Source organism: Solanum lycopersicum, chromosome 3 (genome assembly GCF_036512215.1).
Source record: "Solanum lycopersicum chromosome 3, SLM_r2.1".
Classification (NCBI taxonomy): Eukaryota; Viridiplantae; Streptophyta; class Magnoliopsida; order Solanales; family Solanaceae; genus Solanum; species Solanum lycopersicum.
The window spans coordinates 30,168,605-30,294,137 of NC_090802.1; the positions used below are offsets into that span (position 1 = coordinate 30,168,605).

The 125,533-nt window shown below is 33.4% G+C and overlaps 2 protein-coding genes and 2 long non-coding RNA genes across 6 annotated transcripts; 3 read left to right on the top strand and 1 right to left on the bottom strand.

The window, feature by feature from the left end:
- The first annotated feature begins 36,966 nt into the window (after positions 1–36,966).
- Positions 36,967–47,682, top strand: LOC138347209 (uncharacterized). The gene is made up of 2 exons (XM_069294920.1): positions 36,967–37,177; positions 45,937–47,682. Exon 2 carries the CDS (start codon positions 45,982–45,984, stop codon positions 47,158–47,160), a length of 1,179 nt encoding a protein of 392 aa, XP_069151021.1. The 5' UTR covers positions 36,967–37,177; positions 45,937–45,981; the 3' UTR covers positions 47,161–47,682.
- A 1,227-nt stretch (positions 47,683–48,909) lies between these two features.
- LOC104646294 (uncharacterized) lies at positions 48,910–53,706 on the top strand. 3 transcript variants are annotated; one of them, XR_002027319.3, is made up of 4 exons: positions 48,989–49,133; positions 49,307–49,503; positions 50,144–50,247; positions 53,539–53,706. It is a non-coding gene; the product is annotated as an uncharacterized lncRNA (long non-coding RNA). The 3 variants fall into 3 exon arrangements; XR_011219968.1 differs by lacking the exon at positions 53,539–53,706 and having other exon boundaries at positions 48,910–49,050; positions 50,144–50,380; XR_011219967.1 differs by lacking the exon at positions 53,539–53,706 and having other exon boundaries at positions 48,976–49,133; positions 50,144–50,380.
- Positions 53,707–55,456: 1,750 nt separating this feature from the next.
- Positions 55,457–64,820, top strand: LOC138347210 (uncharacterized). Its single transcript, XR_011219969.1, has 3 exons — positions 55,457–55,595; positions 57,857–57,907; positions 64,686–64,820. It is a non-coding gene; the product is annotated as an uncharacterized lncRNA (long non-coding RNA).
- Positions 64,821–80,292: 15,472 nt separating this feature from the next.
- Positions 80,293–81,289, bottom strand: LOC138347523 (uncharacterized). The gene is made up of 2 exons (XM_069295817.1): positions 81,061–81,289; positions 80,293–80,705 (listed from the first exon to the last, which is right to left on the bottom strand). The coding sequence occupies exons 1-2, from the start codon at positions 81,287–81,289 to the stop codon at positions 80,293–80,295; spliced, it is 642 nt and encodes a 213-aa protein (XP_069151918.1).
- Between the last annotated feature and the right edge of the window lie 44,244 nt (positions 81,290–125,533).

The window sequence follows — 125,533 nt, forward strand, 5'->3', positions numbered from 1 at the left end:
TCAAACCTCCCGTAGAGATAAGTTGTAACATATTTACAACCATACATGAATATGTTCTTATTCATATTTTGACACATTCACTTTCAGAATGGTCGAACATTCATCATGTGTATCAGAAGTTACATTCTCTTTAAGGAATGAACTAATCATGTGCTTCATAATTTGATTATAAGCTCAATGTCATGTCCTTAAAATTTATCATTTTTGCATGATATACCTTAACGTCACTTTTTAAAAGTCAAGTATACCACCAATTTATCTTCCTTTCTTTTGATGGTAGCTTTATAAACTTGTCAATTATTAGGTCGATGACAACCACAGGTTCAATGATCTATCATACCATTTTGATGATAAAAATTCCTTCACATTTTAAAGTACTATTTGGAGAAGCCATACTATTCTTCCTTTTATAATTATCACAATGGTGACTATTATAATTTTGTTCATCCACGCCCTTATTCATACATTCAATCACTTGTCCTCTTTCAGACTTATTATTTACTGATACCCGATCCATATGATAGAATAAAGCAATTGGACGGATTTTGAACTTATCATATACTCTACCACATTTGCTTTAGGGAATGAAGAAAATTAAATGAGACAAATTTGAAGAATTTTTTTTTTATAAAAAATATATTATTTTGTCTTAGTCATCATTTTATCATAACAATTGTGCATTGCTTCAAACTCAATGTCTTACCCATATAAGGCGTGTTACACCATAATTTTATGGGACTTGAACCCAATCATGGTGCATCAAAACTAAAATTAATGTCTTACCCTCTTGGTGTGATAGATCGTGAATCTACCGTCTTACCCTACATTTTTCATCAAGGTGCATCCGAACTTTAACATGATGTCTTACACTTTTGGTGCGATGAGACCTAAATTCACCGTCGTACCCTTAACCAACGGTATAACAGACAGAATTACAAGATGACTCACACTATGAGTCTTTCAAAGAATCAAAATAATATTCAAACTCATGCTATTAAATCTTTATACATTTTCCCATTTAAGAAATTTATAGAGCATGTCATACTCAATAAATAGTAGTATATGCCTTTAGTTCCTTATAATTGTTAGTGAGCAAACACTATTATATTCTAGATCATAAAAATATTTTAGAAAATAAATATCTGATTTTATGCATATACTACCTTGATTCCCATAACGAGATCAACCAAAACAGGAGTTAAAGAAAAACTAAAACTTAATGTCAATTGGCTAGAGTCTCAATAGTGATATTGTGTTATAAAATATAATCTCATAATGATATAATCATAAAGATAAGAATACAAGAGAGGTAGATAGAAGAGAGAACTTTTCTTCTTATTCAAGTGTGTATTACAATGGTGAATGATATCTCTATTTATAGTTAGAGAAATCAATCCAAAGAGGATATTGCATGTCATGCCACCTATATAGACATGAATGCCTAAAGTTTACATGGAAAATTATTGAGTTGCGAGCTATTCATGAATATTGACCGGTGCCATTTGATGTTTCAAGCTTGGCATGAATATTGCACCGTGATGAATCTTCCACTTATTCCCAAGAATATGTTGATTATTCCCAGGAAGGTCACCATGTTTAATGTGAAATTAGTAGATACATTCTTACAAGGGTTCATATCACCATGGGGATAAATATCCATGATAAGGATAGTTACCTTGGAAATACACATCCATGATAATGATAAGTTCATGAATTATTTTAATGGGCAATCCATTAGTTCTATGGATTTATAACACTAATGAAATAACTGCTAATTTATTTAAATGTATCCACTACCCCATGAATTTAGTGCCGGAAAAATTAAGTAATTTACCTTTAAAATACAATAATTGATTTGAATTAAATAACCAAAAAAAGAGAAAAAAGATAAATAGTGTTTCTTTATTATAAGTGAGACAAACAAATAAAAAAAAAGAAAAGAGTATGAAGAGTTTTTTTTGTAAATGTTCCTTGATTTAGTAATTTATTTGCAATAAATTTAGTAATTTATTTTACAATATAATAATTAATTCCAAAAATGAAATGGAAACCGTAAAGAGGTGTCACATCATCTTGTCTATGTATTTCCTATATATATATATATATATATATATATATATATAATTAAAGCTCTGAAGCGTGGAAAGATAACTATCTTTCAAGAGTTATTGGTTGTATATTCTTTAAGGGATGACAAATATTTTTTTTATATGGATACAACAAAGCATTAAAACATATATGCAGTAGAATACTACTTTTGGAAATATTTCGTATTTATAAATTAAATTTTATAAAGAGACTTATCAATTAGAGTCACTCATTTTCTGAACAAATGTAACCTTTAGTTGTTCCCATTCTGAAAAGGTAAATTTTTTTGTTTAATTTAAAATTAAAATATTGGATTCAAATTTTAAATAAATGATTTGTTCCAAATAAATAGCGAAATTAAGAAAAATGAATCTATTTAATTAATGATCTGATCCGGTTCTTTCCAAAGTCTAAGTCTAAGTCTAAGTCCTTGTGATATATATTATTAAATATATATAAATAGACTTACTCAATTAAATAGTTTAAATGATCTATACTTTAAAAGAACCTAAAATATGACTTCCCGAGCTTACACCTTGGACGTGGCTAGCACACGGAGATCATTGCTGGCCCCAAGCGAATTCTTGGTCTGACTTACTTACTCAGAGGAAGACTTAAAACATAAATACAAGGATAAAGATACTAAGTAACTCAATTGTCTGGAATTGAAATCAAAATTTGTTTTAAAAATAAACATTAGCCAAAATGGCAACTGAACTATGAAAATAAGTTAATAACAAAAATTATGATGAAAGAACTAAAATCTAACACACTATCTATAAAGCCTCTAATAACTGAGATGGATGTTAGGACATACCCTACAATATGTTAATGAACTAAACTAGGAAGCAATGAAAATGGATCCTCCGGAAAGTAAGGAGGCTCACCAACTGACTTTTAACTGCTCATTTGATCAAGATGCGCTGGAATGTTGATCCTAGTTACATGCGTCTACATCATAATACAATGAAGGACAAATGGCATCTATACATTGAATGTACGAGTATGCGAGTTGGAGTGCTAAAACAACATAATCTTGAAGGAGATTCTAAAAGAAACACTTACCTTGGCTCTTCTCAGCTCATGAATATTAACTAAACTCATTTCAATTTAGATCAATTTAAAATCAAGTGCATAATAAAAAAAAATTGTTTAAAAACATGTTGAAAACTCTGTGTATATGCAAAGATACAAAATAATCTGATATCAATTCATAATCATAATAAAAGACATTTCATACTTCCTCTCAAAGTCTACTTGTGCACTGCATGAATGAAATTCCATACCCCTTATTATTACTAAGAAGAACCTCTTGAGGACCCATGCAACTACTGTTGTGGGAGTTTCTCTAACCGACAACCATCACTTAATAGTCATAGTTATGATACAACATTACTCAGCCCACGCCGCCCGACCATCCTAACATTGCCAGAATATACGACCTAAACTGCCTAATTGATCCACTAGTCTATTGTGAAAAAGGATTCATCTCAAAAGTATGACCATTTTCTACCCATGATGGATACATGATTTTCCTGGAGATTTGAGTTAATATGAAAATCGCATCCCCACATCGGTGCTCAATACTACTCCCAAAAATATACTTATCTTATATGTTTTAAAAATGAATTTTTCTGTGATTTGAGATTAGTGCTAAAAAACATATCTCAAAGGCTACATATCTTGGAAATCTCAGTTTTCTCGCTTGCTTTATTTTATAAAGCTATAACTCTCTTATGAAAACTAGCCCAAAAGGCTCTTTGAAATTTACATTTTTTTTTCAAATGTGAAAACATTTCTTTTAAACTTCTTTGGGAATAATAATCCCCATATATTTCTTTGAAGGAAGAACTTCAACTCTTTACTCTTTAGTTAGCTTGAAACTTGAGTCTTAAAAAAACTCTTAAGAAATATATAGCTCTGTTATAACTTTTTGAGAAATGAACTCAACTATTTACTTGTTACTTAACTTAAAACATGAATTTTAAAACAACTCTTAGGGAATACATAGTTCCCTTATAATTTTTTGAGAATGAACTCAACTCTTGACTTGTTACTTAACTTAAAAATTGAGTCTTAAAAAAATTGAAACGTTGTTAAAGACCTTTGAAAACTTTTTAAAAAACTTGCTTTGACTTTCTTCTTAACTTTTGCACTTGACTATTAACTTTTGTAACTTAAATCTTAACTTTCCTTGAATTGGATTATGTATTAAAAGTTCATGATCTCATGTTTTTGGATAATTTCATGATGTTTAGATTTACCTTAAAGTGTTAGAATCAACTAGGAAATATAGGTACATCACTTAGAAATTAGCTCAAAAAGATGAGGGAAGAATCGGGTGAACTGGTGTCCTTGATGCTCTCAGAGGCGTGGGGATACATGCCTTAAACTTCAGAGGCCATGTTGGGGAACTCTGGCTGGCGGGCCGCCCCGAGGCCTTACGAACAGAGATTGTGCTGTGGGGCAATGGTAGGTGTGGCGCCCCATGGCATTATGAACATAATTCTTGACCTTTCTCCTACGTTTTTATCTCTAAGCCCTCTAAACTTCCATGGTTCTTTCCCCAAACATTTAGGGTCATTATTATCCTCAATAACCAATATATTTAACTCAAAAAACAACTCAAAAAAATGAATCAAATCAACACTAGGCATCCAACAAATCAACCAACAATATTTCAACAATGTTCTTCAAGAACTTCACTTTTTATCACTAAACTTACTCGAAAATCAATCAATTGAAACATGTTTAGTGTGTAGGTGAACTGACCCAACACTAAAATATCACATACCTTTTCATGGATCATTATCAAAGAATTCCACAGGCCAAACTTCGATGAACGTTCTTGCTTCCTCTTCTCCTTTCTCCTATTTTCTCATTTTCTCTCAAAACCCCAACTTGTTTTTTTAAAACGTGAATGGAATAAGGTCAGTTTAGACCCCAATTTATTACCTAAAAACGACATAAATAATTGGGTAAGGAAAATACAAATTTGTCCTTCCCAAATTCGGAATGGACTATCCTTAATCCAACAACCCTACTTCCGAAAGGCATAACCCACTCATACATATCGAAATCGCACAAACATGGCGTCATTGGAAAGATCTCTCCAAGGAATTTCCAACCATATCAAGAAGTACCTCTAACTCATCTTGAGCTAGGAGTTATAACCATTTCAAGTTACCCAAAAACTCACTTTTTCCTACCATATCAAGAAAATTTCCAGATTTTAATTCTTTTAAAAAACTGACTATTTCAACTTCTAAACTTCTTCCTAGTTATTTCAATTTGTGACGTGTTACAATATATCCCTTGGGAACATTCATTCTCGAATGAGATTACTTCTTATTAGGCTTATGATGTAACATCTTACATTCAACTCAAACACCCAACATCAAAATATAAACACAACATGCCAACCTAATATCAATGCGAAGAAAAGGATTAGTACCTCAATTTGGAACTTCTCTAGATTTGAAGAGATGTGTGTATCTGTTCTTCCATCCTCTTTAGCTTCTCAAGTAGCTTATCTACAGACTGATTTCGCTTCTTACAAAATCTCATAACACCTTTAATGTGTGAACATTTAAAGTAATTCAATCATCTACCATTAGTACACACAACCTACCTTGATATATCAATACACCATCTCCCATTTGTTCAAAAGACATCACTTTCTTGCTTATGAACATTTTCCTTTAATTCAAGCCAGATAGGGTCTTGGTCTTGCTCGCCTTTTACTTTTGATACTAATAATGATTCAAATCCATTCATCATCATTGCTCCTCCTTCTGTGGAATTAATTAATCAAATTCTCAATCGTGCAAGTCTATGCACCTCCTTTGCTAACTCTTTCTTATCTTTCTAAAAATGGGTGGTACTACCCGTAGACAACCTTATTTGTCTAATATTAAGTTATTTCTAACTAAACACATGCTGAAATCTCTTGCATCAGTGAACACTTCCACATGAACACCATAAAGATAAATGAAGCCATCTTTCGAAGCAAATACTAAAACAACCAACTCTAAATCATGGGTTGGGTAATGCTGCTCATGAACTTTCAACTCTGCTGGTGCCATTCTGTATGAAGGAAAATATAGGACAAATATCTGGAATGATGTGTATGTTGAAATATATTTCTCTCTTAGGATGGACTCTAGGTAGGTCATCAGGATTGACTTCGAGAAACTCTTTCACTACTGAAACTGAAACTGACTTAATAGGATGTATCACAACACTAGAGTCATTAACTCAGCCCAAATGATAGACACACCCCTTAAAACTAACTTTTTTGCCTTAAGGTACGAAATGAAATAACCCTTAGACACTGCTAAACTGCTTTTCCACTCTAAGACGGACTCGTTTGGAAAATTGAAACTTAACTACTCGAAATCTACAATCAACTGAGGCATAATATGCATGAAACTAATCCATACCAAGAATGACATAAAACTTTACCATGTCTAACTCAATTAATTCAGCCATGGTACTTTTATGATTGATGATAATGGGACAATTACGATAGACTCTCTCTGCTAGAATGGACTCACCATTAAGTGTAGAAACACTGAATGGTTCGCTAGGTTGCTCAAGAATAACATCGAAATTCGCAGCAACAGATGGAGTTACAAAAGATAAACTCACTCCTGGGACTAGCAAAACATAAACACCAAAGTCAAAGACTTGAATCATACTAGTGACAACATCTGGCAAATTCTCTTGCTCTTGGCGACCGTTGATAGCATATAGGCGGTTTGTTTCTCTGCTGGTACCATTTTCTTGCATATTCCTTGGAAGCTCTTTCATGAAGTGATCCTCTTGTCCACACTTGAAGCAACTTGTCTGGCCATGACATAACTTTTTTGGGGAGGGTTCTACAACACCTAGCACATGTAAGAGCCTAGTTACCTCTTTGTGCCGCACTACCCTGAGACTGTGCAGGTCTAGCTCTAAAGTTCTCTGAATTCTGGCCAATATACTCACCTTTATTTCTCGGTGCAAGTGCACTAGCAGATGATGGAACATGTCTCTTTTGTTCCTTTTGGAAAGATGGCCGGAGACATAACTCATCTGCTGCGCGGATTCATTCCCTGTCTTGTCCCTCTTATTCTTGAACTCCTCTCTATCCCTAAGCTTCTCTTTGTGAACTTGCTGAACATGGATCGTAAGCCTTTCTTGGTCCATATCCCCTATCTGCATAGCTGCCTTGCCTTCTTTGCTTGACTTAAGAGACATCTCAGCAACAAATAAACTCATTCTTCTCCTCATGTCAGCAACCATCTCTGGAGGAAAAGTTGTGCAAACTTCAGACTGTACTCATGAACACTCACAGTCTTCAGATTAAGGGTGAGAAACTTTCTTATCTTTTCCTCTTTCAACTCACGAGGAATGAAATGTCCCATGAAACCACTATCAAAGACATCCCAAACTCACTATTGGCGCATCATCAAACCTGTTCTTTTTCCGCTAGTTTAATTGATTTTTATTGATCCCCTTCATTTGGTATGCAACTAGTTCCACCCTCTCCAATTCAGCAACATGCATTACATCAAATACCCTTTTAAACTCCTCAATAAAGTTCTATGTATCCTTAGTGACACTTGAACCTGAAAATCTTGGGGGATTCATCCTCAAAAGCTCACAGATCCTTGAAGTACCAACCACTCCCTATCGATCATCTCTCTTTCCAATTTTATATGTCGCAACTTGACTTAACATCTTGATAGTCTCACAGAATTCAACATGGGTAACTTCTCATTGAGGTTGCACTTTAGGTGCATTTGGAAATTCTTGTTACTCAAAATTCCTCCAAGCTGGACGACCTATGACTTCTCTTCATGGAGGCATGATTCTCTGAAAATACGCACATGCACGAATTAGAAGAAAAAATTTTAGAGATCAAACTCTAATGCACGAAAGGAATATGAAAGAAGTGAAGATATTCCTTGATGTTGCAGCCTCCAAATTATAGATGTAGCGCGCTTGATACCGATAATTAGGACTTTCCAGAATGGCTTCATAGACTCCCAAGGACTCTTGAACTCTGTGCTCTGATACTACATTTTTAATGCCCTAAGCCTACAACCTGGATGTGGCCGGCACTCAAAGACCATTGCTGGTCCTAAGCAATCCTTGTCCTGGCTTACTTACTCAGCGGAAGACATAAAACACTAAGACAAGGATTAAGATGCTAACTAACTCAACTGTCTTGAACTGAAATCAAAATTTGCTTTTAAAATAATCATTAACCTTAGCCAAAATGGAAACTTAAATATGAAAATAAGTTAATAACAAAAATTATGACGAAAGAACTAACAACTGACTGACTATCTATGAACTAAGAAGGATGTTGGGACATACCCACAACATTTTAATGAACAAAAAAACTATAAAGAAATAAAAATGGATCCTCCAAAAAGCAAGGAGGCTCACCAACGAACTCTCAACTGCTCACTAGATCAACATTGCGCTGGAATGTCGATCCTAGTTACATGCGTCTTCATCATAATACGGTGCAGGTCAACTGGCATCAGTACATTGAATGTATGAGTATGCGAGTTGGAGGGGTAATACAACATAGGCTTGAAGGAGATTCTAAAAGAAACACTCCTCTTGGCTCTTCTCAACTCATGAACACTTAACTAAACTCATTTCAATATTAAGCAATTTAAAAGAAAGTCCATAATAACGAAAAGTTGTTTAAAAAGATGCTAAAAACTCTGTGTATGCAAAGATACAAAATAACCTGATGTCAATTCATAATCATATTAAAAGACATATCATACTTCCTCTCAAAATCTACTTGTGTAATTCATGAATGATGTCCCATACCCTCATTCATACTAAGCAAAACCTCTTGAGGAACAATGCAACTATTTATGTGAAAGTTTCTATAACCGACAACAATCACTTAATAGTCATAGTGATGATACAACGTTACTCTGCCCAAGCTACCCGACCATCCTAACCTTGCCCCTGAACTGCCTAATGGATCTACTAGTCTATTGTGAAAAGGATTCCTCTAAAAAGTATGACCCTTTTCTACCCACGATGGATACATGGTTTTCATAGAGACTTTAGTTAATATGCAACTCGCATTCCCACATCGATGCTCAATACTACTCCTAAAAATACTCTTATCTTATATGTTTTAAAAATAACTTTTCCTTTGATTTGAAATTAGTGCTCAAAAACTTAGCTTAAAGGCTATCTTGGAAATTTCAATTTCCCTGCTTGTTTTATTTTATAAAGCTATAGCTCTTTTGTAAAAACTAGACCAAAGGATCTTTGAAAAACTTAGTTTCCATTCTTGTTAAAATGTGAAAACATTCCTTTTAAACTTCTTTGGGAATACATAGTCCCCATATATTTATTTGAAGGAAGAACTTCAACTCTTTACTCTTTACTTAGCTTGAAACTTGAGTCTTAAAACAACTTTTAGGGAATACATAACTCTCTTATAACTTTTTGAGAAATGAATTCAACTTTGTACTTGTTACATAACTTCAAACTTGAGTCTTAAAACAACTTATAGGGACCTTATATTTTTGAGAAATAAAATCAACTCTTTACTTTTTACTTAAATTTAAACCCGTGTCCTAAAACAACGTTAAAACATTGTTAAAGACCGTTCAAAACTTTTAAAAAAATTGTTTTAACTTGCTTCTTAATTTTTGGACTTGACTCTTAACTTTTTTTTTGACTTATCTTTACTTTTCATGAATTGGACTATGCATCTAAGGTTTATAATCTCATGTTTATGGACAATTTCATGATGTTTAGATGTATTTTAGATTGTTAGAATAAACTAGGAAACATATGTATATCACTAAGAAACTATCTCGAAAAGATGGGGGAAGAATCGGATGAACTATTGTTCTTGGCGTTCTGAGAGGCATGGGACGCCAGGACCCAAACTTCAGAGGCCATGTTGGGTCACTCTAGCTGACGCGCCACTCCAAGTCCCTAAGGACAAAGATTTTCCTATGGGGCTATAGGAGGTGTGGCGCCCCAAGGCCTTACGGACAGACATTCTCAACTTTTCTCATCCGTTTTTCATCTCTAAACCCTATTAACTTCGATGGTTGTTTTCCCAAATACTTAGGATCACTAGTAACCTCAATACCCAATAGATTTAACTCGAAAAACAACCTTGAACACAAATCAAATCAACACTAGGCATCCAATAACTACAGCAACAAGAATTCAACAATGTTCTTCAAGAACTTCACTTTTTATCATTAAACCAACCCAAAAATCAATGATTTGAAACAATTTGGGTGTGTGGGTAAACTGGCCCAACACTAAAGTATCTCACATACCTTTTTAGGGATCACCCCGATGAATTCCACAAGCCAAACTTTGATGATCTTGAACGTTCTTGCTTCCTCTTCTCTTTTCTATTCTTTTCTCCTCTTCTTTTCTCTTCTCTCAAAACCCTAACTTGTTTTCTGAAAGCGTGAACTAAATAAGGTCAGTTTAGACCCCAATTTATTATCCAAAAAAGACATAAAATAATTGGGTAAGTAAAAGACAAATTTTCCCTTCCTAAATCCGGATTGGACTATTCTTAATCAAACAACTAAACTTCCGAAGGCATAATTCACTTATACGATATCGAAATTGCGCAAACTTTGCATTTTCAGAAAGATATCTCCGAGGGATTTCCAACCATATCAAGAACTACTTGTAACTCATCTTGAGATAGGAGTTATTATCGTTTCAAGTTGACCGAAAACTCACTTTTTCCTAACTTAAGAAAATTTCCATATTTTAATTCTTTCCGAAACAGACTATTCAACTGCTAAGCTTATTTCTAGCTATTTCAATTTGCATGATTTTACATAAAATATGACTTTTCCCATCACTATGAAACTTTCTCTTTATATGAAAACTATCCTAAGACTATTAAAACTTAAACGGTGAGGGAAAAACCTCCCCATTAAGTTGGCATAATATCAAAAAAAACACATGGCAAGATAAAAAAGAACTAGACAAATTTTTATTTGAATTTTCCTCTAAATCACTAAAATCATTTTTTAGAGTGCATGTTTTTGGTTAAATTGCTTGAAGAACATAGTTTTCTTTCTTAATGATATGTGACTCGGATTAGGTGATTGTGTTGTATATGTGGATTTGTATTACTATATTGTGGTAAATTGTTTATATTTATTTTGTGGATTTTGTATTGATATTGCACTTATTCTTTCGTTGTTGAGTATATGTCTTCTCTCAATAGCTGATTTATGACTTCAATTAGGAACTTCTAACTTCGAATTCAAGCGTGATCTATTCTTCCAGGATGTACAATTCCTCTATTGTTCTTGTCCATATTTTTAGACTAAGACATTCTTAGACGACGGGTTATTTTTGTAAAGTTACGGTGTTGTATCTCATTTATGTCAGACATTAAAGTTACAATATTGCAACTTTCAGTTCTTAATGATTTATTTTCTCAACTAAGAAATTTGACCGCACTTCGCCCGCGATTATTTCATTAAATAAATTTAAATAAATTTATGCTAAATTATTTTAGTTAAAATTAATTTGAGAGATAAAAGATGCATGTCACACCCTGAGCCTACACCCTGGGCGGGCTTGGTACTCGAGAACCATGGTTGGCCACAAGCGAACCCTTAGCTTGTCTTACTATTCAACGGAAGACTTAATGTAACAATGATAAGCTCGTATAAAAACTAGAATGTTATAAAGAAAATATTCAACTAGCCAATTAGGCAAACTCAAGAATTAAAACTAACAACTGAATGAAAATGACTAAAGAACTCATATCTACTGTCTATGAAGCCTCTAGATACTAAGAGAGATATTGGGATAAGACCCCTGATCATCCTAACAACTAAAGTAGCCAAAAGTATAAAACAAAACATAACCAAAGGGATCCTCTAGAAATTAAGGAGCTCACAATAGACTCTGAGATGCTCAATTGGATCAACGAGGCGCTGGATGCTGATCCTGATTACCTATATCTACATCATACAACGATGCAAGCCAAATAACATTAGTACATTGAAAGTACAAGCGTGTGAGGGAAAAAACTAAACATGACATAAGCTTTAAATAAATTCTCAACTCAATGCATAAATAAATAACTGTAAAAAACTTTATATAAAACTTTTAAAAACAGTAAGTACCAACTCAATATACATATATAGTAAAGAAATATTATTGTATAGAGTTTCTCTAACCGGCAAACATCAGAAGTGATGATACAACGTCTCGATCACGCTGCCAGAACTGTCCTATAACTTACTGAGATACAAAATGTCTCAACTAAGTGTATCCACTAATCTATGCTAAAAAGCAAAAGGAATTATCTAAAAAGTATGACCATTTCTACCCACGATGACTGCATAATTTATATAGACATTGAGTTATTATGAAGTCGTCCCCACATCGGTGATCAATACTATTCCCAAAATACTCAACTCATATATTTTAAAAACAAAAACTCTTTCTGTGGTTTAAGATAATTACTTAAAGACTAGCTTAAAATCTCTCTTAGAAATCAATGTTTCCTCTCTTGTTTAAATGTGAAAAATTTACTCTTTAGAAATACTTAGTTCCTATATACTCTTTTTGAAGAAATGAACTTCATTTCTTACTTTTACCTAACTCAAAACTCAAGTCTTAAAACAAGTTTAAAACATTTGTAAAATACTTCTTGAAAAGACTCTATGAACTTTCTAGACTTGGATCTTAACTTTCCTTGAATTTGAATTTATGGATTCAAGGTTATGCTTCATATTTATAGATGATTTCTAAATGTTAAGAAGTTATTTAGAGTAGTTAGAATCAATAGGAAGTGTCTGTATGTAACACCCCAAAAGCGTATTTAATTGAGACTCAAATCTTCCTTCATTGTGAGTAGGATTTTACCAAAGAAACTAAATTTTTCTTAATGTTAAGGTCACTAGATGTAGCACCTTGAGTTCCAAGAAGAACTAAATTGGAAATAGCAAAATCTAAACTTTTGCATGTTAAGCTAAGTATGAGTTTTGAGTCAACTTCAAATGATCATAACTTCTATATCAGGATGAGCTATGTGTGCTACTAGATATCGTAGGAGATATATTTGAATTTTCTTTCTAACGCTACCAAGTTTGCTAAATTTCGAGTTTGTATGAGGGATATATGTCATTTCGAAGTTGGGCTTTCTAGATAAGGAAAATCAAAATTGGATTTTAATGGGGTATTTTGGTCTTTTTCTTATACGATTCGATTTTATTCATTTTTAGTAATGTTTTAAGGGTCTAATCCTATTAGGTTCAGTTTTATAATCCTAAATATGCCTATGGTTTTGTTGAGATTTCAGAAGAGAAAAGAAAAGAGAAGAGGAGAAAGGAGGAAAGGATCAAAACGTTCGTTCAGGTAATCGAAGATTTTGCCAAGAACCTATTTCTTAGGTATTTAAGCTTCCATAGTGTTGGGTTGTTCACTCACGCGCCAAACATGTTATTTTCAACGTAATTTTGTTCTTGAAATTTAAGGATTTAAGTTCTTGATGAGTTTTTTTGAATTTTCCTTATTGGTTATGCTTTTATGTAAGATTCTACTTGGGTTAACTTCAAACGACTTACGACTATAATGACCCGGACCCAAAATGTCATTTAATAATTTGGGTTGTCATTTAAATAATAGTTGATTAATTTATGAATATTTTATTATTTATTAATAATAATGACCAAGTATGAAATGTTAAAAGGTAATAGAAATTATTACTTTTAATACATAATTAATTTAGAAAAGAAAATAAAGGGAAGAAAGGAAATTAACCTGTGCGAGTGCGGTGTGAACACCTAAGGACGGACTGCTCCTCTAGCAATTTCAAGTAAAATTTACAGATTTACATAGAGTTGCATTAATTGTTCCTTCACATGCCTGTATATATATATATATGTTATTGAAAGATTTTCTGAAAAGTCAAAGTTAGTCTTTTGCACTTTTCTGTAGTTGAAATTAGTGGGTCTGTATTTGGAATTTGATTTTGGATTTTTATTTTTATAGTTATTGAATTATGATTCAAGTTTTAACATATTGGTATGGATAATTAAATATAAAGTGTATTATATTATATGAAATTTGTAAAGAGTTGTAGTGTTTGAAGATATTATGACTTAATCCTAGGTTTGAAACATTAAAAATATGATAGTTGGAATGTTAGTTGACATCAAGATTTAGGAACTTGATTATAACTTGAGTGAATTTTTGGGTCTAGTACCCATAGTGATATGGTGGTTGTTAGTTTCGAAATTTTTTTGTGATTATTAATGTGAATTGATTGCTTTGAGTTGGAAGCACAACGAAAAAGAAAGGCTCAAGTCTCAGTGTGATTGTTCAAATATTTGAGGCAAACAGATTTCTAAATCCTTGTTAAGTGTATTAAATTAGTATATTTCCTTGTGGTATGTATTTAGGAGTAATGAGACTTGCTGAAAGGTTGACTTGTCCACTTTGATTAATTCTAATGATGAAAAAGGTAATAAAAGGCAATGTGATAAATTTTCTATGCGTAATGGGTTGAGAATGGTACGAGTATTGGAGTTATAAAGACAAAGCTTATTACTACATAATGTGGATTGTAATACGAGAATACCAAAGCGTATGGGCGTTATCTGATATATTATTTACTTGATTTATTATGTGTGATTATGTTCTTTACTGAACCACATAATTGAGGTGGTTATATGTCATAGCGACATTTAATTTATTGAGATGTTGCATCATCCCCTTTATTTGATATCATATTGTGCACATGCATTGACATGAGATTGGGTATGACTAAAAGTCTCATACGTAAAGATCGTTCAAGTTGAGATCGAGTATGATTATAATTGGGCGTTTGTAGATCGTCTGTGCAAGGAATTGATTATGATTATAAGTTAGGCACGTGGAGATCGTCTGTGTTGGGAATTGTTTGATTTATGATAGTATATTGAGATCGTTTGTGTCAATGTATGGACCTCACGAGTCCCCCATGGGTTATGAACTCTCGATGTATTTCTGAGGAGTATCATGTATATACGGTTGAGAGAGTACTTGATATTTTGAGGCATATCACTTCATGGTGTCATATTGCATTGCATCCATTCTTCATCCTGATGATTATGTATTTTATTGGTATTTGAAAAGTACTTGATATTTGGTTACCTCTATTTGATGAACTTGATCTTATATGTTGTTGATATTGTGAGTGTCTTTTTGTGAAAGTTGTAATTAATGAATATTGAGCTTGTTGTTGAGAACATGTGATTGTTAGAATGTTGTTGTTGAGATATGTGCTTGTAAATGGTGAACTGTTAAGTTGAGCTAATTTTATGCAGATTGTAGCTGTGTAGGTTCTGCTGGGGTGTAAGGAGTACCCGTATTTTATCCCTTTAGCTTGTGTTTAGAGGTTTATTTACCGAGGATCATGTGGTTTGGTACTCACCCCTTGCTTTTACAATTTTTTGTAGGTTATTAGCTTGAACCTTTGTGATATTTTCTCTATTTGTTGTGTGAGGCTTTTACAGAGATTTGTGAGGTAGTTGTTTGTCATTTTAATGGACCTTCTTACTACTGTTTATGATCTTGTTCTACTCTAGAAACAATGTCATATGAAACTTGTATTTTTATTTTGAATTAGTTGTAATACTTTAGAGGTTTTTACACGTGACAATCAGGTTTTTGGAGTTTAATTCAGTTGACCTTTTTTCCCATAATATTTTATAGTATTAGACATTTGTTCACATTTTACTTCCTCATTCATTATATTAGTTGGGTTTTAGGCTAACTTGTCTTGATGGGATAAAATGAGTGTCATCATGTCCATTTTTGGGTTGTAAGAACACGATATTAGATCCCCCTGGTTTAGAAGTCCCACGTGTGTACAAGCCGAGTCTAAGTAGAGTCTCAAGGATTAGTACGTAGACATCTGTACTTATCTTCGAGAGGCTATACTGACTTTTAAGAAAAGTATTCACTTCTTGAATCTCTGTCATGTATCATTTGTCCGTCTTGATTTGTATCCTTCCATTCCATTCTCTCTCACTTATAGTGATCACTCATATATGGTCCCTCATGTGAGTAGTTAATGTCGTGTATGGTCTGAACGTTAGATCTAGTATTGAGATGAAAGTAATATACTTATGGAATGTATGGTTAAATTTGGAATGTTTAGAAATTTGAAGGGGTAATGTAAGGTTAGTTACCCTAATACAGTGAATAGTACTTATGTGGTATATATGGTATTTAGAGTTATTTAACAAATGGAGGTGGAATGATTAAAGAGTTGGTTAGATAACTGACATGTAACTATGTAAACTACAATTAGTAAAGTTATCATAACATGAATGGGGTGCTTAGAAAATTATGAGAATAATGATGCACCAATTGAGGTTAGAATTTCTATTCTGACTTTATAGATTGTGTGTATATCAAAGAAGGTCATGATACAACTACTGCAATAATATCGATGCTTACATGTTTAGAGTTACTAAGTGTGTTACTTTTAAGATTAACCTGACCTACGAAAGAAAACATATAGCTTGGGCTAGATACAAAACTGATTTGGTAATATTTTATAGTTATTCCATGTTTAGATTTGGAAATGATCTTCTCGGTAGGTATGATATGTTATAGTGGTGGATCTAATAAATTTTTATAGTGTGACACTAGTAGTATATGAAAACGGGTACATCGATTGTCAACTGTAAATACTAACTACTTAAAAAGTTATCAGTTGTATCGTATGCTCGTATAATGAGGTTCAATGTTGCATTTACATTTGATAAACCAACTAAGTTTTTATTGTAGATGTTTGGGATTGAGCATTGCGTATAAGAAATATTTTAGTGAGGGGATTGTTGATACTGTATTAATGTGTTACATTAAGCAGTGTATCCTGAGGGTTCTAAATGAGAATCAGTGAATTAATCTTAAGGTCCTAGGGAATGGATACATACCAGAATGAAAATCTTATGGATAAAGGAAGTCTCAAAGAGTATAGTTGTATGATGGTAATTGATGATTTTAGTAAGAAAATGCATATAAGATTGAGATAGTCCTTTGATTTTTGGTTGGCATAGCTGTATTTAAGGTGTCATATTAATAAAAAGGTTTACTTTGTGGTGATGATAAGAGTTAGTTTATCATGATGGCAATAAGAGTTCGAAATGAATTGTGATTGAGATGCAACTATATAATAAGGATTATTGATTAAACGAATTTTGTATTGTAATGATGACTTGCAAGTATTTAAGGTTGTGGATTGATACTATTTAGTGAGTAGCCTGATTACTTAGAAAGTTATAGGAGTTGTTGAGACACCACTTGAACAAAATTGGAAAGAGCTAGAGTCATAAATGGTAAGAATTAGTGTAATGTAGTTTGGTATTTAGAAAAAGGTGATTGAGAACAAAAAAGACAAACTGGGGCAGTAGTGAATATTTTCTTCAACTCCTAAAATCTTTTCTCACAAGTTTCAGACCATTTAACTTTCACTATTTTCTAAGTCAACTTCGTCAAAAGGAGAGGAAATAGATGAGAAACCTTTTACAAATCTTCTATAGTAACCAGCCAAATCCAAGAAACTTCTAATATCAGTTGGAGATGTGGGTCTAGGTCAATTCTGCAGTGCCTCAATTTTCAAGGTATCAACTCTAATACCCTCAGCGGAAACTATGTGACCCAAAAATGCCACAAACTCAAGCCAAAACTCACACTTTGAGAACTTGGCATACAACTCTCTATCCTTTAAAGTCTGAAGAACTATTCAAAGATGACTAGCATGATCTTTTTCATTCCTTGAATAGATTAGTTAGTCATCAATGAAGACGATAAGTAACATGTCTACATAAGGTTTGAAGACTCTATTAATAAGATCCATGAATGTTGCAGACGCATTGGTCAACCTAAAGGACATGACTCAAAACTCATAGTGCCTAAATCTGGTTTTGAAAGTTGTCTTTGGAATATCACATTCCCTTAATCTTTAATGGTGGTAGCCTGATCTTAGGTCAACCTTGAAAAAAACAAGATGCACCCTGAAGTTGATAAAAAGATCGTCAATTTTGTGAGAAAGAAGAATGGTTCCCTTAGGATAAGTTTAGATTATCGTCAATTGAACAAGGTTACTATCAATAATTGACGATCCTGAGGGAATGGTAACCTTGTTAAACTGAATGTAATCTATACACATCCTAAGGGAACATTCTTCTTTCTCACAAATAAGACCGGAGGGCCCCAAGGTGAGTCACTTGGTCGAATAAAACCTTTTTCTAAAGGGTCTTTCAATTGCTTTTTTAAATCTTTCAACTATGCTGGTGCCATTCTATATGACGGAATAGAGATAGGACAAGTATCTAGAAGAATATCTATATCGAGGTCCATCTCTCTCAAGGAGGTACTCCGGGTAGATCATATGGAAAGACTTCAAAAAACTCTTTGACTACTAGGACTGGCTGAATGGGAGGTACTTCAACACTTGAGTCATTAACTCAGACTAAGTGATGAATACAACCCTTCAAACTAACTTTCTTGCCTTAAGGTACGAAATTAAGCAACTCTTAGGCATTGCTGAACTGCTTTTCCACTCTAAGACTAACTTATTTGGAAACTGAAACTTGACAACTCGAGTTCCACAATCAACTGAAGCATAGAAGGCATAAATCCAGTCTATACTAGGAATAACATCAAAGTCTACCATGTCTAATTCAATCAAATCAACCATGGTACTTATGTTATTGACAAAAATGAGACAATCACGATAAACTCTCTCTCTGCTAGAATGGACTCACCAATAGGTGTAGAAATACTGAATGGTTCACTAAGTTTCTCATGAATTATATTAAAGTTCATAGAAACATATGGAGTTACAAAATATAAACTCTCTCCTAGGTCTAGCTAAGCATAAACAGTAAAGTCAAAGACATGAATTATACCAGTGACAAAATTTGGTGAATGCTCTTGCTCTTGGCTATTGTTAAGATCATACAAGTAGTTTGTTCCTCCACCAATACAAAAAGTAGCTCCTCGAGGTGAAACCCTGTCTGGTGGAGAAACTGATGAAGAATGGATTGCCCCCATTACCATTTCCATGCATGTTCTTTGGACACTCTCGCATGAAATGTCCGGTCTGACCACACATGAAACAACCATTGGAGACCTCATGAAAAGTACTTGAGTGGTTCCTACAACACTTGGCATAGGCAGAAGGCTTACTACCTTCTTGTGCCACACTACCCTATTAATATGGAAGTTTAACTCTGGAATTCTGACCAAAGTACTCACCCTTATTCCTAGGTGAAGGTGCACTTCTGTCTCTGTTGGAAGGATGACGGTTGGCATTACTTTTCTTTTGCCTAGACTAATTGCATGCCTTATTTCTCTTGTTCTTGGACTCCTCTCTGTCCTTCAACTTTTCCTCCTCTACTTGCTGCACATAGATCATCAACCTCAAAATGTCCATGTCCCCATTAAGCATTGCTACCTGGCCTTCTTTGCTTGAAAAACGACCCTAACCAACAACAAACAAGCTCATTTTACTCCTCATATCCTTAACCATCTACGAAGCATAACAAAATAGTTGGGTGAACTTCAACCCATACTCGTGCTCACTTAAATAATCCTGCTTAAGTGTGAGGAGCTCACCTACCCTGACCTCTTTTACTTCTTAGGGAAAGAAAAGCCCCAAGAAGGCCTCCTCGAAACAAACCCAACTCCTAGGTGGGCCATCCTCATCTCTACTCTGCTTCCACTAATCAAACCACGTTCTAGTAACACCCTTTATGTGATATGCATCTAAATAAACTCTCGCAGTATCAACAACATATATCACATTGAACACGTTTTTCAAATCATCAATGAAGTTCTCTGGATATTCAGTAGTGCTCGAACCACTGAACATGGAGGATTCATCCTCAAGAACTCATGAATCCATGAAGTGTCAACCTTTTTTTGGTGAGCTCATCTCTACTGCCCAGCTTGATTAGTCACCATTTGATTGATCATCCTTATAGCCTCACGGAACTCACATTGGTAACTTTCCCTTGAGGTTGCACTTCAAGTGCATTAGGTACCCTTTTCTCTTGTGGTTCAATATTTCTCCTTGCTGGACGACCTCTGACTTCTCTTCATGGAGGCAGGGTTATCTGAAAATACGCGAAAGCACGAACTTAAGAGAAATTTTTTAGATATCAAACTCTAACACACAAAAGAAATATGAAAGAAGTAAAGAAATTCCTAAATGTTGCTGCCTCTTAACTATACATGTGGCATGCTTCACACCGATAACTAGGACTCTACAAATATGGATTCATAGACTCCCTAAAAGTGTTGAACTCTGTGCTATGATACCAAGTTTGTCACGCCCCGAGCCTATACCCCCAACATGGATGGCACTTAGAGAACATTGTTGGCCCCAAGAGAACCCTTGAAATAGCTTATTCACTTAGCGGAAGACTTAAACATAAGATATATAACTGAAAGATGTATGAGTACTTAGCCCAAATGGCAATTCAATTCTTTAAACAATATTTTTAATAATAATGTAAAGACAACTGAACTTCTAACTATCCATGAAGCCTCTAAAATCAATTGAGATGGATGTTGGGACAGACCCCACAATATCCTAACAAAGAAAGAAATACTGAAAACAATAAAAGTAGTTATTCGAAATGCAATGAGACTTACCAACTGACTCTGAACTTCTCACTGGATCAACGGTGCACTGGAATGTTGATCCTAGTTACCCGTGTCTGTATCATAAGACGATGTCAATTAACTGACATCAATACATTTAGTGTACGAGTACGCGAGTTAGAACGCTAAACAACATAGGCTTGAAAGGAATTTGAAAGAAACTAAAGAACTTACCTGGCTCAACTCAACACAAGTGAACTCATTTCAATATAAAGAAATTTAAAACAAGTGAAATACAAAGAAAAGTTGTTTAAAAACATGTTGTAAACTTTGTCTGTATACATAGATACAATTAACTCTGATATGTACGTAAAAATAAAAATACACTGATGCATATGAATATACAATTACTTCCGTGGGAGTTTATCTAACCGGCAAGAATCACATAAAAGCTATAATAATGATACAACGATCTACCGCTGCCAGCGCATCTTATACTCTACCAAACGTCAGAATTGCCTAATGGATCCACATAGTTTTATGGAGATGTGAGTAATCTGAACTCATGCTCGTCCCCAATTCGGTGCTCAATACTACTCCTAAAATACTAGATCATATGTTTTTAGAACATACTTCTTCTGTAATTTGAGATTAGTAATCAAAACTTAGCTCAAAGGCTAACTTGGAAGTCTTAGTTTCCCTTCTTTCTTCATTTTAGAAAGTTATACCCTTTTCTGAAAACTAGCCCGAAGGCTCTTTGGAAATATCAGTTTCCATTTTTGTTTAAATGTGAAAACATTTCTTTTAAGCCTCTTTGGGAATACATACCCGTATACTTCATTGATGAAAAATTCAACTTTACTCTTTACTGAACTCAACTCTTAAGTCATAGAACAAAATTAAAATGTTTGTAACGCTTATGAAAACTTGAAATGAACTTCTCTTACCTAACTCTTGACTTTGATCTTAGCACTTACTTGAATTTACTCTTAACTGATCCTTGAATTAAATTATGGACTCATGGATTATGATTTGTGGTTAAGAAGACTCCATTATGTTTAGGAATGATTTCGAATAGCTAAACTTTAGAAAAGTGACTAAATCACCATCTTGGAACAAGTCCACGACGTGGAGATGCACCTAAATAATTGTTTACGAAATCAAATTTTGTGATAGGGGAGTTCGCGTCCTCTCTGCGACGTGGAGCAACATTTGTTCACTCAGGGAACAGGTCCGCCACGTGAACCAAGTACTTGTTCCCTTGTATGACTTTTTCCTCTTCATTTTCCTCTTCATTTTTTCCTAAACTTGACTGTTGTTTTCAAATTCATTTTAGATCCCAATATACAACATATATAATCAAGAACCTAACTCCAAAAAACTCTAAATTTCAATGGAAAGATCTTATTAACTCAAAAATTCAGCCCAATTCAAGAACAACATTCAAATTCAAGAACAAAAGTCAAGAACATCAACTTTCAATCTTTACAGGATGAATTTCATTGAATTAAAAATGTTTGGCGCATGGGTGAAAAAACCCAACCACTATGAGAGACTGACATACCTTTTTAGGGATCACCTATTGTGTTCTTTCTCCATAAGACCTAATGTTAAATTCTCAAACTTTGAAAAGTGAACCAAGTCTAGTTTTTACCCCAATTAGTCCCTTAAAACTAATTAATTTAATTGGGTAAGGAAAAGACCAATTTAACCTTTTAATTCCCGTATTGGACATTTCCTTAATCTAACAATCCAACTTCTAAAAGGCAAAACTCACTCATCTGAATTTGAAATTTTACAAACTCGGTGGGATTGGAAAGATCGTTCTAAGACCTCTCCAACCATATCTTGAACTACAACTTATACTTCATGAGCTAGGAGTTATAGTTGTTTGAATTTGACTAAAAACTCACTTTACTTGCTTACCAAATTTCTTGGCTTTCAATTTACTTCCAAAAACAACTATTTCTGATTTCTAAACTTCCTTCTAGTTCTTTTTAGTTGCGTGATATTACAGTCCATGTCCCCAATAAGAATTGCTGCCCAACCCTCTTTGCTTGATATATGGCCCAACCTAGCCACAAATAAACTCATCTTACTCCTCATATCCTTAACTATCTTCGGAGCATAACAGGATAGTTGGGTGAACTTCAACCATATTCATGAACACTTAGATAATCCTGCTTAAGTGTTAGGAACTCACGTACCTTGTCCTCTTTCAGTTTTTGGGGAATGAAACGCCCTAAGAAAGTTTTCTCAAAATACGCCCAACTTGCTTGAATACCTTTTCTAATTTTGTCAGTGAAGTTCTCTGGATCCTTAGTAGTATTAGAACTAGTGAAGCTTGGAGGAGTCATCCTCGAGAACTCCCAAATCCTTGAAGTGGCAACCCTTCTTATCGAGCTCCTCTTTGCTAACCAACCTGGTTAGTCACAGCTTGACTTAGCATCCTAATTGACTCTCTGAACTTAGCATTGGTAACTTCCCCTTGAGGTTGCACTTCAGGTGCATTAGGTAACTCTTGTTCCTAAACATTCCTTCTAGTTGGATGACCTCTAACTACTCTTCGTGGAGGCATGATTATCTGAAAACACGTGCATGTACGAGTTAGTAGGAAACTTTTAGAGATAAAACTCTAATGCACGAAAAGAATGTGAAAGAAGTAAGATTGTTCCTAAATGTTGCAGCCTCCTAATTATAGATGTGGTGCGCTTCAAACCGATAACTAGGACTCTACAAACACGACTTCATAGACTCCCTATGACTATTGAACTTTGATATCAAGTTTGTTAAGCCCTGAGCCTACATCTTGGGCAGGACTGACACTTGATGACCATTATTGTCCCCAAGCGAATCCTTGGCCAGAATTACTTACTCAGCGAAAGACAATATTCATTTTGTAACAACCCAAAAAATGAATAGGATAAATACTTAAGGTGCCAAGAATGCTTGCGATTAGACCAAGGTTCACACGGATTGATACGCATAGAACCAAACCTCAGAACCCTTACTACGATCAAGTCAACTAACTAGGAGTTAGTTGAGCTTGGAAAGGTTGGAACCAACCATGTGAGGCTCTTGAAAATAAAGATCTAATCGAAAGAGTCTTTACCAGACTTAAAAGAAGAAATTTTAAGTTTTGAGGGTCCAGGGGTAAAATGGTCTTTTCCAGGCAAAGGGTAATATTGTAATTACCCTAAGGAATTAATAAATAAATTAATTAATTTAATTAAAAGATCAATTTGGGTTGGGGCGATCCGAAGTAACCCATTTTCGCAAATAGGGTGCTACTCAGGTTCGAGCCCCACTAGAAGTCATCAATTAAAATCTGATTCATTAAGGATAAAATGGTCCTTTCACGTATTAGTTGAAATAATCCAATTTATATTAATTTAATTAAATCCTATTTTCACTAAGTCTTGAATTAAGACTCCTAAACCTATGCTAACACTCTCCTAATCACGTTTATCACCTCTCCACGTTCAAAAAAGATAAAAAAAACCTCTTGTTCTCTCTGCCAATTAACGTGAAGAAACAGAAACTTTGAAAAAAAATTCTTCACACTTGAAGAACTCACTAAAAAGTCTAAGAAACCAAGTTAATCAAAAACGTTAAGACAAGGGAGATTTCTGTCGAGTTGGTGGTGGAACTTTAGGTGAATTGGGCGTGGTTTTGGAGACAAGTTTGGGCAGCAACTTCAAGCTTGAACAATGTCAAAAGGTATGGGTTTCTTCTCTCTTGGTCCCCTTCCCAAGAGGCCCCTTACGATTCAAACTATTCACTTCGAAACTAAGGTTGTTCCCCTTTGTATGTCCTTGTTCCTAGCTCCTAAACGAATTTGTAGGATGGGTATGTTGTGCTGGTAGATTTAGGCATGAATGATGTGTTTATATTAAATGTGAATATGTTTATATGAGGGAAATTACGAAGATGATAATCAAAGTGAAAAAAAAGGTGTGTGTGTGTACGTTGGCAGTGTGCTTGGCCACTGTTTTGGGTTCGTTTAAGACATCTATTTCTTGAGTATTTTATGTGTAAAATGTGTAGGCAATGTGATGCTCATTGTAATGAAATATGGTTGGTTGAACAACAATCTTTTAGCCAAATAAACTTATGAAAGATGTGACTAAAGATAAGTTGAAGAATGACAAAATTTTTCCAGATTTGTGCACTCTCTAATGAAGCTAAAATCTGGGTTTAAAAGGGAAAATAAAATAAGTGAGGTCAATGGGAATTGAACCCAAGAGCTCACATGTTAAGAAGGCTGAAAAAGAAAGAAATAAAACGTGAAGGGGCTAAGGGGAATCGAACCCCTTAGCTACTGGTTTCGCGAGACAAGGGAAAGGAAAATGGGGCTGGGGGAATTCGAACCTGGCTAACTGGAATTCGCCACAAATAAAAAGAAATGGGGTTGGGGGGGATCGAACTCGCGAACTGGGGGAAGGAGGAGGAGAAAAATAAATCAAACAAATAAGTGGAAGGCACGGGATTTGAACCCACGACCTCCAGGCAACGAGTGGAGGAGAGAAAATTAAAGAAAAGGGAATGGGAGGCGTGGGAATTGAACCCATGACCTCAAGGCTGAAAAGAAAAGGCGAAATTAACTAAGAAATAAAGTGAGGCTGTGGGGGTTCGATCCCACAACCTCACTGCCGCTCGCTCAATTTAATTAAAATAAAGTTAGAGAGGCTGTGGGGGTTCGAACCAACCACTTCACAGCCTCAACGAAATTAAAATTTAAATAAGGAGGTTGTGGGCGTTCGAACCCACAACTTCCCTATGCAAGCGAAATTAATACAAAAATACAAGAGGTTGTGAGGGTTTGATCCCACAACCTCTTGGTTTAGGCGAGAATGGGCAACATGAGGCTAATGAAAATTAAAAGGGGTTGTGGGGGTTCGAACCCATAACCCTTCGGCCAACCTAAGAGCAAAATTAAGTAGACAATTAATCCTTCGATGTTAATGTAGGGATTTAATTTAGAGTTCTAATGTTATTAATATTAGAAATAAAATCAATGAAAAATATAAATGATATCCAAGTGACTAAAACTTGGATTTCCTTGCCCAATCTTCCGTATTGATACATAAGTCATACGTCAATAAAATATCCAAGAATAATGCCACCTACTCAGATAAAAATCAAGATCTTGGCATATATACAAGATACATAAATCTTGTACTACATAATCTTAGGAAAGTAAGAATCACTTAAAGAACTATGAATGAAGCCCCATGGCTTGTATGTATAGACACATAAGTCTAACATACGTTCAAAAGTAAGTGAATGTAAGATGTATGTAATGAGATGATGAACCCTAACAGGGTTAAATATGAGTGTAAAATACACTAAGTGGCCAAGTGCATTGGCATATGATGAGATGAACTATGAAATGGTGAAATGACATTCACGTAATAATATGTGAGTAACTATGAAATATAAAGGTGCTAATGATAAAGAATGTGGTGACAACATGACATGAGGCTAATGTATATGATGAGAGCAGTCTGAAATGAGCCTAAATAAATGTCACCAATACGTACGCACCAATGAGAGTGTAAAATAACAAAGAGACCAGTCTCTATGAACACTCTAAAGAAAAAATTGAGCTTACCACACTTAATACTAATGATGAGATGAGATATCATCTCATGAGCTATGATGTCCTCATACTAGAAGCCAACTTGCATGACGTATGTGATGAATGTAATGGAATTTTATACTGAGTACCGATAGGATAGCTATGAGCGGTGATGCCTTCTTTCAGGAAGGGCGGAGATTCACATAACTCTCATGAGATGAGATTGTTCAGCGTGCCGGGTATGGATCTCCTTATATCTCCTAGTCTTCGAACCTATAATGCCAATATAGGGATCTAGCGGGGTTCAATTTCCATGTACGCTAGCATGTTTTGGATCACTTTAGCCGGTGATTCCACCTCTTTTTGGTATGTGGGAGACGCTGGATTTCATGATGCTCATATGATCTATGCCGGTTAAAGTTAAAGTTTTGAATGAATGAATGAGGCCAACCTCAAATGAAGCACATAATGAAATGAATGATACCAAAGGTGTTAGGATAGGATAATCAAGAGGTGGGATAGACTCAGGTAATGACATTAGGTTATTCCTGATCATTGCACAACAAACCCGATGAAGTACACCCTAGGTATAGTTGGTGTTTACACTGGCCTATGAATGAAATGAAATGAATTACGTATGAATGAATGAAACAGACTCTGTGTTTGCTAATGAAGACTCCCTAGTTGAGGTCCCATATGTTGAGCCCTCATTTTGGAAAGTTTTAATGTCAAGTCCATGATTCCAAGGTCTCATGGCATATGAATGAATGATGTGAAAGAAGTTATTGTGTTATATGTTATGTGTTATGGTATGTACTATATGAAGATGTTACGTGATGTGTGCAATATGACTTGACCTCCAAAAATCATGTCGTTAGGAAAGAGCTATTATTTCTCATGCATGTCCTTGGTTTGTGCTTGAATATACTCATACTTAGTACAAGTGTGTACTAACCCTATACATTTATACTATTTTAGGTGCAGGCACAAGTGGGCGATAGAGCTACAAGATCATTGTTGCAGCTATCCGGACGCTAGCATTCATCCAGAGTTCGGTAGGTCCTCATGCTACCGAGGATGCTACTGTTTTATATTCTAGCTTAGTTTTAGAGTTGAGCTAGTGGAGCATGTTCCACTAGTGTTTCTTTCCTGTTTTTTATTTAGACTATGTATTGGTGCCATTTTGGCAATTATACACCTAATAAGAATTGAACTATTTCTTTCAGTTGCTTATCTCTTAATATTAGATGGTTGATGGTGAACAATTACGTATTAACGAGAATGTTTTATAAGTATGTTAAGAAACAAAAATTTTCAAATTTACTGCTAAAATTAACCTATGTAAAGTACGAATGACGTAAATAGGCTTGTCTGCGACCTCTGAGAGGTCAACGACGCTGGTCTCGTCTGGGGTCTAGATTCCAGTCGTGACACATTTCTATAAGGATCAGTGAACTCAATCGAGTTGATTAAGTATAATAACTGATAATGCTTTGAAGATTAACATTCAACTTAGCCAAAAGTAGCAATGCAAGTCTTAACAGTAAGAAATAATAATGAAAATACTCAAAGGGCTAACTTATGACTGTCTATACAACCTCTAGAACAACTGAGATTGATGTTGAGATAAACCCCACATCATCATAATGAACTAACTAGAAAGCAATGAACATAGGTCCTCCAGAATGCAAGGAGACTCACCAACTGACTCTAAACTGCTTACTGGATCAACGGTGCGCTGAAATGCTAATCCTAGTTACTCTTGTCTGCATCATAAGACGATGTAGGCCAACTGGCTTCAGTACATTGAATGTACGAGTACGTGAGTTGGAATTCTAAACAACATAGGCTTGAAAGGAATTTGAAAGAAAATGAAGAACTTATGTCGCTTAACTCAACTTAACACAATTAAACTAATTTCAATATGAAGCAATTTAAAACAAGTGCATTACAAAGAAAAGTTGTTTAAACATGGTCTCAACTCTGTGTGTATACAAAGATCCAAATAAATCTAAGAAGTATGTTAAAATACAAATAAACTGATGTATGTAAAAACACAATAACTTTTGTAGAATTTTCTCTAACCGACCACCATCACATAAGAGTTATAGTGATGATACAACGATCTACCTCACACTGCCAGCGCATCCTATGATTGGCCAAAATTATAGGACCAGAACTGCCTAATGGATACACTAGTCTACTGTGAAGATGATTCATGTATAAAGTATGACCCTTTTCTATACATGGTGTCTACGTGATTTTATGGAGATGTGAGTTATCTGAACTAATGTTCGTCCCCAATTCGGTGTTCAATACTACTCCAAAAAATATACCGGCTCTTATGTTTTAAAAACACACTTCTTTTGTGATTTGAGATCAGTGCTCAAAACTTAGCTCAAAGGCTATCTTAAAAATCCCAGTTTCTCGTCTTGCTTCATTTAGAAAGTTATTTCTCTTTTCTGAAAACTAGCCCAACGCTCTTTGGAGATCTCCCATTCTTATTTAAATGTGAACATTTTAAATCTCTTTGGGAATATATCGTACCCATATACTTCTTTGAAAGAATATACTCAACTATTTACTCTTTGTTTAGCTTGAAACTTAAGTCTTTAAACAAGATTAAAACATTTGTTAAAGACTCTTGAAAACTCTATAAACTTTGTTTTGACTTGCTCTTAACTTTCCTTGAATTAGATTATGGATTCAAGGTTCATGATCTAATGTTTATGGATGATTTTATGATGTTTAGATGTACCTTAGAGTGTTGAAATTAACTAGAAAAGATGGGTATATCACTAAGGAACTAATATGAAAAGATGGGGAGCAAATAAGGAGAACTAGCATCTCGGTGCTCTGAAAGAAGAGGGGCGCCAACCCTCAAACTTTAGAGAGCTATTTGTGGAGCTTTGGCTGGCGCGACGCGCCAGAGGCCAATGTTCATAGGAACTTTTGTGGTGCTTTTGTAGGCGCGGCACCCCAAGCCTTTCCCAGAAAACTTCGGACTTTCTCTTTCGTTTTTCATCTCTAAACCCTCTAAACTTCCATGGTTCTTACCCCCAAACACTTATGATCATTATTACCCTCAACATATTATAGATTTAACTCCATAACTAGGGTTGTGGGAACCATACGCAAATAATGAGGTAAAACCTAACTAAAATAACAATTCTAGAATAGTGTCTTGCATGTATTGATAATTCTTTCGCATAGAAGTCTTTTTAACGGATGGACAACGTTAGAACTCGCCTTAATGATACTTGCCGGACCAAGGAGGTAGATAATAGGAAAAGAAATATCAACATAGATTTAGTGTATACTATCTAATAGGCTAGTATTGATTGGTACGAGGTAATAACTTAGTCAAATATCGAATACGATGCTTAATATGAGGTAAAGATAAGGGTTAGGATAGCAACACATGTAGCCGGGCCAAGGTGCGGAGTGAAATTTTCTAGACGCCGGACCAAGGAATTAGAAATACATAACTTATCACTTTGCATGCAAGATACTAGGAAAGAATTCTTATAGTTAGACTTATCAAGTTATGAACTTGTGGGAAACACGTAAACCCTAGTTACTTTGATTAATTGATTAAACTCCAACATTTGAAGTTGTTAGTTGTCTCCTTTTATTTCGCTAGTTATTTTCATTTATTTAGGAATAGAAACCCCCTTTTTATCATTTTTGCTTTCCAAGGAAATAATTGACTGAACAATAGTAATTATAGATTGAAGTTAAGTCTAAACTATTTTTCTCGTGGGAACGATCCCAACCTCGCTAGTTGGGTTATTTACTTGACACGGCCACTTTACTTCTTATTTGAGAAGTAAGTTTGAGCGTATCAATAACTCACTCAGACGAACTTGAAATCGCACAAACTTGGCAGAGTTGGAAAGATCATTCCAAGGTCTTTACTTTTCTATTTGGAAGTACCTCTAACTCATTCTGAGCTAGAAGTTATGACCGTTTGAAAATGACCTAAAACTAACTTTAATTGACTTAGAAATTTCAAGATTTCCTTATACTTTTCAAAAGTATCTATTTCTAGATTTTAAACTTCCTTCTAGTTCTTTCTAGTTGCAAGATATTACACAAAGATACTCAACTTATGGAGTTCATGCGGAATTATATGCATGAACGAATAGACTCAACGGATTATATGCAGAATAATAATTTGGAACTCGTGTAATTGACTCTTCTCATTCTCATACTTACATCCTCAAAACGTATCTCAAATCAATAGCTAATCTAAAAGGATTCGCAAGTGAACTTAAAGACTTTTTAAACTTTATTCTTAACTCTCTCTAAAATGTGAATTATGAATTCAAGAGTTATGGTTCATGATTTAAAGGGTCTCGTGATGACAAAGTAGCCTTATGAATGCATTCTCCCCACTCTCATACTCACTTGCTCGAGTCTTGAAACAAGTTATTAGAATTTGTAGAAGACTCCTAAAAGGGACTTAATCAAAATGTTCGAAAGAACTATCTAGACTTGACTCTCAACTCTACCTTGAATTTGATTTATGAATTCAAGAACGTGATTGGTTATAGGTAGATTGTGCTCTTTAAAAGTGTTTTTTTGATATTTCAACATGAGAAACGATCAAGAAATCACTGTTTGGAAGCAAGTCCATGACATAGAGATGAAATTTAATATTTGGTCGCGAAATAAATTTTTAGGCAGAAGGGTCCGTGACCACTCTGCAATGCGGAGTAAGTTTTTCCAATCCTAAGGTCGCAGACCTGGTACCCTGATTTGGTCGACTTGTTCCTTCTTCATTTCGTAACCCTAATTGTCTAAGTTCAATTCTTTTTCTCAAATCCTCTTGAGATTTGGATACCCAACACATGTACACTAGAATTTAACTCAAAACAGCTCATAAATCGGCATAATAATCCCAAGAACTCCTCAATCTCATCCTAATTTAAGAATAAAAGCATATTTCAAGAACACATATCAAGAATACCAAACTTTCAACTTTCTAGAACGAATTTAACTATGAAATTAATATGATTGACTTGTGGGTGAATAAACTACAAACTATGGAAGCTTATATACCACTTAGATATTAAACCCATGGCGAAAATCAGCTAGAAAACTCAAGAACTTCGACGAACATCGTGATCCTTTACTCTTTTCTTCTCTTTTCTCTTTTTGAACTCTCAACTAAAAACCTAGGCATATATTAAGATTATATAGTTGAACCTAATCAGATTAGACCCCTAAAACCTTACTAAAAATGAATTAAATCTTGTTTGGTATGGAAATAAACAAAATATCCCTCACTATTTTCGGGTAACTTTCTTCAACTAGATAACCTGACTTCAAAAGACAATATCTCACTCATCTGACATCAAAACTAACTCAGTGGCGTGGAAAGATGATTCAAAGGACTTTCATTAGCTACTTGTAGTTTGAAGTTGACCAAAACTTACAAGAGCTTAGGAATGATTCTCTCTAGCTCTTTTTGGAACAAAAGGTGCTATGCGTGTGTGCGTGCGTGCGTGCGTGTGTGCGTGCGTGCGTGCGTGCGTGTGTGTGTGTGTGTGACAACAAAATAATTTATGAAATTCTAAAATAAAGCCAAAAGAAAGGAGAATAAAAGATTATTGGTAATGGAGGCCATAGAGAGGTCTCACATCTCATTCTCTATATTTCTCCTTTATATATATACTAGTATACGTACTCGCGCCTTGCACGGATATTTTAAATATAATAATTTTTAATTTTAAAAATAATTAATATGAATTATTATTTAGTAACAAAAGTGCATGCATAATCATATATAATGTTTAATTTTATATATTCATCTAATGCTAACAAAAAATTTATCCTATTTTACGTGCAATGAGTGTATGTTCTTCAAAGATACCAAACATTATTCTAATAACTTCTCCTTCTTCTAGTATAATGAAGAGTACTAATAGCATATGTAGCATGTTTTCTGTTGATGTTTGTGCTAATTAATTAAATTATAAATTCATAGATCAATATAAATTGTAATATTAAAGATATTGTCTCTACTTTTAGCTAAAATCTAAATATAATTTACAAAGAATGTCTCAACCTCTTTAGCACGCTCATCTCTTGTTAATTCCTGCAAAATAAGACGACTTTCAATTAATCTAATACAATTTCAGAAAATAGGAATGTATAAAATATTGAATTAGTGTGACCAATTAAATAAAAGATACTATAATAAAAATTAGTATGTACCACATAAAAATAAATGATCAAACTAATGTTATACCACATAAGAATAAATTATTTTCGATGCAAATAAAAAATTCGAAAGATTCAAACAATAGATCATCTTCCACTCCGATTTACTATAAGTTTCTTCTTTTATTTTATGGATTTTTAGGTATGTTTAGTCTTTGTAAAATTTTATTCTTTAGTAAATACATATAACTTAACAATGACAAATAATTTTAGAATTCAGTATTAAAAACTTTTAAATTAATTTTATATAAATAATTAATATATTATTTTTAATATTAATTATATTAAGTTAATACGTTATAAGCACCACCAACATGATATTATGAGTATAACATAAAATATATATATGAAAAATTATTTTAAATCAATTCTAATTTAAAATTTTGAAAACAATAATATCATTTATTATTGTAGATTTAAATACATGTGGAAAGAATTTATACATGAAAATTTAGAAACAATAAGAATAAAGATGATTAAAAAAAGAAATTACTCAACACTCCTCATCCTCATTCTCAAGTACTCGAGTCTTAAAAAATAAGTTTTAAAAGTTTGTAAAGACTTCTCGAAATAACTCAAACGACTCTCTCAAACTCGGCTCTTAATCTTTTCTTGAACTTAACTTATGAATTCAAGAGTTACTATTCATGATATGAAGGACCTCGTAATGATTAAATATAACTTAGATCGCTAGGATTAAGAAAGGAATGAAAGCTCAACTTAAAGGAACAAGTATTGATCGAAGGACAAAAAAGAAAATTGTGCTGAAGCTCAATGCATCCCTGGCGCACCATGCTAGCCTCCACTTACTGGGGTTGGTTTGTGGCGCAATGCAAGCGTGCTGCCCCAATCCTCTTGGCCAATGTGGTGCACGCCCAGCTCCTCCCTAGAGTATTCAGACGATTTAGTAAAAACATTTAAAGATGATGAGGAAAGGAAAAGACCAAAGTATCCTTATTAGTTTGGGTAAATATCCTTAATTGGACAGACTGACTTCAAACCGGCATATGTTCGACATTCGAACTTGAAAATTAGCAAATTCGATAATTTTAAAAAAAGATAATTCAATTACCTTTCATTTGATATCTTATGAACTAAGCTACCAAAATGAGACTACTAAGCTATCTGTTCTTTGAAAACAAGTTTTGATAAAAAAAAATGCATATATAGTTGAATATGAGAATGCAGAATGATGAACCATCAAAATAATTTACTAACTAGTACTTAGTTAATCACTAGAAGTTACATAAATAACTTTTAGGGGCAATTATTATTGCTAATTACTCAATATTCTACAGGCAATTAAGCAATAGTGGGTAAACACCACCTTTTTGGTGGCAAAAATTCTAGGGTTTGGATCTCTCTCTTCCTATTTCTTTTAGGGGTCTAAAGTAATCCCAAGACGTAACTCACATTGCTCCGGTCTATTTGATGGTCCGTTACTTCGATTGTTTGTTTCAGTCAGTTTTGATTCTTATGCTCTGTTTTGTCCCATTGTTTGGATGGATGTTTATAATTCTTCTCCCCACTGTTACGTTTTGGTGGTTACAATTCTCCTAGCTATTTTTCATTGATTTATGCTATTTTCGAGTGCTATGTTTTTTTTTTGTGTGTAGAAAATGGTACATTCTGTGTTATAAGTCTACTTGTTTGCTGATTGATGGTGTTTTGCTTATGTTTCAGATTCTTTCATCCGATGTTCTAATTTCATTCGTCTTGGTGTAATTTTCCCTTCTAACACACATATTTCTCTCTTAGATATTGACTATTGTTGTGCTTTTGATAAGTTGGTTTCATTGAATGGTCTATGTATAATTGATAACTTCATTGCATCACTGCCTTGTATGTATGTCTTATGCACGCTATCCAGATTCATATAGGTGTTTTGTTCATTTTTACAGTTCTAACTTACATTTTGGTTTAAATATTTTTGACATGTTGTTCTAACTTCCCTGTTATTTATACTGTATCTATACAAAACAAGTCAATCCATTTGTTTGAGATAAATCCTATTGCCATTGTCAAAATTTGACATTATTTTTCCCAAAATTTGTTGTTAGTCGCCTACTTCTTACCAAGTTGAAATGCATAGTCCTAGCTTCAAATATGTTTGGTTGTGACTTGTGATCAATAGATTTTAACTGATATTGGTTCATTATGTGATTTATTGTTTGCCTATTTCCATGAATCAATCGATTCACAATGTTTGATTTCATTTAGAAATTCTAGTGGCCAAATTCATGCCTACACTTCTCCTGTTTCTAGTTATAATACTCTGTGTTAACACAACATGGCTTAAGTTTCAATGTTTCAAATATTGCAACAACTTTGCTAGCTTCATAGTGGAAGGACTAGTTTTAATTAGGCTTGGCGAAATGGTAGAGTTTCTGTTCAAGCTTTGATAACACATGTACAGTGTGGTGATAACATAACGTCTTTTGGAACTGTTGATTTTGCAAAAGGACAGCTTGAGGGTGGTGGTAGATCAATCACTTCTAGACAACGTAGATGGATTTATGGACTTATGTGCTATAATTTGCACTTGTAGACTTTTGAGCTATAGTTTGCATTTGAGAGTGTTTAAGGCCTTTCCTGAGTTGTATTGGCACATCTAAGATGTGGTTAATTGATTTTGGTAATATTTGTTTATTAGTTCATACAGACTAATAATTAAGCAGGACCTACTTTAAAGGGATCCTTTCTTCTCTGATCGCCAAAAATCAATCATAAATAGATGAATATTTGTACTTTGAATAAGAATATGATCCATAACTCTCTCCTGCAAAAGAACCTAACATCTAAGTTAGAAAACCATGCTATGTGAATAACCAGAGATAAGGAGAAGCGTGCAGGTTAATGACAAGCATCTTTGATGACGTGACAGTCTCAACAAAGAATATGAAAAAAATACTTTTTCTGCTGAGTGTTTCTGATCAAATTAACAAGGACTTCAACTTTGGTATCCACAATTTCAGATGATTATACTGATGATTACATTGCCCCCCCCCCCCCCGTCAAAAGGTACGTTTCACTCAATATGAAACATGAAAATATTGTTAGATATTCAATAAGTTGTTTGGTAATTTGATCTCTTAAGCAACCACTTAACAGGACGTTGATGGAATGAAGAGAAGTTTCTATTACTGCTTGACTTGAGAAAGTGATCATGACCGATCTTTCATCAATAATACTTCTTACTTCTTGCACTGCAAATTTGTTAAACATATCAGGTTCCAAGAGCTTAAGCACAAGTGAGTTCATTTACAGTATCTCTATATTATGATGTTTAATTTTTGCTGATTTATTGGAATCGTACTTTCTAAATTTGCTCTTTAGAAGCCATTTGCTCTCATCGAACTCAAAATCAGATCATCTGTTACCATATGTAGTCATATGTGCAGTCGCGTATTCGAATACTCTCCTTACTTTAATTTCATCTGCATGTGCTTTTCTTATCAAATCATCGTTAGAAACCGGATCACCCCATCATATTTCTTATGATCTTGCTTCTTTACTTTAATTTCATCTTCATATGCTTTTCTTATCAGACCATCGTTAGAAACTGGATCACCTCATCATATTCTGATGATCTTGCTTCACTAATTAGTACTTTTGTGCGAAAATGAGAAACCAGAATGTTCAACTTTGTTAAATCAAGTTGAACATGATAATGCAGAATGGTGTCAATCTTACCATTCTTTTTTCCTTAGCATATCACTGGAAATTACATCTTGTGCTTCCATAACAGGAACATCTATAATGTGAGAAGAGAAACAATTCATACTGCCAAAGACCATCAATAATAGTCATATCACAACTTATTATATATTTTTAAAAACTTCGGTTCCTTTTGTTTTGTGCATAATATAATTAAATCAAATATTAGACAAGTGCTGACACACTATTCCCTCCTATGTAGATTCTGTTGCAATTGTCTGAATATAAAATTTGTAGGTCATGATATAATTAATGTAGCAGTATAATTAAAACATAACTATAATTAATGTCTTTATGGAATATATTGTTGCCTGTTTTACCTTACAACATTGATTTAGCTTACATACACTTTTTGAAGCACCTTTCTCTTATACTTATATTTAACAAACTTGAAATTCTAGCTTGGTCCATCAAATTGGCTTGAAACATCGTTACCTTGCTTTCGTCATGACTTTATTTTGACGTTGTATATATAGTATATAAGTTGCTCAATATTTGTAATCACAATTTCTTCTTATATCAATTGGTATCAGTTTTATAAATTCCTACTATCCATTCTCTAAGACGCAAAAACACTTGCTTCCACATATTTATATTACTTCTTTAATTTGTTGTCTTATTCATAAGTGAACAAGGAAGGACTATCACAGCATCTATTAATTGTACTAAAGGTAACGTAAATTGTAGTATAAATTTGGTATTCCTTTATTTTCTTTCTCAACAACGTGTGTATCACTATCCTCCCATTTTCCTTTGGACACGTATTACATCTTTTCCTTTTGTAGAAAATATCTGATTTTCATCCCCAAACACAAAATTCATCTTTTCTTGGATTTCTCTGTCTTTTCTTTCAGCACTCCATCGCCTCCAAATCGCTCCTTCTTTAACGTTAGTTTGAGAGCTATTGATCACAAAATACAGGTTAGATTTTTTCTTTGTAATCAATTTATTTTCTGTGAATTTTATGGGTCTTGAGAAGATTGAACCGGGTGGATAAAGTCTTGTGCCCTAATCATATATTGCTAACTTAGTACTTCTCTCATTGATTTATATCATGGTTTGCACATCATTTTTCATGAATGTTTGAAGTTTCTTGAATTTTATATTTATCAGGATTATGAAATAGCTATTCAATGTTACTGCATGTGAGTATATCAGCAATCCTTGCTCATGTTTTTTTTGAAAATTTCTGAAAGTTAGACATATTGTAATTTTCTATAAATCGCATTGAATGCTAGACCTAGCATTGGAGGGGAAATTGTAGTCCCTTCTAAACTCAGAATTCCTGTTTTGTTATGTATTAAGGTTGACATCTCATGTTGGAGCAGAGACTGCACTCTTGAGTTTTCTTGCTTGACGTTACTTTGATTTATTTTCCTACTCATGGATATGGCGAGAATTCGAACTACTAATAACAATTACCATTCAACAAATGTTAAATGGAACTTTGATTGAACTACTGCTACTGTGCATTACAACTAATGAAAATGAATAGGATATTTATATGCAGTTAGCTACTTTTGTGAAGAGGCAAATCACAAATAGTCTAATGAGTAAGCATATGTTTACTGTTGTACTTACAAACGAGATTGACCTGGTATATTTTAGAGTGCACACATATTATTCCTCATCTTAAAACGGAAAAATGAAACACAAGTTAGATAGTTAGATATTTTTAATCAGCTATATTTTCTATATGCGTCTATACTTTTCTTGATTGCTTAGAAATTAGCTGTAGTTTCCATTTTTGAAATTAGAATATATTTACTTTCATTTGGATGCTTGATAAGTCATAATCTTGTGAGCTTGATGATCTCTTGATTGTCAGCTGAAGTATTTATTTTGGGAGGGGAGTGATTGCTTCTTTAACAATAGAGATACAGGTAAGGTAGCATATGTCCTTATAATGGACATAGGCTACATGAATTTGTACAATAATTATATTAGCCAGCCTGTCTTGAATATTGAAGATAAGACAGTAAAAGAAATTTTGGAATTTTCTGGAAGATGTCAAGGAGTTTACTCCTCTTATAGAAACTTCCTAAAATAAAATTCAATGTACTGATTATTTTAAGTTTTTTATGTAATGGTTTTAGATGTTCTGCTAATTTTGGTATATATTCTCTTACCTGATTTACTAATCCTAGAAAGGATTGTAATTTCTTTTTTGTATCTATATTTTCATCAATAGTAATTATTTTTTGTACTATATGTGTTTGCATTTTTATTCCATTTTTATCTATTTGTATCCCTAGAAATTCTATTTGTGATTTCATAATTTCTGCTTTTCTTTTACTCAGACTTATACCTGCATTTTTTACTATATGTATAAATTTTTCCAATAATCTTATATGTTCATCTTGTGTTCTAGAATATAACAATATGTCATCTATATATACAATACAGTTTTCTAGCTGGTTAAAACAATTATCCATAAAATGTTGGAATCTACCTGGTGCATTTTTATATCCAAAAGGTAAAACATTTCATTCATAGAAACCTTGTGGTACTGTGAATGCTGTTAATTGTTTAGATTCTTCTTCTAGTTTTAGCTGGTAAAATCCTGATTTGCAGTCAAATTTACTGAAATAATTATATCCTTGTATTTGTCTTATTTTTAGTATTTTGTTTGGTATTGGATAATTGTATGTTTTGGTTTTAGCATTTAGATTACGATAATCTATGACCATTCTACTTTTACCTCTTTTTTGTTCACTATGTTTTATTACTATAAATGCTGGACTTGTATGTTTACTATTGCTTTTTTGTATGTAATTATTTTCTAACAATTCATTTATATGTATTTTAAATTCTTCTAGATCATCAAAGTTATATTTTAATGGTTTCTGTGTTATTATACTATTTTCATCTATTAATTCAATTTTTACTTTTGTCTTATGTTTTTCCCATCCTTGTAATGGATCTTCACTATATAATTGTTCTATTTGTTCATTAATTAATTTGACTTTGTCTATGGCAAATATAATAATTTCTAATTGCGTTATTTGTTTATTATTTATATTTTCCATTTCTTGGTTTATCTTTTCACTTCCTTTTATCCATTCCATAGTTTTTCGTTGTTTATTATTTACTCTTTTTGCTCCTATCTTATTTCCGCATGGTGTAGTAAGCCACCAATGTGTTTTTGTTATTATGTGTGGATAATATTTATCTAGAAATGGCATTCCTAATAACATATCTTTTGTAGTAAATTCAAAATTATACATTTCTTCTATTGTTAGTATTTTATCCCATATTTGTATTTTTATATTTTTTGCTTTGTATTTAATCATACTTCCTTCATTGTTAAATCCCGTTACTACCATAGGTGTTTTTAATTTTTCCCATTTATCTTCTGGTAAGCAATTATATTTACATATATTCGCTTCTGCTCCTGTATCTATCATAGGTGTATAATATCTGTTGTAATATCCTTCTACTATAATTTTTGCAAGTATAAATATTTTCATTAATCATTTTGTCCTTTTTATAATTATTTTCTTATTTTGACAAGTTATTGTTAATTGTTCATTTTCTATGTTGTATGGTTTAACTTTTTCTAACCATTTTATTCCTAATGTAATATTATGATCTCCTTGGTATATTTTGAATTGTATTATTAAGAGTATTCCTCCTATAATTATTTCTTTTTCTGTTGTTTCTTCATTCGTGTTTACTATCTCACTAGGTAGTCCAGGGCATGTATGTCCTGTTCTTATAATTTCTTCTTCTAATACTAACTCTCTTGTTATATAATTTTCTTCTTGTCCTGTATTTATTAGTATTTTATATTTTCTTTGGTCTATTATTCCTGTGATGAAATAATGATATGGTGTTATTTCTTCTTTATCTAATAGGCTTTGTGGAATTTCATATTTTCTTTTAGATGTACTCATCCTTGATGAGGTAGCTCTTGTCAATGTATTTGGTACACTTGAAGTGCTTAATCTTTCTTTTACTATCTCTAAATCTTCTTCTATATCAATTTCTTTATAACTATAGTCATTATTGTCTATTACAGTAATTATTTTTTCAAAAGGATTTTCTATTTTTATTTTATTAATTTTATTTCTTGCTGTTATTTTATGCTTTGTTGTTAATATATATAAATTTTTACATCTTGCTGTAAATAATTTGCTTCCTGGTGCTAGTTCTATTTCAGACATTTTCCAATATAGAACTAATGATCTATCTATATTTTTATCTGTTAATGATACTGTAAAATTAGCACTTATTGTAAATTTAAATTTTTGATATATCAAGTTTCCTTTTACTGCACTAATTACGCTTTTTTCTATAGGGTGTACAATTCTATCATCTGCTAAATATATTTCTATAGGTGTATCTATTCCTTCTCTAAAGCAGGCTTTTATTAATATTTCTGTTCCTCCTAAATGTACATATTTTATTGGTGTTTTAGCTTTTATATCTTGTATTTCTTTGTTTATCATTCTTTTATTTATTATAGGTATATATGTTTTTCCTCTTGTGTATTTGCAATCTATGATATGTTCTTTTTGGCTAACTACATAGTATTCTTCTTTTTGTCTTTTAAACAAATTTCTTAAAATAGGTATTTCTAATACTTTTTCAACACTTAAATCTAATTCTTTTCCTTTTATTTGTTCAAATATCGTATTATCAAATATAATTTTCTGTTCTGATGATTCTTCATCTTGATATTCTTCCTTAGATATTATTTTTATTTCATTTTCAGACATTATATTTCTTCATCTGTTTCATTATTATCTATGTTAATATTTTCTTCTTCATTCTCAGTTTCTATATCTGATACTTCATATATACTATCATTTTCACTTAATTCATAATCTATGTACTCTATTTGCATATATTTTTCATTATCTATAATTAATTCTGCTATTTGTTTTCTTTTTGGATTTTTGGGTAATTTACAATCTTTAGCTATGTGTCCTATCTTTCCACAATTATAACAAGTACATTGGGATATCTTTCTTTTTGGTCTGTATGGTCTTTTTATTTTATAGTTTTTTACATAATACCTTCGTCTTGGTTGCTTATATTTATATATAGATTTCTTTTTTCTATAATTTTTATATCTTTTAGATTTTTGTTTTTTAGTTGTGCATCCAAATTGTGGTGCCATTTTATTTTTGCAACATGATAAATTTTTATTTAGTACTTTTTCCATTTTTAATTTTTCTTTTTGGTTTTCACATAGTTGTATGAACCATTGATTTAAAAATTTTATTCTAGATCCTAAAGTATCTACCATTCCTTCATTATTCCAATCCTTTATTACGTTTGTACTAAATGGTTCTGGTAATTTTGTATAATATTGTTTTCTTATTTCTTTTGCTTCGTCTAAATTGTATTTAGCTTTGTAATAATATTCTTTAAATGCGCAAGTATATTCTTCTAAGTAACACATTTTACATATAGCTAATTTTGTCATAAGTTGTCTATTTATTATTTTTTCTCTATTTTGTTCTCTTATATCTGTAGTCATGCCTCCAAATTCATTTCTTATTGCTGATTCATATTTATCTAGTATATCTATATTTGTTGCTGATGCAGATCCATCCATTTTCTTATCATTCCTAAGTACTTCTAAACTTTCCGAGGGTAGATTTTCTATCCATAATTTTGTTGTTCCTACAAATGTTCTTTCTATGTATCTTGGTGTTTTTGCTGTTTCTATTTTATTGTCTATTAACTGTTTAGACATATTTCCTATCCATATTAATATTGCTTTATTTATATCTGCGACACAATCTAAATCTAAAAAATTGTATTGTTCATTTGCTGGTTTAGGTGTCCAATTTTTATTTAATCTACTGTTCCATATTGCATTATTTCTATCTGATTGCTGATAGCTTTCTGTATAATAAATTGGTGGTGTTCTCCTAGGACTAACTCTAGGACTATTTCTGGGACTATTATCTGGGGTTTTAACTCTTGACATACTAGGTCTATTCATATCTCCTGTGTTTATCTCTAATTTTTTCGGTTTATTTATCTGTTCTAGAATTTCTGTATATGTTTCACTTATATCACTTATTTCTGATTGTTGGTCATTTTCATTTCCATCTATTTCGTTTACTTCAATATCTTCATTTAGATCTTCATTTAGTTTTTGTTCCATTTGTTTTATTTCATTTGTTAATTCTAGCTCTTTATCTTTTTCTTGTTGTTTATTTTCATATAATAATTTTAACCTAGCTAATTCTTTTTCTAATTCACTTATTCTTGTATTTTTTATTTCTTCTAAATTTTGTACTTCTTGTTTTGCTTGTGTTTTTATTTTTTCAATTTCTCTTGATTTATCTATTTCTTCATTTTCTTTTGTTATTCTTACCATAGCTGTTAAACTATCTTCTAATTTTGCTGTTTCTTTTTCTAGCATTAAATATAAGTTATTTCCTATTTTCTTGTATCTTCTTCCTAAATTTGAAAATACTATTTTTATTATCATTCCGTCTTGGTTTTCATATGTTTTTTCGTCTACTGCAAATTCCTCTTTGTTCATTATGATCTATGTATTATATTATGTTGTAATTCATATTCAAGACAATCTAATTCTAATTCTAACATTAATATATCTTTTCTTTGTGCTAGTATTGATTTATTACATACTCCTGCTAATATGTTTTCTTCTAATCTTCTTTTTCTATGTTGTAATTCTTGTTCTTTTTCAACCATTATTTCCATTATTTCTTCTATTAATTGTTGTTTATAGATTTCTTTGTTCATACTGTTTTTTCAAATAGCAGACATATTTATATTCTATTTTTGAAATTATGTTTATCAATTGATTTTTTCTATCATTATCTGTTTTGACGAGTTGTGATAGTTCATATTCTATATATAAAGATCTTAGTTTTTTCCATATTTTTCTTATCTTTTTATCTATCTTAGTTCTTTTTATTTTAGTATTTTTATTTTTATTCATCATAACTTTTTATATAATATTTTAAAAAGCCTACTTAATTTATCTGGACATCTAATCTTTTTTAACCTGTAATTCCTACCATATCGCCTTAGCCAATATTCAGTCATATTTAATCTCCAATATCTAAATCATCACATAAATCATACATATCATAATAAAGCTCATCTTGTATACTTTGTATGGTTAACTCAGTCCAAACTTGGGTTGTTATTTCTATTATCTCATATGTTAATAATTTATTATAAATTTCTCTTTTTATTTCAGTATTCAAATTTTTTAGTATATAGAATAGTAATATCTTATAATCAACATCATCGTTTAATAGGTAGGTTTCCATTTTTATTATTTTCATTTTTCACTAAAATTTTATTCCTTTCAACCTCTTAATAAATTATACTTGCTTATTATGCAGAAATAATGATTTAATAATCATCTAGTCTGGTCACTACTACAGCTTTCTTCTTTGATTAGTTACCCAAACAGCGCCTCAACTTTGTTTACTCCCCTAAACGGCCTTCTCTGCCTACCGGTTTCAACCTTAGGATGGCATAGTCTGGGCATACTTGTTCGAAGAATATTTCTGTAGCAAACTTTCTAAAGATGGTTATTATAACATTATTCAAACATGATAAACAATTATAATTAACAAGAGATTTTTAGGAATAAATTAATTTAGCTACTCATAAATATAAAATGGTATACCTGTTCTTGTAGATCATCTGTCATAGTTGATTTGTTTTCCATAGTTATTTAATTAACTAGCTCTGATACCAATGGAGGGGGTGGAAGCGGATTTATGAATTGAGAGTAAAGAGTAGAGAGAAGATTGTTAGATGAAGGATTGATAATTTTATTTATGAGGGGAAACCCTCTATTTATACACAAAATTTACAGACTTTTGGCCAAAACCTGGCCGACACATACTTTACACTTGGCCTCTTTATATTCGGCCGACACAAGAAAACAAAATACTTACTATTACTACTTTACATAATAGCCTCTTCTTTATTTATGGCCGACATACACACTATTTTCTTTATGACTTTTACAATTGGCTTTTTACAGCCGACACAACACGACAAAAATAAAAATTATTATACAAATACTTTTTTTTTATTCGATTTGAACATCTGGTATGACATTATCTTCTCCTTGACATTTTGAACATATATGGTCGGGGTATTTTTGTCCAATAATTTTGCAATATCTGGTCAATAATTCTTCTGAAATAAACCCTTTCCTTAATGCTCTTGTTGTTGGTTTTTGCTCTGGCTTGAGTAGACTAAGTATCCATTGGCGTATCTCTTCCATATCTTGTTCTCTGATTTCTTTAGAATTTGAATATATCATAACTTGCTCTCGTACATAATAGCTCCATACTGAATTTCCGTTTAAATAATTGTTAGTTAGTTCATTTAGGATAGTTGCTATTCCTATAACTCTTTTGTTGGCGTAGAATTCTGGTATCTCAATCTTTTGTATTTCTTGTTGTATTCCGATATCTTCTGGAATTATCATATCTCTGGTCAAACCAATTTTTATAACTTGTATAATTGGTTTTATCTCATCAAATAATATCTCTGCTGGTGCTGAATAAAACTTTATATAAAACAATGTTCCTTTAGTAATTCTTTTATAGTTCATAAAGGCTTTGTATAGCTCTGGTATGGTAGATATTTCATCTCCTGTTTGGGTATAAACTGTATTAAGTAATCCATAACTATAACATGTTTTTACTAGATTTGCATTGGTGCCTGGTTGTGCTATTAACTTATTATATCCTTATAGCTTTTGTGTTATAAAATCAGTATTCGGGTCTTTGGTAGTTGGAGATCTAGGTGTTGAGTTTAAATAATTTTGGATTTTATAAAGGTTTTCAATATATGAGCGGGTTATGTGGTTGTAGGCTTTTTTATCTTGGTTTAAACTTTCTGAGAAAGTATGTATTTGTGGTGGTATAAATAATGAGTCTTTTTGGTTCTTTGGAATAAATGGTTTATCGAAGATTTTGTTCATATTTAAGTAAAAAATGCAGGTATAAGTCTGAGTAAAAGAAAAGCAGAAATTATGAAATCACAAATAGAATTTCTAGGAATACAAATAGATAAAAATGGAATAAAAATGCAAACACATATAGTACAAAAAATAATTACTATTGATGAAAATATAGATACAAAAAAGAAATTACAATCCTTTCTAGGATTAGTAAATTAGGTAAGAGAATATATACCAAAATTAGCAGAACATCTAAAACCATTACATAAAAAACTTAAAAAAAATGTAGAATATCATTTTGATGATAAAGATAAAAAACATATAAGAAATATTAAGAATTTATGTAAAAAACTACCAAAACTATATTTTCCTGATGAAAATAAAATATTTACTTATATTGTCGAAACAGATTCAAGTGATCATAGCTATGGAGGAGTTTTAAAATACAAATATGAAAAAGAAAAAATAGAACACCATTGTAGATATTATTCAGGATCTTATACAGAAGCACAAATAAAATGGGAAATAAATAGAAAAGAATTATTCGCATTATATAAATGTTTATTAGCATTTGAACCATATATTGTTTACAATAAATTTATTGTAAGAACATATAACACACAAGTAAAATGGTGGATAACGAAAAAATTAGATGATTCAGTTACAACAAAAGAAATAAGGAGACTAGTATTAAACATACTAAATTTTACATTTACAATTGAGGTAATAAAAACTGACAAAAATATAATTGCAGACTATTTATCAAGACAGAGTTACACAGCCAGGACAAGATAATGTTATGGAAAACATACTCAAAACCCTAACTACACTTTGTACAAAAGTGGACAGTATGGGATTGAGAATTCAAAAGCTAGAAGAAAAAGAAGAATCTACAAGTCAGCAGCATGACTCTAAAAATGCGGAGCTACGTCGTTCGGCAGACGGTAAAAAGCCAGAACTAGAAGGAGACGTTGGGAAACTCCATAAAACCCATGACAATGTTTGTTTAAATGCAGCTACAGCAAGCACATCTACAACAAAAGGAGCCAGTGGAATAAGATATACAAATTTAAATATGAACAAAATCTTCGATAAACCATTTATTCCAAAGAACCAAAAAGACTCATTATTTATACCACCACAAATACATACTTACTCAGAAAGTTTAAACCAAGATAAAAAAGCCTACAACCACATAACCCGCTCATATATTGAAAACCTTTATAAAATCCAAAATTATTTAAACTCAACACCTAGATCTCCAACTACCAAAGACCCGAATACTGATTTTATAACACAAAAGCTACAAGGATATAATAAGTTAATAGCACAACCAGGCACCAATGCAAATCTAGTAAAAACATGTTATAGTTATGGATTACTTAATACAGTTTATACCCAAACAGGAGATGAAATATCTACCATACCAGAGCTATACAAAGCCTTTATGAACTATAAAAGAATTACTAAAGGAACATTGTTTTATATAAAGTTTTATTCAGCACCAGCAGAGATATTATTTGATGAGATAAAACCAATTATACAAGTTATAAAAATTGGTTTGACCAGAGATATGATAATTCCAGAAGATATCGGAATACAACAAGAAATACAAAAGATTGAGATACCAGAATTCTACGCCAACAAAAGAGTTATAGGAATAGCAACTATCCTAAATGAACTAACTAACAATTATTTAAACGGAAATTCAGTATGGAGCTATTATGTACGAGAGCAAGTTATGATATATTCAAATTCTAAAGAAATCAGAGAACAAGATATGGAAGAGATACGCCAATGGATACTTAGTCTACTCAAGCCAGAGCAAAAACCAACAACAAGAGCATTAAGGAAAGGGTTTATTTCGGAAGAATTATTGACCAGATATTGCAAAATTATTGGACAAAAATACCCCGACCATATATGTTCAAAATGTCAAGGAGAAGATAATGTCATACCAGATGTTCAAATCGAATAAAAAAAAAGTATTTGTATAATAATTTTTATTTTTGTCGTGTTGTGTCGGCTGTAAAAAGCCAATTGTAAAAGTCATAAAGAAAATAGTGTGTATGTCGGCCATAAATAAAGAAGAGGCTATTATGTAAAGTAGTAATAGTAAGTATTTTGTTTTCTTGTGTCGGCCGAATATAAAGAGGCCAAGTGTAAAGTATGTGTCGGCCAGGTTTTGGCCAAAAGTCTGTAAATTTTGTGTATAAATAGAGGGTTTCCCCTCATAAATAAAATTATCAATCCTTCATCTAACAATCTTCTCTCTACTCTTTACTCTCAATTCATAAATCCGCTTCCACCCCCTCCATTGGTATCAGAGCTAGTTAATTAAATAACTATGGAAAACAAATCAACTATGACAGATGATCTACAAGAACAGGTATACCATTTTATATTTATGAGTAGCTAAATTAATTTATTCCTAAAAATCTCTTGTTAATTATAATTGTTTATCATGTTTGAATAATGTTATAATAACCATCTTTAGAAAGTTTGCTACAGAAATATTCTTCGAACAAGTATGCCCAGACTATGCCATCCTAAGGTTGAAACCGGTAGGCAGAGAAGGCCGTTTAGGGGAGTAAACAAAGTTGAGGCGCTGTTTGGGTAACTAATCAAAGAAGAAAGCTGTAGTAGTGACCAGACTAGATGATTATTAAATCATTATTTCTGCATAATAAGCATGTATAATTTATTAAGAGGTTGAAAGGAATAAAATTTTAGTGAAAAATGAAAATAATAAAAATGGAAACCTACCTATTAAACGATGATGTTGATTATAAGATATTACTATTCTATATACTAAAAAATTTGAATACTGAAATAAAAAGAGAAATTTATAATAAATTATTAACATATGAGATAATAGAAATAACAACCCAAGTTTGGACTGAGTTAACCATACAAAGTATACAAGATGAGCTTTATTATGATATGTATGATTTATATGATGATTTAGATATTGGAGATTAAATATGACTGAATATTGGCTAAGGCGATATGGTAGGAATTACAGGTTAAAAAAGATTAGATGTCCAGATAAATTAAGTAGGCTTTTTAAAATATTATATAAAAAGTTATGATGAATAAAAATAAAAATACTAAAATAAAAAGAACTAAGATAGATAAAAAGATAAGAAAAATATGGAAAAAACTAAGATCTTTATATATAGAATATGAACTATCACAACTAGTCAAAACAGATAATGATAGAAAAAATCAATTGATAAACATAATTTCAAAAATAGAATATAAATATGTCTGCTATTTGAAAAAACAGTATGAACAAAGAAATCTATAAACAACAATTAATAGAAGAAATAATGGAAATAATGGTTGAAAAAGAACAAGAATTACAACATAGAAAAAGAAGATTAGAAGAAAACATATTAGCAGGAGTATGTAATAAATCAATACTAGCACAAAGAAAAGATATATTAATGTTAGAATTAGAATTAGATTGTGTTGAATATGAATTACAACATAATATAATACATAGGCTGAAAATAATCAAGTTTTGTTAATATGTAAGATTAGGAGGAGTAAACAAGTCTGTGAAAGATGCTATATTTTTCTTCATTTTTGTTGTTATTTTCCAGAATTTGGGATTATAGGAAGTAAAAATTTACAGTTGATTTCATTTCCTAATCAACTGAAATAAGTATTTGAATAACATCCCCTTTATATGCAATTTAGTCTAAACAAATGGGATATTGAGGTGTGTTATAGTGTGCTATTTTGATTTTTAGTTTATAGGTTGGGGATTAAGGGAGATGATGTGCGAAGAGTAGGGTCTTGGAACATAGGGATATTGATGAGGAAGTCCATAGACCTCTTGAAGATTCTCAAAAAGTCGAGGGTAACTTGTTTGTGATTTAATACTTTCAAATCTCACCTCCAACCCCTCACAGTCTTGTGAGCTTTTATAATATTACTGACTAGGTGTGTCGCTTTTTCTTATTGTTGTATGTTCCCCTTTATCCATGCCTAATTTGTATACAATTGACGACTACTTTGTTTTCTTCGAGTTTTCTGGAGTAGAATTAATTACTTTATTTGAATCAATTCTTATTTGAGTTCTTTTTTCTTATGAACTTATTTGGTCTATGGCCCAGCCCAACTTGGCTTTGCCTCCGGCCCACTGTGTTTCCAGTAGTTTTTTTCATACTTCAAGGATCTGGTGGGCAGAGAAGTGACTGTGGAATTGAAGAATGATTTGGCTATTTGGGGAACACTACATTCAATTGATCAATATCTCAACATTAAACTTGAAAACACGAAGATTGTTGATCAGGACAAGTACCCGCACATGGTAATTCCTCTTTATTCTTTCTCTTGTATCTTTGTCCTCCTTATTTTCTGTTGTTGATTTAATCTGAGAAAATATCATTTATTGCCATAATTTAGTTTGGAGATGCATTACATCTTGCTTCTCTTTCACCTTCTCTATTTGTGCTTGTAGATCTGTTGAAAGTCTCTTTTCGGCCATCTCCTTCTCAATTCAACAACTCTTGAATTAGTTCTTTATGCTTTTGATATGCAATAAAACAAGTGGATGTTTTCTCTTCTATAGTCAGGAGTTTTGAAACTGATAGTTTTGTTAGAAACTACTAATTTTGATTGGATATGTGAATCAAGGAGGTCAATTTGATGTGTACGATTCTGGTAACTACTGTTCACTGTCATATGGGATCCGTAGTCTATAAGGGGATGATGTTTTTCTATCAAAGCGGCTATGATTAGCTGCCTGCTTTCTCCTAGAAATGTTTAAGCTTAGTGTCCGCTCATAGTTTCAAATTGTCATGCTTCATCTCCAATTACCTTTCTTTGCTTACCATATGTTTAGTTGATGGCTTTATGAAGAACTACTTTTATCTAAGAAGAATGAGTTTATGTTGGCTACTCTATAGCACTATGGAAATCGTTACTATTTGAATTTTTTTATGCTAAAGGAAGTGGACTTTGTTGTTCGTAATAGTGCCTACTCATTTGGAGAATCGTTACATATAGTGCAAGTCAGCTACACTCTTTAGATGGCGAAAAATATACTGTTGCGGTATGTTATCATTTCATATTTGACTATTATTTTACTATTCCACAAACTTTGAGCTATTTCATATATTATAGACGTCCTTCTGGTGTAATCTGTATATTTCATGCATCTAATGAGACGAGCACATCTTCACGTATTACACTTTAGAACTGTAGTAGGCAATGCCTTCTAGATATGATAGTAGTATTTCGTATCAATGTTCAATTAGACAGATATAGAGAATAGACATCCTTAGACCCATTTCGAGGAAGTGAAATCCATAAAACAGAACGCTTTAAAATCAAAACTATAACATGTACAAGACATGACAAATATAATTTACACCTAAATATAAGAAATAAAATGTCTTCTACCAATATCATGCTTGGATGGTGAGGTTGCTATAATACACCTATAGTAGCCATGGAACTACTAACTAGAAACAACAACAGGAAATTACAGAGCCACTAGAGTTGGAAAGAGAGAATAATTTGAACAATTATTTTTGGTGTTGTTTTATTTTGGATATGCAAAATGCAATACGCAACAGTTCTGTCATATTTTTTTGGTGTTTCGTTGTTTTTATATATGAAATATCTATATCTTAATAAAAGCATTCTATAGTGAAAATTGAAGTACTTCTTAAGACATACGTCAGTAATAATGCATCTGTAACTTGAGATTGTAAGTTCGGTCGTCTACATGCTCCTAAGTTTGTAAGCAGATGCAAACATTTTCTGCATCTTGAAAATATATTGGGCCCGTGCTTGCGCATCTAGTTAATATGTATATATATATATATATGAAAACAGGTTAGCACAATTCTTGAAATATAATAATCAGAACATCGACATTATATTATGTATATATATATGGGCCGGCAAAATTGAACTATATACAATCCCTTTTCAAACTAATGAATGTTCCAACCAATCATCAGGAATATCGACAACGATATCCTCAAACATTCTATACATATCTTCCGCACTTCTAATATCATCAACTCTATCAGGAAAATCAACGTCAAGGATGTCCTCCAACATTCTAAACATATCTTCCTCACTTATAATATTATCAACTCTGTCGCCTTCTTCTACTTCCAACGTTGTCTCTCTATTCTCCATTATACTACTATTTTGAACATCGTATTCCGAAGTTGTAGCCTCACAAACCGTAACTTGATCTTATTCGGTGTGGAGTAGCCGTTATTATGATTAGGTTCAAGCAACAACATAGGATCAATAATCCCCACGGCATCTCCATCTTCTGCATCCATAACATGATGATATACGTTCTTCTTCTTGATTCGACACACTACAAAATCTTCTTTAACAATATGATTGTTTTTCTTAAAGAAATTATCCGCAACACGATATTCTATCATCAATCAGGTTTTATTTTGGCCACACACACTCGTTTCAAACCTGAAGTTTCTCTTAAATCCTACCACAGGACCCATTCCGTTCCTCCTTATAAGATCTTCTGCGGTTTGCCCTTTCCACGTCCCTTTAGCACAGGTTCGACAAAACCTTTTATCTTTCATCTTCCGCTTCCTCAAAGGAGTAATAAAGTAACGGAATTTCTCTTTACATGAATTAGCTTCAAATATCTCCCATGGTGGTTGATCTCCATATATATCCGCAAATTGAATAGGACTTTGTTTATTCAAACATAATTCGCCTTTGAAAAACCTCTTAAGATAGTTGATTAGCTCTGTATCAGTAGGATGAAAACGTATTCCCATTTGCTTCGACATTAGTTCTTGATTATGTGAATAATGAAGTCTAAACAAAGATAGTTATCTATTTATACACATCTTAATTATTATCCTAACGGTAGTTAATTTATTTCCTAAATTAACAAACTAATGTTGCTTAATTACTACTTTTCATGTTACTTTATTTCCTTAAATAATTCGGTATTAAATTTCTGCCCCAGTCTAATATTAAAATTTCCTAAAAGAAGAATATAATTTACTTACAAAGAACGGATGGAGTGAAAATTGAGTCTTCTTTTGGGGGTATTTTTGGTTGAACCAACATATAGTGGCAATTTGACCTTTTTCTATTTTGATGAGGATAGTATATTTGTTGATAAATTATAATTTTATACTGTTTTTAGGGAAAAAGCTTACTTAAATATTTATATATATTTTTCTTATTATGTTAAATTTACTGTTGTCACTTGTCATGCGTTAATGCCTTTATCGTTATTGTTTTTTTTTTTTTTTATACAAATGTTTTCATGTTACAGTTGCTTCCTCTTACAATTTTCTTATATGTATTGTTCATTCACTCGAACATTACTAGTTTTCTCGAACATTACTAGTTTTGTTATTTTATTTTGTCATTCTATTTATTATTATATGTTCGAAGAGACATTTTTCATATAAAATTTATTATATTTGTTATCCATTTTTCATAAGTTATTCATGGCTTGTAGTTTGTAGCTTGTTAATATTGTTTGGCTGATTTCTATTCCTTTTCTCTCCATGTTGATTTGTGAACTGTTTGCCGCATTGTTAGGTTTTTTTGGGTCATTTTTGGTTTTAATTAGTTTTATCAATTTGATATTAAGCTAGATATAAATATGGCCAATGAGAGAATTTCTTCGTCGGTTTGGAGGCCTCTATATTGTAAAATACGGAAATTTAGCTTAAGTTTATATATTCGTATATGTTAAAATTGATCAATGAAAATGTTGTGCGGAATTTGAGATAATACGAGAAAATATAAACGCGAAAAACAAGGCAACAGATTTACGTGGTTCACCAATAAATTGGCTACGTCCACGGGAAGAGAGGGAGCAGTTTTATTATGGAGAGGCAAAAACAGAATTACAGAATAGGGTTTGCCATAGCGTCTATATATAGTGCTAAACTACGCCCTAACAGGCTTGGGCCCAACATACAGAATTGACAGAAAATTAAGGGCCCAATACAACAACATTGTATACCGTCGGGCCGGAGGCGTCTCCGCCCCCCCGGACCCCCAGGCCAGGGGGCGCGTCGCCCCCCTGGACCCCCCGACTCGCTGACCGGGCAGCGAGACCCCCGTCCTTTCTGTTTGTAGCGGGTCCGATTCAAGGCATTCAACAGAAAAAAATCTCTCCGTCGATTTAGGAGGCCTCCACATTGTAAAAGACGAAAATTTAGTTTAAGTTTATACATTTATGTTAAAATTGACCAATGAAGAAATTACCGTCGATTTGCAAGGTCTTCCATGTTAATAAGGCTGTTTTTATTTTTAATTATTTATTTTATTTCGTTTTGTTCATATTTATTTATTACTAATACTTTATTTAGTGTGTTTACAGATTATCTTGGACTCTTTTCCCATTGAAGTTATTTCAATTGAATTCGAATTATAATGTTTTATTTATTATTGTGTATAAATAATAAAGAAATCAGTAATAGATTTTTTATATTAGATAGACATCTTTTATTTTATACCATAATTAAGAAATCATTAATAGGTTTATTAATTTTACCTTTTTTCCTTTGTTCATATTAGTTAGTCTACTAGAAAAGAATTGGATCTTCAAAGTGTGTTTAAACTTCAAGAGATCATATTAATTGTAGGGGTAAAATAGAAAAAGTTAATTAATTAATCTTAATATAGTAAGTGATTAAGTAATATACGATAAATATATTTAGTAAAATGTTCATCTAACATGAGACGGAGCAAGTATTGCATATATAGTATAGAAACTATAAGTCTAAAAAGTACAAACAAGTGATTATTGGTTGGTATTGTAATTGTTCAAATCTATCAACTACTAGTGAAATTATCGCGCGGCTATATGAATTATTTATTTGTAATGTTTATATTTAGGTCAGTATTAAATATATAAAAAAGATATCAATATATTTCTTCATTTGCATTATCATTTTCATTTTTTAAACATATAAAATAGGTATATTTCTTTTGCATTTTTTTTAGTGCAAACTATTCATATGTATATAGTTGAACAAAGTATTCATCGTGGTGGACTAAATAGAATAAAAGGTAATATGTTGAAATTAACAATATATGTATTACATTGAAAATATTTTATATATTTTAATTTCTTCTTTCTTTTGTTGGAGTATTAATTTTATATACAAACTCTTAGGGAAAAAATAAAATCTTTTATTATGTCTTTATTATTATAACAATTTTTTAAACATTAATTAATATTTATAAGAATTATGAAAAATGAAATTTACAAAAGTTATGAAATAATATTTAATATTAATAAATTTGTCCACATTTTGCGCGATGTAAGTTGCATTTTTTTAAATTTGTTACAATTTTGTTACAAAGAAAGCTCAAAATATTATATAAGAAGAAGAAGACAAGATGTATAAGATAGAGGAGAGTACTTTTCTTATTCAATTATATGTAAGTCTCATATGTGTACATTACAATAGTGAATGAACAACCCTATTTATAAAGTGAGAAATCACTCCAAAAGTCACCATATTAAGTATCATAATAAATAGATACATACTTATCCAAAAAGGTTCATGAAACCTAGTGAATATGAATAATTGTTTATGTACTAACTTTATGGACTATCCACCTATTCGGTCATGTCAAAGCACAAAAGTCTTTAATTCAGTAAACTTCTGATTTACGATAGAGTGTGCTTCAATCGTACTTATTTTTGCATAATACAGGTCAGAAGATAAAGTTGATATTTTCTCCAACACATATTTCTGGTCTGAGACAATCTTGATAATACCAAGGTAATTCAACATTCATTTCATTTATCGTCTCATCATGATATCAATTTCGGTGAATATCTTTAAAACTTAACAGGTTTCTTGGGGATTTAGAAGAGAACAAAGCATCTTCTATGAGAAGTTTTGTCCCCTTAGGCAGAAATATAGTAGCTCTTCTGGAGCCTTCTATTAAGTTTGAATTATCAGAAAAATTGTAGTAACATTTGCTTTTGTTCTAAGCAAGTAGGAGAAGTATTTCTCATCTTTGAATATGGTGTGCGTTGTTCCACTGGTAATTATACAAATATCTTCATGATTGATCATTGAGGTATCCATATACTCTTCAACATAAAAGATATAAAAGAAATAAACATTATAATATTATTACTAAACAAAAACATTACACAACCTTTTAGTTATTTACAAGTCTAGAAAAACATATCATACTAGTTCATATAAACTACGAAAATGAAATATATTTAAATTATCACAGATCCCATCACCTATTAGGTGATCTATCTTACCTTCGGGATTCTCAAAGAAATTCGCTACATCTAGATGCATGGGTTTAACAGTATCTTCCGTGATAAAGTTGGATTCTGCGTTATTTTTCACCTCATTCAGGGAAGCTTGATATAGCTCAACCAGGTGCCTTGGCGTACGACAGGTACATGACCAATGTCCTTTTCCTCCACATCGGTAACATTTGTTGTCTGATTTTTTCTTCTGCACTATGTCATATTTTTCATTCTTCTTTTTACACTGCTGATTTTGAAGGTTATTATTTAGTGCAAGACGATCATGTCACGACCCAAATCCGGGCCGCGACTGGCACCCACACTTACCCTCCTATGTGAGCGAACCAACCAATCTAAACCTTAACATTTCAATGTAATAGCAACAGAAAGTAATGCGGAAGACTTAAACTCATTAATAAAAACCAATTCAATAACTATCAATATTCAACATCTATTATTCCCAAAACCTGGAAGTCATCATCACAAGAACATCTACTTTAAACTACTAATTCTAAGAGTTTCTAAAGCTAAAAATACATAAGAAGCTAGTCCATGCCGGAGGTTCAAGGCATCAAGACATGAAGGAGAAAATCCAGTCCAAGCTAGAAGCGTTAGCTCACCCTGAAGATCCGGTGTGACGAAGACTGGCTTGAGTTATTGTTGAGTCGAAGATGACGGCATGTTTGCTGCACTCCACAAATAACAAGAAGAAAACAATAAAAGTAGGAGTCAGTACAAAGCACGGGTACTGAGTAGATATCATCGGCCAACTCAAAATAGGAAACAGTATATATCAAGTAATATCATAAAAACAACTATGATACTCAATCATGTAGCAACAACAAGCACTATATCACTAGCAATTACCGTCAAGTTCACACATGAGGACTCAAGCCCCAATACCATACTCATTTGGGAATCATGTTCGTTAGATTGAGTATATTAACATCTTTCAAGATTCATTATCTTTATTTCTCTTGTGTCGGTACGTGACACTCCGCTCCCTCATATTCATTATTCCTCTTGTGTCGGTACGTGACACTCCGATCCTCTAAATCTACGTGTCGGTTCGTGACACCCGATCCCCTAAATCTACGTGTCGATTCGTGACACCCGATCCCCTAATTCTACGTGTCGGTTCGTGACACCCGATCCCCTAATTCTACGTGTCGGTTCGTGACACCCGATCCCCTAATTCTACGTGTCGGTTCGTGACACCCGATCCACTAATATCATTCTGTAAATCATCAAGCCTTCTCTATACCAAGGCATCCTCAATCCCATTACTTTAATTCATCAAGCCTTCTTCTATACCAAGGCATCATCATTAATAATGTATATTAAGGTTTCTTTTCAAGATTTGGGATTCAATATTTTCATCATGCTTATCTTATCACAATCACATAATCATATTCATGCAATCATACAATTAAGCATATAGCAGGGTTTACAATATTATCAATACATATAATTCTCTATTAAGAGTTTACTACGAATATCGTAAGGGAAACCATAACCTACCTCCACCGAAGAATTGGAATCAACAAGCAATCTCCCAAGCTTTGATATTCTTCTTCCTCGTTCGACTCTCTCTCTCAATCGATCAATCTATCTCCCTCTTTTCTTTTCTCTTTTCTTATTCAAAACCCTCTTTCTTTTACCCTAATTAATATATAACTAAGTGTAAAAGATGACAATAATACCCCACTAATTAACCCAAAATTACCTCTTTTATCCCTCAAGAATTTTGAGTTATTAATGTAAACCCACGAAATCTATAATTAAGGAAAGAATAGTCCAAAACGTCCCTTAAAACGTGTAAAGAAATCCGATTCTAACTGGGATTGCGTAACCTGTGACGGGCCGTCGTGACTGCGACGGTCCGTCACTCAGGTCGTCGTGAGGTCCAGGACTTTATTTTCACCAAGGACACTGTGACGGTCCGTCACACCTGTGACGGTCGGTCACACCTGTGACGGTCCGTCCTGCAAGTCCGTTACGAAGTTCAGAGAGTCGATTTTCAGTACCCAATTTCAGAATTCCTAAGTATATTGAAACGAGACATCTGTTACGGACCGTCGTGCCTGTGACGGTCCGTCGTGGGTTCCGTTGTTTCAGCCAATTTTCCAGAAATAAAATCTGCTGCTCAAAACGACTAAACAGGTCGTTACAGATCATCATGATTGAAATTTCTTCCTCGACCACAACCACGGCCACGACTGGGGCCACAACCTTTTTCACGCCTAGATTGGTAAAAACTTACTGTATTTACTTCAGGAAATGACATAGAACCAGTAGGTCGACTTTCATGGTTTTTCATCAGTAAGTATTTATGTTGTTCAACAACAAGGAGATGTGAAATTAATTCGGAATGCTTTTTAAATTCTATTTCTTGGTATTGCTGCTGCAGAAGCATACTCGAGGCAGGGAAAGTGGAAAACGTTTTTTCCAACATATCATGGTTAGTGATATTTTCTCCACATAATTTTAATTGTGAGATAATTTTAAACATGGAAGAGTTATACTCACTGATAGCTTTAAAATCTAGAAGCCTTAAGTGGATCTAGTCATAACGTGTCTATGGAAGGACGACCAACTTCAGGTGGTCATATCTATCTTTTAAATTGTTCCACAACACCAGAGGATCCTTAACAGTGAGATATTGCATTTTCAAACCCTCATCAAGGTGATGACGGAGAAATATCATCGCTTTAGCACGGTTTTGATTCGATACTTGATTATTTTCTTGGATGGTGTCTTGTAGACCCATCGCATCAAGATGAATTTCTGCATCGAGTACCCATGATAGATAGTTTTTTCCCGATATGTCTAGAGCAAGAAATTCAAGTTTAGAAAGATTAGACATTATTTAAGAAAAAGATATTTATACCTCCGAGGCTTTTAAAGTCTTGACTTGAACTAGCAGAGACTCGTGCTGATAACATGTTATAAAGAAAACTCAGAATATTATATAAGAAGAAGAAGACAAGAAGTATAAGATAGAGGAGAGTACTTTTCTTATTCAAGTATATGTAAGTCTCGTATGTATATATTACAATAGTGAATAAACAACCCTATTTGTAGTGTGAGAAATCACTCCAAAAGTCACCATATTAAATATCATAATAAATAGATACATTCTTATCCAAAAAAGTTCATGAAACCTAGTGAATATGAATGGTTGTTCATGTACTAACTTTACGGACTATCTACTTATTCAATGGATTTATAACAAATTTACAATTATAGTTTATTTAAAAAAAACACTTAAAATGTTATGTTATGAACTATATTGAAAAATGCTCCTACTTGATTTGATTTGAACTCAACTAAAATTATGTTCAATAAACTTTTAATATGTTGGCTTTCATATTAAATGTGGCTTGCAATGATATTTAAATTTAATTTAGTAGAATGGACAAAAAAATTATAGGTATTTTAGATACGTAGAAAATCTTAAAAATATATTTTTAAACTTTTATTATTTTATTCAAACCCCAAAATTATGTTTCAGAAATCAGTTTCTCCAATTATTACGACAAGACCAATAGGTTCTCTCTGAAACAAAAAAAAATGAAGATGAAGAAATCAACTAATTTATACACAAAGAATTCTTATATTAAAGAAAACTCTCTTGTTAAAGAGAAGAAGAAAGCTTTATCGGAACTTCAAAAATTATAGAAAGTGTGAGAAACTTTGAGAATATTCTTTAAGATTTTATTTTTTATTCATATATAATTTGTTTTGAGATGTTATATATATATATATATATATATATATATATATATATATATATATATATATATATATATATATATATTTTGCATATGTTACTTGTTTTGGGAGCATTCAGAAATCGTACAAGGAGAAATTTTGTTTGTGAATAATAATAATAATAATAATAATAATAATATGATATAACTTGACATAATTATTGATTAAATTGAAACAGGACATTTGCCATAGGACTATTAAAATTTGTTACATTTGAAGTAACACTATAACTATATATAAGCTTGTGATAGAAAAACATATCTCGATAAAAGTTTGATATATCGCTAATAATTGATATTCTTCAAGTTTGATCTTAACGAATTCATTTCGCAAATAAGATCATATATATGTCGCTCTCTCCCATTTTCTAACAAATAAAAATCAGGCATGAAAACATTGCATACAAAGTTACTAATTATGGAGACAATACCACTAATGATAAAACTTAAAAATATATATAAAGAAAACAAAAAATGAAAAAAAAATAAACTTCTTCAAAATAAAAAAGCTTCTACAGGAAAAAGCAAAATAAAAAAAAAAAAAGAATTGAAAAGAAAGTTATGAATGAAAAAGGCAGAATGCGTGCATTATAGTTGGCAAAATCATTTGTAATGAAAAGATTAATAATGTATAATGGAGTAATTATAATTGAATGACTGTTAAATATTTTCCTTAATTGAGTTTTATTATAAAAAGAGTTAATTAGCTTTAAGAGAATGTCGCTACTTGTGTTTATTACGTTTTAATAATAATAATAATAATAATAATAATAATAATAATGCTTCATTTTTATCCCATATATCATCTTAATTTGCAAGTAGATTCGCCACCATATTTTGCTCCATATGTTATACTCTTCCTCATATACAATCAATTGAATTAAAAATAATAAAATATCATCTACTTATTAAAAAATAATTATATTAAAAGAAACAAAAAAATTTAAATTATATGTAACATATTTTGAATATTATTTTTCAATAGTACTAACAATACTACATAATAATCATTTCGTGAAATCTAACAAATATTATCATCAAACTATATTATATTTGAAAAATTAGCCATTAGAAAGAATAATTACATACTTATAACACATCTTAAGAATTATAAAGATATTTTTTAAAATTATACTTGTTTGATCAATGATAATACAAACATAAAAAAATATTTAAACAACTTGTCCAATAATATAGAAATTAAAAGAAAGACTTGAGAATGAAATATATCTTACCGTTGTGTACTTTCTTTTATTGCTACATGTTATTTAAATCACAAACAGATATGATGAAGAAGAGAAATAATAATTTAGTATTTGAATCTTCATGAAAGTAAATATGAATTTATTTATAAAAAATTGAGGAACTGGAAAAATAAGGGCTTGGGAATGAAATATTTATTAACTTCATTTATTTTATTTTTTGGTTACATGTTAGTTTCACTCACAAACCAAATATATAGATAAAATAGAGGAAATGAAAAAATAAAGACTTGAGGAGAAATATTTCTTACCTTCATGTACTTTCTTTATCGGTACAAACCAAACCAATATGAAAGGATAATTTTAAATGTGAATCTTCATGAAACTAATATGAATTTATAGGCAAAATAGAGTAATACCGTAAGACATCATAAATTTACATATTTAAGTTTGGAGGTTATAGACATAAAATTATGAAAATTATTTAAAAGTAAAAATTAAAGAGGGGTGAGTTATTGGTAATAACTCCTTGTTAATAAATTTTAAAAAATAAAGAGAAAAATACTTAAAATACTTAAAATAATAATTATCATTTCATGATTAGAAGTGAGACAAACAAATAAAAAAATGTGGAGAGTTTTTGTTGTAAATTTTCTTTCATTAATATAATATTTATTTGTAATACAGTAAAATGAGCCCATATTTTGGTAATCCGCTCATATTTTATGGGTTGGGTGAGTGACCTTTTATATTGGTAAAATATAGGTTGATACCAATATTCAACCCATAAACATATGGGTAAATATGGATTAGCCGAATGAGTTAAGTTTTTAACTTTTATTCACTCAAAATTCATGATATTACCAAATATATTGTAACTTCTCTTCATTTATATGTTGTTCTATAAAAACTAATTATTTTTGTTTATAATTGAAAATGTGAAGTCTATGGTCCTAAAAAATATCGATTTTAAGTGTACATTTCTTTTGTTAATCATAATTATATTTTTTATTTGTTTAATTTTATATTTGGATAGTAAATAACAGTATGTACTAGTATTGACATTGTTTAAAATACATTACACATGTTTTAGGAGTGTGCTTGGTATGAAGGAAACATTTTCATCCCCCCCCCCCCCAAAAAAAAATAAATAAATAAATAAATAAATAAAATATAAATTTAAGTTTATTTTAAAATAAGTTGTATAGATGTATATATATGATAGTAAATCATATCATTAAGTCTAAAATCAATACTTTCAAATATTATTAACATTGTAAATTTTTAAAATTATTCATTAAAATAATTGCAACAAGTTGTACTCCCCCAGTCTAAATTTATATGAGTTAATTTGACTTGACACGAAATTTAAGAAAGAAAGAAAGACTTTGAAACTTGATATGAATTAAGTCATAGATAATTATGTGGCTAGAATCATTTCAGTAAGGATAAATGAGTATTTTAAAGTTAAATTATTATTAATTATAAAAATATGGCATACTTTTTGAAACTAACTTTAAAATAAGTAAGTCATATAATTTAGGATAGATGAAATATATATTTGTGTGATACTAAATCAACTTTGTTTTTGATGATCTGGTGTGGAGCTAAAAACTCTAAAGAAACTCTTCATTTACTGAAAATTATTAAAAAATAACTCCTAATGAAATAAATGCTAATTTATTTAAATGACTCCACTATCCGATATAACGGCCATGATATAATTGTCTTTCAAAAAAAAAAAACATGGACATGACATAAGCATAAGAGTAGACACAAAGAATTGAAGTAAGGAAATAGATTAATTGGCCATTTTATCCAATAAAATTGTTGTAATTTTCTTATATAATAACAAAAACATAAGAAGAGTTTGGGATCGTCCGTGGAACCCACACAAGCTGCTTAAAGTGAAATGCTTAGGTAGTGTGGACATTTCTCCACGGTCCGTAATACCTTAAAACTGCGACAGCATAACATGACTTCATTTAAACATGCATAACATTTTATTGTGGACTTAAATTGATGCAAATTTGGTGGCATTGAAAAAATGATTCATAGACATTTAATTGATAGGTTATGAACCACCTAACTCTTCATATTCTAGGATATTTTATCATTCGAAGTTGACCCAAGTAAAATGTTATATCGAAATTCAATTAGTAAGAAAGCTTTCAACTCAACTTAGTGCTAGCGGATCCTTGTGACCTTAATTCATCTACTAATCTATTCCCACACAAAAGAATTGACTTTAACACCTATGGATGATTAAGAATCACCCCGTACAACCCTATACATATATGAAGAATGATTCAGGTCTTAGCTTAGAAATTTTAAAGATATTACAATATCTCTCCCTTAGTATTAAAGAGAAATGATCTACTTTTACTATCTTTGTGACTTTTGAACTTCCCCATTAACATAGATATCTAGTTTATGTAACACCTCATACTTTGAGAAAAGGATAAAAAGGACAAAAGGACAAGTCGACGGAACCCAAAATGGACATTGACCCTTCACGGCACCCTACATGGGCCGTTTAGGGTTCCACAACCTATTAAGGAAATCATGAACCACAATCCAGGGCTTCCTGGGCAGTATTCCCGAAGACAACGCCACTTGTAATAAAAAGAGTTAATTAGTTGTTGTTGTTGCTGCTATTGTTGTTGTTGTTGCTGCTGCTGCTGATGATGATGTTGTTGTTGTTGTTGTCGTCGTCATATTAATACTCCCCCTATGCGTTTGGTACTTAAGCTTTCTTGTTTTACTTTGTCTAAGCCTAATTAATTAGGCAAAAACTACCTAACACATTCATTCTCCTAAAATCATCAGACTTAGAAATAAAAGAAGAGAATCAGACGATAGTTTTCTCTCTAAAACAAGCAATGTTTTCCTTCAAGTTCAACCTCGAGATTCAAAGGATTTCTTTGTAGTTTTCTCCACTAGATATGTGAGTATTCATTAAGAGTTTTTTTCTCCCCAATGCCCAAAACGTAAGACTCCTTTTTTGATTATTATGATTTTATGAAACTAGGGTTCTTGCTCAACAATGTAGATTCTCTACAAAATTGATTCTTGTGATTACTACTCGATTTAATACTTATTTAAATGAGTTTGCATGAATTCTCATGGAGATTTGAAAGGAAAAGAACTTAGCTAGTAATTGTAGTATTTTCACATGAATTAGCTCTTCTCTATGAATTTTGCTCAAGTTATTCGCATTAAGTTTTAGATAAAATTTAGTCAGTTTTTTCTCTACCGCTTTTCTAAACAATTATTTTTAGAGAGTTTATTTCTGTCTCATGAATTCAGGACCACAATTTAAATTGAACTACTAGTATTTAGTTTAAATTGAGCTACTAGTATTTAGTTTGGGAGTATGAACAACGCAACTCAAAGATCTCAATGAAAATATAAAAACTCAATAATTAGGAATATAATTTTTAAAAGAACCATGAACTCAATAACTCAAATCAACTTATCTCAAGAATGTTCAAATACAGGGGTAGAATTCAAGATTTCTCTTTTACTGATTTGAAAGAAGATGTAAGGCGTGAGATAGAACTATTGCAACACTATGATAACCTTACATACCTGGAAGGAAGAATACTGAAAAATTTGATTAAAAGCCTTGAAACCCTAGCGTGAAGATAAATGACCACGAAAACCTTTCTTGAGATTCTTGAATTAGTTTCTTGAGATCTCTATGGTCAAGAGAATTATAATTTTCATCAGTAATTCATAATTGGATGGAGGAATTTGAGTAGAAAAGAATGGAATTCTTGGAGAAAGACTTATTTTGAAGAAGAATATTGAAAAAAATTGAAAGAATCTTGAATGGAGTCTTCTACTTTGACTTTTCATTAAGGATTTGCCCTAGGGTTTTAGAGAGAAGAAAATGATGAATTAAAAGATAAAAATCTGATTGTATTGAGTCTTTTATTAGTCAGGAAATTCATTTAGGATTTTCTTTGAGGTAAAAAGACAATCGATGCTTTTTATGTTATTTCGTCGTCTAATTCGTAACAACACTGTATCAGGTTACTAAAACAGTCATAACTTTTTACTCAAAAGTTGGATTAATGTGAAATTGGTGACATCGGAAAAAGATGCAAATACCTTTAATATGATATGTTATGGGCTACAAAACTTGATCTCGGGCATATTTATGCGCTTAATAACCATTTTTTCTCATATATATAGCTATGTATGAGACCAATTTTGTTATCGAAATTATGATTTGAGAGTCTTTTGTTGTATGTTTCAGGGTGAAAATCAAAGAAGAACGAGCCAAAATAGGGCACCTAGATAGAGGTAAAAAAATAGAAGACAAAGTTGCGGAGGAAAAGGGCCAAGAATTTAGAGAATACACTAAGAGGGTGCATCTCCGCGTTGCGGATCTGAAACTCGTATGCAAAAAAGAAACTCCACTTAACAATGGAGTGCTCGTTGGGATCTTGTCGCGGAGAGATTTTAGATTTGGACACCAAAAATTGGCCACATGTTTTATTTTAGACTATAAATAGTTTAAGTATGTTCTTTTTATGATTATCAAGTTCCAAAAAGACGGGATTACATTATTTTGGGCGATTTGGCTAACACCTTCTTGGGTTTTTTCTTTGGTAAACCCTTGTATGATTCTTAAGATTTATTTGGTGAACTGTGCTTCCATTCTTGTTTAAGTATTTTAATGAATGATCAACATTAAAATAAACTCATTGCCCGCTCTTGAACTCGAAAGATGAATAGTGGGATAGACCAAAGAATATGAGTAGCGTGTTCATTTTAGGATAAAGTCTAGAATGTTTTTTTTATATAGGATAGTATTATACTTATATACCACGCTTGGTTAATATGCAAGATGAAGGCTTAATGATCCACCATTGGTTCATGTCTATCTCCGCTTAACGATAAAGTTAGGTTGTCGATGGAGGTAGGCGATTAGAGGTCGGGAGATTATGATCGTAAAATGAACCTTGCCAATCAGCATTGAGGTGAACCCAAAATGCTAGGATAAATTAATATTTTAACAGAAATTGATCTAAGCTACAACTCTGGAATACTTCCCAAATTATGAAATTCTCTTGTTTGAAACCATTTGATTATAGTAATTTTGTGAGTTTGTCTAGTTAGTAGCTATAAAAAAACTTCTAAAATTGTTGTCACCTGAGTAAATTTAGTTAGACATAAGAACATCGTTATTTGTTGATTTCAAGTCCTTTGGGTTCGATAATCTGACTCGAAAGAGTCGATGCACTAGTTAAGTGACCACGTGCACTTGCATGTGCTTTTTGTCGCAAGTAACTCTTTATATTCTAAGAGATATGGTTGTTTGAAGTTGGCCCAAGTAGAATCTTACATCAAAACTTAATCGATAAGGAGACTTCAAGAACACTTATCAAGAACTCATAGAGAAATTAAATTGCTTGATTTATATGGATAGATTTGCTATAAAAAAAATCATGACTGGCGTGTGGGTGAGAAAACCCAACACTATGGAAGCTTAGGTACCACAAAGAACTAGGTTCTTGGCAAAATCTTGAATTTCATGAACGAACACTTGAAACTTTGAAATTTCGATCCTCTCGAATATTCTCTCTAAAACCCTAAACACTTTGGGGATGAATGAAAATGATTCTAATCTGTTTAGACTCCTAAAACCTTATTAAAAACGTTTAAATTTGATTTGGTAAGAAAAAGACTAAAATACTTTTCATTATTTTGGGCAACTTACCTTATTTGGACAAACAAATTTCAAATAGTCGTATATCGCTCATACGAGCTCGAAAATTAGCAAACTCGATGGTGTTTGAAAGAGGATAACAAGACCTTTCATTTGATATCTGATGGGTATACTAACTCATCTTGTGCTAAATTTGTGGTCATTTGTAGTTGACCTCAAACTTAAAACAACTAAGGAATGACTTGAATGAATTCTCTTTAGTTCTTTTTGGAACTCAAGGTTCTATATCTAGTAACCTTAACACTTAAGAAATTTTTATTTCTTGGTAAAAACTTACTCAAAATGAAGGATGGTTCAACTCTTACCTCAAAATATTTTTCCAGGTTGTTACACATGGCTATCATACTTGGTACATATTTTATACAAACACATACTCTTGTCTACATCTCCTCAAATATAGGGTCTGATTGGCATGGTTCTCAGTTTCGTGGCTAGAGGTTGATTTGAGAGATTTTGAGCCTTGGTAAGTCCTCATTCTTCGAGGATGGATTTTCATTATTACTTTCTGTTTTGGAAATGATGTATGTGCTAGGTCAAATTTCATTTTATTGTACTAGATGACTAATGAGACAAGTGTTTTAGACTTCCGCTTTACTTATATAAAACTTTTGGACTTGAAATGTACTTCATTTTTTTAATTCTATTTCTTATGTTATGAATGCTAAGTGGCTTGTATGGAACCTCTCGGGGTCCTATACGCCATGTCACGACTACGGTGTACCTTGGGTCGTGCCAAAACATTCTCATGGGAAGCCAACACAAATAATCCCCCACATGGATAAAACACCATAAATAATCCCTAACACAAAACAAACTTATAAACTCTCTTTTTCCAATATTTCAATCTGATGCTACTATTTCACCCCATAGTCTACTTTATAAGTATGTTAACTACCCACTTAGTCTGAAAGAAATATAAGTCAAAACTACTTTGAAGGCCAAATTTTAGTTGAATTTTCTTACTGGTGTTAATCCCACATCTACGGCCTCAAAACAACTCCCAACTATCATGAATGATAGTTGCACATCAAAAGGGTTCCAACATTACCCCTATTATTAAGGTTTAAATTCGGGACCAAAATCACCTAAAATCTCATTGAAATCGAAAAAGGAATAAACATGAATTTAATTAAAAATCATAACGCTTAAGTAAAAAGGAGTTTGTGGGTGATAAACCATTAAAATTGAGTAATAATCGAGTCTCAAATCAAATGAATACTGAAGTGTATTTAAAATGTTACAAAACACTTTCTAAAAAAATATTGTCGCAATGTATTTCACTTGTTTAGGACAAAAATATACATTTAATGCATTGGGTAATGCCCAAGTCAACAACTCATTTGAGATTTTAAAAGTTTACTTTACACTTATATGTGCATTGAAATACAACGGTATCTGAGTCAACCTAGACAATAAGTTGAAATGGAAGATAAATCCTTGACAATGAACAATAATAACTTGATAACCCGATTAAACTCTAAATTTAGGTAAGGTAAGTTAGCCTATACTAATTTAAACTACGACAACTTTGATCAGATTAACAATAATACCATCTTTGATCACCACATGACCCTAATGGACATGGACTCAAGCCAAAAATCACACATGGAGAACTTATCATGCAAATTCTCCCTCGATCTCTGAAGCACGATTCTCAAATTGTGACTAGAAGGGTATTTTTAGAATTATTTGTAAAATTACTATTTACCCCTCTGATAGTTGCCCTGAGTCAATTCTGATCACTTTGTGAAGTTTATTTTGAAATTTTATTTAAAAATTTAATTTTTGGAAGTTTTGAGTTTTGAACGGTCTAACGTGTTTAAAAGTGGTTTTTGGTATCAATAAGATTTTTGAGTCTTGTCAATTGATGTTTATGCCTAACTTGATCTAAGTGTGAGTTCATCTTTTGTGACTACTTATGTAGCCATGAGGTTTGACGCCCCCAAATAATTTCTTGAGCCCTTTAGTGTTTGCACACATGTTGGTGAGTCTGTTCTAGCAAAAAGTGTCTATCATAATTGTACCATCTTTCTCTATCAAAAAGACACCATCGCTAACTTACGTGACGGATTTTGATGTTATTCTAAGTATGAACTGCTTGATGCTTGTTATGCCTCATTCAATTGTAAAACTCGAGTAGTCAAGTTTCAATTTTCTAATGAGCTAGTTTTAGAGTGGATAAGTAGTTCAATAGTGCCTTCGGGTCATCTATTTCATACCTTAAGGCCAGAAAGTTAGTTTTTACGGGGGTGCATTTATCACATAGTCTGAGTTAATAACTCTAGGAGAAACTGTCTATTCAGTTTGTTCCAGTTCGGATTGAGTTGCCAGAGGTCTTTCTAGAAGATCTTTCTGAAGTCCCGCTGAGAGAAATAGACTTCAAAATAGATATTCTTCCTAATACTCAACATATTTCTATTCCACCATATTAAATGTCTCCAACTGAGATAAAAGAAGTATAAAAAGCAATTGAAATATCTCTTTGATATGGGTTTCACCGACCAAGTGTCTCACCTTGGAAGGATCCTGTCTTATTTGTGAAAAAGAAGGAATATTCCTTAGGATGTGTATCTACTACCGTAGTTGAACAAGGTCACCATAAAGTAAAACCACCATCTTTCGAGAATTGATGAACTTCTCGACCGACGTCAGGGCTCCACTTGCTTCTTAAAGAAAGACTTCAGATCTGGCTATCATGAGTTAAAAGTGAGAGAGAAAGTGACTTGCTAAAGACAACATTCAAGTGCCGCTATGGTCATTATGAGTTTTTTGTATGTACTTTGGTTTTACTAATGTTGTTGTAGCATTCATGGAGCTCACAAATAGATTATTTAAGACGTATATTGATATGTATGTAACTGTATTTATCAAAGACATCCTGATGTACTCAAGGAATGAGGAAGATCATGTCAATAATCTAAAAATAGTCTTCTAAACTCTCAAAGATTGAGATTTATATGCCAAGTTTTGAAGTGTGAGTTATGATTGAATCTGTGGCGTTCTTAAGCTACATCGTGTCTGGTGAAGGAATTCTGGACGACACTCAGAAGATTGAGGTAGGATAGAATTGTCCCTGACCTACATCATCAACTGATATTAGAAGTTTCTTGGGGTTGGCTGGTTACTATAAAAGGTTCATCGAGGGGTTTTCCTCTGTTTCCTGCCCATTGACTTATTTGACTCAGACAAAAACTAAATATCAGTGGTCTGAAGCTTCTGAGTAAAGTTTTAGTAATTTACAACTCGATTAACTATATCTATAGTGTTGACCCTACCAGAGGGTACATAGACTTTTTCATCTATTGTGATGCATCCATGGTGGGTCTTAGTTTTGTGTTGATGTACAATACTTAATTTATAGCCTATGCCAAGGTAACTTATGATTCACGAGAGGAACTACCTAACTAATGATCACGATTTGATAGTGGTAGTTTTTTCTCTCAAGATATGGCATCACTATCTTTACGCCATTCATGTGGATGTGTTCACCGACCACAAAAATCTCTAGGTTTTTTGTTAGAAACAACTTAATCTTAGACAAAGCAGGTGGATAGAGTTGCTCAAGGATTATCACATGGTTATCCGCTATAACCCAGGTATGGAAAGATGGTGAAATTAAGTTTTTCATATCAAATCGGACGACAAACACATTTTTGACCCAAAAAGCTCCACATAGTTGTCACATGTGGTACTATGAGGCCCATGACTTTCTTGATCACCTCATTCAACTTAATTTATGGATAAAGTTTCTCCGAGCGTAGCTTATATTATGATAGAGGTCTCTCGAGCCACCTATTATACCAATGTTCTAGTGGGTACGTTTTTATACTCGTGTTATATTTTCTAAAAAGCTATTTTGCATCTTTTAAAATGACATAATGATTCCAAACCAGACTCCATGATTGAACTTCCTGTCAAAAAAACAACTTGGCTTGTTTCTTTCCTATGAAAGACTAGAACTACGGTCACAAATCAATGAATAAGCCTAAACCTAGACATTGGAATCCTAGCTAATGAGCTTACTTTTAAAAAGGTACTATTCGTTCCTTTTCCTTTGTCGATTTCCTATTTAGCACTTTGAATTTCTTTGTTGCTTCCCCCTAGCACTGAGGCCATAGGGCTTTTTAGTAAATAAGTTTTCTCATGTTTTCTTTATGATTTGAACAAAATATCCATGAGAGTACTGCTCATGTTGAGTAAGAGAAAAAGAATTGGCTAAGGAAGTTCATAAACTTGCACATTTTAGAGTTTGTTTGTTAGATTCCAGTGATGGTAGAGTTATTGTGATAAAAGAGGCTGAATCTTCATTAGTGTCAAAAGTGAAGGAGAAGCAAGACAAAGATCCCATATTACTTGAATTAAAGGCAAATGTTCATAAGGAGATGGTGATGAATTTTCAATAAGGGGGAGATGGTGTATTGAGATGTCAAGATAAATCATGTGTACCAAAGCCAATGAGCTCCAAGAGAGGATCATGGAAAAAGATCGTAGATATTGGTTCCTTACGGGTTCTACAAAGATGTACCATGACTTGAGAGAAATATATTGGTGGAATAGTATGAAGAGGAATATTGCATACTTTGTTGCTAAGTGACCAAATTGCCATTAAGTCAAGGTTGAACACCAAAGACCATGTGGGTGGCTCAGAATACAGCCCTTCCATATTGGAAGTGAGAGATAATTAATATAGATTTCAATACTATCTTACTACGATCTCGAAGGTAACATAATTCGGTTTGGGTGATTGTAGACCAAATGACTAAATCAACCCATTTCTTACCGATGAATACTACTAATTCACAGAGAAGATTATGTGAGTTTATACATCTGTGAGATAGTCCGACTTCATGGAGTCCCATTTTCCATCATTTTAGATAAGGGTACATAATTCATCACTTAGCTTTGGAAGTTATTTTTAAAAGGTTTGGGTTCAAAGGTAAACCTTTGTACTACTTTTCATCCTCAGACACATGGTCAAGTGGAGCACACTATTTAGACCTTTGAAGATATATTTAGAGCATGTGTGTTAATTTCAGAGGGAATTGAGATTACCATTTTTATCTTATAGAGTTTACATAAAATAACAATTGTTAATCCTGTATTCAAATGGATTCTTATGAGTCTCTTTACGGGCAGAGATGTAGATCTCATAGTGGTCGTTTTGAAGTTGGTGAAGCTAAATTAATAGAATGTGAAAACAATCAAAGAGAGTTTGAAAATGGCGCAAAGCCATCAACAATCCTACGAAGATGTTAGGAGAAGCGATTTAGAGTTTGAGGTTGATGATCGGATCTATTTGAAGGTTACACCCATGAAGGATGTTATGAAGTTTAGTGAGAAATGGAAATACAGACCGTGATATGTTGGTCCTTATAGGATATCAAATAAGATTGGTAATATAGCTTATCAGTTGGAGTAACTACCAGAGTTAGCACTAGTCCATCCAGTATTTCACATTTCTAAGCTAAATAAGTGTTTGAGTGATCCTTCACTTATTGTGCCTATCGAGAATATTGATATCAAGGATAAACTATCTTACAAGGAGATTCCCATCCAGATTCTTGATTGTAATGTTCGCAAGTTGAGAACCAAAGAGGTTTCATAAATCAATCTCTTATGGAGAAATCAGTTTGTTGAGGAGGAACCTTGGGAAGCTAAGGAGGATTTGAAGACTAGATACCCTTATCTCTTTTCCTCTTATTTAGTTCCAGTCTAAGGTTCTCACTCCCTAAAGTATTAATTTAGTTCAATCCATCCTTCAGTGTTTTTATTTCATGAGTTTTAAGTTTGTTTTGTATTAAATTGGACAGTTAAGCATTTCCATACCTTTCCTATGCTTAGTTCATCCATCATTCGAGGATGAATGATTTTAAGAGGGAGATATTGTAGTACCTCGAAAATTTTTAAGCTAAGGCCCAAAATTTTTTTTATTTACATGTAAGGTCATAGAAGGTTATCATTAAATTGATTAAATTTGTAAAGATCAATTTTTTAGTGTGGGAATGGACTTGGATATGAATTATGGGCAAAAGAACTCCCTAGCACAAAGTAGAGTTGAAAGTTTTATTATTGATCAAGTTTTGACATAAGATTCTACTTAGGTCAACTTCAAATGATCGTACAACTTCGAAAAAATTGAATCATGTAACTTGTCACCCATCAAATTTAAGGCCAATGAATCAATCTTTCCAATGCGACCAAGTTTTCCTCCTTTTGAATTTGGAGAAACAAATTTATGGTTGTTTTACTAGAGGTTGTCAAATTAGAGTTTCTTGAAGTCAATTACTATGATTTGCTTCTACGGGTCGTAAAAGTTTGATGGCCCGTACTATCAACTCGTAGAAAATTAAGAGAAATCAACTTTTGGGGTCCAATTCCTACATGTCCATTCTATAATTCTTAGAAAATTCTATGGGCCATAGTTTGGACCCATAAAATGTTTTTTTGAGCATGAAAATTGTATAAATTCTAACAAATTAGATCTACGGTTAGTATAAAATTCCATGTGTTTAGATTGGGCCCGTAGAATGAAGTCCTGAGCCTTAAAGTTCAATATAAATCCCACCTATAGGATATATGATCCGTAGATCAAATCACATACCATAGACGGACCCGGAGAAGGTTTTCATAGTTAGTCTTTTACCACCCTTCTAAGCCCAAAATATGATGTTTTATACCTATTTAAAGGTTTAAACAATATTAATCAATCATGATATGTTCATTAATGATTTCAATTATAAGATCAAGGATCTACGAGGAAAAATCTAGGGTTTCGAGTGTTCTTTGAGTTTTCACTTATTTCGCCAAGAACTTTGTTGTAACAACTCGGACATACAAAAGGGGGTAAAAGGGGATACTGAGTAAGTCTACAAATCAAAAGTTGACATCGGACCCTTTATGAAATCCAAGATGGTACATGTATGGGACCACAATCCGTTATTAATGTCACGAGTGACTATCTAGGACTGCCCTGAGTGGGGTCACCTAGATGACACCCTAGACAGTCCGTGGTGACTTGGTCGCTCCGTGAAGGAGTACGTACAAGTCACCACTTAAGGAGGTTGCACCCAAGTTAGGTCTTCAGTGTTGGTGGCAACTTCAAAAGATCACATCTTTCAGCACAAAAAGAATTATGTGGCCCATGACCTATCAAATTAAAGATCTTTGAATCCTCTTTCCAGCTCACCAAGTTTGACTAATTTCAAGATCAGAGTATAAGGTTACGCTCAAATTAGTGAAACCCTAATGAGTAGAGAATTTTCATGACCCACTTGACGGGTCGTGTTGCTCAAGACGGTTTATGAAGCGTGTCTTAAAGTCACTTCATCAACTTTAAGTCAGGGTCACATTGCTCTTCTCCTCTATGCGTTAGGTACTTAAACTACATCATCTAATTCTTAAACTACGTCATTTTACTCAGGCTAATCCTAATAATATAGTCAAACACTACCCGGAACCCTCATTATCTCAAAATCATCTACTTTACAATGAAAAAAACAGAAATGAGGTGATAGTTTTCCCAAGAATAACCAGAGGTATTATTCAAGTTCAGCCCCGAAATCCAATGGATTTCTCTGTATTTTTCGTTTGGTATGGGATTTCCCTAGTGGGTTCCTTTCACCCACTAGGTCCTAAGAATCCATTCAGTTCTTCACTCTCTCATAAATTTTTCAAAACTAGAGTTTCGAAGATCTTTGAGATTCATTATGACTTTAGTTGTTATATTTCTACAGTTGTTAATAACAGATTTCTTGGAAAATTTGCATAGTTCCATGTACGGAATTCAAAACTCTAGCTTGTATAAATTGTCAGCACCCATGAATTATACTTTCTAGGAAAATTATCCAAACAATCATACTTTCAGTTGCATTTTAGCTATATACAAATTTGGTTGCCAATAGACTTAGCACCGAGTTGGACTAGGGTTTAGCGTACCCTCACAGTCTCAAAATTACGTGCCAACGTAAGTTTAGAAGTCCCCTCTGTTCGACATAGATTTTACTGATCATGCCACAATCATGCCTCTAAACCTTTGACAAGGTATATTGGATCGTATAAATGGGGCTTGTCCATGTTAAGCTCAAGTGGTTTATGTTGGTTAATACTAGCTCCATAGTCATACTCTTATTGCATTGACAATGTTATCAACATTTACTTCAGTATTCAGTTTAGTATATTTACATGGTCATTGCATCTCGCTCAGTTTTCAATTATACTTCAGTATAACATATTTCTATGTTTAGTCTACATAGCTCAATTTATTTTGTTCAACTTAGTATTTATATTTGGCATGCTCAATACATTCAAACTACTGACACCTATTTTATGCTACATCGTTGTATGATATAGGTTCAGGTGCTCAACATACAGATCACGTGTAGGTCGACTTCTGAACCATACTCAACAATATTAGTTGTGATTCCTTATAGTTCGAAGACATTTCCTTATGATTTTTGTTTACTTCGGTCATTATTATGTTTTAGTATTTTTAGAGTTAGTTGGGAACATGTCCTTGTAGTTGATCAGTAGTAGAGGCTTTTAGACATAGAGTCAATATCAAATTGTTTTGGGTTGTTTTCCCTTTGTTCATTCAGTTATATTCTCACTTGAGTTTCTGTTTGTTGTGACTCACTCTATAGTTATGCTTCTAGCGTCTTATTTATATTTAGTATGCTTCTGATATGCCATACTTGGGGTCACTTGTGATCCTGAGTCCTATGTTACGTCTAGATGTAGCTGTGGAGTGTGACAAATTTGGTATCATAACATTAGATTCAAGAGTCGTAGGGTGTTTGAAAGTCTTACTAAGTAGAGTCTATTTTATTAGTGTGAAGAGCGCCACACTTATGGGTGAGAGACTACTAGGTGTTCTAAGAAAAATTCAATTTTTTTGTTATTCCTATCTTGCAAGAAGTGTGGTTAAAATTTTTCTTTGTAATCGTTCATTATGTGTTTCAGATTATGCCTCCTTCCAGAGCTAACACATTCAATGCTAACATAGTTCCTCTACTCTTTAACTATGTGGTTATGAATGTAGTGTTCCAAAATACGATCCAACTATTAGCTAAGATTATGGAAAATCAGGCCAATCTGTAGGCTCCAGTTCTTACAAACCTAACTAGTGGATAAGCTGTAGCCAGGGTTCGAGACATTGTCATTAAGATTCTTGAGGCAATGCAAGTGATTGGTACTGATAGTGTTGTGCTAGAATCCTATCAACTTAAGGATGTGGCTCATATATGGTTCTCGTAGTGGAAAGACTTCATGGGTGTGGATGCATCTTCTATGATGTGGGATTGTTTTGTTGGAGCTTTTCTGGACAGGTTCTTCTTTAGAGAGTTGAGGGAGGCTAAGGCTTAGTAGTTTATGAATTTGAGGCAGGGTTCAATGTCGTCTAATAATACAGGCTCAAGTTTACCCAGCTCTCCAGGTATGCTCTACATATGGTTGTCGATATGAGGGCACAAATGAGCATGTTATTATTTGGAGTGTTCAATCTGGTGAAGAACGAGTGTAGGAATACTATGCTAGTAGAGGATATGTATATCTCCAGACTAATGGAACATGCTCAGCATGTTGAGGGAGATAATCTCAGAGAAATGGCTAAAAATAAGAAAAAGGTTAGAACATTGAACTATGAATACTATCTGCATACGTCGAGTGGTGGAAATCGCTCAAAGTTCCAACAACGGTTTACAACCCCAACACCTTTATCAGCTAGCGCTCCATCCGTAGGTTTTGGCAGGATCAGAAAGGAAGGACATCAGGCTCAGTCTACAACTTCAGTAGCGCCATCAAATCGCCCCACTCGATAGAGTGCCTTTGCTTGTACATGTGATGGTCAATGCTAGAACAGGTTGTATGCTCTTCAGGATCGCCAAGACCAAGAAGATTCTCTTGATGTGGTCACTGCTACATTACACATTATTTATTTTGATGTTTGTATATTGTTATATACTCCATATATAGCAGTAAACTTTGATGTCAGTCTAGAACCTCTCTCAGAACCCTTCTTAGTATCTACTCCAGTTGGTGACCTAGTTATAGCTAAGCGGGTATATACAAAGTACCCTATAACTATTTGTCATAAAGTAATCTGAGCAGACCGTGTAGAGTTATAAATTGAAGATTTTGATATCATTCTAAGAATGGATTGGTTGCATCTTTATTATACCTTGGTTGATTATAGAATTAGGATCATTTGGATTCAGTTTGCAAGCTATCTAGTCTTAAAGTGGAAGGGTAGTAATTCAATGCATGTAGGTCGATTCATCTTTTACATTAAGGCCAGTAAAATGATTCCTCAAGGGTATATCAATTATATTGTTAGGGTTAAGAATTCAAACTCTGAGAACCCAACACTTGAGTCAGTACCAGTGGTAAATGATTTTTCAAAAGTATACCCAAAAGATCTTCCAAGAGTTCCTCTCGAAAGGGAAATCAACTTCATAATATATATCTTTCCAAATACCCAACCTATTTTCAATTCTTCCTTACAGAATGGCTCCAACCAAGCTTAGGGAGTTGAAAGAACAGTTGAAACACCTTCTAGATTTGCCTTCATCAAACCAGTATCTCTCCATGGGTTCTTCGATGTTGTTCGTGAAAAGAAAGAAAGATCTCTTAAAATAAGCATTGACTATTTTTAGTTGAACAAGGTCATAGTCAACAATAAATATCCCATCCCCAGTATAGATGACTTATTTGACCAAATTTAGGGTGCTAGTTGCTTTTCTAAGATAGACCTTAGGTCCGCTGTCATTAGGGCAGATTCAAAGATAATGACATCCCAAAGACAACCTTCAGGACTCGGTATGGTCACTATGAATTTGTAGTTGTGTATTTTCCACTAACAAAAGCTTCTGCACCTTCCATGGACTTATGAACAGGGTGTTCAAATAGTATTTGGACTTGTTTGTCATTATCTATATTGACGATTTCCCAATTTAGTCGGAGTGAGGAAGAACATGTGACTTATCTAAGATTTGTTCTACAAACCCTCAAATATCGCCAATTAATCATTAAGTTTAACAAATGTGAATTCTGGTTACAGTCGGTTTCTTTCCTTGGTCATGTGGTATCCACTAAAAGAATTCGAGTGGATTCTCAAAAAATTGAGGTAGTACAACACTGGCCCATACTTATCTTTTCGAATAATATCAGTTGTTTCTTCGGTTTGTCCATTTACTACGAGAGGTTTATTGAAGGGTTTTCATCCATAGCTTCCGTATTGATGAAGTTGACTCAGAGTAAGATCAAGTTTAAGTTATCAGATGAGTGTGAGAAAAGTTTCTTAAAACTGAAGACCAGGTTGACTACCACTCATGTGTTGACTCTACGGTTTAGACTGTTACATGGTCCGTTGTGATACATCAAGGGTAAGCCTAGGTTGTGTGTTGATGCAACAAGGTAATTCATAGCTTATATTCTAGACATCTTAAAGTCCATGTAAAGAACTGCTGAATTATGACCTCAAGCTTGTAGTCGTAGTACTTGCAATAAATATCTGGAGACACTACTTGTATGGTGTTTCTTTTGTATGTTCACAGATTATAAGAGCCTCTAGTATGTGATCACCCAGAAAGAGTTGAATCTTCGCCAGAGGATATGAATTGAATTCCGCAAAGACTATGACATAAATATGCTTTACGATATGTATAAGACCAATGTAGTAATTCACTCCCTTAACATATTATCCATGGGTAATGTACATGTTGAGGAAGAGAAGAAATAATTAGACAAAGATGTTCATTGGCTTTTTCACTTAGGAGTTTGCCTTATGGACATGTTAGATGGTGGAATAATAGTTCATAATTAATTAGAATCTTTATTTGTAGCGGAGGTTAAGGGAAAATAGGATAGTAATCGTTATGCTATATTACTTCAGTTGAAAGGTGTGGTTCATCAGAAGAGAGTAGAGGTTTTCTCCCAAGGGAGAGATGGTGCGCTTCATTACCAGGGTCTCTTATGTGTTCCTACGGTGGGTGAGTTGAGACAGAAAATCCCTATAGAAACCCATAATTCCATATATACTATTAATCCAGGCACCACTAAGATGTACAACGATATACGGGAAGTCTTTTGGTTGAACGACATGAAGAAAAACATCGCAAAGTTTGTGGCTAAGTGTCCAAAATGACAACATGTTATAGTAGAACATTTGAAACTATGAAGTGTTAACAGATTAGCATTTCTACACATAAGTGGGAAGTTATAAACATGGATTTCATCATGGGTTTACCTCGTACTCGCAGATAACATGACTCCGTTTGGGTGATAGTGGACAAAGTGACTAAGTCACCTCACTTCTTAGTTGTCAAAAATACAAATTCAACGGAGTATTACGCCAAACTTATATCACAGAGATAGTCAAGTTCCATGGGGTTCCCTTGGCTATCATCTCAAGTAAAGGTTCTTATTTTACCTCTTATTTCTAGAAATTGTTTCATAAATGTCTTAGTTTCCTCAAGTAAATTTCAGAACAACATATTATCCATGGATAGATGGTCATCCAGTCCTTAGATGACATGTTGAAAGGTTGTATGGTGAATTTTAGTGGTAGTTAGGATGATCACCTACCTCTCCTAGATTTCACAATTAATAACAACTTCCATTCCATTATTCAAATGTTCCGTTATAAGGCATTGTATGGGCGTAGATGAGGTCTTTAGTTTGTTGGCTCGAAGTAGGTGAATCAACCTTGATTGGGCCAGATTTAGTTCATGAGGCTATGGAAAAAGTTCAACTCATCAGATATAGACTAAAGTTAGCTCAGAGTCGTCAAAAGTCCTATGTAGATATGAGAAGAAGGGAATATAGTTTAAATTTGGTGATTGGATTTTCCTGAAGGTGTCACAGATGGAGAGGTTGATGAGACTTGGCAAACAAGAAAAGCTCAATTCCAGGTATATATATCTGTAAAAAATCTTGAAATGGGTTGGTAATGTGGATTTTGAGTTAGAATTGTCAGCAGAACTACCACTAGTTCATCTAGTCTTTGACATTTCCTTCTAGTGAAAAAGTGTGGGTGATTCAACATCGATGATACCATTAGAGAGAGTAAATGTGAAGGATAGTCTCACCTACGAAGAGGAGCCAGTTGATCTTCTTGGCCATGAAATGTCCTCCATCATGAAGTCACCTCATTAAAGATCTTATGGATGAGTGAGTCCGTAGAAAGATCTACTTGGGAAGTAGAAGCAGACATGATGGTCAAATATCCTCACCTACTATTTCCTTCCGATTCTTTTTAAGTTTGAGGTAACAGTTCATCTCCAGTCTATCAGTTTACCTTTGTGTAATTTAATATGAATATCATGTTCCCTCAATTATTCTTGTATTTACAGCATATTTTCATGTTCATGAAACTCAATTCTATTAAAAATAAACTTTTAGTAATCAATGGTAGGGATTTGAGATCTTTCCTTTCATACTCAACTTATTTAGTCTTTATTCGAGAACAAATGTCACGATCCAAAATGAGTCGTGAGTGGCACCCATACTTAACCTCCTAAGTGAGAAAATCAAGGAATCTAAAACCCATCATATATCAATAATTCAACTACGAATGACGATAAAATACGAGAGCTCAAAACTTGTTAAAGTAACCAATCAAATCACCATCTAAGGTCTATTACACATTATCCCCAAAACCTGAAATTCATCACATCAAGGACATATGATCTTATAATACCAAGTCTAAAAGTAATAGAAGCACGAAAATCAGTAAATAAGATGGTCATGCTCAAGTCGCATGTTCGTCTTTCGTTCACGACCTAATTATTATATGACTAATTATAAGAGTGGTAAAAGTGACCCACTATTAATTTTAATATTATTTCCTTTGACCACCAACTAAATAAATTAGTAAAACTATCCCACTAACTTCATAATTGTAATTAAGAATAATCCAAAATACCCATTTCGAATCTATCGGAAAGTATTTTATGAAATAAAAAATTCTAGTACTCAAAACTATCAAAAGGATCGTTACAGTAGATACCAATGTACCCATCGTTCGTCCTCGAATGATCAAAGGAAGGTGAGAGTAAGAAAAGATACCTGAATCGATAAAAAGGTATGGATATCTTGCATATCAGTCTCACTCTCCCAGTTGGACTGACCGATTCTTTCATTGAACCTTGAAAGATGCAATCTCTTTCGACCTCAACTTGCGAACCTCCCTATCTTGAATAGCTACAGGCTTCTTTTTATAAGAAAGATTCTCATTAAACAAAACCAAATCCCAAAGAATGATGTAGTTCCCATCGCCATGGTATTTTTTTAGCATAGACACATGAAATATAGGGTGCACTCCTGACAAACTTGGAGGCAATGCCAATTCATAGGCCCCATCCCCCACGCGCTTAAGAACTTCAAATGGCCCAATATACCTCGGACTAACCTTACCTCGCTTAGCAAACCGCATCACATCCTTCATGGGTGAAACCTTTGGCAAGACTCGCTCACCCTCCATAAAATCCAAGTCCCTAACCTTCCGATATGCATACTCCTTCTGCTTCTCAAAGCTACTAAAAGCTTCTCCTGAATAAATTTCACTTTCTCAAACGATTCCCTTAAAAGGTTGATACCCTAATGTCTTACCTCGAATGCATCAAACCAACTAATTGGAGACCTACATCTCCTCTCATACAATGCCTCAAATGAGGCCATATCAATACTCGAAGGATAGTTATTATTGTACGAGAACTTTACCAAGGGTAAGAATTGATACCAATGACCACCAAAATCTATCACACACGCATGAAGCATATCCTCTAGCACTTGAATAGTTCGCTCAGACATCCTAATGGTTTAAGGGTGGAACGCATTACTAAGATCCAATCTAGTACATATTCAGCATGCAAGGTCCTCGAAAAGTAAGAAGTAAATTACGTACCTCTATCTGATATGATGGAGATTGAGACTCTATACAATCGAACAATATCACGAATATAGAGTTTGGGAAACTTTTGTACATTGTTTGTCATCTCAACTGGAATGAAGTGAGGGGACATAGTAAACCTATCAGCAATTACCCAAATAGAATTAAACTTGCCCAATGTCTTTGGAATACCAACCACGAAATTCATTGCAATTCTTTCCCACTTTGATTCACGAATGGGCATCCTCTAAAGTGTCCCTTTAGGCCTCTAATGTTCATACTTTACCTACTAAGCATTTGGACATTGGTAAACAAAATCAACAATGTCACGCTTCGTTCTACTTCATTAATAATGTTATCTTAGATCATGATACATCTTGGTTGCACTAGGATGTATAGAATACCTAGAACTATGCGCCTCTGCAAGAATAGTATGAATCAAATCATGAACACGGGGCATATATACTCACTCCTTAATTCTCAAGAAGCCTTCCTCATCAATCAGAGCCTCTTTAGCCTCTCCTTGCAATATCATATCTCGAATTGCTTCTCATCATCAAACTGTTTTTCCTTAATCTTGTCAAGAAAAAAAGATCCTACCTCCACACAAGCGAAGAATCCTTCTGTCTCAAGTATTTCCAGCCTCACAATGTCATTAGACATAGTTTGAAACTGCCTAGCCAATGGGTGCCTGGAATCCTGTAAGTGGGCTAAACTTCCCATGCTCACAGCTACTCAAAGCATCGGCCAGAACATTAGCGTTTCCCGGGATGATATAGAATAGTAATACCATAGTCTTTCAATAATTCCATCCACCTTCTCAGCCTCAAATTTAAATCCTTCTTAGTGAGCACATATTGTAAACTTGGATAATTTTTATACCTTTAAAACTATACTCCACACAATTTTTTTCTCCATTGTTTTAATGTAAATACAACTGCAGTCAATTCCAAATTTTGGGTTGGATAGTTATGTTCATGCACTTTCAATTGCCTTGAATCATAAGCAATTGCATTCCTCCTGCATTAGCACTGTACCTAAACGAGAATAAGATGCATCACAATAAACAATGAAATTCTTACCTTCCACTTGCAAGAAAAGAATCGGTGCAATAGTCAACAATGTCTTCCGTTTCAGGAAGATTTATTCACGCTTATCCGACCATACAAATGGAACATTCTACTTTGTCAAATTAGTTAGTTGGGAAGCAATGGAAGAGAATCTCTTGAAAAATAGGCGGTAGTAGGTAGCTGAACCAACAAAGCTCCTTAACTCTGAAACATTGGTAGGCCTTACCCAATTCTTCACCGCTTCAATCTTAGTGGGATCCACCATCACTCCATCCTTAGAAGCCACGTGCCCTAAGAAGGTTACTGAATGAATCCAAAATTCACACTTAAAGAATTTGGCATAAAGTCTTTCCTCCTTTAACAACCCGAATACAATTCTCAAATACTCCTCATGTTCATTTATGCTCTTTGCATATATCTATATATCATCAATAAATACAACAACAAAGAGGTTGAGATATGAATTATCATATAATATACATATATATGTTTCTATGTGCTGAAGTTTAGTGCAATAGTGTGTTAGAGAATTTCCAGAGAAACTATATTACGTTATTATATAAGTAAACTTTAGTTTATTATTGCATTTTCTTTAATGAACTAAGTTGCTTTTACTGTTTTATAAAGCTCTCCATATATTGCCTGTGTATTGTTATTTTATATTTAGCTGAGTATTTAGAGTTAAGTACTTGTAGTTGAGTATCTAATCTTTGAGTTGGGTATCTTATTCTTGAGTTGAGTTAGACCGTTTCCTTTTAATCAAGTTTCAAGCTTATGTTTATTCTTTAGAAGTCCCTTTACATGATCGTACATTTCACATGCTGAGTCATTTGGCTTGCATCTTTTGATGATGCAAACACATGTATTCAGGATCATACAACAGGAGTTCTGTTGATACATCCGAGATTTTGAGTTAGCTATGGTGAGCCTCCTTGCATCTGGAGGATTTCATTTACTTTTCAATTTAGTCATGGGTCTTGTCTCGACTTCCATCTTTGTCATTTTGAGGCTTCATAAATAGATTGTAGAATTTTAGAAGTTTGTTTGTTCATTTTATTAAATGTTTTATAGACCTAAGTTGCCTATATCATGCCGAGTTAAATCATTTATTTTTATTCGAAGTTTTCATTAGAGTTAAAGTTTCGTATATCAGTTCATGAATTTTTATTTAGTTTTTAAGCTTTGTATGCTTAAGTTAGTCTCCTCTTGTAGTCATATAGAATGAGGGTTCGCTTGGGGACCATAACTGATTCTCAAGTGACGGCCATGTCCAGGATGTAGGCTGGGGTCGTGACATAGTACACCTTAAAAGGACTTAAATGGGATAAACAATGAAAAACGGGTCGGGGGACAGACCTGGCACGCCGCACTAGCCCTTAAAGTTCAGAGATCACTTTTTGATGCACTACTAGCGCGTCGCCCCATCCTTCCTGGCACAACGGGAGTGCGCCGCACCACCATTCCTGTCATGAACCAAATCGAGTAGTAAGTGGCACCCACATTTATCCTCCTAGATGGGCGAATAGATGAATTCAACCCCAACTTATATATTCATCTTACAAAATACTAATCATAATGCGGAAGTTTAAATCTTATTAGTGTGAGAAACACAAATCCATTATAGTCTATTATATTTCATTCCCAAAACCTGAAAATCATCACAATAAGGACATCTAATCTCCAAATACTAAGTCTAAGAGTATCAAAGACACCAAAATAATAACTTGTGTCCGAAAACTAAGGTCATCTGGTTATGGCCGAGAGAATCCAACAAGGAATGAATAAATAACCCTTGAACTTGATATGCCAAGACTGACTAGAGCAGAGGGCAAGTTAAAGTCGCTGGTACACTTGCTGCACTCCATAAAAGAAAAACGCAAGTAGGACTCAGTACGGGGCGACATGTATGAGTAGGTATATCGGTCAACCTAAATAGAAACTAATATACAAGGAATAATAGTATAAAATCAACTATGACAAATAGCAGGTGACAAACAACAAACAACATGAACCAGAAACAACAACACTAAAGCAAGTACGCAATCAATCGCAATATCAAGCACACATATGAGGACTCATGCCTCCACACCACGCTCAATAGAAAATGAATTCTTTGAGATTGGTATATTAGGTTGATTCAATATATTTTTTTTAATGTACTGTACCGAAACATGACACTCCGATCCAATGATATCATATCAGAATGTGACACCCCAATCCAATTATACCATGTCAGAATGTGACACTTCGATCCAACTATATCGTGTCAGACGTGAAACTCCTATCCAATAATATAATTAATTAATCATTTATTGTCACCACTCTTCAATTCTTTAACAATATTTCATCAAGCCTTCTTTATTAAGGCATCACTTCGATAGAGAGGGTTCAAGATTATAAATTCCAGGGTCTCAGAATTTCAGACCAATCACAAAAAACACAACCAAGCTACACAATAAAACAATCAAGTACATAGAGGACTTCACAATATCATTCAATGCATATCAATCACTATTATGAGTCTTTCTATCAAATAGAATAAATCGTAACCTACCTCCACCGAGGAATCGAAGTCAAGCAAGCTATTTCTCCTATACTTTTCCATTCTTCAACGCCTCTGGACCTATAAAAACTATCAAATATATATCCACAATTTATAAGTTACTAAATGTCTAGTCTAGACCGCAAAACTCCCCCAAAATTATACTTAATTTCCTAAAGTTCAAGCACAAGGGTAAATCTTAATTCTTCCAATTTGCATAACTGTAATAAAATTTAAATAATTCGATACACCTAATATTTCATTATCTATATCAATATATCAAACTTCATTTATAAGATGATAAATAAATAAAATAATTAAATCCAAGCTACTTCTTAGCACACCACTGGAACCGATATAATCTACTTTAATTGTTCAACCCATGAGAATGTTATACTTTCGTTCCTTAAATATAATTTTCAATGACCGTCTAATCAAAGCCAATTATTAGTATTTCTACTGGCTATTAATGTATTAAAATTTTCCAAATCAAACTTGTCTTCTTTTTAAGTGGTCATTCTAACATAATATCAATTCAATTGGAAATTATTTTCCTCCCAAACCAACACCACACATAACCCTTTCACTAAGTATGCAACATACACGATTCATTATTTTTCAATTCTCTCATTCCCATTAATTTTCCACTCAAACATTATCCCCCAATCCATCTTATAGTAACACATTATTGCACTAAATCTTAGCACATAATAACATATATATGTATATAGTATAATAATATAATTATAGCAAAGTTCACTATATGATATTGCAGAAGTCATAGTTTCTATTAGAATTAACATGTTAACAATTTATGAAAGAGCGTAGTAAAACTATCCCATTAATTTTATAATTATAGTTACGAATAGTAAAAAATACTCACTTAAAATCTATCAAAAAATATTTTATGAAACAAAAAGTTTCAGTACTCAAAATGACCAAATAGGTCGTTATAATTCCTAATGGCGAATCAAACGAATTTTTCCTCTTGTTTTCAGACCTTAATTCGATTAATCTTGTTTCTTTTTCTAAATATCTTTAGATTTAGGTAACCAGTACATACACACAAGATCTAACTCAAAGAAACTCTAGTAATTGACATTAAACTCTCTAGAACCTAAATTTAAGAACGAAAGCAATTAAAGAACATCCATCAAGAACATTCAAACTTCCAATATTTTTAGAACGAAATCACGCTAAAATAAATATGTATGTCACATGGTTGAACGAACCCAACGTTACCAAAGTCTCACATACCTGCAGGATCAATCCTTGATGAAATTCTCAATCAATTCCTCACGAAGATGAAGAAATCTTGATTTTTCCTCTTCTCTTATCTCTTCAGTTCTTCTCTCTAAAGCCTTAGCGTGAATTTTCAATTGTGCAAACTGCACCGATTCAATTTTGACCCTAATTATTGTTATTCTTACAATAACCTCAGACTTCTTTAACTTCAACGAACTTAAGAACAGCAACAAGTCACACACACTCATTCGATCGACAATTTGATTTTACTTGAGAGAAAAATAAATGCAGAGAAAGAAAAATTTTTAGTGTTTGAAAAATAAAAAATTGACTTCCTTTTATAGCCATTTTCGGGAAGGAACATGTCTGTTCAGTGAAATATGTTCAGACCCATTTTATTCAGAAAGTTGTGTCTTTTGGAAAAAAAATAACAACTTTTCAAAAAAATGTGTCCTTTAGGTAAATAACTTTTTTTTGGAAAGTAACGACTTTTCAGAATGTTACCGTTACCCGCAAATTTATAAGAAATAATATTAACAGGATTTATTTGATTTAACAAAAACCGATTAAATAAATATTGTCCAAAAAATTTATCAATCAATCATTTGCCAAATCCAAATCCAAATCCAAAGCCGAGCCGAGCGAGCGACGATGACGACGGCGCGAGGGAGCATCTTCTTCTTAGCTCTTTTAAGAAGTAATGGAAGTGTTTCCTTCTATAAGGAAAACAATTTCCATTTCTTTTGCCGATATGGGAGAAATGATTTTTCATTTGCACTTTGCAAATGACTTTTCATTTTCCCTCCAAAGTAGTTCCCTCACTTTTTATATTCTCTCGTTTATTTTCCCATTCACACTTGCTAAAACCCAACAATCCCCCACATGAATGGGGAAGGCTATAGTTAAATCATATGCATGAAAAAACTTGTGTGTCTTGTATGTAAAGGTTAATCGCATATGGATAAGTAGGTTTCCCTTTAAACTTTCTGTAGTGAACATATATCGGATATAGTCAATCAATCGGTAGATTTGATATCTTTGAACCGTCGAGCTTTGGTGTATACCTAGACAACATATGTCACACAATCAACCCTTGAACTGTTCTTAGTTCTCATTATTTTGTTCGTTTCAGCCATGAACACATCTTGGATAGTAAGTGCTTAAAGAACTGGCCTTACCGGATTCCCTTGAAGCGGATTACACTTCACACTTACATAGGTGATTTCTAAATGTGTTATCCCATAGATACACCATTTGATATTCCCTGTATCAAACTTAGAAACCATTAAAAAGTCCTTATGTATTTATCCTAGTTACTTAACATTGTCTCATCATGAGAATGGACCATAAAATAATAATAATAATTTTTTTTCTTTTGACAATGTTGAACCGTCATCAATGACTTTGTTTTATCTCCTTGAACCTAGATCTTGGGATCTCCAGTCTTCTAGGTAGAGTTACCGCCTCGATGACTTGTTCTCGGCCATAGTCCCATTTCCGTCGATGATTTCTCAACTCCCTCTCTATTTAGGCCTTTTGTAAGTGGATCCGACACATTATCTTTTGACTTCACATAGTCAATTGTGATAATTCCACTAGAGAGTAATTGTCTCACAGAGTTATGTCTTCGTCTTATATGACGAGACTTGCCTTTATACATAATACTCCCATCCCTTCCTATTGAAGCTTGACTATCACAATGTATGCATATAGGGGCCATTGGTTTAGGCCAAAATGGAATATCTTCTAAGAAATTTCGGAGCCATTCAGCTTCTTCACCTGCCTTGTCTAAAGCAATGAATTCAGACTCCATTGTAGAGCGAGCTATACATGTTTGTTTGGATGATTTCCAAAATATTGCTCCTCCACCAATAGTAAAAACGTATCCACTTGTGGATTTTGTTTCAGTTGACCCAGTAATCCAATTTGCATCACTATATCCTTCAAGAACGGCTGGATATCTGTTGTAATGTAAAGCATAGTTTTGAGTGTCATCTAAGTATCCCAAAACTCTCTTCATTGCCAACCAATGATTATGATTAGGATTACTTGTGTATCGACTCAGTTTACTGATAGCAAGCTATGTTTGGTCGTGTACAATTCATGACATACATTAAGCTTCCCAATACGCTAGCATAGTCCAATTGAGACTGGCTTTCGCCTTTATTCTTTGCAAGATGAAGATTTACATAAATTGGAGTCTTTGCCTTTTTAAAATTCAAAAATTTGAATTTTTCAAGTATCTTTTGAATATAATGAGTTTGAGACAATGATAGACCGTTAGGATTTTTAAGAATTTTAATTCCTAATATCACATCAGCAACTCCTAAATATTTCATATCAAACTTAATAGCAAGCATACGCTTTGTAGCTTTCATATTAGCAATGTCTTTGCTCATTATAAGCATATCATCTACATATAGGCATAAAATAACTTCCTGATTTGGAGTATTTTTAATGTAAACACATTTATCACATTCATTGATCTTAAATCCATTTGACAACAGGGTTTGATCAAACTTTGCATGCCATTGTTTTGGTGCTTGTTTTAGCCCATAAAGTGACTTAATAAGTTTGCACACTTTCTTTTCTTTACCAGGAACAACAAAACCCTCAGGTTGTTCTATGTAAATTTCCTCTTCAAGCTCTCCATTTAACAAGGCTGTTTTCACATCCATTTGATGAATTTCAAGACCGTATACTGCAGCTAGTGCAATTAACATTTGAATTGATGTAATCCTTGTCACTAGCGAATATGTGTCAAAATAATCAAGACCTTCTTTTTGTCTAAAACCTATGACAACAAGTCTTGCTTTATATTTGTCAATAGTTCCATCGTCTTTCATCTTCCTTTTAAAGATCCATTTTGAACCCAACGGTTTATTTCCTGGAGGAAGATCAACCAACTCCCAAGTATGATTGCTTAAGATTAATTCAATTTCACTATTAACAGCCTCTTTCCAAGAGGTTGAGTCGCTAGACAACATTGCTTCCTTGAATGTTTGAGGCTCACTTTCAAGAAGAAATGTTACAAAATCTGATCCAAATGAAGTAGATGTCTTTTGACATTTACTGCGTCTTGGACTTTCTTCATTTTGTTCATTCTCTTTTGGTTCTTCTCTGGGTTGTTTAGATCCCCCACTAAATGACTCAAGTCTAGTTTTATACGGATAGATATGTTCAAAAAATTCATCACTATCTGATTCCATTACCGTATTATCATGAATATCCGGATGTTCGGACTTATGAACAAAAAAATGACATGCCTTACTGTTTGTGGCATATCCAATGAATACACAATCCACAGTCTTGGAAACCTATTTTTACCCTCTTAGGTATAGGAACTTGGACTTTGGCTATACACCCCCACACTTTGAAATAATTCAAATTGGGTTTTCTACCTTTCCATTTCTCATATGGAATTACATTTGTCTTTGAGTGAGGCCCTCTGTTAAGTATCTGATTTGCTGTAAGGATAGCTTCCCCCCACAAGTTCTGTGGTGAACCTGAACTTATAAGTAATGCATTCATCATTTCTTTTAAAGTTCAGTTTTTTCTTTCTGCAATTCCATTAGATTGAGGAGTGTAGGGAGAAGTAGGTTGATGTATTATTCCATTTTCTAAACATATTTCTGCAAATGGAGATTCATATTCTCCACCTCTATCACTTCTGATCATTTTGATCTTTTTATCTAACTGATTTTCAACTTTAGTTTTATATTGCCTAAATGCATCTATTGCTTCATCCTTACTATTTAGCAAATAGACATAAAAATATCTAGTGCAATCGTTTATAAAAGTTATGAAATACTTTTTCTCACCACGTGATGGTGTTGACTTCATGTCACAAATATCAGTGTGAATCAATTCTAAAGGATTTGAATTTTTTTTCAACAGATTTATAAGGATGCTTAGCATACTTAGATTCAACACAAATTTGACATTTTGATTTATTGCACTCAAATTTTGGCAAAATATTTAAGTTAATCAGTTTTTGCAAGGTTTTGTTATTAACGTGTCTCAAACGTTCATGCCACAAACATTTAGACTCAAGCAAGTAAAAAGAAGTAAAATATTTATTCATATCAACTGCAATTACATTGAATTTGAAAAGGCCATCACTAAGGTAGCCTTTTTCTACATACATATAATTTTTGCTTACTACTACTTTATCAGAAACAAATACACATTTAAATCCATTCTTGGTCAGAACGGAAATTGAAAGTAAATTCTTTCTCAATTCTGGAACATATGAGACCCTTTCAAAGCCACCACCTTGCCTGATGTCATCTTTAATAGGACTTTGCCAGTTCCTTCCACCTTTGCAACAGCGGAGTTTGCCATAAACAATTTTTCATCTGTAAGTGCTGGAGTATATGATGAAAATAATTCTTTGTTGGAACAAACATGCATGAGGCACCAGAATCTATCCACCATTCTCTTGGATTTCCAACCAAGTTACATTCTGAAAGCATTGCACAGAGATCATCCATTTCTCCTTTGGATTCCGCCAAGTTTGCTTGATCTTTCTTTTTCTTGTCCTTCTTAGGACCTCGACATTCATTAGCCCTATGACCATGTTTACCACAATTAAAGCAATTTCCATCGAATTTCTTCTTAGGAGGATTGCTTTTTGGACCAGATGCTTTCTTTCTTTTCTTTAATTTTGTGGAATCTTCTTCAACAAAATTTACTCCAGATATTGCTGAATTATCACGTGACCTCTTTTCTGCAGCCTTATTATCCTTTTCGATTCTCAACCTTACTATGAGATCTTCAACAGTCATCTCCTTGCGTTTGTGTTTCGAGTAGTTTTTAAAGTCCTTCCACAATGGAGGTAACTTTTCAATAATTGCAGCCACTTGAAAAACATCATTAACAATCAATCCTACAATAAAGGTTATGTGAGTATTAAGGGAAAACTTAATATTTCTAACATAGGCATTAAATAAATTTATACCTTCAGCAAGGAGATCATGGATTATGACCTGCAATTCTTGAACTTGGGTGACGACAATCTTACTGTCTATCATCGTTTAGTCCAGAAATTTTGTCACATTGAATTTCTTCATTCCAGCATCTTCTGTTTTGTACTTTTTTTCTAAAGAATCTCAGAGTTCTTTTGAGGTTTTGGCATTGCTGTACACATTGCACAGATCATCTTGCAGACCACTCAAAATATAATTTTTACACAAAAAATCTGAGTGTGTGCATGCTGCTATTACCAAGATTCGTTCATCAGCTGGAGTTTGATCTGACATAACAGGAACATTCTCATTGATGAACTTCTGCAGACTCAACGTAGTGAGATAGAAGAACATCTTTTGCTGCCATCTTTTAAAGTCGGCTCCAGAAAACTTTGCAGGTTTCTCAGCCGGTGCTAAGGCAGCATTTGAACGATTATGTGCAATCGTTGTTGTTGGAGCACTTACTGTTCCAGCATTTGTTTGACTTGAATTAGTCTTTTTTTTTCTGTTACAAATGGCAGATAAATTATGTATTTAAAATACTAACAGTAAAGAACAAATCTTTACACAAATTGTTTCTGATTTAACGATAAAGTTTTTATGTTCTTTTAATCGTTAATCGAATGAATTTTAAAAATTCAAGCAGAGTAGAAAACCATAAAGGTTTTAATCTCCAGAAACCTCAAATACAGAAACTGTTAAATTTCTTAAGATTGTTATTCTTACAATAACCTCAGACTTCTTTAACTTCAACGTACTTAAAAACAACAACAAGTCACACAGACTCAGTCGATCGATACTTTGATTTTACTTGAGAGAAAAATAAATGCAGAGAAAGAAAAATTTTCAGTGTTTGAAAAATCAAAAATTGACTTCCTTTTATAGCCATTTTCAGGAAGGAACATGTCTGTTCAGTGAAATCTGTTCAGACTCATTTTATCCAGAAAGTTGTGTCTTTTGGAAAAAAATAACAACTTTTTGAAAAAATGTGTCTATTAGGAAAATAACTATTTTTTGGAAAGTAACGACTTTTCGAAAAAGTGATGACTTTTCAGAATGTTACCGTTACCCGAAAATTTATAAGAGATAATATTAACAGAATTTATTTGATTTAACAAAAACTGATTAAATAAATTTTGTCCAAAAAATTTATCAATCAATCACATCATTTGCCAAATCCAAACAAAGCCGAAGCCGAGCGAGCGACGACGACGGCGCGAGGGGGCATCTTCTTCTTAGCTCTTTTAAGAAGTAATGGAAGTGTTTCCTTCTATAAGGACAACAATTTCCATTTCTTTTGCCGATATGGGAGAAATGACTTTTCATTTGCACTTTGTAAATGACTTTTCATTTTCCGTCCAAAGTAGTTCCCTCACTTTTCATATTCTCTCTTTTATTTTCCCATTCACACTTGTCAAAACCCAACAATTAATTCACCCAAAAAAATATTAAATCAATTGGGAATATAAAAGACCAAAATACCCTTTAAAAGTTCGATTTTAATTTTTCTTATCTAGACAACCCAACTTCAAATGAGCATATATCCCTCATGCGAACTCGAAATCGCATAAATTCGGCATCGTTGAAAAGATAATTTAAATATATTTCCTACAGTATCTTGTAGCACACTAACTCATCCTGAGCTAGAAATTATGATTGTTTAAAGTTAACCCAAAACTCAAACTTAACATAACTTAAACAAATTTTCAGATTTTTCATTCTTTCTAAAAATATTTCTTTCTAATTCTAGCTCTTTCACTTAGCGAGGTGTTACAAAGCAGAACTATGGTACCTATTAATATCAATAATAAAAATATGTCTATTAATATTATTATAATAATAATAAAAAAAATTAGGATTGTTGGATGAAATATGAACTTGTTAGCTAGATCATATTTATATTGGTAAACATTTATTTTCTTTTAAAAGTAATTTCTAATGAAGTAGGTTTAAACTAAATAATACCTTATTCTATATATGCTCAATGTAGATTTTCATAAAATCTTATTACAAAACTGTGATTACGGATAAAATATAAAATTTTAAAAAATACGTCACAATAAGATATCCAATATTCTTTGTAGTTCACTCGCTCCACAGTTCTAATCACAAATAAATAAATAAATAAAATCCATAGCAGAACAAAGTAGACTTAAATTCATAGCAAGGAATCATTCAAAAGTTTTTCCCTTCATATTGTTTAGGTACAAAGAAAATCAATTTTAAAAATTTATCAAATATAAAAATAACTATCCTTCATTCCATTAATACCTATTTTCCTTATATATGGTTTACAAAAAAAAGTAAAAAAAAAATAGTTCAATATAAAATCCACTGACCTCTATTTCATTTTCATAGGAAAAATTTTGTTATGATATTTTTTTGTTAAATCAAACTTCATTCAAAACGTAATGACATATCAATTAAAATTCTTTATGATATGTTTCAAATGTTCTATAAATAATAATTACTATAATAAATGTCAATTCAACTTAACAATAATCTCACAAATAGAATAATTCTTGTACAAAAATACACATAATAATCAACCTGCACGACAAAAGAAAAACACAACCAAAAAAATGAAACTAAAAAAGAAGAAAGAAAACATCATAAATGTTTTACTCACTAAGCATAATTCAAGCAATTGAAGGGAAAAAAAGGCTTCAAATATAGTTAAAAAACATAATAATTCAATATGAAATCCATGAAAAGTTTATTTTCTCAAAATTCAGACATTTTTTCTCTATTTTTATATTATTAACTACTATTAATTATAAATTATAAATTATTAATGATCAGTTATACATTCCTAAAATACAGAACTCCAAAAGGTAGTCCCTATAATTAACATTTACTTTTCCCACAAAATACCAAAAGACTATTATTTTGATTTTGTATGATTAACATTTATTTTTCTATAATTAATCACATTAATTATAGAAAAGAAAATGGTTACAAAATTTCCTTAAAAACAATACTCATTTAATGCAAACATTTGAGAATTCTAACTCAATTCCTCTATTTCTTTTTGTACTACTTTATCATTACTTTTAATTGGTCATTTTATATCTCTTCCTTTAATCTCTTTTTGTTTAGCATTGCAACATCTCATTGTTAAAGTCATTTTTTATTTACCTCAAACAATGAATTTTGATTTATATATCTCATGAAAATAATATTCTAATTATATGTTAATTGTTTGCAGATTTTACAGTTATCTCTTTATTGATTTTTCACAAGAGCTGAAACATGAATTAAGTGCAAGTAAATCTCTTACCATACTTTTGGTTAGTCTTCAAATTTTATCAAATAAATTTATTATTTAATTACTCATCACAAGTATTTTTAAAAATTATATAGTGACTTTTTATAGCTGATTGTTGATACTGTTTATGAATTATTAATTCTTTGTGAATATATAAAACTTATTGTGATTGTCTTTTAAATTTCTTACTGCAGATCACATGGATATGTAATGTTATCAATAACACAAATTTATTGACTTTTCATTATTGTTTGTATTCATATAATCGATTCATTATAAAAAAATTCCAATTATTTATTTATTTATTCACTACATATCATATGAAAATATAATGCTACCCGTGACGACATATATAATGAGAGAAGATTTATCAACTAAACAAGATTAGCTTTATTCATGTAGGATTCTCCTTTTGCAAACCACTAAGTGATTTCATCTCTATCTTCTTTATTTTATACGACATAAATAGTGAAAAAAATAATACGAAAGATGGACAAATATCGTGATGGAATTGTGAGAATTCTATTTTGAAATTGCTTACAAAAACATTTTCAAAATTTCTTATTTCCTTATATTTATTTGTACACTAAAACAATAAAATGTATCTAAAATATATTTTTCCATAACTTATTTTACTTTATTAAAAATTACTCTATGGAGCTATTTTTTGATAATTATGAAAAATAAACCATTAGCTTCAAATAGATTGTTGTAGTATATATTATGAAGAAAGCTCAGAATATATTATAATAATAATCATAAGAAGAAGAAGAAGAAGAAGGCAAGAAATATAAGATGGAAGAGAGAAATTTTCTTATCAAGTGTGTCTTTCAAATGGTGAGTGATATCTCTATTTATAGTGTTGACTCCCAAAAGTCATCTTATTAATAGATACATATTTATCTTGGAAATTCTTATCACCATGGAAGCACCTATAGATGAATCGAATTAATAGTTGGATAAATCTAATGGATAACTCACATATACAATACAATTGATTTATAACACCCCCTCCCCTTGAATATTCATAGATAATGTGTTTCGTTAAAACCTTATTAGAAAAAATTCAGTGAAAAAAAGTCTAGTGAAGGAAAAAGAGTACATATGTCTCATAATACGCATTAAATTTTGCCTCGTCAAAAATCTTACCATGAAAATTCAACTTGGGACAAAACCATAGTTAAGGAAAAGAGTACAACCGTATTTCACTCCCCCCCCCCGATGAAAACTTCATTTGATATCTCGGAGATGGCGCATTCTAGTCTTGTATCCCAACTTCTCAAACTTTGATGTTGACAATGACTTAGTGAATAAATCAGCAAGATTATCACTTGAACAGATTTGTTGAATTTCTATCTCACCATTTTATTGAAGATCAAGCGTGAAAAAAACTTCGGTGAAATATGCTTTGTCCGATCTCCTTTGATATATCCTCCTTTAAATTTAGATATACATGCAACATTATATTCATACATTGTGGATGATATATTCTTTTTTCAAAGAAAACCCACACATTTCTTGAATATGGTGGGTCATTGATCTCAACCAGGCGCACTCTTGACTTGCTTTATGGATAACTATTATTTCTTCATGATTTGAAGAAGTGGCTACCAACATTTGATTCATTGATTGTCAAGATATTGTCGTGTCTCCACATGTAAAAAAAAGTATGTGGCTGAGCTTTATGCGGATCAGATAAATATCCTGCATCTACGTAACCAATCAATTCTTACTTGGATTCATTGGAATAGAATAAACTCATGTCCATAGTTCCCGAAGATATTGAAGTATGTGTTTAACACCATTCCAATGTCTTTTTATTGGGGAATAACTGAATCTTGCCAGTAGACTTACTACAAAACATATATCTGATCGAGTATTATTAGCAAGGTACATTAGTGTCCCGACTTCACTAAGGTAAGGAGTTTCATTACCAAGAAGTTCTTCATCCTTCTCTTGAGGTCGAAATGAATCTGTATTGATGTCAAGCGATCTTACCACCATTGGGATACTCAATGGATGTGAGTTATCCATGTAAACTCGCTTTAATATCTTTACTATGTATGTTGATTGATGAATTAAGTATTTCATTTGACAAATTCTCAATTTGTAGATCAAGAAAAAAATTGTTTTGCCGAGATCTTTAATTTCAAATTCTCTTTTCAGTCACTCAACAACTTCTAAAATCTCTTTATGAGTGCCAATGATGTTCAAATCATCAACATATACGACTATTATAACACATTCAGACTCCGACCGTTTAATGAAAATGCAGGGACAAATCTGATCATTTTTGTACCTTTTATTTAACAAATATTCACTTGGACGATTGTATCACATCCTCCCTGATTGTTTCAATCCATACAACGATTTTGAAGCTTTATTGAACAAGTGTCTTTTGAATCTTTGTATGCTTCAAAAAGTTTCATGAAAATTTCCTGGTTCAATAAGACATAGAAATAGGTTGTGATAACATCCATTATACACATTTCACGCTTTTCATGAGCTTCCAGATTTATGAGATATCTGAAGGTGATTGCATCTACCACAGGAGAATATGTCTCCATGTAATCAATTCAGGTCTTAGAGAAAAACCTTGAGCAACAAGTCGAGCGTTATATGTCACGACTTTACCTTTTCATTTTTTTTCGTACAAAAACACATTTCTACCCCCACTGGCTTGATACCTTCAGGTGTTCGAATTATTAGTCCGAAAACTTTGTGTTTTTCTAGTGAAGTCAATTCTACTTGAATTGCATCCTTCCATTTTGGCCAATCATTTTTCTATTTACAATCGTGAACAAATTTTGGTTCAAATTTTTCATCTTGTTGCATTATGTCAATAGCAACATTATAGGCAAATATGTTGTCAATCACAACATTATTTCGGTTTCACCTCTTTCTCGTGGAGACATACTACATTGAAAATTCATTGTTTTCAAAAGTTTGAACCTCCTCGGATATTTCATCATGTGTTATGGCTTCGGTCTCATCTTGAGAAATTTTCTTTCAACCCATAATCATCTTAATCATTTATTCCTTTTTCTCTTTCCATGATTTTTATCCTTGGAACCAATTTTTCTACCACGCATCAAATGTAGTCTAGACTCATTTGCCTTAACAATTTGTTCCATTGGGACATCAACTCGAACTGGAGCATTAGCAGCTGGAATATGTGATTTAATATTTCTTGAAAGATTAGTAAATGCATCTGGCAGCTGATTCGCAATGTTCTGCAAATAAATTATTTTTTGAACTTCTTGCTCACATTGATTTGTTCGAGAATCTAGATGAAATAAATTTGATAAATTCCAATCTATATCTTTTCCTAATTGCTTATGTTCTCCCCCTAAGGTTAGGTATATTGATTCATCAAAATAACAATCAACAAATCTTGCCTTAAATAAATCTCCGGCCATAGGCTCCAAATATTTTATGATTGAAAGAGATTCATACCAACATATATCCCCAACCTTCTTTGGGGCCCCATCTTTGTGCGCTGCGGTGGAGCAATAAGAACATATACTGCACATCCAAAAATTCTAAGATGAGAAATTTTTGGCTCTTGACAAAAAGTCAATTGTAATGGGAAGAATTCATGATAATTGGTCGGCCTTATGCGCACAAATGCTGCAGCATGCAAAATAGCATGCCCTCATATAGATACAAACAACCTTGTTCTCATTAACAATGGTCGAGCTATCAATTGTAGACTTTTAATCAATGAATCTGCTAGACCGTTCTGAGTGTGAACATGAACAATTGGATCTTCAACTGTTATACTAGTAGAAATACAAAATCATTAAATTTCTGAGATGTAAACTCACTAGCATTATCTAAACGAATTGTCTTTATTGTATAGTCTTGAGAATTGTGTTTTTAATTTTATTATTTGAGTCAACAATCTCTCAAAATTCATGTTACGAGTTGATAATAAGCATACACGTGACCATCTTGTAGAAGCATCTATCATGATCATATAATATTTAAAGGGTCCATATGCAGGTTGAATTGGTCTACATATATCACCATGTATACGTTCCAGATACGCAGGGGATTCAAGTCCAACCTTAACTGTTGATAGTTTAATGATCAACTTTTCTTGACAACAAGCATCACAAGAGAATTCCTTTGATTAAAGGATATTTGGGCTCTTTAAGTTGTGTTCATGTGAATTCTCAATTGATTTGTGCATCATATTTAATCCAGGATAGCCGAACTCGGTCATGCCAAATGATAAAATCATTAAAATTAGTAAACCTTTTGTTTACTACGGCATGTGATTCAACTGTACTTATACTTGTATTGTACAACCCAGAAAAAAATTTAAATAGTTTTTCATGCACAATTTTCTTCTCAACATTAATTATAGTGATGTAAAGGTATTCAACCTTTCCTTCTTTAGTTGTCTCAACATGATAGTCATTTTGGCGAATAACTTTAAAACTTAATAAGTTTCTTTGAGACTTACTACAATATAATGCATTATCAATGGTCCATATTGTTCCTCCAGCTAGTAATAAGGTCGCTTTTCCTGAGCCCTCAATTAATATTGTACTACCTGATGTTGTGTTGACATATGTCATTTTCATAACGAAATTAGAAAAGTATTTATTTTATTTTAATAATTTATGTGTTGTAGAACTATCAAGAAGGCACACATCTCCATTACTCATCTTGAATTCAACTGACAACTAGGGACTTTTATTAGTTATCATTAAAATAAAATTACATTAAAAGAAGTACGAAATAAAACTAACAATGAAAATTTAAATACTTCAACATGAAGAACATGATAATTAAAAACACACAAGTAAAATATTAACAGACTTCATTCCCCAGCTAGAAGATCAGACATCAGTTTCAATCTCCAAAGAAGTCATCAACTTCCATATGAGTAATGTCACCAAGGCCATCATCATTTAAGTCAAATTTCCTTTAGCATCCTTGTCATATTTCTGAGATGTTCTTGGCTTATCGTCATCTTTAAGAGGCATATGTGACTCAGCTCGAGCATTGGAAGAGGAAGCACCACTTTTATTTCCTTTCCTCCTAAAGGAATTTAGGTAGAGCCTCACAAAATGTTCATGTGTGCGATATTCATTCTTCCAATGACCTTTCATGCAACAACAATGACAATTACTTTTTGAGGGGTTATTTTCGGAACTCATGTTGTTCTCTCTTTTATTATTACCACCACCTCTGTTGACATCCAATTTTGATCCTTCCCAATATAAATTGATCATATCGAGCTTCCTAAATTCCAAACGATTTAAAATAATATATATATATATATATATATATATATATATATATATATATATATATATATATATATTGTTTTGCAAGTTATAATTTTAAATAGTTTTGTTAGTTTTTATAATTTTTAGACAATATATATTTTACATAATTATGTATATAATTACTATATTTTATGATTATTCGAAAATCGTCTCAAAAGATTTTAATTGTATTCAAATATTTGATTAATTACACTAGTTACATAATAGCTAATATTTTTAAATTATTTAGTTTACAATTAGTTAATTTATTATTTTATTTTGTTAAAATTAAGAAGCTCATTGATTAATTTATACTAATTCATCTTATTTAGTTATTAGTCAAGCCCTAAACCTATTCGGGACAAACCATCTTGGGCCTTTCTATTTTTGCAATTCCCAGCAACCCAATTGTCAAACCTTTCCAGCCCAATTTTAATTCCTTCAGCTCCATTCCATTATTTCCCGACCCAGCCCATAATAACATACAACTACAATTTCAAAAAACATTCTCACCCATTCAATACCAAAACACCAGCAAACGGTACCTAATCGGTCCCAGACATGCATTTCTTCTTTTTCAGCTAACAACGCAGAAGTAGAACAAAACCCCAAAAATAAATTCAAAAACCAGAAACCCGCATCTAGAAATTCACAACCCAACAGCCCAGCAAATCGATCCGAATCATTTCGTCCTTTCTCTCGTACAAGGACCGTTGTAGAACATCCAGGTGTCTCGGTCTCGTTGATTCCTTGTCCTTTGCTTGGAACCAGACGACTCCCTTCATTTTCCCATTGGATATTGGTACTCATTCTTAGTTGGAAACCTTATCTTAATGTTTCGAATTTGAATTTGTTAAAATTTCATTTCAAATTTCCTCCCTATTTTCTGCCCTAATTCAATTCTATAAATACATTCATCTTTCTCGGTAAAAAAAATGAAGAGAGAGAGAGGGTTACAAAAATGGGAAAAAAATAGAGAAAATTATTAGTCATATACATTTATATATGAATACTTAGGAAAGAGTTTTCAAAATAGAGTAAAAAATCCAGATTTACTCTCTTTGTTTACTGGTTCGCTTCTAGTTTCTTTATCGAACTTCTCGGAGTTTTGTTTTGATTATGGAAGCTTGTTATCTCTGCTTATTTAGTCTCGGTTCAGCTGCCCGGAAAAAGGTAATAGTTCCTAATTCACTTATGTTAATTGTTATGTTATGTGTTGAGCTTATCTCGGTTAGAAAATCCAAATATTTAAATGTGCATTTATTTTTTCTTACACAATGAAGTCATTTAGTTGAATCATGCTTAATATGCTAGTGCAATGTTCTCTCTCTGGTTATTTTAATGAAGTTGAAGCATTGTTCCTTTACAACTCTAACATATCAGTGGATTAGCATTTTTAAGTGGTCCATTTTAATAGGCTTATGATGTATTCAAGTATATCTTCTATGTGTATATGTTTATATCATGTGTTATGGCTATCATTTTACTTTTGTACAGTATGCAACTAGAATAACACACTCAAGCATGCTTAAAATCATTAATTGTCATAATTTGCTATAAGTTTTATTTTTTATGCTATAAGTGTAGTCTTCAAATGAAAGTTCATAATATGAGTTCTTCATTTCTTTTATGTGTTCTACTAGAATGATGGAAATAAATGTTTTATATTTGAAACAAGTTGCTTAGCAGATTAAAGGGTTGGCTTTGTTAATGATAAGTTTTAGTGTTACTTCTTATTTATATTAAGATCCTTTATTGCTCTTAATACTATTTAGTTATTCTACTTGATTGTTTAAACCACATCTTTGCTAGACTTGACAACATTAAGCCTCGCTAATTTGTTTATTTCGTTTTTGTTGCATGTGATACCACCCGAGTCCTCTTGGACTCCAATCTTCTTTCCTCATATTTTGGATGGGCCATAAAGGTTTCAAATACCCTTTTCCCTTCGAGTCAGCCCCCTCGTCAAGCTGCAAAACTGATGTACAGGTTGAGGTTGATAAATGAAGGCTGGAAATTAATTTTGCAAGGTCTTAAAATAAAGCCCAAGAGGAGGCAGTATACATGATGTATACAATTGTATACACGAGTATACATGGAAAGAATCATTATATGTAGGTCTGAAATGACAAAACAGGTTTTGAAAGTCTGAAATAGGCAGCGTACATTCAGCATACGTCCCAATATACATGGAAATGAGTTGAAATATATATCATATACATTCATATATGTTTGGTGTATACACACATTTTTTAAATGTGGAAAAGAAGGAACATAGGGCCAGAAGCCAAAAGGAAATTCCAGCAATCCCAACAGGTCTAAATGGGTTGACATTCATTTTTGGTCATTTTAATTTTAGGACAGGTTATAAAGATTTGGGTCTAAGACCTAAATTTAATACTCTCTTCCATTTTTACTCTTATTTGTATTATTTTAAATAACTTTGTTTATTTTGTGGATTAATTTAATTAAATACCCAAGATTGCCATTTTTCTTTATATAGAAAATAAATAAATAAAAAATTTTAAATATTTATTTTGTATGAGTCACTTAGCTTTAATTTTATCAACCACTTTAGGTGGCGATTCTTTTTAAATGATCTCCCTCTTTCCCCTTAAAATAATTAATTAGAAAAAGATAATAATAAATAAATAAATAATTTTTTTTAAAAAAAAATGAATTCTCTTTTGCATAGTTATAATATTTGAAAAATTATTTTAAAAGGTCATTTAGTTAAATCGCAGGTCAATCGCGAGTTAGGCGACATTCTCAGGGCCTAACACCTTCTCGGAATGTACAATTGAACTTCAAACCCTTTTCAATTGATTTTATCTATTTAAATCTTTTGAAAATAATTTTAAGTTTTCTTGATTTTTATTAAAATCAAGTGGCGACTCTGTTAATTCGAAAGATTGATTTCACTTAAATCATAAAATTAATTGATTTTTTAAAAACATAGTCATTTTTACTTTGATCATATTTGTTTAAAACAGAAATGATGACTCCGCTGGGAATTAATTAAGTTATAACCAAAAGGATTTGATTATTCGACTAATTGTAATTATTGAATTGCTTATTTGTGACTAACGTGTTTTAGATATGTAATTGACATTGCATTTCATGACATATTCTAATATATATTGTATAGTATATTAAAGGATGGTTTGCGGAACGCAACCAAACTTTCTATACTCAACCTTTTTGCATAATTAGCGATAATTTATTGGTTCGTCATTCGTCCAATGGTTGTCGCGAGTTCAAACCCAAATTGTCCAATGGTTGTCGCGAGTTCAATAGGATAGAGCTAAACCAAATCCAAAATTTATGAGCATTTGAACTAAGATGACCCAACACCCAAGGCATGTTGGGCCCATTAGAAGACCACCATGAGTTCAAAATGGCTTATGGCCTAAAAGGACATTCATACTTATCTGTTTAAATATGAAGAATGTGTACGTTGTATGGAAAGTCATTGTTTCATGGGGTAAGAAATATATTATAGTTTACTCTAGTTGAAGGATGACCTTCACAAACTACTAGTCCATCTGAAGATATTGGCACCCGGAAATGACAAGAAATTAAGAAAGAGCGAAGGTACTTTCATGGAATCATAGTATAGGATTGTACCCATACGTGGGACTGATTATTTTGTATCCCGTTTTCCCCGATGTGTATCCCCATTCATGTTTATTCATAAAATTTCTATAAATTTCAGTTTGGGGCAATGAGATGTTTCAAATGACGTATACATCCCTCAAATCGCTAGGTCTACCCTGGGCACTAAAAGGTCATATATTTGTTTAGAACGCGCAATATTTCTTACAGTGTTATAACTGCTTATGTGAATATGTTGTTTTATCGGGAGATATTCTAGCTCACTCTTCTTCAAATCTTTTTAGAACCCCAAAGCACAAATATCAAGTTACTGTCAAAAGCGTGTCCATATATTCTTCGAGTCTTTAGTTTCCCAAAAAAAAACTAACTTCATTTTTCTTTAATACTACTATCATATCAGAAAAGATTGATCATTTCAAATCAAAAGAAATTTAAGTGAGACCAACTACGTAGGACCTGAATTCTCTTTGTGAGATACGTAGGTAGCCTTTCTAGGTTCGGCCCCTATTTTGAGAAATTCTATTTTTTCAAATCTTACAAGGAAATTAGAGTTACATCTCAATAAAAAAAAATCAAAGTACGACAATGAAATATACCGTCAAATTTGTCTCGACTCAAGTCGACATTTTTTATTCACTAATCCCAAAATCAAGTAGATAAATTTCTGTCTATTTAGCGATTTCTCTATATTGGTGTCTCTATATTGGTGAGACAGTTTATCTCGCATAAAGCAACTCTTATTTGTTTACACCTATGGGTGATATCTTGTATTTTTACCACCTGCAGACGCTAAAACATTGGTCTTTTGAGTTTTTCATTGGTCAGGTATTCAGAACTGATCTGTGTTGATAAGTTGGTTGATCATCCGTATTTCACAAGATCTAAGCCCCTAAAGATTCCTTCCTCGGTCAAAGTTTGCAAAAACAAAAGACTATAATGGGGGATAACGATGATAAGGTTGACATGAATGATGTTGTCGTGACTCAACCCACCGTCGCTAATAAAAATGAATTGATTATGTAGTTGATGCAACAGATTGCCAAAATGATGGTCGAAATGCAATTTGTTTAATGTAATTTCATCCTTCAACCCTCCGAGAGATGGAAGACTGCCACTTTATTTCCTCCCCAATCACGGAACAAGTTCAGAACCTACTCTCTAAACCCACTCAAAATGCTCCAACCATTGATTTAACCACCCCCAATCCCCGTCACGCCACCATATCGTATCAAGCACCACATCCTCCTCAAAATATAAACTTTCAAATCTTCCATCTACCTCAGAACCAAAATACCAACCTTCAAACTTTCCCAAAAAATTATCAAGTCACTCAAATTACCCAGAATCCCTCCATTGCTCCACCCATACCTCAAAAGACTACTTTCCAAATCCCAATTCCAAATGAACCTTATGTCGATTGTTCCGAGCTTGATCACTATAAGGAAGAGGAGAGAGAGTGGAGGTCAAAAGAAGAGGCAGTCAAGCCGAATATGAAAGAAGAGATCAGGAAAACCATGAAGGAGTTGCACTATATTCCCGAAATCGATGGATTAAGCTATAAGGATTTGTGCATCCATTTGAATCTCGACCTCCCGAAAGGGTTCAAAGTTTGTCACTTTTACTGGAACAGGAAATTTTCTAGCACATCTGAAAATTTATTGTAATTAACTCGTGGGAGTTGGAAAAAATGAAGCATTTTTTATGTGTCTCTTCAGTCGAAGTCTAAGTGGAGAAGCGATGGATTGACTTACATCACAAGAGTAGAAACAATGGAAAAGTTGGAATGCACTTGCAAAAGGATTTCATGAAAAGATTTAGACATAAAATAGAAGATGCCCCAGATAGCTACTACTTGGAGAAGATCAACAGAAGTCTACAAAAGAATATCGAGAGTACGCTAATCGTTGGAGAAAAGAGGCTGCAAGAGTTCAACCTCCCATGTCCAAATGTGAGATAACTTAAATGTTCATTCGAACTCAAGTGCGTGAGTAATATGAAATAATGTTGTGTATGATGGGAAAAAAACTTGTCGAGATTGTCAAAGTGGGAGAACCTTTGGAAAATGGTTTCAAGACTGGAAAGGTCACACAAACATACCGCATTGCGATCTAATGGAAAATCTACCAGAATTAGTGATATAGATAAATCAAAAGGAAAAGTGGAGGAGGTAAGTATGGTCACGACTACTCGTATGAGGTCAGCTTCTCAAAGAAACTATCAAAATCATAATGTCAATCAGAAAAAATTTCCTTGCCCAAACTTTAAGAAGGCTCCTAAAGTATTGACACCATTAAGGGAATCTAAAACTCAACTTTATGAAAGGTTGAAAGCAATGGGTATGCTCTATCCTATAGAAGGAAGACCAGTCAATCCTTTGGAAAAATTTTATAGAGCTGACCACAGATGTGCTTATCATTCAGATGTTGTTGGACATGACATAGAGAATTGTTCAACTCAAGCACAAGATACAAAACATGATCAACAATGACTTGATCAATATTGAGGAAACCACCTCAATGGATGACATATTGGATGCTTAAGAGTTAGTACAAAACATTTCTGAACTGAGTCTTTTGAAGATATGCATCATCAAAGGTCGAGAAGAAGAATGCCCAACATTGGCCAAAATTCTGCATATGAAGTTTTTACCTTTCTTTTGAAAATGTGTTTACCCTTTTCCCCCCATTTTATCACACATTTATTGTTTGAACTACGTTCGACCTGATTTCTCAAGAATGAGATACATAGGCGGTCCTTGTCGGCCTCGATCGTTTCTTTATCAAAATTTCCTATTTTGGTTAATCCTTGAGAGAAAAACTATGTTTAACCTGATTCCTGCTCAATGGGATACGTAGGCGCACAACAGCTTGGTCATATACCTAGTAAGATTTCCATTTCTCTTTATAATGAAAACTGGATAGAATTTTTGAGAGGATCTCAAAAATCCATTTGAAGATGGACTTCTTCAACAAGTCAAAATAGAAGACCAAAATTCTACAGAGTTAGCTTTGGGTGGATCTCAAAAATTATGATAATCTAGTTTGCAATTGGGACATAATTTTTGAGATGATCTCAAAAATTTCAAAAATGTCATTTGTTACTTATTGAGGTAAACTGGGACAAAATTTTGAAGAGGGGCCTCAAAATTCTTGAATAGGCAACTTCAGAATTAATAAAGCAAGTTACGAGAGTTAAATATATTTCAGATCAGGACAAAATTTTTGAGAAGGTTCCTCAAAAATTCCATTCATACTGTCTTACAAAGGATGGATGAGTGTGTAAGTCAACCGCATGAAGGAGCATGGAGACAAGACCAACACAAATCAGTCTTTCAAACTAAGAACTTTTATTTGGAAGCAGGAACATCGAAGTCACAAAAATGGCTATATAAAGCTGTCAAGAGTGGCAAAAGGCGTCATTTGCACCCATCTTGGCCTCATGAACAAAAGTTAGAAAACCTTTCATCTCATTTTATCTCTATTTCATTATGTTGCCTCAATTGATTTTTTAAACAATCATTTTTTATCTTATTTTGCAGGAATATTGAAGACAAACGCTGACAATTTATTTGAAAGTTTTAAGAAACAATGTATATGTTGATCGCTAGTGGCGAGTCATGATCAAAGTTATAGTTGCGCTCATCATAGCCTAATATCGATAAGTCAAATGACTCAATCTAGTTCCTCAACTTTACTTTTATTCTTTACTTTATCATCGATACTAAAGTTTGGTGTCGAGCTTTGCAGGTGATAGTATTGATAAAGTCAAAATTATATATGAAATCGACGTCAAATCTTAAGATGATCAAAAGTGACACTAACTTAGAAGTGTTGAAAGGAAAAATCACCAAGTCCATCACATCAGAAAGATGATGGTGACCACAATATCTCCTTGACAGTCAAAATTATCGAATTGTTATAAATTTTTGATAACGATTAGAAATGACTACAACAAACTTAAATTCTGTTGAGTTTGTTAAGGAAGACGAGAGTGACTTTAATTTTCATGTGAATGAATTAAGTCATTCACCTCGATAATTCTATCTTTTAAAAAAGAGAATCATATTCGCGACATGCATATACGTCAATTTAGTTTTGTAAGTGCATTTGTCGCGTAACAATTTAGGCGTACATGTTTCTTGACAATGTCAGAGTCGGAATTCTAATTTGTTGGGTATCCCCCCATAAGTGGATTATGTGTTTTGATTGGCCAATCAAAGACTTTAGCATATATTTTGTTGGGCCATCCACCCCATAGTGGTTTTTATATTTGTTTTTTCATTTCAGGTTCCTATTTTTGAATTACATTAGAATATTATCGAGCATCCACCTCGTTACAGTTGAAATATTATCGAGTTATCCACCTCGTTACAGTTGGAATATTATCGAGCCATCGACCTCGTTACAGTTGAAATATTATTGAGTCATCCACCTCGTTACAGTTGGAATATTATCAAGTCATCCACCTCATTATAGTTTGACTATTATCGAGCGATCTACCTCGTTACAGTTGGAATATTATTGAGTCATCTACCTCGTTATAGTAAGACTATCATCGAGCCATCTACCTCATTACAGATGGAATATTATCGAGCTATCCACCTCTTTACAGTTGGAATATTATCGAGTCATCCACCTAGTTATAGTTGGACTATTATCGCGCATCCACCGTTATAGTTGGAATATTATCGAGTCATCAATCTCATTACAGTTGGACTATTATCGATCTATCCACCTCCTTACAGTTGGAAAATTATTGAGCTATCCACCTCGTTACAGTTGGAAAATTATCGAGCGATCCACCTTGTAATAGTTGAACTATTATCGAGTATCCACCTCGTTACAGCTGGATTATTATCAAGCCATCCACCTTGTTACAGTTGGACTATTATCGAGCATCCACCTCATTACAGTTGAAATATTATCGAGCATCCACCAAATTACAAATGGAATATTATCGAGCCATCCACCTCGTTACAGTTGGAGTATTATTGAGTCATCCACCTCGTTACAGTTGGACTATTATCGAGCCATCCACCTCATTGCAGTTGGAATATTATATTATCGAGTCATCCACCTCATTATAGTTGGACTATTATAGAGCTCATCCACCTCGTTACAGTTGGAATATTATAATCATCGAGTTATCCACCTCGTTACAGTTGGAATATTAAAATCATCGAGTTATCTACCTCGTTACAATTGGATAATTATCGTGCTAGCTAACTCGTTATAGAGATCACCGGAGTTTGTCATGAAGAACAAATAATGAAATCTCTAAATTCTCAGCAAATCATGAGTTGTAACGGACATAATGCGTTCGAAAGATATATATACTTAACATACTTATGAGACATCATTCCCATCAAGAGTAACTGAAAATCATAGTAAGAGATACTGACACTTTTCTAGTTACATTTTCTACTAACAAGTTGTTTCCGTCTTTGTCGAGAAGCATCCAAGAAGATGAATTCTCAGATCAAACCACAGGTGTGGACGACATCAAAAAGGATGCAGCACAACGTGAAACTTTTTCTTAGAAGCATATTGAGACATACTCCAAAAAAGAGTGTCATGCTCTTAGGATGCGAGCAGAGGGGCGACTTCTACCATAATCAAATCACACCACTGTTAGAAGACATGTAGGTTTTTCTTTTGATTTCTTGATCTACCGGAAACAGTTTTCCAATCGAAGTGACATACACCAAGTGCTTTGAAAATTATGTCCATTTAAGTTCTTAATTATGGATATGAAGCATGACACATTCATGGATAAGAGGTTACAAGTCTTCTTTTCATACTCTACTTAATTTGTCACTTCTCTTGAACTAAAGATTATCTAGCATAATAGATTTCCTTTTCAACCAATCGAGTCGAACTACAAGAAGTCTGATTCCCTAAATGGAGGGATATGTAGGCGGGCTCATTATTGAAAACTTGATTGTACTCCAATATTCTGTCAATAATCTTATTCCTGAGCATTTCGGTCTCTTCATAATTCAATATCGGAGTAACTTTTTGATTTCTTTTAGAATTGTGTGTTAAAGCAAGCTTATCAAACTAAAAGTGACCTGAATTCTCATATAGCTTGAGATATGTAGGAAACACACTTTCGGGGTTCGGCCATAATTCTTAAAAATCCCTTTCCTGAAGATGATAACAAGGTAAATTAGTTGTTCAATTTGATTTTCCTCAAATTTCTTGCATCATTCCAAGTAAAATAAGGGATAGTTGTTGACACCCAATTTTGACCATCCCCAATATAAATTGATCATATCGAGCTGCCTAAATTCCAAATTATTTAAAATAATTAGTTTTATAATGTTGATGTTCTGATTATTAATATTTCAAGAATTGTGCTAACCTGTTTTCATATTTCTCTTTTTATAAATGTTTATGATGTGGTTTAATCCTAGCTAGATCCTTATAATTAGTGGCTACAGCGAATTAAAAAACACAAGTAAAATTTAATAGACTTCATTCCCCAGCTAGAAGATCACACATCAGTTTCAATCTCCAAAGAAGTCATCAACTTCCATATGAGTAATGTCACCAAGGCAATCATCCTTTAAAGTCAAATTTGCTTCAGCATCCTTATCATATTTCTGAGATATTCTTGGCTTATCATCATCTTTAAGAGGCATATGTGACTCAGCTCGAGCATTGGAAGAGGAAGCACCACTTTTATTTCTTTTCCTTTTGAAGGAATTTCGGTTGAGCCTCACAAAAAGTTCATGTGTGCAACATTCATTCTTCCAATGACCTTTCATGCCACAACAATGGCAATTACTTTTTGAGGGGTTATTTTCATAACTCATGTTGTTCTCCCTTTTATTATTACCGTCATTTTTGTTGAAATTCAATTTTGACCCTTACCAATATAAATTGATCATATCGAGCTTTCTATATTCCAAAAAACTATTAAAATAATTAGTTTTATATAATAATGTGTGTGCGTGTGTGTGTGCGCGTGCGTGCGTGCGTGTCTCTCTCTCTCTGTGTGTGTGTGTGTGTGTGTGTGTGTGTGTGAAAGAGAGAACGCGTGTGTGCGTGTGTGCGTTCGTGCGTGTGTGTGTAGTTTAGCAAGTTATAATTTTAAATAGTTTTGTGAGTTTTTATAATTTTTAGACAATATATATTTTGCATAATTATGTATATAATTACTATATTTTATGATTATTCGAAAATCGTCTCAAAAGATTTAAATTTTATTCAAATATTTGATTAATTATTCTAGTTACATAATAGCTAATATTTTTAAATTATTTAGTTTACAATTAATTAATTGATCATTTTATTTTGTTAATATTAAGAAGCTCATTAATTAATTTATACTAATTCATCTTATTTAGTTATTATCCAAGCCTCAAACCTATTCGAGACAAACCATTTTGGGCCTTTCTATTTTCGCAATTTTCAGCAACCCAATTGTCAAACCTTTCCATTCGAGTTTTAATTTTTCAGCTCCATTCCCTTATTTCTCGACCCAGCCCATAATAAAATACAACTACAATTACAAAAACATTCTTACTCATTCAATACCAAAAAACCCAATAAACGGTACCCAACCGACCCAAACTCGTATTTCTTCTTCTTCTTTAGCTAAACGACGCATAAGCAGAACAAAACCCCAAAAACAAATTCGAAAACCAGAAACCCGCATCCAAAAATTTGCAACGCAACACCCCAGTAAATCGATCCGAATTGTGTTGTCCTTTTTCTCGTACAAGGACCGTTGTAGAACTTTTCAGGTGTCTTGATCTTGTTGCTTCCTCATCCTTTGCTTGGAATCGAACGAATCCCTTCAAGTTTCCAATTGGAAGTTCATACTCTTTCTTAGCTAGAAACCTTATCCTTCATTTTGAATTTGAATTTTTTGAAATTCCATCCCGAATGCCCCCCCCCCCTATCTTCTTCCCTAATTTAATTTTATAAATACCTTCATCTTTCTCATTTTAAAAAAAAAGAGAGGGAGAGGGTTCAATAAATGGGAAAAAGTAGAGAATATTATTAGTCATATACATTTATATATGAATAACTAGGAAAGAGGTTTCAAAATAGATTGAATAATCCAGATTTTACTTCCTCTTACTGGTTCGCTTTTGTTTTCTATATCGAACTTCTCGGAGTTTTGTTTGGGTTATGGAAGCTTGATGTCTCTGCTTATTCAGTTTCGGTTTAGCTACCCAGAAAAAGGCAATAGTTCCTTCTTCACTTACGTTAATCGTTATGTTATATGTTGAACTTATCTCGATTAGAAAATCCAAATATTTAAATGTGCATTTATTTTTCCTTACACAATGAAGTTATGTAGTTTAATCATGCTTAAAATGCTAGTGCAGTGTTCTCTCTCTGGTTATCTTAATGAAGTTGAAGCATGTTCCTTTACAACTCAAACATGTCAGTGGATTAGGATGTTTAAGTGGTCCATTTTAGTAGGCTTATGAGGTATTCATGTATATCTTCTATGTGTATATGTTTATATCATTTATTATGGCTATCATTTTACTTTTCTACAGTATGCAGGTTGAATAACAGACTCAAGCATGCTTAAAATCATTAATTGTCATATTCTGCCATAAGTTCTTTTTATTATGCTATAAGTGTAGTCTTCAAATCAATGTTTGTAATGTGGGTTCTTCATTTTTTTATGTGTTCTACTTCTTAGAATGATAGAAATAAATGTTTTATATTTGAAACAAGTTGCTTAGTAGACTATAGAGTTGGCTTTGTTAATGATAAGTTTAGTATTACTTCTTGTTTATATTGAGATCCTTCATTGCTCTTAATGCTATTTAGTTATGCTACTTGATTGTTTAAACCACATCGATGCTAGACTTTGACGATATTAAGCCTCGCCAATTTGTTTATTTTGTTTTTGTTGCATGTGATAACACCCGAGTCCTCTTGGACTCCAATCTTCTTTCCTCATATTCCATATGGGACATAAAGGCCCCAAATCCCCTTTTTCCTTTGAGTCAGCCCCCTCGGCAAGCTGCAAAACTGATGTTTTGAGGTCGATAAATGTAGGCTGGAAATTAATTTTGCAGGTCTCAAAAAAAGCTCAAAAGAAGGCAGTATACAGAAGTATACAATTGGATACACAAGCATACACGGTAAGAATCATTATATATAGGTTTGAACTGACAAACGGGTGCTGGAAGTCTGAAATGGGCAGCGTACATTCAACATATGTTCCATTATACACGAAAATGAGTCGAGATATGTATCGTATATATTCATATACATTTGATGTATACACAAATTTTTAAGTGTGAAAAAGAAGGAATTTAGGGCCACAAGCCCAAAGGAAATTCCAACAAGCCCAACAGGTCTAAATGGGTCAAGATCCATTTTGGGTCATTTTAGTTTGGAAAAAATAACTTAAATACACAACTATAAGTTTAGTATTCTCTAATTTTCCCTTCTTTTTTTAAATATTACATAGTTCCTTTTTTTTTAATTTTAATAGAAGTTTATAGATACATAGTCTTCTCTCTCAAATAACACACACTTCCCCAATATCATGCCTATTTTTCTCCACTAAAACACTCAATCTTCTGAATCACTTTTTAAATTTTTATTATTACTTTTAATTAAACCGTTTCACAACATTTAATATGCAATTTTGAATTTCAAAATTCAAAAATCTGAAATTTCTGAAAATTGAAGCTACCATTGTTCTCTGGTTCTTCTTCTTCTTCTTACTCCATCACCCGTCTCTGGTTCTTCTTCTTCTTCTTACTCCATTATCCGTTCTTCTTTTGTTCTTCTTTTCTTCTTGTTCATCGTACTATTACATCATATTAATGGATCCTTTTATGAATAGGAGGATTTATGATTCGGACACTGAAAATTGAAAAGAAAATAGAAAAAAGTCTTTGTATGATCCTATGAATGTACTGAAGGATTCAAATAAAGATATTGGGGAATCATCTAAATAAAAGGTTTTTAAAATACACCAAAAAAAGATAAAAGCATCAGCAACCATTATTGTCAGGCCGACATTGCTTCGGGTATATCTTTTTTATGCTTCTTTTACAATTGTTTTTAAAATTATAGTACGTTTGAACATATTTTTATAGTGTGTTATAGTGTTTATTTAATTTTATGATACATGAATTAATTGTGTGTCAGCTGCCTTTCTATGTATCACGAGTATTTGAAATTGTTATCATGTATCAAATAATAAGTTTAATATATATGGACTCAGTGTGTTATAGTGTTTAGTCGATGCATTGATACATGAATCAATTGCGTGTCAAATGATTTTATATATATCATGAGTATTTGAAAATAGTTATCATGTATCAGACAATAATTTTAATACATATCGACTCAGTGTGTTATAGTGTTTAGTGGATGCATTGATACATGAATTAGATGTGTATCATATGTTTTTTATGCTATATGAATTTTTCAAAACTGATATCATGTATCAGTAAGGTATTAGTTGTTTATTTAGTATTTATATTCAATATCGTTAAAATTTGTGTTTTTTTTTCAAATTGCAGGTACTCACAAGATAAGAAAGATACCAACACATCCCATAAGGTTTGCTGTTAATTTTAACAACACTCTTCTGAAGGACTTTGAAAAATATATAGGGGAGAATGTAATCCAACTGTTTAGGGATACAATTTTTGGATCCTTTTTAGATATTACTAAATGTAATTTTTAGGGCCAAATCACTAAGTGCTTGTTGTTGTTAGAGTTGGAACAAAGCAACCCTAATGTGTTGCATATTAAACATTCAAACGGTGTATCCTAAAATTTGGTATAGATGACTTTGCAATATTAACTGGACTTAAAGTCAAAGCAATACCAATGATTTCCAATACCCAGAATCAACTACTTGTATGCTTTTCCAAAAGTATTTTCCTGGTGCAGTCAATAGTGTTATCAAGTATCAATTAGTTCAACGATTTAAGATGGGTAACTGAGAGAACAGTAAAGATGCACTCCAAATTTCTATATTGTTCTTTATTCATACATTCGTATTGACTACTCTTGATAATACAACTATATTCATTGTGGATTTTCTAATGGTTGAAGATGGTAGATATCAAGATTATCCTTGGGGTCAGCTATCATTCTCAAAACTCATCGGTTCACTTAGACAGGATTTTGATGTTAGCAAAAAATTGTATCGATTATATGGGCTGTCATATGCACTTAACGTATGGATATATCAATGAGGAAGTTGAACATGTTCCTTATTCTTCACCACCCTTAGTACAGCCAAATGAGGAAGATAATTTTGATAATTTCTCCATCAAACCTTCCGAACAGTTATTGAGGAGATATTCTAGAGTGTTTGATACATCTCCTCCACCACCGTCAAAAAGAAGAAAAAAAGTGGTTATACATAAAAAAAGTTTCAGAATTGAGTCAGCCTGATCAATCAAATGTGTCTCCGACACCGAATGATGATGTACATGTTTATATTTCAGATCTGCCTCCCAATTCGACTGTTGATGATGTACATGATTCTGTTCCAGATGTGTCTCCGAACCCGGCTGCTAATGTACGTGGTTCTGTTCCAGACGTGTCTCCGAACCCGGCTGTTGATGTACATGATTATGCAGATTCTCAGAAAGTCAACTATGTAATTCCATATATTGAAGAGTTGAAAGGACATTTTAAAACTTAAGTAAGTTAATTATTTTGATATTTTTAATCAAATGTAATTTATTTTTATCCTAAATGTATTTATAATTTATAAGTTGACAAGACATTTTAGAAACTGATTATATTGATAAAGGAAAACCACTCCTCGTTGATGCAATCTCGAGGCAAGGAAAATATCAATGTTGAGGCTAATACAAGCACATTTCAGTCTGAGAAACAAACATCTCCGCAAATACGGATTGATCTTTCTGATATGGGTAGTGTAGCTGAGGATGGTGTTGGTGTTTCTATAAACGAGGGTGAACAACAAGTCAATGATACTCCAAAGGTAATGTTTATGATACATTGTATATGATTTTTCATTTAGTTGATGTCATGTATCATGCACATATACTCAATGTTATGTATCATGTGAGTATAATCATTGTTACGTATCAGCACAAATTTTATTAATAATTTTTATTTAAAAACTGCATATTCAGGATGGTGACACACATCAATCACACCAAGATTTAAATGAACATATCATGGAGAAAGATGTTGATGACAATGTTCAACACAACATCTCTCACGTTTTGCCCGATAAAACAACAATGGATGCATCGGTAGATTTTTTAATTTTGCTTTATGACACACAATTTCATTACACACAAATTTATATTAAAAATTATTACATCATATTATACAGGAATCTTCCACTTCAACAACAATATCGCCATCAACTCAAGCAGCAATAGATGCATTTATCAAAGATTTGGGGAAAGATCCTACTAATGCTAGACCATTATATTCTTACAATCCACAGAATATAACTAGCAGCCAGTACTTGTTGACCGACAGTCAATTACCCACTGACATTTCAATAACTGATATTGGAGTTAGAACCTGTCACAACCCAAATCCGGGCCGCGACTGGCACCCACACTTACCCTCCTATGTGAGCGAACCAACCAATTTAAACCTTAACATTTCAATGTAATAACAACAGAAAGTAATGCGGAAGACTTAAACTCATTAATAAAAACCAATTCAATAACTATCAATATTCAACATCTATTATTCCCAAAACCTGGAAGTCATCATCACAAGAACATCTACTTTAAACTACTAATTCTAAGAGTTTCTAAGAAGCTAAAAATACATAAGAAGCTAGTCCATGCCGGAAGTTCAAGGCATCAAGACATGAAGGAGAAGATCCAGTCCAAGCTAGAAGCGTTAGCTCACCTTGAAGATCCGGTGTGACGAAGACTGGCTTGAGTTACTGTTGAGTCGAAGATGACGGCACGTTTGCTGCACTCCACAAATAACAAGAAGAAAACATAAAAGTAGAGGTCAGTACAAAACACGGGTACTGAGTAGATATCATCGGCCAACTCAAAATAGGGAACAATATATATATCAATATTATCATAAATCAACTATAAAACTCAACATGTAGCAACAACAAGTATTATAATCATCAATAAGTACCATCAAGTTCATCCATGAGGGCTCAAGCCTCAACACCATACTCATTTGGGAATTAAGTATATTAAGTTGAGGATATTATCATCTTTCACGATTCATTATCTTTCCTCCTCTTGTGTCGGTACGTGACACTCCGATCCCCTACTACTATGTGTCGGTACGTGACACTCCGATCCCCTAATTCTATGTGTCGGAACGTGACACTCCGATCCCCTAATTCTATGTGTTGGAACGTGACACTTCGATCTCCTACATGTGTCGGAACGTGACACTCCGATCCCCTACATGTGTCGGAACGTGACACTCCAATCCACTAATACTATGTGTCGGAACGTGACACTCCGATCCACTAATACTATGTGTCGGAACGTGACACTCCGATCCACTAATATCATTCTGTAAATCATCAAGCCTTCTCTATTCCAAGGCATCATCAATCCCAATACTTTAATTCATCAAGCCTTCTTCTATACCAAGGCATCATCATTAATATTGTATATTAAAGTTTCTTTCCAAGATTTGGGATTCAATGTTTTCATCATGCTTATCTTATCACAATCACATAATCATATTCATGCAAACATACCATTAAGCATATAGTAGGGTTTTCAATACTACCAATACATATCATTCACTATTAAGAGTTTACTTATGAAGCATGAAAACCATAACCTACCTTCACCGAAGAATTGGAATCAACAAGTAATTTCCCAAGCTTTGATATTCCCTCTGCCTCTTGATCGATCAATTTCTCTCTCTCCTTGTTCTCTCTATTTTCTTTATTCAAACCCTCTTTCTTTTACCCTAGTTAACATATAATTAAGTGTAAAAGATGGCAATAATACCCCACTAATTAACTTAGGGTTACCTCTTTTAACCCCCAAGAATCTGAGTTGTTAATATAAACCCACAAAATCTATAATTAAGGAAGGAATAGTCCAAAAACGTCCCTTAAAACGTGTAAGGAAATCCAATTCTGCCTGGGATTTGCGCAACCTGTGACGGGCCGTCGTGCCTGCGACGGTCCGTTCTGCAGGTCGTCGCAAGAGTCAGAGAGTCAATTTCCACTGAACAATCTATGACGGTCCATCACGCCTGTGACGGTCCGTCCTGCCATTCCGTCACGAAGTTCAGAAAGTCGATTTTCAGTACCCAATTTCAGATTTTCTAAGTGTTTTGAAACGAGACTCTGCAACAGTCCGTCGTGCCCATGACGGATCGTCGTTTGGTCCGTCGCCTCAGCCTGTTTTTCCAGAATTGAAGTTTGTTGCTCAAAATGACTAAACAGGTCGTTACAATAGATACCAATTTACCCATCGTTCATCCCCGAACGATCAAAAGAAGGAAAACAAGGGCGAAAAGGAGTACCTGAATCAGTAAACAGATGTGGGTATTTTTCTCGCATATCCGTCTCCTTCTCCCAAGTGGCTTCTTCAACGGGTCGATTCTTCCATTGCACCTTGATGGATGCAATCTCTCTTGACCTCAACTTGCGAACTTCTCTATCTAAAATAGCAACAGGCTCCTCCTCATAAGACAAGTTCTTATCAAGCAAAACTGAATCCCAACGGATAATGTAGTTCCCATCCCCATGGTATATTTTCAACATCGACACATGGAATACCGGGTGTACTCCGAACAGCCCTGGAGGCAAGGCTAACTCATAAGCCACCTCCCCTACTCGCTTAAGTACTTCAAATGGTCCAATGTACCTTGGACTTAGTTTACCCCTTTTACCAAACCGCATCACCCCTTTCATGGGTGAAACTTTCAACAAGACTTGTTCACCCTCCATGAACTCTAAGTCTCTAACCTTTCGATCTGCATATTCTTTTTGTCTACTTTGCGCCGCTAGAAGATTTTCTTGAATAGACTTCACTTTCTCTATCGAATCCCTCAAAAGGTCAGTACCCCAAGGCCTAACCTCAAATGCATCAAACCAACCAATGGGGGACCTACATCTCCTACCATACAATGCTTCAAATGGAGCCATATCAATGCTTGAGTGATAGCTATTATTGTATGAAAACTCCGCTAAGGGTAAGAAGCTATCCCAATGGCCACCAAATTCTATCACACACGCACGAAACATATCCTCCAACACTTGAATCGTTCGCTCAGACTGACCATCGGTCTGGGGATGGAACGCAGTACTAAGGTCCAACCTAGTACCCAATTCTGCATGCAATGTTTTCCAAAACTTAGAAGTAAACTGCGTACCTCTATCTGATATGATGGATAGTGGAACCCCTTGCAATCGCACCACTTCTGAGATGTAAAGTTTGGCTAACTTTTCTGCATTGTAAGTCACCTTGATCGGAATGAAATGAGCAGATTTAGTTAACCTATCAACAATCACCCAAATGGATTCATACTTACCCATTGTCTTCGGAAGACCAACCACAAAATCCATTGCAATTCTTTCCCACTTCCATTCCGGAATGGGCATTCTCTGAAGTGTTTCTCCGGGCCTTTGGTGTTCACACTTTACTTGTTGACAGTTTGGACACTTGGCAAAAAAGTCAACAATATCACGCTTCATTCTACTCCACCAAAAGTGTTGCTTTAGGTCACGATACATCTTGGTTGCACCCGGATATATAGAATACCTTGAACTATGAGCCTCTGTCAGAATAGTGTTGATCAAATCATCGACGCGGGGTACACATACCCTTCCCTTGATTCTCAAAACACCTTCCTCATCGATTTGTGCTTCCTTAGCCTCTCCTCGCAATACTTTATCTTGAATTCTGCGCAGTTTCTCATCATCAGACTGTCTTCCCTTAATCTTGTCAAGAAAGGAAGATCTTGCCTCCACAGAAGCCAATAATCCTCCCCTCTCATTTACTTCTAATCTCATCAAGTCATTAGCTAGAGTTTGAACCTCTCTAGCCAGTGGGCGTCTAGAAGCTTGCAAGTGAGATAGACTTCCCATGCTTCCCCCCTTTCTACTTAAAGCATCCGCTACAACATTCGCCTTCCCCGGATGATACAAAATAGTGATGTCGTAGTCCTTCAGTAGTTCCATCCATCTCCTCTGTCTTAAGTTCAAATCTTTCTGAGTAAAGACATACTGAAGGCTACGATGATCCGTGTAGACCTCACACTTAACCCCATATAAATAGTGTCTCCATTGCTTTAATGCAAACACTACCGCAGCCAATTCCAAATCATGAGTTGGATAGTTGCGTTCATGCACTTTTAATTGTCTTGAAGCATAAGCAATCACACTCTTCTCTTGCATTAGTACTACACCCAACCCAGAATAGGATGCATCACAATAAACAATGAAGTTCTTGCCCTTTACTGGCAAGGTAAGGATAGGTGCGGTAGTCAACAAAGTCTTGAGCTTCTGAAAGCTTTCCTCACATTTGTCCGACCATACAAATGGAACATTCTGCTTAGTCAAGTTCGTCAATTGGGAAGCAATAGAAGAGAATCCCTTGACAAATCGGCGGTAGTAGATAGCTAACCCAACAAAGCTCCTTATTTCTGACACATTAGTAGGTCTTACCCAATTTTTCTCTGTCTCAATCTTAGAAGGATCCACCATCACTCCATCCTTAGAAACCACGTGCCCCAAGAAGGACACTGCATCTAGCCAAAACTCACACTTAGAGAACTTGGCATAAAGCTTTTTCTCCCTCAACATTTCCAATACCATTCTCAAATGCTCTTCATGTTCCTTCTTGCTTTTTGAGTATACCAATATATCATCAATAAATACGATCACGAAGAGGTCCAAATATGGCTTAAAAATCTCGTTCATCAAGCTCATGAACGCAGCAGGGGCATTCGTAAGACCAAAGGACATCACTACAAATTCGTAATGCCCATACCTCGTTCGAAAAGCAGTCTTTGGCACATCCGTTGTCCGTATTTTCAATTGATGATAACCGGATCTCAAGTCAATCTTAGAGAAGACACAAGCACCTTGTAACTGATCGAACAAGTCATCAATGCGGGGAAGAGGATACTTGTTCTTTATGGTTACCTTGTTTAGTTGTCTGTAGTCTATACACATTCGAAAACTCCCATCCTTCTTCTTTACAAACAAAATCGGAGCACCCCAAGGGGATGCACTTGGTCTAATGAAGCCTTTGTTCAATAACTCTTGAAGTTGTGCCTTTAACTCTCTTAACGCCGCGGGAGCCATTCTATAAGGGGGTATAGAAATGGGGTGAGTACCGGGTTCAAGATCAATACAGAAGTCAATATCCCTATCCGGTGGCATACTAGGAAGATCTGCAGGGAACACATCCAGAAACTCACGAACTACTGAAACCGACTAAATCGAAGGTACTTGGGTAGTGTCATCCTTGAGATGTGCCAAGAAAGCTAAACACACTTTACTAACCATTTTCTTAGCACGAAGAAAGGAGACGATGCGGACCGGATTGGAAGTGTAGTCACCCTCCCACACTAACGGGTCTGTCCCAGGCTTGGCTAACGTCACTGTTTTAGCATTACAATCCAAGATTGCAAATTGCGGAGAAAGCCAAGTCATACCCAGAATCACATCAAAATCATCCATTTCTAAGATAACCAAATCTACATAGGTGTTGCTCCCCACAAAGTTCACCAAACAAGACCTATACACATTTTCAACTACCACAGACTCACCCACCGGAGTAGAAACATGAATAGGCATATCAAGTAATTCACAATGTAATTTTAGACCATTAGCAAATATAGAAGATACATAAGAAAATGTGTATCCGGGATCAAATAATACAGAAGCCATGCAATCGCAAACCAAAAGATTACCTGTGATGACAGCATCAGATGCCTCCGCTTCAGACCGCCCAGGGAAAGCGTAACAATGGGCCCTATCATTCGTCTGTCCGTTGCCCCTACCATGTTGTGATGTAGTGGCCCCAGTTTGCCCATTACATCTGCCGTTTTGGTGACCACCATTACCTCGACCATCACGTCCTCCAGAATAACGGCCTCTACCATGACCACCTCTATCTCTAGCTATTGGGGGTCTATAACTTTGTCTGGGACAATTTTTCCTAATATGTCCAATCTCCCCACATCCATAACATTCTCTGGAGTCAATCATAGGCCCCTCGGACAAGTGTTGACCGGTCTGAGGTGGTCCCCCAACTACAGTCTGTAGTGAAGACTGAATTGGTCGGACTGAGTAACTTCCCGAACCCTGTCCTCTAGTGTAAGAACCATTAAACTCACCTCCCTTTCGAAGCCTTTTTGATGTCGATGTTGTGGTGAAGTCGTCTGGCTTCACTCCTTCCACTTCTATCACAAAGTCTACCACTTCTTGGAAGGATTTTGTCGTTGCCGCTACCTGTAAGGCCGAAATCCGCAATTCTGACCTCAACCCCTTCACAAACCGGCGAATCCGCTCTTGAGGACTGAAACAGAGTTGAGTGGCATATCTGGATAGTGCACGGAACTTAGCCTCACAAGAAGTAACCGACATCCTACCTTGCTCTAGGCTCAGGAACTCATCCCTTTTCCTATCCCTCAAAGTCCAGGGGATATACTTCTCCATAAACAAGCTAGAGAACGAGGCCAAAGTCATAGGTGGTGCCTCTATTGGTTGACACTCAATATGTGACCGCCACCACATTTTGGCGTTCCCTTGAAACTGATAAGTCACAAACTCCACACCAAACCGTTCTACTATACCCATCTTGTGTAGTAGCTCGTGACAGTCAACCAGAAAATCATAAGCATCCTCCGATTCAGCACTCTTGAAGACCGGAGGTTTCAATTTCAAGAACTTACTGAAAAGTTCATGCTGATCACTTGTCATTACAGGCCCTGTAGTCAGACGAGGAAATGTGCCTATTTCCAATGGAACATCCATGCGGGGAGCCATAGTAGCCGCATGTTGTACCTCCAGAGCCTGAGGTGCTGGTGCATAAAACACTGGGGGTGGCTGGCCCTGATCAGATAACCCGCTAAGATAAGCCAGAACCTGATTGATCATCTCTGGGGTAGGTTGGGGTGGCATTTCCTCATTTTGCACTTGTTCATTCACCCCTTCCTCACCCTCTTTTACTACTTCCTCAGTCGGTGGAGGAGTCACCACCCTAGCATCAGATGGGCTAGATGTTTGTCCTCTTCTTCTAGAGGACGTCCTCCCACGACCTCTACCACGGCCCCTTGCCGCTGTTCTCCCTCGAGCCACAGCCCCAGTGGCTGGCTCAGTTGTTTCTTGTCTGTCCGGTGTTGGTGTTGGCGTAGTTGTTGCTCTAGTTCTAACCATCTGCGAAAGAGAGTGAAGATGGTCAGATACCAATTCGTATCGCCTAGATACCAATTGGACTCAAGTAGTAGCACGAAAGAAAGAATGAAAGAGTGAAATTTTCCTAAAGTCTTATAGCCTCTCAAAGAAAAGTAAAGGCGTCCCCCTACCGTTCCTTAAGACTCTACTAGACCTGTTCTTGTATGATGAGACCAACGAACCTAATGCTCTGATACCAAGTTTTGTCACGACCCAAATTCGGGCCGCGACTGGCACCCACACTTACCCTCCTATGTGAGCGAACCAACCAATCTAAACCTTAACATTTCAATGTAATAACAACAGAAAGTAATGCGGAAGACTTAAACTCATTAATAAAAACCAATTCAATAACTATCAATATTCAACATCTATTATTCCCAAAACCTGGAAGTCATCATCACAAGAACATCTACTTTAAACTACTAATTCTAAGAGTTTCTAAGAAGCTAAAAATACATAAGAAGCTAGTCCATGCCGGAAGTTCAAGGCATCAAGACATGAAGGAGAAGATCCAGTCCAAGCTAGAAGCGTTAGCTCACCCTGAAGATCCGGTGTGACGAAGACTGGCTTGAGTTACTGTTGAGTCGAAGATGACGGCACGTTTGCTGCACTCCACAAATAACAAGAAGAAAACATAAAAGTAGGGGTCAGTACAAAACACGGGTACTGAGTAGATATCATCGGCCAACTCAAAATAGGGAACAATATATATATCAATATTATCGTAAATCAACTATAAAACTCAACATGTAGCAACAACAAGTATTATAATCATCAATAAGTACCATCAAGTTCATCCATGAGGGCTCAAGCCTCAACACCATACTCATTTGGGAATTAAGTATATTAAGTTGAGGATATTATCATCTTTCAAGATTCATTATCTTTCCTCCTCTTGTGTCGGTACGTGACACTCCGATCCCCTACTACTATGTGTCGGTACTTGACACTCCGATCCCCTAATTCTATGTGTCAGAACGTGACACTCCGATCCCCTAATTCTATGTGTCGGAACGTGACTCTCCGATCCCCTACATGTGTCGGAACGTGACACTCCGATCCTCTACATGTGTCGGAACGTGACACTCCGATCCACTAATACTATGTGTCGGAACGTGACACTCCGATCCACTAATACTATGTGTCGGAACGTGACACTCCGATCCACTAATATCATTCTGTAAATCATCAAGCCTTCTCTATTCCAAGGCATCATCAATCCCATTACTTTAATTCATCAAGACTTCTTCTATACCAAGGCATCATCATTAATAATGTATATTAAAGTTTCTTTCCAAGATTTGGGATTCAATATTTTCATCATGCTTATCTTATCACAATCACATAATCATATTCATGCAAACATACCATTAAGCATATAGTAGGGTTTACAATACTACCAATACATATCATTCACTATTAAGAGTTTACTTATGAAGCATGAAAACCATAACCTACCTTCACCGAAGAATTGGAATCAACAAGCAATTTCCCAAGCTTTGATATTCCCTCTGCCTCTTGATCGATCAATTTCTCTCTCTCCTTGTTCTCTCTATTTTCTTTATTCAAACTCTCTTTCTTTTACCCTAGTTAACATATAATTAAGTGTAAAAGATGGCAATAATACCCCACTAATTAACTTAGGGTTACCTCTTTTAACCCCCAAGAATTTGAGTTATTAATATAAACCCACAAAATCTATAATTAAGGAAGGAATAGTCCAAAAACGTCCCTTAAAACGTGTAAGGAAATTCGATTCTGCCTGGGATTTGCGCAACCTGTGACGGGCCGTCGTGCCTGCGACAGTCCGTCCTGCAGGTCGTCGCAAGAGTCAGAGAGTCAATTTCCACTGAACAATCTATGACGGTCTGTCACGCCTGTGACGGTCCGTCCTGCCATTCCGTCACGAAGTTCAGAGAGTCGATTTTCAGTACCCAATTTCAGATTTTCTAAGTGTTTTGTACCGAGACCCTGCGACAGTCCGTCGTGCCCATGATAGATCGTCGTTTGGTCCGTCGCCTCAGCCTGTTTTTCCAGAATTGAAGTTTGTTGCTCAAAACGACTAAACAGGTCGTTACAGAACCGATTCAGTCACTTCTGCGCATAGAAACAAAATGCCTTCGAGAAATATTCAATCTCCATATTGTACTTCTTTTGGGTCAAGCGAGAAAGGAAAAGAGAAATTGAAGGATATTACTCGACTCGATTTCCCGTTCGAAGGATGTGGCATTACAGATCAAGTTTCGCCGAAATTTATTGAGGATTATATGAATTGGTTGTCAAAGGGGCTCCTAAAAATCATAACAATAAGTAAGTTTTATACATTATTTTTGCAAGTGTTTGGGGTAATTATTTTTTATATAACTAATTCATGATACTTTGTTTACAAAAATTGTAATTAAGTCACTGTTAGTTATCATGTACATATACTCAAACTTATGTATCATCTATGCAGGAACCCATCAGACGATAAATACATATGAAAATCTTTTTCTTTTGGATTTACGATGATGGACTTTGTTGTTGCTTTTCCAATGAACAAGAATTGGTTCTATGTCATGTCACAGCCAAATAAATTTTGGACTGTTGAGGTAAAAATCTTAAACCAATTATCAAATGAGTACCAGCCACACTTATATTATTATAACATGATACATTCATTCTGTAGAAGTATCATAATGTTTAAGTAGAAAAATTTCTGATCAATATTTAATAATTGTATTGTTCTATTTTGTTTAGATGTATATAATTTCTTATTATGTTTTCATTTTGTTTATAACACATCGATGTGATTTTTTACTACATTTGTAAAAAATCGAAACATTGCAGCATGGATCAATACAGATACACAATAATCCACTGCTTGTTCATGTCATATGTAAAAATTTGTTATGGTAGGTATTACATGGACAATGATGATGATAGTCTTAGCACACAAGAACATGTTGATCGCGCTTCAGTTGTATCTATATATGAGAGGTCAATAATTACCATCATCAAAGGTTTTGAAATCCCAGCTACTTTACCATGGCATCTTGTAGATGAGGTCTACATCCTGATTAACTGCGATCAAGAATTTCATTGGGTGTTGGCAGTTGTTAAGTTGAAAAACAGGGTGATAAGGTATCTCATTTAGTTGAAATCTA

Excerpts from the sequence above, each read along its gene's own strand:
- LOC138347209 (XM_069294920.1), top strand. The coding sequence starts at position 45,982 with ATGGAAAACATACTCAAAACCCTAACTACACTTTGTACAAAAGTGGAC.
- LOC138347523 (XM_069295817.1), bottom strand. The coding sequence starts at position 81,289 with ATGCCCATTCGTGAATCAAAGTGGGAAAGAATTGCAATGAATTTCGTG. Across the intron at positions 80,706-81,060 it reads CTCCATCATATCAGATAGAG|GAGAAGCTTTTAGTAGCTTT; the intron begins GTACGTAATTTA and ends AAATTTATTCAG.